This window comes from Hylobates moloch, unplaced genomic scaffold, assembly GCF_009828535.3.
Source record: "Hylobates moloch isolate HMO894 unplaced genomic scaffold, HMol_V3 SCAFFOLD_22, whole genome shotgun sequence".
In the NCBI taxonomy this organism is placed as follows: Eukaryota; Metazoa; Chordata; class Mammalia; order Primates; family Hylobatidae; genus Hylobates; species Hylobates moloch.
In genome coordinates, this window is record NW_026652297.1 from 44,205,366 (window position 1) to 44,327,261 (window position 121,896).

A 121,896-nucleotide genomic window follows, 5' to 3' on the forward strand; every position below is an offset into this window, starting at 1 on the left:
TTTCTTCTTATTCACTTATAATTTGTTATCTTTCTCATGCATTGTAAGGGCTCCATGTTAATCTTTGGAAATTTGCTCTTTCTAATTCTGTCCTGATGTTCCTGAGTAGCATTTTGAGATTAATCAGGCTGGATGAATTGGGGTCAACTGGAGGTGAAGGGCATACCCTGGTTCTAGAAGGTATGAGCCTACCCAAAATAACTGGGAGCATAGATGGGCTGTGAACTCTACCCCCCATCTCTCTCTTTTTTTGTGTGTGAGACGGAGTTTCGCTCTTGTTGCCCAGGCTGTAGTGCAATGGCACGATCTCCGCTCACTGCAACCTCCGCCTCCTGGGTTCAAGCAATTCTCCAGCCTCAGCCTCCCAAATAGCTGGGATTACAGGTGCCCACCACCATGCCTGGCTTATTTTTGTATTTTCAGTAGAGATGGGGTTTCACCATGTTGGCCAGGCCTCTACCCCCATCTCTTTTAGGACCTTGCAAGAAAGCCCTGAAACTTTGGGGCAGACTTATCTGTAGCTTGGATGCTACATAAACGCATACCTAGGTTGATCGACTTTTTTTTTTTTTTTTTTTTTTTTTTTTTTTTTTTTTTTTTGAGACGGAGTCTCGCTCTGTGTCCCAGGCTGGAGTGCAGTGGCGCCATCTCCGCTCACTGCAAGCTCCGCCTCCCGGGTTCACGCGATTCTCCTGCCTCAGCCTCCCGAGTAGCTGGGACTACAGGCGCCCGCCAACACGCCCGGCTAATTTTTTGTATTTTTAGTAGAGACGGGGTTTCACCGTGGTCTCGATCTCCCGACCTCGTGATCTGCCCGCCTCAGCCTCCCAAAGTGCTGGGATTACAGGCATGAGCCACTGGGCCCGGCCGATCGACTTTTTAAAGAGACAATACAAAGCCACATCAAACTATGTATCAGACAAAAAAAACCCCATAATAATTTAGCCTATAACCTAAAACTATATGCGTGTATTATTTTCACATGATAACATGAAAAATAGATGTTTATTTGAATTATGTATTTTCAGTAAACAGTAGTTTACATTGAGAAACAGAAAGTCCTATAATACAGCAATTTAACTCTTTAAAAATCCTTTACTGGGCATTTAAATTTTTATTTTTATTTTTATTTAAATTTCTACTTTTATTTAAAATTTTCAGCCTATATTATTATATATCCTGAAGGTACATAAATGTAAGACTTTAAAAGAAAGAACATAAATTAGCTAATTGCTTGAACTTGGGAGGTGGAGGTTGCAGTGAGCTGAGGGCATGCCACTACACTCCAGACTAGGTGACAGAGTGAGACTCCAACTCTAATAATAATAATAATAATAATACAGTCATTTAGCCTCCTTATCTGTGATATCTGGGTCATGCTGGTGTTTGTATTATAATTATTCTAATTTTCATTATCCAAGTTCTTAGAAAACACAGTTACAATATTCTCAATTTGAAAAATTATACCTGTGCTATCTTGTTACAAAGCACAACAGTTATTCTGTAGTATAAGTCAAAGATGGACTGTTAACACTGATGCTTTTGATACCTTTAAATTGCACACTTAAGTTACATTAATCAGAGTGAACACACAGATTGTGGTTGCCAACATCAGCAGTAATGGGAAGAAAAAGAAAAGAAAGCAGCAATAGCAACTATAGAAGATGGATAATTGGTGCATTAGTCATTTGACACTAAAACGGTGTTGCTTTTAGTCCCTATGTTTTCATCTTTTATATTTTGTTTTATATTAATATTTTATATTTTTTTCTTTTCCCTGCAACCTTCCACACTAGTTGCCAACCAGAAATTTTTCTATCCCAGTGACAGATTCACTACTATGTAAGACTTTCAGTACTACAACTAGGATAAGTTCTAGGCAAAGCTGTATGATTGATATCCTAGGCCTACCACTCTTAAGTCCAGATGGAAGTCCAGGTCACAGCACATGAGCCTGCAGTCAGAGAAAACCTTCTAACCCAACTAGTTTCCTTTAGCCAGCTGCCGTGGGCTCTTCTTTCATCTCTTCCATGCTGGGGCTTACAGGTCTACCTGAAGGACCTGGGCTGATATGTTAGTTGGCTGTATGTTTTGTCCCCATGTAGTCCCTTTGGAGGCCCTGTACCCAGTCAAGGAGGCCTTGGGCTTTCCCCAATAAAGCCTGGACTCAGTGTGGGAGAAACACTTGTGATCCTGAATGCTTTTTAGGACATAAAGGGTTTGGGTTGCAAAGGTCATCTAAGTGAGTCCAGGTTTATTTCATTATCCCCATTCTGCTTACTTTTAATATCACTGATTTGTGTTAACATAATATGACCCAGAAAAATTGTCAAATTATGGATTTTGTGATTGCTTTAATTGTAAGCCAAAAACATTATTGACTTTTGTTACTATTTCATGAATATTTTCAAGGAACTTATAATCTGTTTTATAGCACTATGTATATAGATATCATCATATAAAAATATGTACATAATTTAATATGTATGTGCTTATATGTATGACTATCTGCTTTTTGCATATGCTGGAGTCTAAATTCACATATATTTTTGCCTAATTGTCTACTTAGTATATAAAATTATAAAGACTATATTTTAATCTCACTTTATGATTTTCCTTTCCATAGTTTTTCATTTTATCCTAACCATCAGAGATGACCATTAATAATACTATATACATTCCTGATTTTCAGAGGTTATTATTAACCCTTTTAATATTTGACAAGCTCATAGACCAGAAAAAATTACATTCTACTTATATTTCTTTAATGTTATGGGCCTTCCCAGTTACTTGATGGTGATAGGAAATTTATAATTTTTCTGTGAATTACTATTTCATCACCTTTGTCTCTGTATTCTATGGGTTTGTTTGACCTTTTATAACATACGCATGCAAACACACACACACACACACACTTAAGTGTTGTACAATACTCATAAAATTTACCATCTGAATGCTTAAGTGTATAATTCCACGACATTAAGTACATTGTTGTGCAACATCATCCCTCTGCAGAGCTCTTTCCGTGTTGCAAAGCCAAAACTGTAAATCGATTAAACAATAAGCTCTCATTCCTCCTCTTCCCAGGCCCTGCTAACTATTACTCTATTTTCTGTCTCTGAATTTGACAACTTCAGGAACTCATAAATGGAATGAATCATGCTGTTTGTCTTTTTTGAAAAAGCCTGGCTTTTTTCACTAAGCCTGATGTCCTTAAGGTTCATACATATTGTAGTGTGTGTCAGAATTTCATTTCTTTTAAAGGTTGAATAACATTTTATTGTATGTATATACCACATTTTGTTTAGCCGTTCATCTGTCAATGGATACTTGGGTTTCTTCCACGTTTGGGCTATTGTGAATAATGTTTCTGTGACTATGGGCTTACAAATATCTCAAGACCCTGTTTTCAGTTATTTTGTGTATACGTCCAGAAGTGAACTTGCTTTATCATATGGTGATTATATTTCTAAATATTTTGAGGAATCACCATACTATTTTCCAGCAGCGACTTTGTTTTACATCCCCACTAGCAGTGTACAAGTTATTTTCTGTTTCAATTTCTCCACACCCTTGTCAACACTTGTTATTTTCTTTTTTTTTTTTTCTGATTGTAGCCATCCTGATGGGTATGAAGTGGTATCTTTTTGTCTCTTTCATCCCTGTATAGGTATAATAGGATCTTATAGATCAGAAATTTATCATTTTTAAAAAGGGCATGGTTTTGTTAAAAATTGGTTATTGGGAGATATTTTCTGTCATTGTATTTCAACATTACTTGTTACATGTAGAAAATCTACTGATATTTGTGCATAAGTTTTATCAATGGATTGTCACTATATTGAGAAGTCTATTTGTTTATTTTTGGGGATGAACATTTTTGAAATGATGTAAACTGCAATTAATAGTAATTTTGCCACATCTTTTCAACAATAATTCTGTGAATGGAGAGAGAGAGAGATAGAGAGAGAGAGACAGAAAGAGAGGGAGGGAGGGAGCACATGCATTCTGGTCTCTCCTCCTCTTTTTATGAAGACAACATTTCCATCAGATTAGGACCCCACACTTACTACCTCATTTAACCCTAATTATTTCTCAAAGTCCTCATCTCCAAATATCATCACACTGCGGGTTGAGGCTTAAACATATGATTTAGGGGGACACAATTCAGTCCATAAAATTCCACTCTGTGTTCCCCAAATTCATGTTCTTCTTACATGCAAAAAAAATTCATCCCATCCCAAGAGTCCCAAAAGCCTTAAGCCATTCCAGCATCAATTTTAAGTAGAAAGTTCATCTGAATAGCATCTAAATCAGGAATGGGTAACATTTGAGATATGATTTATCTTGAGACAAAGTTTCTCCCCAACTGTGAACACGTAAAACCAGATAAATTATGTGTTTCCAAAATATATTTTATTTATTTATTTATTTTGAGATGGAGTCTTGCTCTGTTGCCCAGGCTGGAGTGCAGTGGCGCGATCTCTGCTCACTGCAAGCTCCACCTCCCGGGTTCACGCCATTCTCCTGCCTCAGCCTCCCGAGTAGCTGGGACTACAGGCACCCACCACCACGCCTGGCTAATTTTTTGTATTTTTAGTAGAGACGGGGTTTCACTGTGTTAGCCAGGATGGTCTTGATATCCTGACCTCCTGATCCACCTGCCTGGGCCTCCCAAAGTGCTGGGATTACAGGTATAAGCCACTGCGCCTGGCCCGGTTTCAAAAATATAGTGGTGAGATAAGCATAGGACAGACATTCCCATTCCAAAAGGGAGAAATTAGAAGGAAGGAAGAGGTGATGCGTTTCAAGAAATTCCAAAACCTAGCAGTGCAAGTTCCATTGTATCTTAGGCTTGAGAGTTGGCCATACACTGCACACCAGACGCTTCAATTGCTTTATCTTTAATCTCCCATATGAACTGAGATGTAAATTAAATCCTATCCAAATCCTATTTGGCTTAATGTTCTTCCTTCCAGGCTCACTGAGGTGGTACATTACTTCCACTATCCTAAGTGGCAGCCCCACTCCCTTGGCTTGGGAGCCTTCCTGTTCATACTATCTTTACAATGTCCCACCCACTGGGCTAGGGCAACCTGGTCCACTGAAATTAAAAGGAGGCCCCACCCTCTATAACCAAAGAGAATGCAGCCTTGATCGTTTGGTCTGTGGCACCTTGATAATCTTTGAGTCAATGGCGCAATTATTCCTTACTTTTCTTGAAAGATAAAGCATACTCATAGCAAAATAGCCCTTTTGTCCCATTCTTTTTCCTTCATTTCCAACTGGCAATGTCTCTGCCAGTATAATTCCATCTATGCTGGTATTGTCTTATGTTTCTGATTTCTGCTGAGATGGCTGATTAAATCCATTATTCACATCCATAATCTCTTTATCAAATGATTTTCTAGCCACACCCTTAGTATTCTCTCCAGAACACGTTTTATGATTTTGGGAAATATGGATAGGCTGAGAATTTCTGGTTAACAATTATTTCAATTACTTCTTTAATCCATCTCTCCTCTCTTTCATTTTACCATAAGCAGTCAGGAGGACTCAGGCCATATCTTGAACATTTTGCCTAGGGGTCACCTCAGCTTTTATCCAATGTCAGCTTGCAAACTCTATCTTTCACAAAACTTTAGAACACAAATTAGCCAAGTCTTTGCCACTTTTTAACAGAAACGACTTTTCCTTCATTGTCCAATAACATGTTGCTTTACTTCTGTCTAAGACCTCACTAGAAGTACCTTTAATATTCATATTTCTCCCAACATTCTGTTCACGATTATGTATGTATTCTCTGAAAAGAGGTAGGCGTTCTCTTTTCTCTCAGTGCCCTCACCAGAATCACCTTTAATATCTATATTTCTATCAACAGTCCTTTATTGCAATCTAGGCTTTTTTTAGTTTACACCTTAAAATGATTCCAACCTCTACCCATTACCCAGTCCAAAGCCACTGCTATATTTTTAGGTATTTGTTAGAGCAGCACCTCATATCTTGGTACCAAAATCTGTATTAGTCAGGGTTCTCCAGAGAAACTGATAGAATAAGATATTAGTTCATCATATGGTGGAAGGTTGAGAACTCAAAAATCATCAATAAAACACTAGTAACATCCCATTTGGTACATTAGTGTTTTTGTTTTTATTATATTCACTTTATATATATGAAAGAAATGTTTGATGTTTGGAAATGATGTTGGTAATGATATCTTCTCCTTTTCACTGGGATAATAAAATCTCTGATGTAACTTAAAATTGCTATTTTTCATTCCAGAGAAAAGTTACATGGAGGAGGGAAGACATGCCACTTTTCAAAAACAATGGTTTCAACTCATTTTCTACATTTCTCTACCTGTGCTTCTTATTACTACTGCCATTTTAATAAAACGGAAAAAATTGAGAGAGCTATGCTATAGAGGGGAAACTGAAAGTGACAGGTATGTATGTACATATATATGTAAACGTATATATACACACATATATATGTAAAAATATATATATATTCATATATTTACTCTTATTACATTAAGAAAGACAAGAAAAATGTATTTATGTTTCATGAGGAATAATCTCCAACTGTAGGTAAGGCAATATAAAGAGAGGCTCAGGGAGACATTTTGAAAACGGTTTGATGCCCTTTGTTATTTGTTTTAATATTTTTTCTTCTCTTACAAATTACTAAAACCACACAGTTTACCACTAGTATCATGGTAAGAGCAGATATGGCTGCCAGGGGAATTTTGGAGGTTTATTTAGCCTCTTAGTTCACCAACCCTGTCCATACAGTCATATCACCTATGAGCTCCATTAGAATTATATGACACTGCATTTCAAGGGAACTTCCAAAACCTAAATTTATTAGATACAGATTCTCAGGCCAGTGATAAAATCCTTATTAGAACACCTTCTCAATCAGAGATAATATCTATAAACCTATTTTGACAATACTTATTTTTCTAAATATAGATATAGCTGATTTGTAAAATCATTTCTTAATTAGAAACTACATGTGTAGTTAATAGTGTCAGGTTAAAGAGACAGGAGGCACCACCATGTAGGAGGAGAATTACACTTAGCTTCAGGAAACCTGGTTATCAATCTTGCATGTAACACTGTGATACCGTGAGTAAGTGGTTTAATCTCTATTTACTTAAGATTATTCTCTATAACTCTACAGAATGGGAGATAATAATAGCTTTTCAATATAACTAAAATTTTGAGTACATCAATTTAATGAGTGAAATCATCATGCTATCTGTAATCAGTTGCACAAATTTTTAAACATCATATTGAGCCCCTTATTCATAATTTACAATATTTCATCACAGATATGTTTACATCTAGTTTTACCCTCCGAGAACTGATGCAAAGATAAAACATGTTTATATTTTCTGAGAGAAAGAAAGATATTGAGCTGTAAAGAAAAAGTATTTAAAATTTTTTAGTGCTACTTTATGGTTTGGCTTATTGGAACTGAGGAATTAGTGATATCATAAAATAAGGGGACCCGCCTATATAAATGTGGGTTTACAAACATAAATTCTTGATTAAATGTAGAATGAGAATGAGAAGACTCAATTACCAGACTGAGGTAACTGATGGCATTTGTTCTAATATTGAAACGGTACCTGTTTAAGTTGTTAAAAGAAGACCTTCCATTTATTTGAATCACTGTTTCTTTGAAGAACAGTTTTCATTCAGTTATTTAATTATTCAAGAATTACAATTTTCCTCACTTTAAAACAAAGTTTATCAATTTTATAGCTCTGTGTCAGAAGAAAGCAGCAGTAACAGCAAGTCATCCCTCAGTGAAAGGTGAGTATAGAACTATGTGTTGAATCATTTTGCACTGTAAGTTTTGATCATTGCTTAGGAGCACTTAAAAATATATATATATATATATTTTTTTAATTATACTTTAAGTTCTAGGGTATATGTGCACAATGTGCAGGTTTGCTACATATTCATACATGTGCCATGTTGGTGTGCTGGAAAACAACCATTTCCACAATGGTTGAAGTAGTTTACAGTCCCACCAACAGTGTAAAAGTGTTCCTATTTCTCCACATCCTCTCCAGCACCTGTTGTTTCCTGACTTTTTAATGATCGCCATTCTAACTGGTATGAGATGGTATCTCATTGTGGTTTTGATTTGCGTTTCTCTGATGGCCAGTGATGATGAGCATTTTTTCATGTGTCTGTTGGCTGCATAAATGTCTTCTTTTGAGAAGTGTCTGTTCATATCCTTCGCCCACTTGTTGATGGGGTTGTTTGTTTTTTTCTTGTAAATTTGTTTGTGTTCTTTGTAGATTCTGGATATTAGCCCTTTGTCAGATGAGTAGATTGCAAAAATTTTCTCCCATTCTGTAGGTTGCCTGGTGGCCTGCTTCCTAAGAGGCCATGGCTGTGGGGTTGGGGACCCCTGCTCTAAATGATGTCATAGGTGCTTATAGTTCTGCTAGTATTTCAGAAAAAAAAATTACTGAGAGTAAGTTTGAGCCTTGAAATTATCATTCATTTCCCTGTCTCAATTCATCTGAGATAGTAAATTTAGTGATCAGATTATGGAAGAATCAAATACAATATTTTATAAAATTAGATATTCTTCTTTTACTATCAGTATATACAGATTTTCCCTACCAAATGTTGGATAGAGTATAAAATGAGAGAGTATTTCAAGTAGCATCCAATATTATTTCTCACGTTCTCTCTTCATCCTTGGAGTGCAAAGTTAAACACTGACTGTGATGATTCATTTAGCAAATATTGAGATAAATATTTGCAGTGAGGGAATTCCTACTTTTAAGAGAAGCACTGTTAAGTATGGGCCATCATCATCCTAATTCTATTGTCAATGCTGGTGGCTGTTTTAGGTTCTACAAAAATTAATCATATCTCTGCTTTCTAGGCAAGATTATCTTTGATCCTTACTTTGATCATTTTGTGATGCATATTATAGAAGAGAAAAATAATTAAAAGTGTTTTTATTATAATTCCTACCAAAAAGATAGAAAAAGGAGCTATTTACACTCAAAAATTGTGGATGGAAGGAAATACTAAAGAGCAGAAATAATGTAAAGGAAAATAAACAGAAAAAACATAAGCAAAGACAAAAACTGTTTCTTTGAAAAGATTAATATAATTGATAAACATTAGCTAATAGTTCAAAATAAAAAAAGAAATGATACAAATTACTATCATGTAATAAAATGATATCATGTTTAATTTTCTGGACATTAGAAGAACTCAAAGTTAATGTTTAAATATTTAGTTAAAATACAACACATTTAAAAAAAAAACACTTCTTTCCATCTTTCCAAAATGGAATAGAGAGAAAAGAAAGAAACTATAAAGAAGTCTATATTTATTCAAGATCTGGAAGCTGTAATTTAGAACTTTCTCACAAAGTGGATATTTGAGCATGATCTTTTCATGGGATGCATCGGAGCACAAAGCCAAGCCAAATTCAGTGAACATTTCCTCAATTCCATCAGCTTATATCTTATTATATAAACAAGTAACAACGTCAAACTCAATGTCAATGAAGGTGGTGTGTGTAATATACTCCATCCACTATAATGGGAGATACTACAAAGTCACATGGCAAAGAACATGTATAAATAATCGTATCTTAAGATATAAGTGAGAATTGAGGATCATAATTCAAACTATTACATCCAGATATTTAAGGAAGAAATACAGAAATACAGCAGTTCCCCCTTGTCTGTGTGTGTGGGAGACATTCCAAGACCCGTAATGGATGTCTAAAATCACAAATAGTATCAAATTCTACATTTACTTGTTTTTTCCTATACATATGTACCTATGATAAAGTTTAATTTGAAAATTAGACACATCAAGGGATTAAGAATAAATAATAATATAATTGAACAATTATAACAGTATAATGTAATAAAAGTTATGTGAATATGATCTCTCTGTCTCAAAATACTGGAGTTTTTTTTTTGGAGTGTGGTTGACTGAAGAGAATTTAAATCATAAAAAACAAAACTGCAGATAAGAGGGGACTACTGTAATACCACTCTTACACATACTTATACAGAGAATACAAAAAAAGGAGCATTTCTCATCATGTTTTATGAGGTCAGCCTAGCCTTATGGCCCCCAAATTTAAGGGAACTATCAGAAAGGAAAATTATAGGTCTATTTCTAATTAGAGATGTAGAAATTCTAAATAAAATGTTTCTAAATAAATCCACTTAGTATTATAGAGAATAATATATTATGGCCATGGAGATAACCTAGGTATCTAGGAATGAAAAACTAGTTTAAAATATATTTCACCATATTAACGAAAAAGGAGAAAAAATTATATGATAATTTCTATAGATAAAGAAAAATACCCTTTAAAGAAAAAAAAAACACTTTTATGATAAAAATTCGTAGTTAACTAGTGAAAAAAACTTTTAAAAACTGATAAGGAACATCTTCAAAAAAGCATACAACTATTTTAATTAATAGTGAAATGGTGAATGTTTCCTTCCTGAGGTCAGGAGGATGTTGTTGTTTTCAACATTGACATTTTCAACATTATATGGGAAATCCTAGCCAGCAATAAGGTAAGAAACAAGTAAGCAAATGTAGTAAGATCAGAAATGAAGAAAGAATACTGTTACTGTTTGCAGATGATATAGCTTCAAATTTTAATGCACAAAAATTTGAAGAAATAACAAAACTTAAAATTGATAAATAAAATATAAGGTTTTTGGATACAAGTCTACATATAAAAATCAATTTTTCTGTAAGCGACAGTTATAAAATGAAGTTTAAAAAATGCAACTATATATAGTCTAGGGAAATATGTATATATGATACATAGGGATATAGATCCAGTTACACTTGTAATATAAAATACTGCTGAGAATTTTAATATCTAAACCAGTTGAGGAACATACTGTTCAATATTTTTAAGATATAATTCTTCCCTAATTGATATGTAGATTTAATGCAATCCCAAAATAAATATCTTGACATTTTTTGGTGAAAAATTAAAATTAGATTGTAAAATTTATATAAAAATAAATGGAGTCATATAGTCAACATAATCTTGAAAACACAGGAAAAAGAAAACTTATACTACCTGATATTGACAACTTTTGTTAAGTAATCAAAACAATATAGGAGCATCATAGGATAGACAAATAAACCAATAAAAAAGAATGAAGTGTTCTGAAACAGTTCCATAATATACTCACATCTTATTTATACTTCTGGTGCCACTATTATTTAGTGGATAAAAAAATGATCTTTTCAATATATAGTGGATTTTAAATTGCATTTCCTTGATGACATATGGATTAGTGATGTTGAGAACTTTTTCATATACCTGTTCTTCATTTTTATGTTTTCCTTGGAGAACTGTCAAGGTTATTTGCCCATTTTTTGATCAATTTATTGTTTTTCTGCAATTGAATTGTAAAAGTATTTTATACATTTTGGATATTAATCTTTTGCCAGAGATGTGATTTGCAAATATTTTTCCTAGTCTATAGGTTCTGCTTTCATTGTATTGCTTCTTTAGCTGTACAGAAGCTTGCTAGATTAACATAGTTCCATTTATTCATTTTTGTTTTGTGGCCTGAGCTTTGGTGTGATGTCTAAAAGTTAATTGCTAAGGCCAGTATCCAAGAGCTTTCCTTCTATGTTCTCTGTTAAGAGTTTTATTGTTTCAGGTAAAAAATTTAGGCGTCTTTTTCCTTTTTGATTTCACTGTTGTGTGTGGTGTAAGAAATAATCTGATTTTATTCTTTTGTATATGAAAATCTAGTTTTTCCAGAACCACTTATTGAAGAGACTACTGTTTCCTTGTTCTGTCCTCTAGGTGCCCTTGTTGAAAATTAGTTGACTGTATATGTTTGGATTTATTTCTGGGCTCCCTATTTTGTTCCATTGGTCAATGTTTCTGTTTTTATGTCAGTGCCATTAATGTTTTGATTATTATAGCTTTGTAATATAACTTCAAATCTGGAAGTGCAATGTCTCCTACTTTGTTTTTCTTTCTCGGTATTGGTTTAACTATTTGGAATTTTTTGTGGTTCCATATGAATTTTAGGTTGTCTTTCTATTTCTGTGAAGAATGCCACTGGAATTTCTAGAGAGATTTTGTTAAATCTGCATATTGATTTGAATATCATGAACATTTCAATATTATTTTGATCCATGAACACGGTATATCTTTACATTTATTTGTGTCTTCTTGAACTCCTTTAATCAATGTTTTATAGTGTTCAGTGTACAAATCTTCCACCTCCTTGATTAATTTGAATTCTAAGTATATTATGTTTTTGATTTTATCAGAAATGGAACTGTTTTATTAATTTCTTTTTCAGCTAGGTGGTTCTTTGTATATAAAAATGCTTGTGATTTTTTATATTGATTTCATATCCTACAACTATCCTGAATTCATTTATTAGTTTTTTCTAAGCTTTGGGGTTTTCTATATATAGGATATGTCAATTGCAAATAGAGATAATTTACTTCCTCCTTTCTGATTTGGATGCCTTTTATTTATTTTCCTTGTCTGATTGTATGTACTAGTACTTTCGGTACTATGTTGAATAGAAATGATGAGAATGGGCATTTTTGCCTTATACCAGATCTTAGTGCAAAAGCTTTATGATGTTAGCTATGGGTTTTTAAGAAATGTCCTTTTATTATGTTGAGAAAATTGTCTTATATATCTAAACTGTTGAAAATGTTAGAAAAGGATGCTGAAGTTTGTCAAAAGCTTCTTTGCCGAGTCTGTCCCACAGACTCTGGCCGAGCAACCAATGAAAGAAATATGTAGACACAGGCATTTTGCCTGAGAACGCAGCTAGGGAACTGCACAGCTTAGCACTGCTGACGAAAGTGCAGCCCCAATAAGCCGGAGATGCTCATATTTATTTAGTGCAGATTTAGTGACAAAGGCTTGGAGCAAACACAATTTGTGGGTAATTAACATTGTCGACCCCCCGAGTATAGAGCAGTCCTGCTTGTGAATGATCAAAAGTTGGTTTCTGGAGACATAAGTAAACGAATTTATCTGGATAAGTTCCTTTACATTCCCTTGTTATCTACCCTTTGCCCTCAGCCTCTGGATAAGAGAATTTGGCTGCCTTCAGCCATAATTCTCTTCTGAAGCTTTTGCAAAACTACCCAGCCTTCCAAGAAGGTTTGCGTCTTTCCTATAATTTTTCCGACCACCCTGACTAATCTTCCTACACTTCTTTGTGTGTAAATTTGCATGATCATGAGGTTTTTATTTTTTTATTCTGTTAATGTGATATGGCATATTGATTTGCATGTTAAAGCAGACTTGCATGTCAGGAATAATTCCAACCTGGTTATGATGTGTAAACTTTTGATGTGTTGTTGAGTTCAGTTTGCTACTGTATTATTGATGATTTTTGCATCAATGTTCATCAGAGATACTGGCCGGTAGTTTCATTTATTTATTTTTTTTGGGCAGTGTCCCTGACTTAGGCATCAAGATGATGCTGGTCTTGTAAAATGTTTTAGAAAGTGTTCCTTTCAGCTCTAATTTTTGGAAAAATTTAAGAAATACTGATAATAATTCTTCCTTGAATTTTTGGTACAATTCAGCTGTGAAGCCATCTGGTCCTGGGATTTTTATTGCTGAAATGTTTTTAATTCTTCAAGCTATCTATTTCTTCCTGACTCAATCTTCAGATGATATTTTTCTAGGAATCTATTTCCTCAAAGTTATAAATTTTGTTGACATATAATTCCTCATTATCACCCTTTTTAAACCTTTTTTATTTCTGAGGCATCTGATAGTGATGTCTCCACTTTTATTTCTGATTTATTATTTGAGTCTTATTCTCTCTCTCTCTTTTTAAAAATTGCTCTATCTAGGAGTTTGCCAATTTTATTTTTTAAATAATCAGCTCTTGGTTTTATTGATTTTTTTTCTTCTTGTTTCTTGGTCATCTATTTGATTTATTTCAGTTCTAATCTTTATTATTTCCTTTCATCCGATAACTTTGGATTTCATTTGTTCTTTTTACAGCTCCTTGAGGCACAATGTTTGGCTATTTACTTGGGATCTTTCATCTTTTCTAATGTAGGCACTTACTGCTACAAACTTCTCTCTCAGAACTACTTTTGCTGCATCCTGTGCTATGTGAACTCCAGGAAGCTCCTTAGGCTGGTGTCAGTGGCTGTAAGGACTACAGGATTCTCCAGTAGCAAAAAGTGTGGTGTCTGTGGTGGTAATGGGAACTGTTGGGGTCTACTGCTTACCTTTTTCCCTGCAGAAAAACATCCCTTCAGGTTTTGATCTGATTCTGACTGTGGGGATGGGGTAGCACAGGGAACGTGTTTTCTTCCCTTCTCTATGCAACCATCCTGAGTTTCTATGCTTCACAAAATTTCTGCCACTCCCTTGCTGTACACCTGAGCCCTCCTTAGTCTTTTTGGTCAAAATTTAGCTTATTTGTTGTTTTGGTCTTTTTTTGTGGGAGGAGATGAGAATTAGGCACCTCTAGTTTACCATCTAGCTGACATTCCTCAGAATGTAATGGTGGTGGGTAAATCACTTTTAATTATACTATAATATCAAAAGACAAAAGAATCAAAATAATTATGAGTAAGAATATGTTAATGGACACATAATGTAAATTGTAATATAAAGTGTGACATCAGTAACAAAGTATTAGGAGGGCAATAAAAGTGTAGTGTTCAAATGTGATTAATATTGTTATTATCAGTTCAAAACAAACCGTTATAAGATTTTTAAATATAAGCTGCATAGTAATAAAAATACTTACAGAAGTTACACAAAAGTGAAAGAGAAAGGAATTATACAATAAAAAAGTAAATGAAACGTGAAGGAATACAGCAAGAGAATAAAAGAGGGATAAAATAGGCATAAGATTAAACAGAAAAAGATAATTAACAAAAGGCATTAGTAAGGCATGATGGCTGAATAGAATCCTTCAGCAATTGTACCGACTACCAAGAACATCAAGTCAAACAATTACCAGTTTAAGAAAGCATCTTCACAGGAGCCCAAAACCAGATAAGCAATCACATTACATGGTGTTAGCATAATACCATGGAAGGATGCATTGAAGGAGGTCAAAAGGGCAGAGTCCCATTGCCTGCATCACCCCTCCCCCAGTGCCAGGTAGTATACCACAGAAGAGAGGCTGTGTACTTGGGGGAGGGAAAGCAAAGTTGGTATGGAACTTTGCACTGAAACTCAGTGCTGCCTTGTCACAGCAGAACACAGCACTAGGCAGAATTCCACCAGTGCTGATAGCGAGCATTTAGATCAGTCGTCGGCCAAGGGGAATCTACTGCTTCAGCACGAGGAACCCAAGTCTCAGCCTACTTCACTGCAGGCTGATGAACATGGCTTGGGGCCCCAAATAACCTTGAGTGGCAGCTAGGCCATAGTGGCTACAGTCCTTGGGCAATGCCTGGTGCTGTGGTGGTCTCAGATGCTGTAGGCTTGATGTACAGCCCAGTAAAACACCAGCTGTGGCAGCCATGAGAGTGCCTACATCACCCCTTTCCCAATTCCATACCATGTAGTATGGAGAGAGACTTTTTCTGCTTGGGAGAAGGAGAGGAAAGAGTACGATAGACTTTATTTTGCAACCAGGTACCAGCCCAGGCACAGGAAAATAAAGCATATGGTAGAATCCCAAAGTTCTAATTTCAGGTCATTGCTCCTAAATGGTGTTTCTAGGTCTTCTAACCCTTGGTTAGAAGAGATCTGGCTGCCCCTGTGGGATGGACCTTTGTCCAACCTGTGTGATGAACCACCAGTTAACTAAAGTAGCCTTGAATAAACATCAGTGGCAGTCAGGCAATGGTAGCTTCGGGCCTCAGATGAGCCCCAGTACTATGCTGATCTGGGAGGCTGTAGGCTCCAGGTGTGACACAGCAGGGTACCAGCTGTGATGGCCACAGGAGTGCTCGTGTCTCCCCTTTCCCAATTCCAGGCAGCCCACTGCACAGACAGATTCCTTCTTCCTGGGGAAAAGAGAGAGAAGAGAGCAAGGGACTTTGCCTGTGAACATAGGAATTTCTCCCTATTTCCCTCCAAGTCCATCAGAGTTGTGTATTTAGGAGTCTGCAAGAGATACAGCATATCTGGGCTTAGAGATCCCTCTAGCACTGAAACGCCTATAGAGGCAACAGACTTAAGTAACTTAATACTCAATTTTCTTTAAATTATTGGAAAGTCCTTTGAAGAAGGGCAAGTAAAAACAAGGCCAGACTGAAGACTAGAATAAATACCTAGAGACATCAACAGACTGCAATACAATAGTAATAGGGGCCTTTTAACACCACACTTTCAGCAATGGTCAGATCACCCAGACAGAAAATCATCAATGAAATATTGAAATTAAACAACACTAGATCAAATGGCCCTAACTGACATTTACGGAATATTTTATGTAACTGGTGCAGAATATATGCTAATTTCATCAGCACATAGAACATCCTCCAGGACAGATCATGTGTAAAGCCACAAAACAAGTCTTAACACATTCAAAGATGGAATAATGTCAAGTATTGTTTTGAAAAACAATGGAATGAAACTAGAAATCAATGAAAAGAGAAACTTTGGAAACTATACAAATACATGAAAATTAAACAATGTGCTCCTGAAAGACCAGTGTGTCAATAGAGAAATTAAGAAAGAAATATTTTTAAAAATTGAAGGAAACAAAAATGGAAACAGAACATACCAGTCTATGGAATGCAGCAATACCAGTACTAAAAAGAAAGTTTATACCTATACATACTGACATCAACAAAGTAGAAAGACTTCAGTTATGCAACCTCATGGTGCACTGCAAGAAAAAAAGCAAGGACAAACCAAACCACACATTAGTATAAGAAAATAAATAATAAAAACTAGAGCAGAAATAAATGAAATTGAGAATTAGAAAGGTCCACGAAACAAGAAGTTTGTTTTTGAAAAGATAAACACATCTTTTGCTACATTGACTAAGAAAAAGAAAAAACTGGATTGAGTACTTAAATGTAAGATATGTTTTATATGAACCCAAATCAGAGAAAAATCATTACAATGGACACTTCAGTAATTTAAAGACAGCATTCAAGTAGAGATATTATGAGCAAAAGTGTGTCAATAATTTGGAAAACCTAGAAGAAATGGACAAATTTCTAGACACATTCAGCCTATCAAGATTGAACCAAGAATAATAGAAAATCTGAACAGATCAATAATGAATAATGACATAGTAGCTGCAATAAAAAGTTTTCCATCCAAGAAAAGTTCAGGACTAGATAGTTTTAGTATTGTATTCTACCAAATATTTAATGAAGAACTAGTACCAATTTTACTCAAACTATTCCAAAACATTGAGAAGGAGGGAATATTCCCAATATCATTCTACAAGGCCAACATTTCCTTCAAAAACCTTACAAAGACACAACAATAACAACAAAAAGTACAGGCCAACAGCCTGATGAACACGCAAAAATCCTCAAGAAAATACTAGCAAACTGACTTCAACAACACATTAAAAAGATTATTTATCATCATCAAGTAGGATTCATCATAGGGATGCAAGGATGGTTCAGCAATACAAATCAATAAATGTGATACATCACATTTAAATAGAATCAAGGACAAAATCCATGTGGTCATTTCAATAGAGGCTGAAAAAGCATTTGGTAAAATTCAACATAACTTCATAATAAAAACTCTTAGAGTAGTTTAGCAGGAACATATCTCAAAACAATACAGGCCATGTATATCAAACTCATAGACAGCAATGTTCTCAGTGGAGAAAAATTGAAAGCCTTTCCTTTATGATGTAGAACAACGCAAGAATGCCCTATTTCACTTCTTTTATTTACCATAGTACTGGAAGTCCTAGTCAGAGTGATTAGACAAGAGAAAGAAATCAAGGGCATGCAAATTGGAAAGGCAGAAATCAAATTCTTATGTGCAGATGATATGATCTCATATTTAGAAAAATCTGAAGACTCCACCAAGGGGAAAAAAACTGTTAGAGGTGATAAATGTATTTGGTGATATTGGGGGATACAAAATCAAACAAAAATTAGTAGCATTTCTATATGCCAACAGTGAACAACCTACAAATAAAGAAAGCAATCCTATTTACAACAGCTATAAAAATACCTAGGAATAAATTTAATCATTAAAGTGAAAGATTGCTACAATGAAAGTTGTAAACACTTAACTAGCTGGGTGTGGTGGCTCACGCCTGTAATCCCAGCACTTTGGGAGGCCAAGGCAGGTGGACTGCCTGAGCTCAGAAGTTCGAAACCACCCTGGGCAACATGGCGAAACCTCGTCTCTACTAAAATACCAAAAAAAAAAAAAAAAAAATTAGCCAGGCATGATGATGCAAGCCTATAATCTCAGCTACTTGGGAAGCCAAGGCAGGAGAATAACTTGAGCATGGGAGGCAGAGGTTGCAGTGGGCCAAGATCATGCCACCAAACTCCAGCCTGGGTGACAGAGTGAGACTCCATCTCAAAAATAAATAAAAATAAAAATAAAACACTTATAAAAGAAATTAAAGAGGACACAAAAAAGTGGAAATATATCCCAAGCTCATGGATTGGAAGAATTAATACTGTATAAATGTCCATATAACCCAAAGCAATCTACAGATTCAATGCAATCCCTATCAAAATACCAATGACATTCTTCACAGAAATAGAACAATAATCCAAAAATTCGTATGGAACCACAAAAGATAGTCTCTTTAACAAATAGTGTTGGGAATACTTTATATCCTCATGCTAAAGAATGAAATTGGGCCATTATCTTATACACAAAGGCCAACACAAAATGGATTGAAGACTTAAATGTAAGATATGAATTATAAAACTCTTAGAAGAAAACATAGAGAAAAATCTTCATGACATTGGTCTTGGCAATGATTTCATGGATATGACATGAAAAGCACAGACAACAAATAAAAAAAGACATATGGGGCAACATTAAACTCAAAAGCTTCTTCATAGCAAAGGAAATGCTGAAAATCCAATGGAATGGGAGAAAATATTTGCAAACCATTTATCAGTTAAGGGGTTAATTCCCAAAATATATTAAGAACTCTTTCTACTCAATAGCAAAAAACTAATAACCTGATTAATAGTTAGCTTAAGACTTGAATAAACATTTTGCCAAAGAAAATATATAAGATTCTTACAACTCTATAGCAAAATACCTAATAATTTAAAACGTGGGCTAAAGACTTCAATAGACATTTCCCAAAGAAGACATACAAGTGGCCAATAGGCATATGAAAAGATGCTCAATTTCATTAACTATTAAATGTATGCTAATCAAAACCACAATGAGATTCACCTCACACCTGTTAGGATGGATCTTAAAAAAAAACAATAGAGAAATGTTGAGGAGGATGTGGAGAAATTAGAATCTTTGTGTATACTGTTGGTGGGAATGCAAAATGTTGAAACCATTATGGAAAATGATATGGAGGGTTATCAAAAATTAAAAATACAATTACCATATAATCCAGCAATTCTACTTCTTGAAATTTATGGAAAAGAATTGAAATCAGGAAACTAAAGAGATATTAGCATTCTAATTTCACTGAAGCACTATTCACAACTGCCAAGTGTGGCTACAACCTAAATGTCCGTCGATAAATAAGTGGATAAAAATAAATGTGGCATCTCTCTCCTCCTTTCTCTGTCTCTCACTCTCTCTCTCTTTCTCTCTCTCTCTCTGTGTGTGTGTATGTGTATGTATCTAATGGAATATTATTCAGCCTTAAAAAGAATATCCTGTAATATGTAAAACACGGATGAACCTTGAGGACAAATACTGAATAATTCCACTTATCTAAAAAGTCAAACTCACAAAATTAGAGCAGAATGGTGGTTTCCAGGGACCAGGGGGTGGAGCAAATGGGTAGTTGCATGTCAGTGGGCATAAAGTCTCAAATATGCATGATGAAAATGTTCTAGAGATCTGGTGAAAAACATTGTCCCTAAAATTAACAAAACCGTATTGTACACTTAAAAATGTGGTAAGATGGTCAATCTCATGCTGTGTTCTTACCATATATAGTACAACTTTTTAAAAATAAAAACTTTTGCCATTCATAAGATACCCTTAAGAAAGGAAAAAGGAACCGCAGGGATGCGGTTACACTGGCGAGAAAACAGTTTTGGCGGTGGGGAGAGTTGGGGAGGGTGGAGGGGGTGTTGTGATGGGAGGGGTGATTTACAGAGTGAGTAGCAGATGTGGAAGGTGGGCTCTATAGATAAAGACTTCAAGGAAGGTTGTTTCCCAGGGCAAGGAACACAGAGCGTAAAGGAGTCTTGTCTTGAAAGCAGGAAACACAGGACTAGGAAACTTAAACAAGTTAACCCTTTGAAGAAGAATGTCTTACTGTATTTAACATTTTGAAAGTCTATTATTATGAATATTTATGCTACTTCCAGTTTTTAGTTATTACAAATACCCTGTAATAAGCATTCTGCTATGGATATATATCTGTGAGCAATTGTCCAGTTATCACCTGAGATAAATCCCTAGAAGATATCAAGAATAAATATAGTGCAATATGAAGACTTTTGTTGTTTTAAAATATTTATTACTAAATTATCAGTCCCTTTGTATCAAGTTGTAACTTTCATAATTTATTTATTTAGTAGCTAGTTTGGATATGTGAGTGGTATACTTTCTGAGCCCTAACGTATCCTAAATTCTACTTCTTTTATTTTACTACCTTATTGAATTTTCTTTGTAATTTTCCACTATGTCACTTCGTAATGAGCTATTTCTATAAAGAATATAGAAATAGAAGTAGAAAATACGAAATATGAACATCTGGAATTAGAGGCATTTTGAGACTCCCTTTAGTATGAAGGAAGCTTAGCATATTTTACCTTAAAAAAATCTCTCCCTTCACTAATCTTTCTGTTATGTAAATGAGATTTTAGACCTAGCCTACTGTTAATAAATTTCTGCTTTTAAATATTATTTATTTTGATTCTAAAATATTTTGTCTTTTTCAGTTTTATAAAGTTTACAGCAAACATTTTGAATTCATTTTATATTTAACTGCTTTTATTTTTTAAAGTTCTAAAGAATGATTTTAACTTTTAATGGTGTTAAGATCCTTTTCTAGCCAGAGAACTTGGAATGCTTGAATCTTGACTTTACCATCACTTTCTTCTCTTATTCAATAAATAATGTGTGTATGTGAGTGTGTGAATCATTCTTCTTATTATAGTAGTAACACATAATAAACATTGATTAAAATATATATGTGAGTAAAAGAATGAAATGGTAAGCATTATTAGTCCCAGCACCAGGGGTGATCATTCTTTAAAAATTTCATTATATAGATATACACACCAATGTGCATGCATGCATGTGTGTGTATATGTACATGTTGGTGTTATTTAATAAAAAGATACTTAGAATTACCACATTATAATTTTAAAATAAAATCATTGCATATATTTAGAATGGAGTTTTCAAGACACTTTATTTATTGACCTAAATAGTTACCAAACATGGATAAAAAACCAGTGTACTTTAACCAGTCACTTCTATTTTAAAACTAAGAGTATCTTCAGCTGTGGTAACAGGTAATATTTTTCTGGAATTTTTATTTTCTTAATTTTTTGCTTTTAATCACCCATAGTTTTAAAATTACTTGAGTTAGAAATGTGTTAGCTACAAGAAAGAAAAATGAGCAACATTGGCATTTGTTTTTTTTTCTCCTACAGCACCAGTCTCTAACAACCTTGAATGCTAATGCTTGGAGAGAGGAGAGTAACAAATACATTATCAGAAACTGGCCCAAACCAAGGAGGAACAAAACACAATTTCTCTCTCACTGCTCTTGTCACTGCTGAGGGTTTTAAACTATGAAATAAAACATCTGGCCTGAATCTCATGACTTACGTCCATTGAATTCTCTGTATTTGCAGTCCAAATTCTACCCTATCAAATTTGGATCCATAAGATGCTCTGAATCAGGTGAAAGGAGCCTAAGACCCTCATCTCATAAAGCCAAGAGGGACTGCCAGTCAGCCTCACAGCAGAGTATCTGCTTTCCCTTCTGCTTCTTAGGTTGACCAGAATCTCCCTCAAGTCTGACCTATCCCTTTTCCTTCAGAGTTCCTAGCATCTAGCTATTCTGTGACTGGTTACAGTGACATTTATGCAGATGATATCTGAGTCCAATCCCTGTCTTCTTACTTCTGCTCATTTATGAAAGCTGTAAAACCACTTTAGTGTGTTAAAATACCTGTTTGCCAAAAGTAGATTTGCCATAAAGCTAAGGAAGCAAAAACTTAAGAGCAACTTAGTTGCACAGATTCTCTTCAAAGTCATGAACCTAACTTTGTATTCTTACAGTTTATCAAATTTTATATGGTTCAGGCCCCATTGAGCCTGAATCATCTCGCTGTTCACAAGTTCCCTTGGCAGTGGTGTGCTAGAGCCATTTCATACTATCTCACCAGAGCTCACCAGTTAAAATTTCAGAATATTTGCAAGTCAGTTGTTAAACAGCCATTATTAAAAACATTACTTAAATCTAAATAAATTAAAAATCAATATTTGAAAGACACCATTTATTCATTATTTTGTTGTATTTTTATCTTTGCTTTTTAGGTTATAATTATTGCATCTTTATGGTGGAATTACTATATTATGGTAATGTATGACTTAACATGTATTACCAACTCTTCTAGAAATATCAAATGGTAGCTTGAAATTAGCCTTTGCTGAGACTGATAAACCTATCAATGTGGACTTCCTCTCCCTCACATCATAGAAATAGCTGTATAATAATTGCTAGCAAACCACTGTTCTTGGGGGTAGTTCACCTTTTTTCTGTTTTTGTTTTCAATAGCTTGTTGAAGGTACTTTTCTATCATGGCTCAAATCTATCTCCAACTCTTCCTGAATATGAATACCCAATTGGTATCAAAAAATTGGGTATAGAAAGAATATAACTAAACACAATAAAGGCCATGTGTTAAAAATTAAACCCCACAGCTAACATCATACTGAATGAGGAAAAGCTGAAAGCTTTTCTTGTAAGATCTGGAACAAGGCAAGCTTCCCACTTCTACCACTTTTATTCAACATACTATTGGAAGTATAGCCAGAGCAATTAGGCAAGAGAAAGAAAATAGAAGGCATATAAATAGGAAAGGAAGAAGTCAAAGTATCCCTGTTTGCCGATGACATATTCATATATATAGAAAATCCTGAAGACTTCACCAAAAATTTGTTAGAAAAAATAAATCAAGATAGTAAAGTTGCAGAATGCAAAATTAACATACAAAAATCAGTAGCATTTCTATATACCAATAGTGAACTAGATGAAAAAGGAATCAAGAAGCAAGTTAATTTACAATAGCTATAAAATTTTAAATATCTAGGAATAAACCAAGAAGGTGAAAGAGCTCTACAATGAAAAATATAAAAGGTTGTAAAAGAAGTTGAAGAGCCACGGTGAAACCCCGTCTCTACTAAAAGTACAAAAAAAAATTAGCCAGGCGTGGTGGCAGGCGCCTGTAGTCCCAGCTACTCGGAGAGGCTGAGGCAGGAGAATGGCGTGAACCCGGGAGGCGGAGCTTGCAGTGAGCCGAGATTTCGCCACTGCACTCCAGCCTGGGTGACAGAGCGAGACTCCGTCTCAAAAAAAAAAAAAAAAAAAAAGAAGTTGAAGAGGACACAAGTAAAAAATTCCATGTTTATGGATCAGAAGAATTAATATTGTCAAAATGTCCGTATTTATCCAAAGCAATCTTCAGATTCAATGAAATCTCTATCAAAATACCAGTGAAATTCTTCCCAGAAATAGAAAAAACAATCTAAAATCCATATGGAAATGGAAAAGACTCTAGTAGCCAAAGCAATCTTGAGCAAAAAGAACGAAGCTGGAGGCATCACAGTACCCACTTCAAAATATGCTACAAAAGTATAGTAATGAAAACAGCATGGCACTGGCATAAAAACAGTCACACAGAACAATGGAATCAAATAGAGAAATAAATCCATGTATTTAGGGCCAGCTAAATTTCATCAAAGGTAGCAAAACACACATTGGGAGAAGAACTGTCTTTGTCTCCTCAGTAAGTGGTGCCGGCAAAACTGTCTATCCACATGCAGAACAGTAAAACCAGGCCACTACCTCTCACCATATACCCAAACTTAACTCAAAATAAATTAAAGACTTAAATTTAAGACCCCAAACTATGAAACTACTAGAAGACTATAGGGGAAATACTTTATAAAATTGGACTAGGCAAGGATTTTTTTCAATAAGACCTCAGAAGAACAGGCAATAAAAGCAAAAATAGACAAATGGGATTACATCAAACTAAAATGCTTCTGCACAACAAAGGAAATCAGTAGTGTGAAAAGACAATCTATAGGTTAAGAAAAAGTATTTGCAAAATATACTTCTGACAAGGGATTAATACCCAGAATATATAAGGAACTCAAACAACTCAGTAGCAAAACAAACCAAATAATCCAATTTAAAAATGGGCAAACGACCTGAATAGACATTTCTCAAAAGAAGAAGTAATGGCCAAGAGACATACAGGCATATGAAAATGTGCTCAACATAATTGATTGTCAGAAAAATGCAAATAGAAACTACCATGAGATATCATCTCACCCCAGTTAAAATAGCTTATATAAAAAAGATAAGGAATAACACATGCTGGTGAGAAAGTGGAGAAAAAGGAACCCTTGTACACTATTAGTGGGAACATAAATTAGTACAACCAGTATGGATAACAGTTTGGAGGTTCCTCAAAATCTAAAACTTGGGGTACCATATGATCCAGCAGTCCCACTGCTGGGCATATACCCAAAAGAAACAAAATCAGGCCAGGTGCAGTGGCGCATGCCTCTAATACCAGCAGTTTGGGAGGCTGAGGCAGTTGGATCACCTGAGGTCAGGAGTTCGAGACCAGCTGGCCAACATGGTGAAACCCCGTCTCTACTAAAAATACAAATGTTAGCCTGGCATGGTAGCGGGCACCTGTAATCCCAGCTACTTGGGAAGCTGGGGCAGGAGAATCGCTTGAACCCGGGAGGCAGAGGTTGCACTGAGCCAAGATTGCACCATTGCACTTCAGCCTGGGCAACAGGAGTGAAACTCTGTCTCAAAAAAAAAGAAAAGAAAAAGATCAGTATATTGAAGAGATATATGCACTCCCATGTTTGTTGCGGCACTGTTCGCAACAGCCAAAAATTAGAAACAACCTAAGCGTCCATCAACAAAAGAATGGATACAGAAAACGTGGTACATTGCCAATCATTCTGTTAAGTGAAATAAGCCAGGCACAGAAAGACAGACATCAAATATTGTCACTTGTTTGTGGTATCTAAAAATCAAAACAATTGAACTCATGGAGATAGAGAGTAGAAGGATGGTTACCAGAGGCTCGGAATGGTAGTGGCAATGAGGGTGAGGGTTCTGGAGGAGAGATGTTCATTCATAGAATTTTACTCATTCATTGGAAGAATGAGTAAGACCTACTATTTGCTAGCACAACAAGGTGACTGTAATAATATACTTGTACATTTTAAAATAACTAAAAATACAATTGGATTCTTTGTAACACAAAGGAAAAATTGAGGGAATAGATACCATTCTGCATGATGTGATTATTACTCATTGCATACCTGTATCAAAATATCTCATGTACCTCATAAATATCTACACCTACTATGTATCCAAAAAAATTTAAAAATAAAATGGCCAAGATATACATGAAAAAATGGTCAACATCACTAATCATCAGTAAAATTCAAAGTAATAATGAGATACTATTTCACCTCAGTTAGAATGGCTCTTATCAAAACACTGGGGTTTGGTCTTGGTTCTGCTGCTCACTGCACAGAAAGCCAGTGTGTTGCCGGGGAAGATGGCTTTAATTGGGTGCTGCAGCCAAGTCCAAATTCATCTCCCTGACTAAATTAGGGATTTATATAGCAGGGAAGAAATATGTAACTATATGTGGGAAAATAGGAACTCAGGAGGGGTAAAGAAGCAATCATGGGCTGGGTTGGTGGCTCACGCTTGTAATCCCAGCACTTTGGGAGGCCAAGGCAGGTGAATCACCTGAAGGTCAGGAGTTGAAGACCAGCCTGGCCATCATGGAGAAACCCTGTCTCTATTAAAAATACAAAAATTAGCCAGGCTTGGTGGTGGGTGCCTGTAGTCCCAGCTACTCAGGAGATTGGGGCAGGAGAATCACTTGAACCCAGGAAGGGGAGGTTGCAGTGAGCTGAGATCGCACCACTGCACTCCAGCATGGGTGATAGAGATTCTGTCTGAAAAACAAAACAAAACAAAGCAAACAAACAAACAAAAAACAAAGAAGCAATCGTGATGAATGAGAGAATGACTTATTGTCTGGATGTGATGATCTGGTGAGTTTCAGTTTTTTGATACCTACTGAGAGGCCTGGGAATCCTTTCCTGAGGAAGGAACTCAGATAAAATGAATCTAAGTGTCAAGCTTTAACACCAGAAGGGTCAATTTCTATGTTTATCAAAAACAAACAAATGAAAACAAAACTGTCCATGGGCCTCTTGGATTGGCTTCATGGCTGTGATTAAAAAAATACAAAAAAAATAATGAATGATGATGAGAGTGTAGAGAAAGGGGAACTCTTTTGCACTGTTAATGGGAATGTAAATTAGTACAGCCATTATGGAAAACAGTAAGGGGATGTCTCAAAAAACTAAAAATAGAACTACCACATGAGCCTGCAATCCCATTACTGGGTATGTATCCAAAGGAAATGAAACCGTATGTTGAAGAGATATATACCATTGCTTGTTTATTGTAGCATTATTAACAATAGCCAAGATATGAAATCAACATTAAAGCGTATCTACTGATTAATGGATTTAAAAATGTGATATATATATATACAAAACAAAATATTCTTCAACCATATAAAACAATGAAGTTCTGTCATTTGCAGCTACGTGGATGAAGCTGGAGGGCATTGTTAAGTGAAATAAGCTAGGTAGTGAGACACAAATGATCTCAACTCACATGGGATCAACAAAGTTGATTTCATAGAAGTTAAGTAGAATAGTGATTACTAGAGTTTTGAGGTGAGGGTACTGTATTAGTCCATTTTCATGTTGCTGTTGAAGACATACCCAAGACTGGGAAGAAAAAGAGTTTTAATTGGACTTACAGTTCCACATGGCTGGGGAGGCCTCAGAATCATGGCAGGAGGCAAAAGGCACTTCTTACATGGCAGCAGCGAGAGAAAATGAGGAAGAAACAAAAGTGGGAACCCCTGGTAAACCCATCAGATCTCGGGAGACTTACTCACTATCACGAGAATAGCATGGGAAAGACCAGCCTCCATGATTCAATTACCTTTCCCTGGGTCCCTCCCACAATATGTGGGAATTCTGGGAGATACAATTCAAGTTGAGATTTGAGTGGGGACAAAGCCAAACCATATCATTCCACCCTGGTCCCTCCCAAATCTCATGTCCTCACATTTCAAAACCAATCATGCCTTCCCAACAATCCCCCAAAGTCTTAACTCATTTCAGCATTAACTCAGAAGTCCACAGTCCAAAGTCTCATTTGGGACAAGGCAGGTCACTTCTGCCTATGAGCCTGTAAAATCAAACGCAAGCTAGTTACTTCCTAGATACAGTGGGGGTACAGGCATTGGGTAAATACAGCCATTCCAAGTGGGAGAAATTGGCCAAAACAAAGGGGTTACACGGCCCATGTAAGTTTGAAATCCAGCAGGGCAGTCACATTTTAAAGCTCCAAAATGATCTCTTTGACCCCAGGTCTTACATCCAGGTCACACTGTTGCAAGAGGTGGGCTCCCATGGTCTTGGGCAGCTCCACCCTTATGGCTTTGCAGGGTATAGCCTCCCTCCTGGCTACTTTCATGGGCTGGCATTGAGTGCCTGTGGCTTTTCCAGGTGCACAGTACAAGCTGTTGGTGGATCTACCATTCTGGGTTCTGAAGGATGGTGGACCTCTTCTCATAGCTTCACTAGGCAGTGCCTCAGTAGGGACTCTGTGTTCAGGCTCTGACCCCACATTTCCCTTCCACACTGTCCTAGCAGAGTTTCTCTAACCCTGCAGCAAACTTTTTCCTGGGCATCCAGTGTTTCCATACATCTTCTGAAATCTAAGTGGAGGTTCCCTAACCTCAATTATTGACTTCTGTGCACCTGCATGCTCAGCACCACATGGAAGCTGCCAAGACTTGGTGCCTCCACCCTCTGAAGCCACAGCCTGAGCTCTATGTTGGCCCCTTTCAGCCATGGCTAGAGCAGCTGGGGCACAGGGCACCATGTCCCTAGGCTGCACACAGCACAGTGACCCTGGGCACAGCCCATGAAACCATTTTTTCTTCCTGCGGCTCCAGGCCTGTGATGGGAGGGGCTGCCATGAAGGTCTCTGACAGGGCCTGGAGACATTCTGTCATGGCTTGGGGATTAACATTAGGCTTCTTGCTAATGCAAATTTCTGCAGTCGGCTTCAATTTCTCTTCAAAAAATGAGTTTTTCTTTTCTACTGCATCGTCAGGCTGCAAATTTTCTGAACTTTTATGCTCTGTTTCCCTTTTAAAACAGAATGCTTTTAACAGCAGTCAAGTCACCTTTGGAATGGTTTGCTGCTTAAAAATTTCTTCCTCTAGATACCCCCAAATTGTCTCTCTCAAGTTCAAAGTTCCACAAATCTCTAGGGCAGGGACAAAATGCCACCAGTCTCTTTGCTAAAACATAACAAAAGTCATCTTTGCTCCAGTTCCCAACACGTTTCTCATCTCCATGCAAGATCACCTCAAGCTGGACCTTATTGTTCATGTCACTATCAGCATTTTTGTCAAAGCCATTCAACAAGTCTCTAGGAGGTTCCAAACTTTCCCACATTTTCCTATCTTCTTCTGAGCTTTCCAAACTGTTCCAACCTCTGCCTCTTACCCAGTTCCAAAGTTGCTTCCACATTTTCAGGTATCTTTCAGCAACACCCTACTCCTGGTACCAATTTACTGTATTAGTCCGTTTACACACTGCTGATGAAGACATACGTGAGACTGGGAAGAAAAAGAGGTTTAATTGGACTTACAGTTCCACATGGCTGGGGAGGCCTCAGAATCATGGCAGAAGGCGAAAGGCACTTCTTACATGGTGGTGGCAAGAGAAAATGAGGAAGAAGCAAAAGTAGAAACCCCAGATAAACTCATCAGACCTCATGAAACTTATTCACTATCATGAGAATAGCACAGGAAAGACCAGCCGCTATTATTCAATTACCTCCCCACTGGGTCCCTCCCACAACACATGAGAATTCTGAGGATACAATTCAAGTTGGGGTTTGGGTGGGACACAGCCAAACCATATCAGGTACCAAGATACATTGGTCAGTGAGTACAATGTTACAGTTAGATAGGAAGTTATAATGTTCTACTACACTATAGGGTGACTATAGAAAATAAAAATGTATATTTCAAGATAGCTGGAAGAGAAGACTATGAATTTTACCACCACAAATAAGTGATAAACATTTAAAGTGATAGGTACAGTAATTACTCTGATTTAATAATTTTATTCAATGTTTACATGCATTGGAGAATCACACTGTACCCCATAAACATGTACAATTATTGTGTATAGATTATAAATAATAAAAATGAATAATACAAAAAAGAATACTTAATTTTCTGGGTCCCTAGGACATTTGACATAGTTTGGAGTGAGCCTAAGAGCAACATCTGTCAGAGTTCCAAAAGGTATATTTCAGACCTGCTCTCTTATGGAGGGTGGAAAAGCTGCTAAGAGATAACTAGGGTTGCACCACCAAAAATGAAAGGCTACCAAGTCTGTGGTCCAAGGACCTTACCCTTAGAGCTATTCAAATACTGATGAGCTGGGAGGTCTGACAAGAGGAACAGTACGTAAGGCAAACATTTACCAATTGCTGTGATTAAATGTACCAAGTTTATGAAAACCTAAGGTAAGTGAAATATTCTTATGGCTCTGGGCCAGTGTGAGTTTGGGACATCTTATAAAATAGCATTTCTACTTTTACTGACGTCTACTCTGAAATTGTAGAAAGAAGTGGAGGGGTGAAGAAATATTTGAAGATGGAGTAGAAAAAACTTTTCTTGGAAAAAAGTGACTTTTGCTTTTAGATCTGCAGAGAGAAATAAATGCTACAAGTATGAAGGTGCTGCAAAAAGAAAATATTTTGCTTCCTGGAAAAAAACTTTCCTGTTACTCAGAACTCCATACAAACTGTGTCAAAAGCCAGTGATGATTTTGATCCCTTAATTTTTTTCTGAAATTACTCTGGAAAAATCATCACTTTCCTCTACAGTGTTAAATTTATGAATTCCTATTCCTTTTTATTTTGCTTTTTAAATTGACATTTGTCTTTTTTTAACTTACTCCTTTCATTTCTAAAATGTTTTATCTGTTTTGATTTTTAGCCCTGTGTCTAACCTCTCCAAGAGTTTTTTCTCACTTTGCTTTATTACCATCCACTTATTTTTTTATTAATGTTTACTCACTCTTGACTTCTATCTCTTTTCACTTCATACCAGTAGTTCATAACTAAGTGTGTAGATTATTCTACTTGGAGAGATTTTCCAAATACTCATTGCATAGCACCAATTCTAAAGATTCTCATTCAGCAGGACATTTCTCTGATAACATCGGTTATTCTTTGGGTACAAATATTTGTATTGGCTAATGATTCAAACATACAAATATAAAGCTCAATATTTTAACTGAATTCTTATGCCTAATGACTTGAGAGTAGGTTCATGATGAACTGAACACAGACGACCAATTCTCCATGAGTATTTTATGCAACTTTATATTTTTTTTCCTTTTAGATTCAGTGTGTGGATGTGCAAGTTCGTTACATGCATACATTGTGTAATGGTGAGGTTTGGGCTTCTAGTGAACCTATCACCTAAATAGTGAACATTCTACCCAACAAATAGTTTTTCAACCCTCATTCACCTCCATTCTCCTTCCTTTTGGAATCCCCAGTGTCTATTATTTCTGTTTTTGTGTTCAAGTGTACCCATGGTTTAGGTCCCACTTATAGGTAAGAACATGCAGTATTTGATTTTCTATTTCTGAGTTATTTCACTTAGGATAATGTCCTCAAGCTCCATCCATGTTGCTGCAAAGGACATGATTTCGTTTTTTGACTGTAAAGTATTCCACGGTGTGTATGTATGTATTCAATCAACCACTGATGGACACTTAGGTTGATTTCATGAGCAAATTCATTTTTTGAATTCCAGGGCAAAGGAAGAAGCCTACTTAAACAGATACAGCACACATCATGCAGGACACCTGTGTGGACCACCAAAGGAAAACCTATAAAGCTTGCCTGCTTCACCACAATTATAGTTAAGAACAAAGACAAGTTTCGGAGGATGCTCTTACCCATGATGATTGACATGATCCATCCTAACATTTTAGAATTTCCAACAATTTAAAATCCATCTGATGTTGGTTATCATATATCATCTTAGGCGGGTCCAATAATTTTCCTGGGCAGTACAGTCTGTCCTCTATGTGATAACTAGATATCCAGGCTTCTTTAGTCTTGTGGCTCCATATTCTCACCACATAGTCCCACAGTTGCCAACAAAATTGAAGGAAGTGTGAAAAACTCATACCTGCTCACTAACTGCCTCTTACCAGCAATGATACGACAAGTAGTTTATTCTCATGGTCCATCGACCCAATCTAGTCACATAGTCCTAACTGCAAAGGAGGCTGGAGAACATCAAGATAACCTAAAGAATATTTGGTGAGTGCTACTTCCCTCTCACACTGTGAAATAGAAATTATGAAGGTTGTACCATCTGTGACTAGGTATAGGCATGCCATAGTTCCCATATTGGAACATCTTCTAAATCACTCTGTGACAGGACTGTGATCATTTATTTGGCAAATGCATCCCAACTCCTTTCCTCCGTTATTGAAGTACCCTTGTTATCTAGGATGGATAAGACAAGTTCTTGTAGAATCAGTTTGCTAGTTTTCAGGTTGGATGTCAAATAAATCTCTGAGTTACATCAATGTTGGAACAGCGTTGTCACTGTGCTGACAAAGACTAGAGCCATTTTTAAAGCCTGGAAATTCTGGAAGCAGGTATGCATATCAATTGATTCAGAAAAACATTCACAAACACTAAACAAACTGGGAATAAAAGAAAAATGCCTTAATATAATAAAAGCCATAGATGAAAAACCCATAGTTAACATAATCATCAATGGTGAAAGTTTGTAAGGTTTTTCTCTAAGATCAGAAGCAAGATAAAGATGCCTGCTTTTGCATAATCTGAATGGTATAGGTGGCACCATGGGAATGCCACTTGCAGATCTCCCACTACAAGGAGCATAAACAATAAACGGTCTGAGCAGCTGCAGGCTGAAATGCATCAGTGCATTTTTGTGAAGTCCACACTTCCCAAGGTGTGCTCCCAACCACTGACTGAAAATGATGGAGATGCTAAGGAAGGCATTCCTAGGAGACCTGAGATTCCCCTGACAGTGGCTCTGGCTTAAGGACTCTCCAACAGCTTTGTGAAAACTTCCTGGCAGTGCATGGGCCTTCTTTAAGCTGCGTAAAGCCAAGACAGCTCCCATCCAGCTTTCTCTCCTTCTCTTTTTTACTTCAGTGTCTGGCGGCTTTCTCAGGCTTTTCATCTTTCTTTTCTTTTTTTCTTTTTTTGCAAGGGCTGTTTCTCCTGATAAAATTCTGGAACGTTTAATACTGTCTTGGTGTCTGTTTCTCAGAAGATCCAAACTAAAACAAGTCATAATGAGACTATTAGAAGTATACAGGGGGTAAGAAGTGAATTTGTCTTGCTTAACTAACCTTGCAACTGACAGAAGACATGATCCTGGTTAGGAGGTGGGGCACAAATAGTCCCTGCCACGAGGTGACAGTAGAATTCTAAACATTTTTTGGCAACTGAGAAAAATGTTCCAATAGAGACAGATTTGACAGATGCAATAAAGCAGACATTTAAAGTCAGTGGAGTTTGGCCAGGTGTGGTGGCTCACTCCTGTAATCCCAGCACTTTGGGAGGCTGAGATGGGCGGATCACCTGAGGCCAGGAGTTCGAGAACAGCCTGGCCAACGTAGTGAAACCCTGTCTCTACTAAAAAATACAAAAATTAGCTTGGCGTGATTGCAGGCGCCTGTATTCCCAGCTACTCGGGAGGCTGAGGCATGAGAATTGCTTGAACCCGGGAAGTGAAGGTTGCAGTGAGCTGATATCACACCACTGCACTCCAGCCTGGGTGACAGAGGGAGACTTTGTTTCAAAAATAAATAAATAGATAAATAAATTAAAAAGTCAGTGGCTTTAGCTGGTTGCCGCTAAGTTTTATTGATTATTGATGCCATGCACAAAGATAATGAGAGATTGAAGGCTGTTAACAAGCAATTACTGGCTATGATTGAGACCCAGAGAATCTCAGTGGTAGCTTACAAAGAGGCCTTTATCAGTCACAGTTAAAGAGCAGATAGGAGAATGGCAGGTGGGAGTTCTCTTTGCTGCAGTAGCAAGCTCTAGAGAATCTACATACTCAGCCAAAAGAGCTTTGTTGTGCTAAGGTTTAGACATTGTAGGGAAAATTTGGGATCCTGAGAACTGCAAAGAGGACTTCTGGATGTATGCCTCTGAGGATATTGACTTTACAAAACCCACTTCTACTGGGCTCATTGGGTTTGCAGAGTGGCCCAGTTTTGCATTTCCACAGGGATTGTAGATGCTGCAGAGCATGTTAGAATCCTGTGTCCAGGGATCAAATAGCAAACAAATGAACAAACAAACAAAACAAACAATGAACAATTACTGTTAAGGAAAATTGACTCTAATCAGCAGGAGGAGGTAAGGGTGTTTTACCCAATGGAGGCAGCAGAGAATATAAGTGGAACCCAAATGATCTATTTGGGATTATTCCACTGTAACTATGAATGGACATGTGCAACCCTGGCATGAGAAAAGTATGACGATTCATGGTGCAAGCAGTTCATGATAAAGGTTTGATTACACACTTGTTAAGGCATGGAGCCAGGCCATGTGAGACCTGAGCAGGAGGGTTGTTCAGAATGTGCAGTAGGTATTAGGGGCTAATTTATAACAAATAGTAAGATACTATTTTCTCTTAAAGTTTAGATACATCTTTTTAAAAAAAAATCCTTTATGTTACCTAAAATCAGGAATGTACTAAAATGTAGATTTGTTGTATAAATCCATTTTTCAATATACGATTCATTAGGTCTAGAGTTCTAGATCCATGAAACCCTTGCATTTTAGTTTTCTAGTTTGTTATTTTGAAGCTAACAAATAAGCTACACCCTTATAAATTTCTAGTTGAGCATAAGCAATTGAATCCAAGAACTTCAAGTTCTGTATTAAGTACATTTGATGTGAAATCTAACTTGGCTACAAAACAAGGGGTTGGTGGTGGAAAATGCAACTTCTGGCATGTGGTTTTTGTTTTTGTTTTTTTTTTTTTTTTGAGACGGAGTCTCGCTCTGTCGCCCAGGCTGGAGTGCAGTGGCGCAATCTCGGCTCACTGCAAGCTCCACCTCCCGGGTTCACGCCATTCTCCTGCCTCAGCCTCTCCGAGTAGCTGGGACTACAGGCGCCCGCCACCACGCCCGGCTAATTTTTTGTATTTTTAGTAGAGACGGGGTTTCACCGTGGTCTCGATCTCCTGACCTCGTGATCCGCCCGCCTCGGCCTCCCCAAGTGCTGGGATTACAAGCGTGAGGCATGTGTTTTTACAGATGTAATAATTCTATGGGTCTTTAAATAACTTTATTGAGATATGTTTTACATATCCTAAAATTTACCTACTTCAACTGTACAATTCAATATTTTTAACAACTTGTGCTGTGGCCATCATCATAAATCACTTTAGGCCATTTTCATCCATCACCCCATAAAATCTCTCTTGTCAATTTACAGATAATCCCTGTTTCCAACCATAGCCCCAGGCAACAATTAATCTATGTTCTGTCTCTATAAACTTGCATTTTCACTACATTTCATACAAGTGGAATCAAAATACCTTATTTCTGCCTGAGTTTTTAGAGTTGAACAAGGCTGGAGAAAATTATTCTCACATAATTCATTAATGTCTCTGCTTAATTCAGGCTTACTACACTTGCATTGGCCTTAATCCCTCTATAATTCCATTAGAAATGCTCTGTTAAATTTTTGGTAACTTTCATGTTTCTAAATGCAATGGTTATTTCTTTTTATCTATTATTTTAGGTTCAAGGGGCACATGTGCAGGTTTGGTTATGTTGGTAAATAGTGTGCCACTGATGTTTGGTGTATGAATGATCCCATCATCGAGGTAGTGAACATAGTACCTGATAGTTTTTCAATCTTCTCCCACTTCCTGACATCCCTCCTCTAATAGTCCTCGCTTTGTGTTATGCCCATCCTTATGTCCTCGTGTACCCAAAGTTTGGTTCCTACTTATAAATGAGAACATGTGGTATTTGGTTTTCTGTTCCCGCATTAATGCACTATGATAATGGCCTCCAGCTGCATCTATGCAAAGGGCATGATTTCATTTTTCTTTTATGGCTGTGTAGCATTCCATGGTGTATATGTACACATTTTTTTTATTCAGTCCATCATTGATGGGCATCTAGGTTGATTCCATTTCTTTGCTATTGTGATTCCATGTCATTGCTATGTTGCAATGAACATACATGTGTCTTTTTGGTAGAATGATTTATTTCACTTTGGGTATATAAATAGCAATGGGATTGCTGGGTCGAATGGTAGCTCTCAGTTCTTTGAAAGATTTTTAAATTGCTTTCCACAGTGGCTGAACTAATTTAAATTCCCAACAACAGTGTATGAGTGTTCCCTATTCTCTGGAACCTTACCAACATCTGTTATCTTTTGACTTTTGAATAATAGCCATTCTGACTGGTGGGAGATAGTATCTCATTGTGGTTTTGAGTAGCATTTCTCTAATGGTTAGTGATGTTAAGCATTTTTTATATATTTATTAGCCACATGTATGTCTTATTTCGAGAAGTGTCTGTTCATATCCTTTGCTCATTTTAAATGGGGTTATTTTTTGCTTGCGAATTGTTTAGGTTCCTTACAGATTTTGTATATTACACCATTGTCAGATGCATAATTTGTGAATATTTTCTCCTATTATGTAGGTTGTTTACTCTTTAGTTTCTTTAGCTATGCAGAAGCTCTTTAGTTTAATTAGGTCTCACTTGTCAATTTTTGGTTTTTGTTGCAATTGCTTTTGAGGACTTAGTCATAAATTATTTCCCAAAGCTGATGTCCACAATAGTATTTCCTAGGTTTTCTTCTCATATTTTTGTGGTTTTAGGTCCTAAATTTAATATTTTAACCCATCTTGAGTTAATTTTTGTATATGGCAAATGGAAGGGGACCAGTTTCAATATTGTGCGTATGTCTAGTCAGTTATCTCAGCACTGTTTATTGAATAGGGAGTCCTTTCACCACTGTCTGTTATTGTTGACTTTGTCAAATATCAGATAGTTATAGGTTTGTGGCTTTATTTCTGGATCCTCTAACCTTTTCCATTGGTCTGTGTATCTGTTTTTGTACCAGTACCATGATGTTTTGATTACTGTAGCCTTGCAGTATAGTTTAAAGTTGGGTACTGTGACACTTCTGGCTTTGTTCCTTTTACTTAGGATTTCTTTGGCTATTCAGGCTTTTTTTTTTGTTCCACATTAATTTTAGAATTTTTTCTTTCTAATTCTATGAAACATAACACTGGTAGTTTGACAGGAATACTACTGAATGTGAAAATCGTTTTGGGCAGTATCGCCATTTTAAGAATATTGATTTTTCCTATCCATGATCATGGAAAGCTTTTCCATTTGTTTGTGCCATCTCTGATTTCTTTTGTAATGTTTTGTAGTTCTTATTGTAGAGAACTTCAAAATAAAGAGATGGAGGAATATTTATCAAGCAAATGGAAAGCAGAAAAAAGCAGGAGTTGCCATCCTACTCTCTGACAAAACAGGCTTTAAACCAACAAAGTTAGAAAAAGACAAAAAAGGGCATTACATAATGGTAAAGGGATCAATTCAACAAGAAGAGCTAACTACCCTAAATATGTATGTACCCCATACAGGAGCACCCAGATTCATAAAACAAGTTCTTAGACTCCCATGCAAGAATAGTGGGAGACTTTAACACCCTACTCTGAATATTAGACAAATCAATGAGACAGAAAATTAACAAGGATATGCAGGAGTTGAACTCAGCTCTGAATCAGGTAGACCTAATAGATATCTATAGAGCTCTCCACCCCAAAACAACAGAATATACATTTTTCTCAGTGCCACATGACACTTATTCTAAAATCCACCACAGAATTGGAAGATTCTGCAAATGCAAAGAACTGAAATTATAACAGTTTCTTAGATGACAGTGCAATCAAATTAGAACTTAGGATTAAGACACTCAAAACCACACAACTACATGTAAGTTGAACGACCTGTTCCTGAATGACTCCAGGTGAAATAATGAAATTAAGGCAGAAATCAAGAAGTTCTTTGAAACCAATGAGAACAAAGAGACAATATACCAGAATCCCTTGGACACAGCTAAAGCAGTTTTAAGAGGGAAATGTATAGCACTAAATGCCCACATCAGAAAGCTAGAAAGATCTCAAATTGACACCACAATTAAAGAATTAGAGAGGCAGGAGCAAACAAATCCAAAGGCTAGCAGAAGAAAAGAAATAAATAAGATCAGAGCTGAACTGAAGGAGAGAGAGAGAGAGAGAGATGAAAAACCCTTCAAAAAAATCGATAGATCCAGGAGCTGTTTTTTTTTAAAAAAATTAATAAAATAGATAGACTGCTAGCTAGATTAATAAAGAAGAAAAGAGAGAAGAATCAAGTAGACACAATAAAAAATGATAAAGGGAATATCACTGCTGACCCCACAGAAATGCAAACTACCATCAGAAAATACTATACACTACTCTATTCAAATAAATTAGAAAATCTACAGGAAATGAATACATTCCTGGACACATACACCCTTCCAGGACTAAACCAGGAAGAAGTCCAGTCCCTGAATAGACCAATAACGAGTTCTGAAATTGAAGCAGTAATAAATAGCCTACCAACAAAAAAAAGCCTGGAACCAGACAGATTCAAAGCCAAATTCTACCAGAGGTACAAAGAGGAGCTGGTACCATTCCTTCAGAAATGATTCCAAACAATTGAAAGGTGGGACTCCTCCCTAATTCATTTTATGAGGCCAGCATCATCTTGATACCAAAACTTGACAGAGATACAACAAAAAAAGAAAATTCAGGCCAATATCCCTGATGAATATTGATGCAAACATCCTTGATAAAATACTGGCAAACCGAATCCAGCAGCACATCAAAAAGCTTATCCACCATGATCAAGTTGGCTTCCTCCCGGGGATGCAAGGTTCGTTCAACATATGCAAATCAATAAACGTAATTCATTACATAAACCGAACCAATGACAAAAATCCCATGTTTATCTCAACAGATGCAGGAAAGACCTTCAATAAAATTCAACATCCCTTCATGTTAAAAACTCTCAATAAACTAGTATTGATGAAACATACCTAAAAATAATAAGAGTCATATATGACAAACCCACAGCCAATATCAGACTTAATGGGTAAAAGTTGGAAGCATTCCCTTTGAAATCCTGCATCCTATTCAACGTAGTATTGGAAGTTCTGGCCCGGGCCATCAGGCAAGAGAAAGAAATAGTTATTCAAATAGGAAGATAGGAAGTAAAACTGTCTCTGTTTGCAAACAACATGATCCTATATTTAAAACCCCATCATCTCAGCCCCAAAACTCCTTAAGCTGATAAACAACTTCAGCAAAATCTCAGGATACAAAATCAATGTGCAAAAATCACAAGCATTCCTATACACAAACAATTGAAAAGCAGAGAGCCAAATTATGAATGAACTCCCATTCACAACTGCTACAAAGAGAATAAAGTACCTAGGAATACAGCTAGCAGGAGATGTGAAGGACCTCTTCAAGGAGAGCTACAAACCACTGCTCAAGGAAATAAGAGAGGATACAAATAAATGGAAAAACATTCCATCCTCATGGATAGGAAGGATCAATATTATGAAAATGGCCATACTGCCCAAAGTAATTTATAGATTCAATGGTATTTCCATCAAACTACCATTTACATTCTTCACAGAATTAGAAAAAACTACTTTAAAATTCATATAGAACCACAAAAAAAGCCCACATAGCCCAGACAGTCCTAAGCAAAAAGAACAAAGCTGAGGCATCATGCTACCTGACTTCAAACTATACTACAAGGCTACAGTAGCCAAAACAGCATGGTACTGGTACCAAAACAAACATATAGACCAATGTAACAGAATAGAGACCTCAGAAATAAAACCACACATCTACAACCATCTGATTTTCGACAAACCTGGCAAAAAAAAAACAAAAAACAAAAAACAAGGAATGGGGAAAGGATTCCCTATTTATTACATGGTGCTGGGAAAATGGGCTAGACATATGCAGAAAACTGAAACTGGACCCCTTCCTTACACCTTATACAAAATATACTCAAGATGGATTAAAGTCTTAAATGTAAAACCCAAAACCATAAGAACCCCTGAGGAAAACCCAGATAATACCCGTTAGGACATAGGCATGGGCAAAGATATTATTCTGAAATTGCCAAGAGGAATTGCAACAAAAGATAAAATTGACAAATAGTATCTAATTAAACTAAAGAACTGCACAGCAAAAGAAACTATCATCAGAGCAAAAAGGCAATCCATTGAATGGGAGAAAATTTTTGCAGTCCACCCATCTGACAAAGGTCTAATATTCAGAATTTATGAGGAATTTAAACAAATTTACAAGAAAGAAACAATCCCATGAAAAAGTGGTTAAAGGATATGAACAGACCCTTCTCAAAAGAAGACATTTATGTGGCCAACAGACATATGAAAAAAAGCTCAACATCACAGATCATTAGAGAAATGCAAATCAAAACCACAATGAGATAGTATCTCATGCCAGTCAGAATGGCGATTATTAAAAAGTCAAGAAACAACAGATGCTGCTGTGGCTGTGGAGAAATAGGAACGCTTTTACATTGTTGGCGGGAATGTAAATTAGTTCAATCATTGTGGAAGACTGTGTGGCAATTCCTCAAGGATCTAGAACCAGAAATACCATTTTACCCAGCAATTCCATTACTGGGTATATACCCAAAGGAATATAATTTATTGTATTATAAAAATACATCCACACATATGTTTATTGCAGCACTATTCACAATAGCAAAGACATGGAACCAGCCCAAATGCCTATCAGTGATAGACTCGATGAAGAAAATGTGGTATATATACAATATGGAATACTATGCAGCCACAAAAAGAATGAGATTATGTTTTTTGCCGGGACATGGATGAAGCTGAAAGCCATCATCCACAGCAAACTAACACAGGAATAGGAAACCAATCACTGCATATTCTCATTCATAAGTGGGAGTTGAATAATGAGAACACATGGACACAGGGAGGGGAACAACACACAGCGGGGCCTTTGATGGGAGGTAAAGGAAGGGAGAGCATCAGGACAAATAGCTAATGTGTGCAGGGCTTAAAACCTAGGTGATGGGTTGATAGGTGCAGCATACCACCATGTCACACATGTACCTATGTAGCAAACCTGCACCTTCTACACTTATATTCTGCAACTTAAAATAAAAACAAAACAAAACCAGTAAAAAAGAAAGAAAAAAGCTCATTATTGTTCTGTTGAGGGTTTCAATTTCTTCCTGGTTCAATCTTGGGAAGTTGTGCATTTCCAGTAATTTATCCATTTCTTATATATTTTCTGGTTTGTTTCCATAGAGGTGTTCATAATAGTCTCTCAGGATATTTTGGATTTCTGTGGGGTTGGTTGTAAAACTACCTTTGTCATTTCTGATTGCGTTATTTAGATCTTCTCTCTTTTTTTGTCTTTGTTAACCTAGCTAGCAATGTATCAATCATGTTTATTCTTTAAAGAACCAACTCTGGGTTTCAATAATTTTATTTTTTCTTCTTCCTTTCCCCTTCCCCTTCCCCTTCCCCTTCCCTTCCCTTCTTTCACAGAGTATTGCTGTGTTATTCAGGCTGGATGGAGTGCAGTGGCATGATCTTGGCTCACTGCAACCTCTGCCTCCCTTGTTCAAGCAATTCTCATGCCTCAGCTTCCTGAGTAGCTGGGACTGCAAGCACACATCACCACACTCGGCTAGTTTTTGTATTTTTAGTAGAGACAAGGTTTCTCCAGGTTTGCCAGGATGGTCTCAAACTCCTGGCCTCCAGTAATCTGCCTGTCTTGGCCTCCCAAAGTGCTGGGGTTACAGGCCTGAGCAGCCATACCTGGACTTCCATTGTTTTTTTTTTTTTTTTGATGTATGTTCTCATTTTCAATTTTGTTCAGTTCTGCTCTGATTTTGGATACTTCTTTTTTTTCTGCTAGCTTTGGGGGCAGATTGCTCTTGTTTTTCTAGTTCCTTCAATTGTGATGTTAGGTTGTTAATTTGAGATCTTTCTAACTTCTTGATCCTAGGTGTTTAACGCTATAAACTCTCTGCTTAACATTACTTAAGCTGTGTCCCAAAGATACCAAGTATGTTGTGTTTCTGTCTTCATTTATTTCAAATAACTTTTTAAATTTCTACATTAATTTTGTTGTTTGCCCCAAAGTCATTCAGGAGCAAATTGTTTAATTTCTATGTACTTGTTTGGTTTTGAGAGATCTTCTTGGTATTGATTTATATTTTTATTGCTTGGTATGATTTCAATTTTTGTGGATTATTTGAGACTTACTTTATGACCAAGCATGTGATTGATCTTAGAGTAAGTTCTGTGTGCAGAGATGAGAAGAGTGTATGTTCTGTTGTTGTTGGGTGGTGTATTCTGTTGATGTCTATTAGGGCCAATGGATCCAGTGCTGAGTTTAAGTTCAGAACTTCTTTGTTAGTTTTCTGCCTTAATATTTTGTGAAATGCTGTCAGGGGAATGTTGAAGTCCCTCACTATTCTTGTATGGCTTTCTAAACGTTTTTGTAGATCTAGAAAAACTTCTTTTTTATGTATCTAGTGCTCCAATGTCAGGTATGTATAAATTTAGGGCAGTTACATCTTCTTGCTGAGTAGAAGCAATGGTTATTTCTTAGTCTTTATTTTTTTCTGACCGATCAGCAGCATTTGGCATAGCTGATCAGTCTCTCCTGTATGGATACCACAGGCTCTTTCTTTAACTCTTGCTAATGTAGTTACTGCTTCTCCGTTTTTTTTTTTCCAATACCTCCTGATCTGTCTCTAGAAGTCAGCTCCGTGGTGCTGTCTTTGAACTTTGTTTTTCTAGATACATTATTGCCTATCTCATCTAGTCTTATGGTTTATATCTTTAAAAATAGCTAAAAGAGATGATTTTAAATGTTCTTGAGTAAAGAAATAATAAATATTTGAGTTAATGGATATGTTAATTAACCTGATTTGATCATTCCACAATGTATGCATGTATCAAAACATTACATTGTACCCTATATATAGATACAGTTGTATTTGTTAAAAGTAAAAATAGTAACATAACAATTATATATGTGTTAATTACTCCCAGTATCGATCTCTGCTTTATACTTCTTCAGTGAGCTCCAGATTCAATTATTTGACTACTTACTTGATAGTTCCACATGAAGATACTTACTAGAATTCTCATATTTAACATGTCCCTAATGGACTTCTGATCACATTCCCAATACCATCTGCATTCTTCTAGTTTTTCAGAACAAAACCTTGGAGTCATTTTGCCATCTTTTTTTGTTACTTTGTTTTCCCCTCAAATCCAGTGAATTATTAAATCTCATGTTTCTCTCTTTAAAGTATATCCAGAATTGGGCCTCAACCCCTGCTACTATTCTATTTAAAACCATCATCATGTTGTGTGGATGACTGTAATAGTCTTCTAACTGGTCTCCTTACTTCTGCTTATTTGCCCTGCAGATTATTCTATGAAAATATTGGTCTAATGCTGTCACTTATTTGTTCAAACTCTCTGATGATGTCTCATTTCTATGACACCATCTGTAACTACATTCACACTCACTCCAGGCACATTGCCCCCTAGCTGTTCTTTGTATAAACAAAGGATACTTTGGCCTCAGGGCCTCTGCGTTTTTTCCTAACTCTGTCTGGAATAACATTTATGTGAAAATATATGTTACTTCTACTTTATATCTTTATTTACCTATTCAATGAAATTTTCCATGTCATCCAATTTACATTTTGTTACCACCAGTCTGTCACACCCAGGCTTAATTTATTGTTATCTAAAATGCTAGAAAACTAAGAATTTTGTCTTTTGTTTACTGCTGTATCTCAGTGCCTAGAAGAGGGTCTGTCAGATAGTAGACACTAAGTATTTGTTGAATGAAGACATACAGAGCCACACATGCTAATATCTGATACAAAGGAGTCACAGAGTCTGTTCCAGTGTTAAGAAAGTCTGAACTCTCTGACACACCATTTCAATGAATTTCAACCAATTACTTAATTGCTAAGACATAGTGAAATTACCATCATCAAAAAATGCTGTTATATGAATCCTATACATTCATATTAATTTTATTGTTTATAAATGTATATAATATTAAATTCATAACTCAAACATTATTTCTATTTATCTTTGATAATTCTTATTCCAGAAGTATTTGCTTTATGCATATAATAAGAAATCAGCTGTTTGTATTCTGATTCTTCACATTTTAAAGCAAGACTTAGCTGTCTTTGACATTTATTGTCACATGCTTCTCTCTTGAGCTAGACATGTTACTCAAGATTGATATTTTTTTCCATGTTGAGTATTTAGTTCAAATATTTTATTGCATTTATTTGACCACTACTTCAATTTGATTGTCATAGATAGAAGGTGCATGTGACAGTGATAAAACCCAGGCACAAGAGAACACTTGTTGGGCCATAGGTGGAAAAGAGTATAGAGAGTTTTCACAACTTTCTTCTTCCTGTAAATGTATATTAATAATTCTGTATGGTTGACATTATTGTTATTAGCAAATCTTTGAGAGAGCTGAGAGAGAGAGAGAGGGAGAAAATAACTGCAATGGCAAGAGTTAAATCATGAGACTGGAATACTCTAGAAGCTAAATGAAGAAGGTAATTCATGGAGTAGACACTTACCAGCTATGCCAAATGCTGCAAATAGGATCAAGAAAAGTGAAGATTAAAAAACAGGCTTTGGCATTAAAAAATATAAGGACCATTGATGATCTCTTAAAAGTAGACATTTTTATTGCTCTTGTAGAGTCATGAAAGGCCATGAAGTTTGTAAGCTTTAATTAATTAGAGTGGTCATGAATTAAGTGAGAATAATTTTCTCCAGCCTTGTTCAAATACATGGTTGCAGGCAGACAAGGGGCAGTCGTTACAAATATGTATTTTAAAAGATGCAGGCAAAGAAGAGGCTGTTTGATTTCATTTGTATGAAATTTTGAAAAAAAAAAAAAAAGCAAACCAGGAAAGAGAAAGCAGAGATTTATTGCCTGGAGCTGTGGGTGAGAACAGAGATTAACTGAAATGACATGAAAGCTCTTATTTGGAAAATAAAATGTTCTAAAACTGATATATGGTTGATGACTGCAAAACTGCATAAAGTTATTTAAAAAATTGAATTTTACATGTCAGTGAATTTTATGATATGTAAAATATACTAGATAAAGTTTTTAAAAAAATAAACACATATATGATTTACACATTATAAATATTAATAAGTATGCAACTAGCTTAATTTCCCACCAATAACCACTTGTATAACTATATTCAATTTCACATTAGACATAATACATAACTTGTTTTTTATTTCAATGGCTTATACTCAGTTGGAGATTTATAAATATGTAGCTTATTTCTTTAAAATTCGAAATCTAATATACAAGACCTGATGAATCCTAAGTGAAAAATAAATCAATAAAACAACTAAATTTTACTGCATTTGTGAATTTAAATATGGTACAAAAACTTTAAAAAGGAAAATCTAAGCTTCAAGAAAAAATAATATCTTATTGTTAAAGGGTACAAACATACAATAAGTAGAAGGAATAAATTAAATGCTTGATAGCAGAATAGGATGACTATATTTAATGAAATGTTAAGTAATCAGGTGATGGGCACCCTAAATACCCTCACTTGATAATTATGTATTATACACATGGAGCGAAATTTCAAAAAAAAATCATGCACGCTATACATTTGTACAAATATAAATATAAATAAAAATGAAAATAAACACAAGAAGTAAAAATGCTTTAAAATTACAACTTGTAAAATCAATATTATTGGTCATTTACCTTCTCTGAAATTTCATCCTCATTTTACCCCATCTTCTGTGGAACTGGGGTATGCAAGAATATTTCTTTACAATCTGCAGTTGAAAAATATTTTTTGATTTTATGTTGTTTGTATCAACAATCATCTCAGTCAAGCAATGCTTATTAGTCCTGAGTCAATGGTGGGGTCAAAATATAGGAAAAGTTATTTATGAGTGTCCACTCTCCAGTGTGATATACATTTTCACGACATTATCAATGGCACATTGAAAATGATTGAGATACAAAATATCAAACAAAAAAAATCAGTCACTGCAGTTCCACAGGACAGTCCAGTTCCTCTTCTGAATCACACTGGAGCCCGTTTCTCCTCAGACTGAAAGCAGTGCACCCCCACCTCTATTCTCCATCGCAGAGTGGGGAGACCCTGAAAGTCCTGCTGTGTGTGGGTAGCTAAGACCCTGGGCCCTGATGCAGAGCTCAGATATCTCCTCTGCTAATATCCTTGGCTCACCTGGCCTGGTCTGAGAAGGTGTGACACATGGGAGGCACCAGCATGGGATCCGGGAAAGGGGTTGTAGAGGGTCTCAGAGATACATGGAATTGTTCTCCCAGAATAGTCCAACCTTCTTCTGAGCAAAAGGAAAATAAATTTTAGGCTACTATGGACTTCAGTGGGCTTGTAGCCTTCCATGCTCAGCAGGGAAGGCAAAGAGAAAGAACATGGCTTCGCCAGAGTGCAGGAAACACAGCCAAGGACAAAGGCCCCCTGAGGCTCATGGAAGCTCTTGGTCACTGGGCCAAAGGGCCACTTCAGAGTACAGTGTGCTGTCCCAGGGCCCTCGAGGTGACAACTGAGGTTGCTTTCTGCCTGAGTTGGCTCACCATTATGGACTCCAAGGGCCTGGGAAGCTTCAACAGGGCAGGGAGAGGAAACACCAGACACAAGCACACACAATGGAGCACAACTGCTTTGTTGTGGGGAAGCTTAAATTGTTTAAACCCTTTAGTAGTGACATAAAGGCAAATAAGCATCATTTGCCCTCATAGTGAGGTTCTTGAAAATGTCTCTGCATCACAGTTTTTTTTTATGGTAGGATTTGTTTATTGTGGAGAAACAGGAAAATAGAAATATTAATTATCATTACTAGCAATTACTACTAACATCTTCTTATACCACTGCTGACTTAAATGTTTAATATCTTTGCAAATAAAAACAAATCAAGAAAATGGGACTTTATCCTGATAATTCCATCAGAAAGCACTTTTATTCAACTGTGCATCTTTTTAAAAATACTAGATTACAATCAGTGGAGGAAAGGGAAAGAAAAGCTTTAAAATGCAATCTGACTGTGTTGTGTAAATGGTGATTCTAAGCACTACTGAAGAACCTGTGGAGATCAGAAAGGCAGCAAGGCAAGGGGAGAGAGGAAAAGTGACACCACTGTAAAAGGAAGAGTATGCATCTGCCTTCCTGAACTTTGACAAATATTTTAAACTGCACATGTCCAGAACTAACTCTTTTTTTTTTTTTGAGATGGAGTCTTGCACTGTCGCCCAGGCTGGGGTGCAGTGGCACAATCTCGGCTCACTGCAACCTCTGCTTCCTGGGTTCAAGCAAGTCTCCTGCCTCAGCCTCCCAAGTAACTGGGATTACAGGCTCCCACCACCACTCCTGGCTATTTTTTTGTATTTTTAGTAGAGATGGGGTTTCACTATGTTGGCCAGGCTGGTCTCGAACTCCGGACCTTGTGATCCACCCACCTTGGCCTCCCAACGTGCTGGGATTACAGGTGTAAGCCATAGTGCCCAGCCCTAACTCATCTTTTATCCCATCCCTTACCTAAAACCCCAGTACACCATGTTACAGGGATGAACTGTGTTGGCAGTTTGAAAATAAAACTCTAGTCAGGACTAAAAATCAGGCCTACTACAGACTGGTACATCTGGACAATAGAAATCATGAGAAAGAGACAGGACAGTGAGCATGATGGCCCAAAATTGCCCTCATTGCCATGAGGTTGAGATAAATCTAGTAGAACCATCCCAATTTGCATTTTAAACAGCCTTATTAAGATATAATTCACATACCACAAAAGTCACCCACTTAAAGCATAAGACCAAATGATTTTTAGTATGTTCACTGGTATGTGTGACCATCACCATGGTCAATTTGAGATAAGTTTCATCTTATCATGAAGAAACTCTATACCCTTTAGCCATCACCCTCCCATACACAAGTTCTTTATCCCACACCTCTACTCCCTAAACAACCATTAAATTAAGAGCTGCCCCTGTTCTGGACATATCATACAAATAAATACACATGTAAATATCTGGTGTTTGTGACTGGCTTTATTTACTTAACATAATGGTTTCAAGGATCAACCATGTTGAGTAAGAGTGTCAATGCTTCATTCCTTTTTAGGACTGAATAATATTCCATTGTTTGGATACACCACATTTTGTTTATCCATTCTTCAGTTGATGGACATTTGGAATAGGAAACTCTGGACCTCTGTGATGAAGTTCCTCTACCCCTGTCCCAGGAGCATCTTGGTTTGTGATGGAGACTCTGTAGGTCCTAATTGGACTCCAGGTGGGCTGGTGGATCCCTAATCCATGTGTAATGCTCTGTGATGTGTAGAAATGCACCCATCTCAGCAAGAGAGGGAGGGGAGGGGAGACTGAGGCAAGAAAATCTTACCCAGAAAAGCCCAGCTTCAGGGAAGACAGAGTGGCAAGTTTAGGTTTTCCCAAAGGACAGAGAAATATTCTAGAGCAGTTTATACAGGGCCAAGGAAGCATAATACCTGATGGTACAGGTGTCTATGACACAGAGCTCAGTTTGAGCAATTCATTTAAAGTAGGATTTAGGCTAATGACTAATGTGACTGTGGAGCTGACCTTACTCAGCAATACTTCCTCTCTCAATATTTCAAAACTTAGAATGAATAGGACAAGGGGATAATTAATTATTAGAGGGGGTGGGCTGCAGGTATCCTCTCTTGGGATGAGAGCAGTCAGCATGCCATGGGCATCTGAGAGTGGGCAGGAGCAGTGGACAATGGAAGTGATACACAGGGTGGAAGAGGGTGGTTCCTCAGAAAAGGCCCACCCTCAAGCCTGGATACCATGGCCCTAAATGAGAACAGGCATTCCCGTTTTCATGCCCAAAAAGTTGCCTTTTGGCCCACCATGACCCCTATCTTGTACTCACATAAACCTTGAACTCTAGCATCCAGAAGCAGACAAGCAGATGAGGAGGCAAAACAAGCAGAAGGGCAGCAGAATGACATGGCAGAGAAAGAGAGAAGAGGAGGAAAGTCTGAACACTGAGAGGAGTTTGGCTGGGGTCAGTTGGAGAGGAGTCTGGCCACTTGATGGCTCAACTCCAGGGGAAGGTCATCTTCCCACTCCATTCCCCTCTTCCAGCTCCTCATCCATCCCACTGATAGCTACCTCCACCACTCAGTAAAACCTTGCGTTCATCCTGACAGAGCAGGAGTATCACGATCTTGGACAAGCACAGTCATTTTAAAGTTCACCTCGATCAAAAACTGCCTAAATCCAAAGGGCATCAGCCTAATGGGTAAGGTCAGAATGACCGTAAACCACAAATAACATCTCCAACCAGAAACATGCCAAACCTCTCCCTGACCAGAGACATATCAGCCCCAAGATAACCTCCTCTCTGGCTGGAGAGATGTCAGCCTCAAGATAACCTCCTCTCTGACCAGAGACATTCCAACCCTGCCATAAACTTCTTCCCCACACAGAAACATTCCAAGCTTGTGATAAGCTCTCTCACCCTAAAAAACCAATAAATACTCTTAGTCTGTAAGAGAGAGAGCTCCTGAATGAAATCATCCAGAAGCTCCTCTCAGGTTCATTCTCCAAAATATACCTGTCTTTGACTGTTGGGCCACTTTTTGTATTTCTTTCCTCTTTCTTTAACTCTTACACATCCTTCAAGCCCATGTGTGACCCAATTCTTCCGGGCAGGAGCTGGAATACAGAAAGCTGTCACACTGGCCCTCTGCCCTTGCGAAAAGGCAGAGGGTCTACTGAGCTGGTTAACATAAGCCATATGTGAATGGCAAAGTGGAAAGAGCTTTGTAACACTGGGGTTGCAGGCACCCACCCCCAAGACACTACCATGGGTCTGGAACCCAAAGCACTCAACCTGGCTCCTGCACCTCCCTGTCTGAGTGGTCCCCCTCCCATTAGGGGTTTGAGCAGTGGTGGCACTGAACAGGCAAGCCACACCCCTGTCACACCTCCTGTGAAGAGATCCAGGAACTCTCCTGTTTCAGCTGGGGTCCTGTCCAGAATACAAAGAAAGGTGAGTTAAAAAGCAAAACTGTCAGATCTGCCTCTTCTCCAAGACTCTGCCACCTCTCTCTTTCCCGCTCTGTTTCTCTCCAGGGAGGTCTAGCCACCACATGGGACTGGAGTAAAGCCATGGGGCAACCAAAACCTTTTTTTGTTTGTTTTTTGCTGAAAGGCCCCAGGACTGAACTCCGTAGGCCAAGACCCCAGACTTCCTTTGGTGTCTTCTCCTCTCAGTTTAAAATGGCTCTTATCTCTTCCTTTATAATGTCAAAGGCTTTGCTACAGGCTGCGGCAATAATATTAAATAGAATGAGCATTTGGCTCAGCCATCAAAGATGCAAATCAGAACAAATACTTTCCATTTGTTCTTAAATGTGCCATCCCCAGCCTGACAGCCACAGGCACGTGTGGCCCACAGCACATCCTCTCCTTACCTGCTCCTGTCCTGGCTCAGGCACCTAGAGGTGTTCACAGCATGCAAGAGGGACAGGAAAAGACTGTGGCTGCCACAGGGACCCAGCACAGCCAGCTACCTGCTCATTGTGCCCACAGAACTTTTCCTCCCCAGCCAAGGAATTTAGCCAGGTCTGAACCAGAGGAAGAATACAAGGATTAAAGGGACCCATTTGCACTGAGCAAGGGGTTCTTCCCCCAGGACCTTCCCCTTTTGCCTCGTAAGCTGTTTTTTCTTTTTTACATTTTCTAAGAGAGGGTTCCTACCCCCAGCACTCTGCTTATAATAGAGAAAATAATGGAAGAGTGACCCCTACTGGCTGATAACTGAAAATTCAGCAGGGCTCATTTGAGACGATCTAAACAGATACAGCCCCTGAAATACTTCGTCTCAAACTCGATTCCAAGCATCAGGCTGGAGTACTAGCAAGGAAAATCAGATTTGAGGGATCCAAAGCCAGGCAACAAGCACAATGTAAATGGGCAGGACCAATTCCTGCCAACTAAACACCCCCACCTCATGAAAGGAGGCCATCTTCCATGGCATAATGAGGCCCAGGGAACTCAAAGTTTGCCAACAGTTGGGAAGATGGAGGCATAGGTGAGAGTGGATAATTCCTATTCTCTAGGCCTTCCCTGCTTCATGGGTGCATGCTGCATTAGCCCCCATGGTGGCACCTGCTAAGGTTGCCAGAGCTTGAGGACAAAAAGATGGAAGAGAAAGGGAGGATGTTTGCTTTCCCTCTCACACCCAGAGTTTTCACTGAAAGAAAGAAGAGAGTTGAGAGATACCTCTATTCCCAGTCTTTCAGAATGGGCAACCAGCGCTCTTTACCACCCCCAGCTTATACTCCTCTGGAGTGTATTCTGAACCACTGGAACTGCTTTGACACTCAGAATGTGGAGGAAAAATCCCTCATAGCCCTCTGCATAAATTTTTGGCCAAATTATGGACTGGAAGACCATTCATTTCAATACCATCAGGCAGTTGGACCTTTTCTGTAGACATGAGGACAGATGGTGTGAGGCCCCATATGGGCAGGCTTTCTATACCTTGAAAGGCAATCCAGACCTTTGCTAACAGTGTAGGATTGATCCAGCCCTCCTGTTTGTTGTCTCAGGAAAGGTTGCAAGGGGTGAGCCAAGGGAACTAAAGATACAAATCCTAGAGGCACCGCCAGCAGAAGAGCCAGCTCCCTCCAGCCCTGCTCCTCCAGGTCCACCTCAACCTCCCTATCCAACTTCAGCCTCTCACCCTCTCCCAGAAATCCTCACCTGAGACAAGCCCCAGTCTCACCCTTGCCCTTCCAACAGATGCCTCAGATGCCTGGTGAATTTGACCCCAGTAAAGTCCAGATCCCTTTCTCTCTACAGGAGTTAAAGCAAATTAAAGGGGATCTTGGCAAGTTTTCAGATGACCCTGTCCAATATATAGAGGCTTTCCAGAATTTCATCCAAGTATTTCAACTCTCCTGGAGAGACATTGTTACTTTTGAATCAGACCCTGACAGACACTGAGAAGCAGGCTGCTCTGCAAGCAGCAGAGATTTGGGGGATGAGCTTTGTATCACATATAGCATCAGGGAAGAGGGCAAAAATTATCCAACTGTAAGAGAGACAGTACTAATGAATGACCCTGGATGGGATCCCAATGGTGAGATGAGAGACTGGAAGAGGAGACAGTTTCAGGTGTGCGTAATGGAGGGCGTGTTTAGGACCAGGACCAAGCCTCTCAATTTTACTAAGTTATCCATGATTGACCAGGGAGTTGATGAAAATCCCACTGCCTTCTTGGAAAGGCTTAGAGAGGCCTTGGTAAAGCACCTCTTTATCTCCTGATTCAGTTGAGGAACAACTAACCCTGAAGGATAAGTTTATTATTCAGGCAGCCCCTGATATCAGGAGGAAGCTGCAAAAAACAGGCCCTGGGACCAGATAGTACTTTACGTAACCTCCAGAAAGTAGCCACTTCGGTCTTTTATAATAGAGACAGGGAGGCCCAGGAAAGAGAGAGGAAATACAGGAAAGAGACAAGGACTTTAATGTCCACCAGGCAAGCCCACAAACCCCAGAATTCCCGGGGTGTACCTGTGAACTGCTACAGTTGTGGCCAGACAAGCAGATCAGCAGATGAGGGGTGTGAGCGGTGGGCAACCGAACAGGTGAGCAACTCCTGTGCCGCATGTCCTGTGAGGGAGATCAGTGAACTCTCTTGTTTCAGAAGGCTATAAAGCTTATGATGTAACAACTTCCAAAGTTACAAAGAGACAAAGCCGCTCATCTCCTACTAAAGGATCATGGAGGGTAGAAGAATGAATAGACACAAGCTCGTATGCTTTTAGTCATATGATTTATTTTGTTTTGTGAAGTTGAAAGTTTTAAGTTAATGGTGAGATTCTTGGTAATATCCTTTCTTCATCCGATGGCTTTGATTTTATCACTTGGTTACTGTTGCAGAGGAAATACAGAAAAATAGAAATGTTACATCTTCATTGTTAATAAAAGCTGTTATTTACTATTCAACTATTGGTAGAACGCTTAATTAGTATAATGAGACACTGGTTATACTGGTGCAGTCTGTGTCTGTGATTCAGGAAATTTATAAATCTAAATTTATTTTTCATAAATGGATTGTAATTGCTACATTAAAAGGGAATATTACAAATTGATATTTATATTTTTAATTTACACAGTCTCTAAACTTTACATGGATAAATGAAAATCATCAACAAAGAAACAGAAGAAAAATATAAAGTAAAACCACAAAAAGGAAACAGAAAAAAACAGCAATATAAATATGTGAATAAATAAGAAAGAATTACTATAAATTTTTCTCTATGTATCTGAGGAGGAAAAGAACTTCCAAAAACCCTCTGTGCATTTCCAGTGGGTTCTTAAATACACTTGTTCAAAGACAAACTAACTCTTCACTCCCCTCCACTTCCTCACCCCAAACTAAACCAGTTATTTCTCTACTATACGATGTGTCACTGGTAAAAGGTGTCACTATCCATTCTGTGAGAAGAGTGGAGGTGTTTTCAGTTCTCTCTGTTATTCTAACCCATAAACGTCCATCCAGTCACTACTCCAACAGATTGGGCCTCTGTCATACCTCTGAAAATGTTTTTATGCTTTTCCTCCTCTCCAATCCTGTCCTCATCACACCTTTCTTGTGCATTCAGCAGTCTCTTAGCTGCTTCACTACTTTCCATTTGTGACTGAATCTACTTTCCCTATTTTATCCCAGTGAAATTTGTAAACCGCAAGACATATAGTACCAAATCCATTTCTTACCATCTTAAAAAGTACCTTACCTATGTTCTTAGTCATATAGAAGAATATTTAAACTCCTCATTGTGGCATACGAGACACTTATTTTGGCTCATGGTTACTTACATGGATTTTACATCTCAGCATTCATAAACTTGCAAATTCCCACACTTTGGGAGGCCGAGGCGGGCGGATCATGAGGTCAGGATATTGAGACCATCCTGGCCAACATGGTGAAACCCTGTCTCTACTAAAAATGCAAAAATTAGCTGAGCGTGGTGGCATGTGCCTGTAGTCTCAGCTACTTGGGAGGCTGAGGCAGGAGAATTGCTTGAACCCAGGTGGCAGAAGTTGCAGTGAGCCGCGATCGCACCATTGCACTCCAGCCTGGGCAACAGAGTAAGACTCCAACTCAAGGAAAAAAAAAAAGCCAAAATTTTGTAAATAAGGGGGGTGGTTTTACTTTTTAGCCTCGCTATTTTCCTGCTGTATATCAGTAGCCATATTATTTAAGCATTTTTTCTTACATTCTGCATCTGAACTGTCAGTACATTCTGTTGTGTTACCTTCAAAATGTATCCATAAGACCATCCTTACCACCCCTGGTCTGAATTGCCATCTTTTCTCTCCTGGATTACTGCAGTAGTTTCTCCACATCTACTCTTGCCATCATATAGACTGTTTTCAACAAAGCAGCTTTTTAAAGGGTAAGTCACATGCTTGGAATCTGCACCATCCATTGATTCCTCCCTTTCACCCAAAGTGAAAGACAGATGGCCTCCAAGAGCACCAAGACCCTCCATGGGTGTTACTTCTCCGGCCTCATCACAACTACAACCCTCTTGGTAACTCTGCTCCAGATAGAATGACATCCCTGATATTTCTCCAACATTCCTGACATTTTAGCATCATATCATATATATATATTGAAAGCTTCTGTGAAGATGTTTGCATGGATAATGCCAGTATATGCCTGCGTGGGATAGATTTGATGTGCAGCTGGAATGGAAAAGCTCTATCTTTATCCCTGGGAAAGCCTGGATGTCTGGTTTTGACTTTTTCCTAGGATAAAGGGAGTCGTATTTATGATGAGCCATTTACAATTTAAAACAAGAAAGCTTGGGCCATAGCATCTCTCTAATTCCCAATGCTTAGTGGCAGATAAGGAAACAGAGACCCATTGACTTAACTATCAACAAAGTCAGATATGAGGGAATGGCAGCTAAGTAATTAGATGAACTCTTGATCTCACTCTTGGTTGAAGTTTTGAATTTTCCATTTACTCCCAGTGATAGGCCTAACACATCGAATATAATTATTTCTTTACACATATGAATTAGAACGTTGAACAATATATATGAATGCCTATTTTATCCCATCTTAAAGATTAAAAAAAAAGTATCGTTCTGCCTTTGAAGAAAGGTGCATTTAACATTTTGCCTGGCATCTCATGTGTCTCAATCAATGTAAATCCCATTCCCAATCCCCAGTCATATATCGGGCTATATTGGTTCAAGATTGTGGAAATCTTAAGAGTTTAAATTCTGAAGTCGATTTTCTTAAGTTAAACTCCACTACAATACTCACTAAAATTCTATTTTCCTGGGGAATCAATTTATTTCCTTTTATCCATTTCCTCATCTCTAAAATATGGGTAACAATACCGATGGCATTTTAGTAAGGATCCATCATCGTAAATATGGAGAGACAATCTGTGTAAATCGCCCAATGAGAACCTTAAATAAGGCCAGAGGAGGTATGATTGTTTATGAATATTTTACAAAACTATTTATAATCTCTTTAACATCATTCCTTATTACAAAAATGTTGTTCAATAAATCTCTGGCTAATATTAGTTAACATTAAATATTTCTAAATAAGTATAAAACATAATTAACATCAAATATATTTCTTATCTTTGTTTTACTATATAGTATTAATAAATAGGAGTCAAGATGATGCAATATGGGAATAATAGTTTTCTCATACTGAGGTATTGTTAAAAGTAAAAAAAATACTCCATGAGTATTATTTCTTAACAATTTGATGATTTCATGTCACCTTTAACTCTGTGCCTGGCTGTTGTTACTACTGCTGTCTTCTGAGATAGATCTGTATAAAAGAGATAACATTAGGAAACACTGTAATCTTGAGCAAAATCAAGAAAAGTTTAAAAAGCTACATTTGCACTAATTAATCAATTAATATGTATCAAGTGGCCAAGTGCAAGCAGAGCAGTCAATTTGGAAACAACGGACATAGACAAGAAGGGGTGATGTCAATTATAAAGCCTTCCGGTGATAAAGAGAATGACCTAGTTCCTGATCATCTGGTTCACTGCTATCTTTTTTTGCTTCAGCCCTACTTCATTTCTTACCCTGGCAGCCCTGAAACCACTTATTGTTGTAAAACTTAGGCTGTTGTGACCAGATTTTGTCAGTTTTAATCAATGATCCTACTTATTCTTCCTTTTGAATTCTCAAATCCCTACATATTCATAAAGCAAATTATGGTTTGATGTGGTGTTAAGAGTAAAAGAAAAAAAAAGCTGTGCAGGTACCTTACTTATAATTTCAGAAAAACATGAGCCATATTAATTATGCACAAAATGCAAAGTATCCTATCTGAGTTCTCTCTCTCATTCTGTACCATCTCCTATTTTTCTTACCTTCTACATATTCTATTCACAAAATTTTCTTCCCTGGCTATTTCTGTGGACCTTTTTGGCACAACTGGTTGTCAGTGCAAGAGAAATGGGGTTCCTCGGGAAGTCAACAGAACTTCCTTAACATTTGTAAAGAACTTGGCTTTCTATGTGAAAGGCAATGAGGCTTTACTGAATAGCTTTAATTGTTCTTGGCCCTGTAAGAACAGGCAGGATACTTAGATGATTGAAATAAAAAAATAAAAAAATAAAAACTTTGGTATATGCTGAGAACTTACTCAATATTTCTTGTCTCACTGTGTTGCCCAGGGTGGAGTGCAGTGGCATGATCTCGGCTCACTGCAACGTCTGGCTTCTGGGTTCAAGCAATTCTCCTGCCTCAGCCTCCCGTGTAGCTGGGACAGCTGGGACTACAGGCGCACGCCACCACGCCCCTCGGCTAATTTTTTGTATTTTACTAGAGATGGGGTTTCACCATGTTGCCCAGGCTGGTCTCAAACTCCTGAGCTCAGGCAATCTGCCCGCCTCGGCCTCCCAAAGTGCCAGGATTACAGGCGTGAGCTTACTCAATATTTCTAAACATTAATCCAAACCATCCTAGGGTCTCTTCTTGGATTCCGAATTGCACTGGATTCTTCCCACAATGAATTTTAATATTAAATTAAAAATAAAACATTTACTTACCTGCTGCTTACTGTTCCCAGTTTGCTCCGAAATCTCTTCATTTTATTCCATGTAAGGCTAACAATAGCAATTAAAATGAGCAAAGGTGAAAAAAATGTAGAAACTGATCAAAAGACCATTGTTTTTAGGTGCAGCACGTCATTTTGGAAACAAGTGTACACTTTTTTCTGAAAACATGAGAGTACCTTTTTAACTATTTGGAAAATGATGAAATCATACCAGAATTTGAATTATAGAAATTTAGAACTCAACACAGTTAAAGAATGAATATATTTGAATTTAAAAGTGTTTTTAGCCTTCTCTGACTGGGCCCCAAAGTGCATTGTACACTGTGTAGGTCAACTCGATACACTTATACATATAATTGACAATACACAGTCATTGACAATATGTAATATTGTCATACAGGTACTTATTTTATTGACAGTAAAATTTTTATTGGCATAAAATACATATTTATTGACATAAATTTACTTATAATCCCTTCCTGTATACTTATATTTACTTATATGATATAATCTATTTTAGTGTATCATATTTCTTTTTGTGAACTGCATTAAGTACATTCACACTGATGTGCAACCATCACCACCACCCTGCTTCAGAACTTTCTCATTCTGCAAAACTGAAATTTTTTACCCATTCAATATTAACCCACCATTTTTCCCTCTCCCCAGAAGAGCCACTATTATTCTACTTTGACTCCATGAATCTGACTAACCTAGGTACTAATGGAAGCAGAACTCAGCCTCGGCAACCACCATTCGACTTTGACTCTGAGTTTGACTACTCTAGATACCTCATAGAAGCAGAATCGTATAATATTTGTCATGTTCTGACTGGCTTATTTCACTTATCGTAAGGTCTTCAGTTTATATCTACATTGTAGGGTGTGACAGGATTGTTCATTTCAAGGGTGAATAGTCTTCTATTGTATCTCTACACCTTATTATGGTTACTCATTTATTTGTCAATAAACATTTGGGTTTTCTGTGTTTTGGCTATTGTGAACAATGCTGCTATAACCATGGGTATACAAATATCTGCTCGAGTCTCCGCTTTTAATTTTTTGGGGCATATACGTAGATGTGGAATTCCTGGATAATATGCTAATTCTGTGTTTAATATTTTTAGCAACCAGCATGATGTTTTCCACAAAGACTGCATTATTTTACATTTTCACCAGCAATGCAAAGAGTTCCAATTTTTTCATATCCTGGTCAACACTTGATATGCTTTGAATTTTCCTTTGTAATAGCCATCCTAATAGGTACAAATTGGTATTTCATTATGGTTTTTACTTGTATTTCCCCAAGGATTAGTAATGTTAATATGTGAAAAACACAACTTTTTCTGTGCTTACTAGCCCACTCCACAGCTTTACATTTCCTCAAAGATGTATTAAAAGTATTCAACTACTTTGCCCATTTTTAATGAAATTATTTGTTTTGTTGTTGTTATTGACTTGTAAGAGTTCTTTATATATTCCTAATATTAATCCCTCATTAGATAGATTATTTTAAATATTTTTGCCTATTCTATGGATTATCTTTTCACTCGATAGTATCCTTCGATGCACAACAGTTTGTAATCATGATGGATCCTAATTTATCTGTTTTTTTCATTTACTGATGGTGCTTTTGGAGTCATATCAAAGAAATCATTGCCAAATTCCATGTTATTACAATTTCCTATTATGTCTTCTGTTTTAAGGGTTTATAATATTAGTTCTTACATTTAGATTGTTGATCCATTTTGAGTTAATTTTGGTATATGGTATCAACAAGGGCCCTACCTCATTCTCTTGCATGCAAATACCCAGATATCTCAACATGATACATTGAAAAGACTGAACTTCCTCCAGTAAATGGTCTAGGCATTCTTGAAAATCATTAGACCATACACGTGAAGATTTATTTCTGGGATCCATTTTCTATTCCTCTGGAAAACTTCAGCTTTCTTATATTTTTGTCCAATGTGATATATCAACTATCAAGAAAGTACAACAAAGTCCTGGAGACTTCTGTCTTTCTGTCATAGCTTTTGTTGAACACATTTGAGAATTCAGCCTTTTTTTTAACTGCTTGAAATAATATGAGGAAGACTATTGATGAAGGAAAATATTATACAATTATTAATCTGACAAATGCAAAGAAACATAAAGCAACAGTTTAGCCTGTAATGATTATCTTGGTCTGTTCAGGCTGTTGTAACAAAAATATCATAAACTGGGTGGCTTACAAACAACAGAAATGTATGTTTCATCGTTCTGGAAGCAGGGAATTCCAAAGTAGAGGCACTGGCAGATTTATTCTCCGGACCTATTTCCTGGTTCATAACCATCTTCTCGTTCTAACCTTACGTAGTGGAAGGGATGAAGGATCTCTCTTGGTTTTCTTTTATTAGAACACTAATCCCATTCAAGAGGGCTCTGCCTTCATAACCTAATAAGATACCAAAAACTCCACCTCCAAGTGCCATCACATTATGAATTAGGTTACATGATAAAAATGTTGAGGAATGCAAACATTTAGTCTACAAAAATGTTGCAATTGACCATATAAATGAAATGTCAGACTACAAATCTTTAGATGATGATATCCTAATTTTTTTCAAGTGAAGAATCAGTGAGTCAATGATGTATTTCAAAAGACAAAATGGATACATAGAATTCTTATCCAGTAATCATATAATAGAAGGACTTCAGCAAGCAATATTTTTCATAAATACCTGGGATTTCTTGCACTGTAAATAAGATCTAGAATAAATAGTATTCCAGCTTCTATGGAAGATGTTCATGAACATTTATTGGATATTGTCCACAAGTGGACGCAGTGAAGTTAAATATTTATGCAGAGTTAATTGAATGGAGTCAGTGTAGGAGTTTAAAAACTGAGTAATTATTTTAGATGTTTATTAAAATGAACTGAAAATATTTTAATTATAGTACAAAGAGGATAACATCAGGAAAACTGTGACCATCAAAGTTGTCTTTTGAAGATGTAAATGCACACACAAAAAAAGAATCACAAAGTATAGTCACCTCTAACCTACTAGAGATGTACTTCAAATGTTCCTTGCAGTCATAGAAAGGATATGTTCTAGATCCATGATTGACAGCAGGAACTGTACTCAAAACACATAGAGCACTTTAGTTATATACCCTTCAAAGACTAGAGTAAAATATTGAGCTTTCTATATTTAAAATTTTTATTGAAATTTTTCATAAAGCCAATTTCACTACTTTTATTTCTACTTTTATATATTTCCTGTAATATGTTTTTTAAATAAAAAAATAGTTTTGGGCCTACAAGTTATAGGTAACTAATAAGGGTTAATTTCAGGTGAAATAGAATTCCAGAGAAAGATAAACATTACAGAAATAATAAAAGCAACAATGCACCAGAAATAAATCTAAACTACACATATAATAATGAAGAAAAAAATCAAAATAAAATTAAATACAAACTAACTGATAAAATGAAAAAAATACATAATTATAATTAGAATTTTAAAAAACTCCTCTCAGTAATTGATAGAAGTAAAAAGAAATCAGTTGGTCAGTTCCATGAAAAAGTATAGGCTGCTTTAACTCATCTAATATGAAATAGATAATATTATTGTTTACATATTTATTAAGAAAATAATTATTTAAGAAAAATCTTTATTTTAAAAGCTCCCCACAGAATAAATCTCCAGACCCATATGAATTCACTGGACATTATTACTAAACATTTTTTTAATGCTAATTTTAAGCAATCCCTTCTAGAATACAGAAGAGGAGTAAACACTTCCCAATTAATTTTATGATGTCAGTTTTAGTTGACAACAAAACAAGATAAAAACAAGTACAAAGAAGAGATAGAGAAAGAAAGAGAGAGAGAGAGAGACAGAGAGAGAGGCAGGCAATATCTCTCACCAACCTAGACACAAAAATCCTCAACAGAATATTAACAAATCAAATTTAGTAAAGTACAAAAATTAATAAATAATGATGAAGAATTTATTCTATATTTTCAAAATTGGTTCAAAATTAAAAATCAATGTAATTGATCGTATCAGTGTACTACAAGGTTCATACATTCCTATCAACCAATACTAAAAAGCATTTGAAAAATTAATACTGTTAATAACAAAACATCTCAATGAATACATATTAAAGGAAGTTCCTCTAATAAATAGTATCTACAAAAGTCCTACAGCTACCATCATACTTAATGGGGAAATACTAAATTCTTTTCTGCTAAAATAATTATTAAGGTGAGTTGTTTACAACTATTATTCAGCATAGGCTTGGAAAGTCTAGGAAGTGCAATAAAATAATAAAAGTTATACATATTGGAAAGGAAGAAAGAAAGCTGTTATCATCAAAGCTATTTGAAGATGGCATAATCACTTATGTAGAAATCCCAAAGAACTTGCAAAAACAAAAAAAAATCTCAGAAAACCGAATTCAATTATATAGGGAAATACAGGATTGATGCGCAAAAATCAATGGTATATTTGCATATTAACAAGGAACAAGGGGAAATAAAAACATAAAAAACACCCAACATCACCTAAAATTGCTCTCAAGATAATGAAATAAAAATGAAATAATAAATGCATAGGATATGGTAAAAATTACAATAGCCTGATGAAAGAAATCAAAGCAGATTTCTTTGATTTCTTTCATCAGACTATTGAAGAATCAAAGCAGATTTCTTTGATTTCTTTCAAATAGAGAGATATACTGTGTTCATAGACGGAAAGACCCAATAATAATGAAGATGTAAATTCTTCCTAAATTGATTTGTAAAAATCACAGCAAGATTTTAAAATAAAGATAGATGAACTCATGCTAATATGTATGCATGTAGAGGAAGAAGAGCTCTGAGAATAGTTGTAGCAATTTTGAAAAAAAAAGAGAATAAAGTGACAGGAATTCCTTTTTTTCCCCCAATGTTAAAGAATGTGGTACCGGTGTACGGAATAAGACAAATCAATGGAACCGAACAGAGACCTAGTAAAATACCAACAAAAATATGTTTAATTAATTTTTGACAAAGGTGCAAAAACAATTCAATAGATGAGAGATAGCTTTTCTAAAAAATTATGCTAGAATTTTTGTAGTTTCAGGTCTTGGATTTAAGGCCTTTATCCATCTTGAGTTGATTTTTGTATAAGGTGAGAGATGAGGACTCAGTTTTATTCTCCTCCATGTGGCTTGCCAATTATACCAGCACCATTTGTTGAGCAGGGTGTCCTTTCCCCACTTTATGTTTTTGTTTGCTTTGTCGAAGACCAGTTGGCTGTAGGTATTTGGGTTTATTTCTGGGCTCTCTATTCTGTTTCACTGGTCTATGTGTCTATTTTTATACCAGTACCATGCTGTTTCAGTGACTATGGCCTTATAGTATAGTTTAAATCAGGTAATGTGATGCCTCCAGATTTGTTCTTTTTGCTCAGTCTTGCTTTGGCTATGCGGGCTCTCTTTTGGTTCCATATGAACTTTAGGATTATTTTCAGTGAAGAATGATGGTGGTATTTTGAGGGAAATTGCATTGAATTTGTAGATTGCTTTTGGCAGTATGGTCATTTTGACAATATTGATTCTACCCATCCATGAGCATGGGATGTGTTTCCATTCGTTTGTGTCCTCTGTGATTTCTTTCAGCAGTGTTTTGTAGTTTTCCTTGTACAGGTCTTTCAACTCTTTGGTTAGGTATATTCCTAAGTATTTTGTTTTATTTTTTGCAGCTATTGTAAAGGAGTTGAGTTCTTGATTTTATTCTCATCTTGGTCGCTGTTGGTGTAAAGGAGAGCTACTGATTTGTGTACATTAAAAAGAACTCAGCATATGAAAAACATACTTGCACACACGTTTATAACAGCATAATTTGGAATTGCAAAAATGTGGAACCAATTCAAATGCCCATCATCAAAGAGTGGATAAAGAAACTGTGAGATAAAGAAACTGTGTGATGATATATATATTTATGATGAAACACTGCTCAGCCATTAAAAGGAGTGAATTAATGGCATTTGCAGCAACCTGGATGGGATTGGAGACTATTATTCTAAGTGAAGTAACTCAAGGATGGAAAACCAAACATCGTATGTTCTCACTCATAAATGGGAACTAAACTACGAGGATGCAAAGGCATAAGAAAAATGCAATGGACTTTGGAGACTCAGGGGAAAAGGATGGGAAGGGGGTGAGGAATAAAAGACTACAAATTGGGTTCAGTGTATACTGCTCAGGTGATGGGTGCACCAAAATCTCACAAATCACCACTAAAGAACTTATTCATGTAACGAAATACCACCTGTTCCCCCAAAAAGCTATGGAAATAAAAAATTAAAAAAATATATGCTAGAGTAATTGAACACCCATTTATCAAAAATTTAACCTTGACATATTATCTCTCATCCTATATAAAATTACTTTAAAGTGTATTATGGGCTTAAATGGAAACCATAAGGCTATACTTTTTAAATCTTCAGGTCCTAATACTCATAAAGAGGTCATATGCTTGACACCAGAAGCACAATCCAGTAACTAAAAAAGTGGACCTTATCAAGTAAAAGTCATATAAAGAGAAATTTTGTTCTGAGAAAAAACAAATTATAGACTTGGAGAAAATATGTACAAATCACACATCCAACAAAATACATGTATCTGTAAAACATAAAATCTTTCATAAACATGGCATTTTTTTCTTTTTTCCTCTTCAATTTTTTTCATCAATGTTTAATAATTTTTATTGTAGAGATCTTTCACTTCTTTTAGTTTATTCCTAGGTAGTTCATCTTATTTGTAGCTATTGTAAATGGAATTGCTTTCTTCATTTGTTTTTCAGATTGTTCACTGTTGGCATTTTGTATTCTGCACCTTTACTGAATTTATCAGTTCTATAATGTTAAAATGCCTGTACCACACAAAGCAATCTACAGAGTCAATGCAATTGTTCACAGAAATAGAAAAAATAATCCTAAAATGCATATGGAATGACGAAAGACCCAGAATAGTCAAAGTAATCCTGAACAAAAAGAACAAAACTGGAGGAATCATGTTACCTGACCTTATACTACACAAAGCTATAGTAATAAAAATAGCATGATGCTGGAATAAAACTGATACACAGAAAAATAGAACAGAATAAAGAACCCACAAATTAATCCACATAATTAAAGTCAATTTATTTTCAATAAAGGTGTCAAGAACATACATTGGGGAAAGAACAGTCTCTTCAATAAATAGTTCTGGGAAAACTAGATAGCCATATGTAGAAGAATGACGCTAGATCCCTATCTCTTGCCATATACAAAAATCAAATAAAAATGGATTAAAGACTTAAATCTAAGACCCTGAACTATAAAACAACTAGAACAAACCACTGGGTAACCTCTCCAGGACATTGATTTGGGCACAGATTTCTTGAGTAAGACCTCAGAAGCTCAGGCAATCACAGTAAAAATTGACAAATAGGATCACATCAAGCTAAGAAGCTTCTACACAGAAAAGGAAACAACCAACCAAGTGAAGGGATAACCTACAGAACAGAAGAAAATGTTCGCAAACTACCCATATGACAAGGGATTAATAGCCAGAATATGTAAGGAGCTCGAACAACTCAACAAAAAAATTAATTTTAAAATGGGCAAAAGATCTGAATAGACATTTCTCAAAAGAAGGCCTGCGAATGGCAAACAGCTATATGAAAAGGGGCTCAACATCACTGATCATCAGAGGAATGCACCCAAAAACTACAATGAAATGTTATCTTATCCCTGTTAAAATGGCTTTTATCCAAAAGATACGCAATAATGTGAGAATGTAGAGAAAGGGGAGCACTTGGTACACACTGTTGGTGGGAATGTAAATTAGTACAGCCACTATAGAGGACAGTATGGAGATTCCTCAAAAAAACTAAAATAGAATTACCACAAGATCCAGGAATCCCACTGCTAAGTATACATCTTAAAGGAAGGAAATCAGTGTATCGAAGAGATATCTGCTCCCCTATGTTTATTTAAAGCAGCACTATTCACAGTAGCCAAGATTTGTAATCAACCTAAGTGTCCATTAGTGGATGAATGGATAAAAAAATGTGGTACATATACACAACCGAGTGCTATTCAGCCATAAAAAGGATAAAATCCTGTCATTTGCAACAACATGAATGGAATGGAGGCTATTATGTGAAGTGAAATAAGCCAGGCACAGAAAGACAGATGGTGCCTGTCTGTTTTCATTCATATGTGGGAGCTAAAAACAACAAAAAAATTGAACTCTTAGAGAGTGGAATCATGGTTGCCAGAGCCTGGGAAGGGTAGTGGGGATGGGGGGATAAAAAGGGAATGGTTAATGGTTACAAAAATGCAGTCAGAAGTAATAAGGTCTGGTGTTCAGTAGCACAATAGAGAGACTATAGTTAACATTGATTTATTGTATATTTTAAAATAACTGAAAGAGTGTGATTAGAATGTTCATAATACAAATAAATAATAAAGGCTTGAGATGATGGATATCCCAATTACCATGATTTGATCATTACACATTGTATGTCTAACAAAACAGCACATGTACCCCATGAACATATACAACTATTATGTACCCATAATAATGAAAAATAAAAATTAAAAAACATAATATTTCTCAAAACTGAACATTTAAAAAACACAAACAATCCAATGAGTAAATGGTAAAATGTATGAACAGACTTTTCACTAAATAGAATATACAACCGAATAAGCATATTAAAGGTGTTCAAAATCATTATCCATGGGGAGGTGCAAATGAGATATTAATAAACAGCTAATAGAATGATTAAAATTCAAGAAAAAACAGTGGTACAATCAAATGTTGGTGAGGGTGCAAAAACGTGGGTAATTCATATATTGTTGGTGGGATCGTCAAACAGTACAGCCATTCTGAAAAAAATATTTAGCAGTTGCTTTTAAAACTATAAGTAGTTTACAATATGTCTCAGCTATTTCAGTCTTGTGCATGTATCCCAGACAATTAAAATATTATTTTCACATAGAATCTTCCACATGAATGTTCATCTCAGTTATTCATAATAACTAAAACTGGAAAACACCCAAATGTCCTTCAGTGGATCAAAGGCTAAAAAATTATGGCACATCCATACAAATGAAAACTAGTCACCAATAAAAAGGAATTAAGTATTGGTACATGCAAGAACTTGGATCCAGTTTGGGGAAATTATGCTAAAGAAAAAAATCCAGTTGCACAAATATAAAAACCGTATGATTTTGTTTATATAACATTCATAAAACCACATAATTAGAGAGACGGAGAACTATTTAATGGTTGGAAGGAGAGTTAGAGATGAGGGAAAAGAAAAAAATCTATCTACAAAGGGGTAATGTTAGACAACCATGTAGTGATGATACAGCTATGCATTGTCATTGTGATAGTAGTACATAAATCTAAACTGTGATAAAATTGCATAGAACAAACACATACACACACACACAGACACACAAATGAGTGTAAATATACTGGAGAAATCTGATTAAGGTCTCTGTATTTTACCGATGTCCATTTCCCAGTTTTGACATTGTAGGACAGATTTGAAACATTTTAACATTGGTGAAGGATGAGTGTAGGTTAATTTATTCTTCTTTTAATTTACTTATGTATATATTTATTTCAACTACTTTTTTCCTCCTAAATTAACTGAAACTACTTTCTTCAGTATCATCTACTAATAAAGTACCCCAAATTCTAAGTTGTGGGAACAAGGAAACTCATTCTAACAACCTCTTGGCATATATTTTTTCTTGATCTTCAGTGTCTTTAACTCCTTTGCTCTAAGCTGCCATATTAAGATATTCATACATCTAGTTATATGCCACTTCAGCATATTTGACATATGAATCCATTCCTCAAGCATTTATTCAGGTATACAATTCTAATAGTAAAAGAAAGGTTTAGTAAAAACAAATATATTTATTCAGGACTTTTAATCAAATCAATTTAAAAATGTTCAGTGCCACAGACTATTCATATGCTGTAGGCATGAAAAATTTAGTGATTTTTCTCTTTCAATATTACAGTTACCTTTAAAGATGGAATTTGATTGTGAATTGGGGTATCACAATAGGTGACATCCTTGGAATACACAGACTGTATAATAAAACTACAACGTTTTCTATAACTTAAGTATACTTACATAGAAAACTCTGCTGTATAAATAGAAATATTCTGGGAATCCTGCTTAAAGTGAAGGGGAGGCCTTTTAAAATGTTCGTTTCTAGGTGAGAATTAAAACTATACAAAAATTTTGGTTGGCAGAAAGATTTAGAGCTGTCTGGCTCTAGATCCAATTTAGTAGCCACTAGTCACAGTGGTCATTTAAATTTAAATTAAATAAGGTAAAATACAGTCGAAATTTCAGTTCCTTAGTTTCACTATCCACATGTTGGGTGTTTGGTAGTTATACAGGACGGCAAAGATGTAGACCATTTCTATGAGAACAGAAAGCTGCATTGAAACACAGATTTCGAGACTAACCTACTGTAAGCCAAAATCCGTCATCGATACTTCCTCCTGGTGATGACATTGCTGGCTCACAATCTGGAGGAGCATAGCCAGGATCACATTGACAATGGAAATGTTCATTGCAAATCTAAAACCAAAACAAACAAAAAAAGCATTTATGTACAACCAAAAATTAACTGCCTTATGTGCGATTGTTAGTCAATGTAAATTTTAAAAAATTACCATTTAATATAAATTTTAAATTTGATACGAAAAATAATTTTAAAAATAAAAGGCAGTATAAGAAATGTCCATGCAATATATTTTCAAACATCATAGAGGTATCTTCATGTTTGTCTCTTACATTTCTAAATAAAGTGAATACCATTCTTGATACAATTTAAATGCTTTTTATTAGAAGGGCGTACAGATTATGATGCTGGAAACTATAGAATGGTGGGAGTAAAAATTTATTATAAATTGTGTTGGATTTAAAAAAATAGTTGTGATGAGAGCCAAATTTTATTTAAAAAAATAGGGGGGGAAAGCCAAAATTTTAAGATGCTTGCTCAATCAGATACAGACACAAAACATTTATATAGAAAGCTAGAAAAAATGTATAAATGTGATCTGGCAGACAAATGGAAAAAGGGCCAGTAGAGAATTCAGAAATAAATGCATACAAAATTGATTACAAAAGTAGATTAAAATTAAGAAAGAAAAGAAACTGTAAATAATAGATGTGTAAGTAATTTTGAGGAAAAATTGATGTAAGCCACACAGGCAGGCCACTTTTTTCCTGAATTACTATAAAAAAATATGGATCATCAATATGGCAGAAGACACTAACCACAAGGAGACAAATGCGTGCTTAGAATGACTTATAAAGTTTACAACATTTCTATAAGCCAGTAGATAAGTTTACAATAGATGAGCAAACAGAAATGCAAGTGGCAGATATGACCATATATACTTAGGAGCTGTATGATTAATTATCAAACAAATGCAAATTAACAATGGACTTAGCATGTTAAAAGAGACTAAAAAGATTAATACAACTAATCTGGCCAGAATATGAGGAAATGCACATTTTCATACATGATAGGTGGGAAAAAAAACTGGTATAATATTTCTTGATGATGGTATATTACTTGGGAAAATTCAAATTATGCATATATTCAGCCCAAATTTTATTTGCTAATAATTTAAGAAGGCATATCAATGTGCAAAGGTAAATTTACAATCATATCTGTTGTACCACTATTTGCAATAATTAAGCTAAAATTTAACATTAATTGAAAGGCCATCAGTGAATGGCATTTTGAATATAGTATGGATGATCCATATAGTGAAATAAGTTGAAGCTTTTGAGGAATGAAACAGATCTTAATGGATTGAAAACTCTGATCTCATAAATCAATGTGCATAACAGTGTGTGAATGTTCATATTGTATAAGTACACATACGCTCAATTATAAACAATATGTATGTATATGCATAAAAGTATAAGTATAGTCCTTAATAAATCCATTTCTAAAATTTAATAATCTTAATCTAATATCATAATAATGGATTCTGTTTCATGGTGCATTTTTTGCAAAGTGTAAACTTATTTGCTCATGAGGCCTATAACAATCTGATTATATGCATAAATAATATGTATGTATAAATAGTGGATCTACTTTCCTTATTAAATGACAATTTTCAAAAAGAAATTTTCACATCTAATACTTGTGAACTTTATTATTTTCATAGAACATGTTATTGACATAGACTAAAATAATTATACTGAGAAAAATAGTAACTGTTACATACCCCATTCTGTCCACAATTTGTAGTACATTTTGTTATATTTAGTTCACTCAAATATCTGCATCCTTGGGAGTGACATACCTAAAATGTTACGAAGCAAACAGCAACAAAAGTACTAAATGTAAAGTCAAGAGATAAGGAATCATATTCGTACAAATATTATATGCACAGGAGATATACAGAACAGATGACTCTGAATTTCATAACATTTTAATAAAAACCCATAGGAACAATTCTAAATGGTATGTTATTAATAAGAAATATTGCAAATGAGATATTTTCAGAAAGCAGAAATACACATTTTTATTACAAACTGGTACAAGAAAAAGGAGCCAGCTTGTACTAGCAATTTTTAATTTATAGGACCTCTTTTAACACTTTTTATGCACCTTTCTTTTATTTACTCATATAGACCCTTAGAAGGAGATATTTTTATGCTCATTTTGTATTTGAGTAGTAGGGTGGCTGTGTCAAATGGTGGGTCTATATTTAGTACTTTGAGAAATCTCCATACTGTTTCTCAAAGAGGTTGTACTTATTTACATTCCCAACATGAGTGTATAAACTTTCCTTTTTCTCCACATTCTTGACATCTATTGTTTTTTGACTTTTTAATAATAGACATTCTGACTTGTGTAAGATGGTATCTCATTAAGATTTTACTCTGATAGTTGGTGATGCTGGGCATTTTTCCTATGTTTTTTGGCTGCTTGTATGTCTTATTCTGAGAAGTGTCTGTTCATGTCCTTTGCTCACTTGTTAATGGGGTTACTTGGTTATTTTGTCGCCGTTGTGTTGTTTGAGTTCTTTGCAGATTCTGGATATTAGTCCTTTGTTGGATTTATAATTTGCAAATATTTTTCCCATTCTGTAGATTATCTGTTTACTCTGTTGTTTCCTTTGCTGTGCAGAAGCTTTTTAGTTTAATTAAGTCCCATTTATCTACTTTTGCTTTCATTGTGTTTGCTTTTGAGGACTTGGTCATGTATTCTTTGCCTGGGCCAATGTCCAAAAGAGTTTTTTGTAGGTTTTCTTCTAGGGTGTTTATAGCTTCAGATCTTACATTTAGGTCTTTAATCCACCTTGAGTTAGTTTTTGTATATGCTGAGAGGTATGGGTCCAGTGTCACTCTTCTGCATATGCTATCCAGTTTTCCCAGCACCTTTTTGAAGATGGTCCTTTCCCCAATGTATGTTCTTGCTGGCTTTATTGAAGATCAGTTTGATGTAAATATGTGGATTTCTGGGCTCTCTTTTCTGTTCCATTGATCTATGTGTTTATTTTTATAATTATATTTTGCTGTTTGGTTACCATTGGATTGTAGTGTAACTTAAAGCTAAGTAATGTGATGCTTCCAGCATTGTTCTTTTTGGTTAGGATTACTTTGACTAATCAAGCTGTTTTCCTGTCATGTAAATTTCACATTTTTTTATTTCTGTGAAAAATGACATTGGTATTTTGATAAGGATTGCATTGAATCTGTAGATTGTTTTCAGAAGTATGGTCATTTTGATGATATTGATTCTCCCAATCCATGAGCACAGGATGTTTTCCCATTTGTTTGCATCATCTATAATTTATTTTATTTATTTAATTCAGTGTTTTGTAGTTCTTGTAGAGATCCTTCTCCTGCTTGGTTAAATATATTCCTAGGTATTTAATTTTATTTTTGGTAGCTATTGTAAATGAGACTGTCTTCTTGATTTTGCCCTCGATTAGATCATTATTGGTATATAGAAACACTACTAGTATCTGTCTATTAATTTTGTATCATGAAACTTTATTAAACTTATCAAATCTAAGAGTTTTTTTGGTGGAGTAATTAGGGTTTTCTAGACAAAAACTCAATCATCAGGAATAATTTGACTTCCTCTTTTCCAGTCTGGATGACTTTATTATTTTCTCTTGCCTTATTGTTTTGATGAGGACTTCCAGTACTATGCTAAGTAAGAGTGGTAAAAGTGGGCATCCTTGCCTTGCTTTAGTTCTTACATGAAATGCTTTCAATTTTTCCTCGTTAAGTATAATGTTGGCTGTATGTTGGCTGTATGGTTGTTGTAGATTGCCTTTATGATGTTGAAGAACGTTCCTTGTATGCTGAGTTTATTGCGAATTTTTATCCAAAGAGATGCTGAAATTTATCCAATGATTTCTCTGCATCAATTGAGATTATCGTATGGTTTTTATCTTTCATTCTGTTGATGTGATGGATCAAATTTTTGATTTGCATGTGTTGAACCATCTTTGGATCCCTGGGATGAATCCCACATAATCACGATGTATTATGTTTTTGATGTGCTGTTGGATTTGATTTGCTAGGATTTTTTTAAGGACTTTTGCGTCTATGTCTTCCAGAGATATTGGTCGTTACTTTTTTTTAATGCCATTGTCTGGCTTTGGTATCAGATGATACTGGCCTTGTAGTATAAGTTAGAGAGGATTTCCTCCTCCTTGATTTTTAAAAATTGTTTCAAAAAGATTGGTATTATTCTAATTATTAGCTATTCTATTTATTAGTTAGTCTAATTATTAGTTATTCTATTCTGGAGGTCAAATTGGACAGTGAATCCATATGGTCCTAGCTTTTTTTGTTGTTGTTGGGATAATTTTTATTACTGATTCAATTTCACTAGTCATTACTGGTCTCCTTGGGAGTTGTATTTCTTCCTGGTTCAATCTTGGTAGGTTTTATGTTTTCAGGAATGTATCTATTTCCTCTAGGTTTTCTAGCTTGTGAGCATAAAGTTGTTCATAATAGTTTCTAATAATCTTTTGTATTTCTGTGGTGAGTTATAATGCCTGCTTTTTAATTTCTCATTTTGTTTGTTTAGATCTTCTATCTTTTCTTCTTGTTTAGTTTAGCTGGTAGTGATAGGGACGGGGGCAGAGAAATCCTAGGCAGAAGAGGGTGGGTCCCTGGCAAAGCCCCACCCTCAAGCCGAAAAGCCTGAGACCACAGCCCAAAGTGAGAACTCATAACCCTGTTTTCCCGCTCGAATGCTGCCTTTTCCTAAACATCCATGGCCCACCCCACCCCCTCACCCTGTGCCTATAAAGACCCCCAGACTCAGCTGGCAGAGAGGAGAAGCAGCTGGACACTGGGGACTACAGCCGGACATGGGAGAGAAGTGGCTTGACTTCAGAGGGACAGCTTGACAGTGTAACTTTGGAGAAGAGTCCAGCTGGAGATGGCCGGACTCGAGGAGAAGATTACCTGCTCGTCCCCTTTCCAGCTCCCCTTTCCACTGAGAGCCATTTTCCCTGGCAATAAAATCTCTCGCATTTACCATCCTTCAATTCGTTTGAGCGACCTCATTTTTTTCTGGATGCCAGACAAGAGATCAGGAGCCACGAGTGTGGATACAAAAGGCTGCCACACTGGCCCCTTGCCCTCCCTGGCAGAGGACAGCTGCGGGCCCACTGAGCTGTTAACACTTAAGCCATCTGCAGATTGCAGAGCTAAAAGAGCACTAAAACATGTCCTCTGGAGTTTCAGGGGTTGCAGGCACCCCCCTTAGATGCTGCTGTGGGGCCCGCAGGGAGTTTGTTTCTGCCTGCACCCAAAGCACTTGCTCCTGCTTCTTTACCCGCTCACCTGCACGCTCCCTCCTGCGAGGGTGGAATGCAGCAGGTCCCAGCGAGTGGAGTTCACCCCTGCCAGCACCGCAGTGGCTGGCTGGTTTCTGTGCTCTTATACTCCAGTTCCCGCCTCGTTTGCTCCTGAGCTCCCTCCCGCGAGGAGTTGAGAGCAACAGGCTAAGTAAACAGGGCAACCCTGTCGTGAGTCCCACGAAAGGGTTGGGGAAATACCCTGCTTCAGTAGTGTATCAATTTTATCTTTTTGACGAACAAACTTTTTGTCCTGTTGATCCATTGGGTTTGTTTTGTTTGTTTAATCTCTGTTTAGTAATGACGGACCTCTCTTCTAACTCTGTTAGTTCTCATGAGAGCTGGTTTTTTTTTGTTTTGTTTTTTTAAGGAGTCTAGAACTTCCCTCCTCTCTCTCTTGCTTCTTCTCTCACCGTGTGGTCTCTGCACATACCAGTTCCCCTTCTCTTCCCACCAAGAGGAAGCAGCATGAAGCCCTCACCAGAAGCAGATGCTGGCACTATGCTTCTTGTTCAGTCTGCAGAACTGTGAGCCAAATAAACCTATTTCCTTTATAAGTCACCTAGCGTTAGTATTCCTTCATAGCAACACAACAACTGACTAAGACACATTAAATCTCACAAGCTAAGGGGCTTCGTCCCACAAGACTGGCCCCATATCAGGTGCAAGTATCAGGTAAACCATACTTCTGACAGACCAGATATAAATTAGGGGTTCTCATGACACCCGCCACAGGGTAACAATGTTAGAATGGCTCACAGAACTCAGGAAAATACTTTACTTGTATTTAATGGTTTATTATACAAGATACAACTCAAGAACAGCTACATAGATGATACATTTAGGGCAAGGTATTGGAGGAGAGGAGAAGAATTTCCATGCTTTCTCCAGCTGCACCACCCTCCCAGCAAATTGATATGTTTATTAGCCCAGAAGATCATTGAATCTCTTTGTCTGAGAGTTTTAGTAGAAATCAATTTCCAGCCCTGCCTCTCTTCTTCCAAAAGTCCAGTGAGTCAGGCAGAAAGTTCCAACCCTCTAATCACTTGGTCATCCTGATAACCAGCCCTGTTCTAAGGCCAGCAGGGGGTCCCATCCTAAATCACCTGATGGAAATAAGCACAATTTCAGGTGTGACTGAAAGGTGTTTATTCATTCTCAAGAACAAAAAAACACTCCCATCACTTAAGAAATTCCAAGGGTTTTATTAGAAGCTGCGTGCCAAGAATCCGAGACAGAGACCAAATATGTTCTGTGTTATGCTATATCTATTATATATATAAAAAAGATAAAATTAGTATATCTTTTATATATAAAAGATAAAATTAGTTAATATATTTAAGTATTTATAGTTCTGTATTTATAGTAAATATTTTTTCAGTTTGTTTTAAAGGGTCTTTGGAGGAATGACATATCACTTTACAATATAGTCAGCAGCAGTTTGTTCCTTTGATTCATTACTTTTATGTGTGAATATCTTTTCCCATTCTGAGATAAGTACACTTTTCACTTAAATTTATCTCTTTTTATTTTAAAAATGTATTTCTATATGTAAATTATTTTTATAAAAATGTGTGGTAATTGTATACTTTTTAATTAGTCAACTTATTTTTCAGTGTTACTAGTTTGAAAAGCCGTTATTAGGTATCTCAAAATTCTTAAGAAGAATAAAAATTAAAAAAACTTAAATGCTATGTTTTATTGTCATGTTTTATTTGAAGGCCACATTTTAGACAAAATATGCTTATGGAAGAAGTAGTAGGAGAGCAGGTTAATGAGAAAATAATTGCTTTACTTCAATTGTAACCAAACTAATTTTTTGTCAATCACTACAAGACTAAATACTTGTATTTTTTGGGTTTTGTTTTCTTTAAAGTTCTTTTGTTATTCAGGTTGTTCTGACATTTTTTTTTGCATTATTTTATTCTGTTTTGTTCTTGGTTTACACAAGTCATCACAGAGCAGATCCTGGCCTAACAGGGAGTCTTAGATTCTCAAGCAAGGGGAAACAAGTTTAAATATCGGTAGTAAAAATTTAATAAAAATAACAGATAGTAAAGCAAGAATTTCTTTAACCAGCCAAAATTCTGATCAGTGTATCTTAAGATCATGATAGTGTAACTGAAATTTGTAGCATTAATTATAAATGAAAATTTAAGCATCCTCTCAATCTCTCTTTCTCTCTCCCTCTCATACACACACTTCAGACACTCACAGACAAATCCATCATATATAGTATCAATAAAAATTTTATTTACCTTGTGTTGACCACACGCAGTTATATCTTCTGTATAGGTCCCCGATTGTTTTGAACCATTTCTTGCATGTGCGGACAAACATACATGACCTCCAAGGTAAGTATATTGTATATCTAAGTCTGTCATTGGTACTAGTTCTGAATGTATCCAGTGACAAACAATCTTTCCACAAAGGATATCACTAGCAACATAAGACAGAAAAAAGTTACCCATTTGTCACTTAGGTACACAATTATTAGGTTAATAACAATTCAAAAGTGAGGATAATTCAAAATATTACTCAGATCATAACAGCAAAGCTTTTCACAGCACACAATGCCATATTAAATGCAACAAATAAGTCTATCTGTATATACTAGATACTGTCTGTCATTTATTTTAAGTCACTCTTTGCAGTACATACACAAAACACAACGCACGCACTTGGAAGATGTATACTTTTCTAAATACGTACAAAAAATTACAACGGGAACCACAGTTTCCAAATTTGTCATTTTGAAAATTCACTTCTTCTGTACACAGAAGATTAGCAGACTTAGAAACTGAAAACATAAGAAGTCATAGTTACTTATATTAAAATACTAAATGGTAAAAGTGTGGCAAGTCAATAGAGAGATATCTAGACAACAACAAGGCCTAGTCAGTGTAATCTACTATAAATTTTTGATGTCATCTACTGGCTTTACAAGGAGAAGCACTTACTGAAAACTACACACATGAGAAGAGAAAAATTCATGTTATAGTGTAGAAATAATTAAGAAATCAGTCACCTGCTCTCTTATCTACTATTCTAATTGTCTACTCCCTTTGCAACAACCACCTTAAGTTGGACGAATGTCCTACTATCGCATCCTGTAGTTATGAGGTCTATTATAACTCTTGACATCATTCAAAGTTGCTTTGACTTGCAATTTTATTTCCAAATTTGAATGTAAAACAACACTTTCAGGGATGGCTCTTGGGTGGGTTACTGACTTTAGAATAGCTGCAGTTTAAATATAAACCTCAAAAAAGAAAGGTAAAACAATTACATTTTCCAAATAACTGTGAACACTGCCTATCCCTTTCTCTGCATACTCCTTTAAAGCAATAGCTAGTCTTATTACTGCAGTATTCTAAATCAGCAGCTTTCACATCAGGTACACAAAACTCAGACGTTCCATTGCAATATTCTGGAAAATCACACATATCTACACTTTTTCTGCAGACATGGCCTCTTGCGTGGATCTGTGAGAGAAAGAAAAAAAATACATTTATTTTTCAGGCTCAATCCAGTTTGCCTCCACTACCAAGAATTGAAATGGACTAAATCAAACAAGGAGCTCCAATGACCTATCTATACTACATAAGAGAATGCTTGTTTGAGAATTGTCAGCTTGAAAGCAAGGATATCCAAGAGATGCATAGAATAAAAATCCTGTTTGAAACAAACACTCACTAGAGCATGAAGCCAGACCTATCTTCAATTTTAACCTAAGTTAGTGTTTATTTTTCTTTGCTTGGACATTCATCATCCAGTTACAACTGACCAATACATAATCAGTATTATTATTTAAAAATTACCTGTAGGAATATCTAAGCACTCATTAGAAATAGGTAATAAAGGCCAGGTATGGTGGCTCACGCCTGTAATCCCAGCACTTTGGAAGGCTGAGGCAGGCAGATCACCTGAGGTCAGGAGTTCAAGATCAGCCTGGCCAACATGGTGAAACCCCATCTATACTAAAAATACAAAACTTTGCTGGGTGTGGTGGCATGCTCCTGTAATCCCAGCTACTTGGGAGGCTGAGGCAAGAGAATCATTTAACCTGGGAGGTGGAGGTTGCAGTGAGCTGAGACTGCACCACTGCACTCCAGCCTGGGCAACAAGAGCAGAACTCCTTCTCAGGAAGAAAAAAAAAAAAAAGAAAGAAAGAAAGAGAGAAAAAGAAATAGGTAATAAAACTTACCTTACAAGTTTTATTGTTACAGCATGGTCCAGTGCCACATTCTGCAAATCCAACTAGAGTACAATCTGCAGGATTACAGCATTTTTTATGAGTGCATGCCTAAAAGCAAATACAATAGATTTAAATGTTTTACATCAAATTTTAGTCAAATAAATAGTTTTACTTATTTTCAAAATAAAGTATCTCTCCAACTTGATTCTAATCACACCATGACTTTTGGATTCTGTATTTTTATACCACTTCATTTAAACTTAATGTACTTTCCCTAAAAGAAAAAAAAAAGATGACGATGAAAATACAATTTCATTCTAAAGAAATTGATCTATTAAAAATTTAGCACAATTTTTAAAAGAAATTATTTTGGTTTATAAAAACGTGCACGCAAGTTTTTATATTTTTTTACTTACTATTACCATAAGTACTTTTCCATATCATCAAGTCCTCTCAAGGGGAGTGGCTGGAAGAGTTTGGAGGAGCAAGATAGAAAAAGCCTAAATTTGGCCAGGTGCAGTGGCTCACCTGTGATCCCAGCGCTTTGAGAAGCCAACGTGGGCGGATTGCTTAAGCTCAGGAGTTTGAAACCAGCCTGGGACACATGATGAGACCCCTTCTATACCCAAAATACCAAAAATTAGCCGAGCATGGTGGTGTGTGCCTTTGGTCCCAGCTATTTGGGAGGCTGAGGTGGGAGGATCGCTTGAGTCAGTCGGGGTGGAGGTTGCAATGAACTGAGATCAGGCCGCTACACTCCAGCTTGGGTGACAGAGCAAGATTGTATATCAATAAATAAATATGAATAAAAAGCACAGATTCTTGTTAGGGATTAAAAGACAAGAAGATGAGGGAAAGTTTTAAACTTCTGAGAGATTAGATAAATGCTTATGACCAGAATGTTGATAGGAATATAGATAGCAAAGGTCATTCTCATGAGGTTAAGATGAAACTGAAGAACAAGGTTTTGGAAGCAAGGGCCACCCTTGCTATAAACTGGCCAAGAACTTGGCTGAACTATGACCATGCCTGAGGGGTTTGTAGAAGGCCAAACTTAAGAGTGATGAACTAGGATATCTGGCAGAAGAAATTTTACGTAGCAAAGTTCTCAGAATGTTGCGTGGTTGCTTCTAATTTCTTATTGTAAACTGCTAGAGAAAAGGGGAATAGAGCAGAAAAACTTGAAAAACTCATAGTTTGGCAATATAGTAAGGAAGGAAAGCGCATTTACAGGAGAGAAAACCAAGGATGTAGCACAGGGACACCTTTGCTTAAGAGATTAACAAAGATACAAGAAAGCTGATACGGTTAGAATCGGTGTTCCTGTCCGATTCTCCCTACAGTGTCAGTTGTAATCCCCAATGTTGGAGGTGGGGTCTAGTGGGAGGTGGCTGAATCACAGGGGTAGCTTCTCATGGTTTAACACCATCCCACTGTGGAGCGGTTCTCATGATAGAGTTCTCACAAGATTTGGTTGTTTAAAAGTGTGTAGCACCTTTTCCTTCTCTCTCTCTTCCTCCTGCTCCGGCCATGTGAGATACGCCTACTTCCCCTTCACCTTCTGACATGATTGTAAGTTTTCTGAGGCCTCCCCCAGCCATGCTTCCTGTAGAGCCAGCAGAATGATAAACCAGTTAAACCTTTTTTCTTTTTTTATAAGTTACCCAGTACCAAGTATTTCTTTATAGCATTGAGAGAATGGACTAATACAAAAGCCAAGTGCTATTCCTCAAGCAACGAAAGAAAGGCCCCAAAGGCATTTCAGATACCTTCGAGGCCCAGACGCTTAGGAGGGCTGAATGGCTTCAGAGGACAAGCCCAGGGCACTCTCCATGAGCTCACTGACCGATTCCACCTCAGGATCCTGCTCCTGGCCCTGCTGCACAATGCCCTGCAGCTATCATGGCCTCAGCTGCAACGGCCATAGGTACAGCTTCTATCGCAGCTCCAGATGGTACAAGTCATTAACCTTGGTGGAATCCACATGGTGCTAATTTTGCAGGCTTGCAGAAAGTAAGAACTATGGAAGCATGGCAGCTCCCACTCAGATTTCAAAGGATGTCCTTGAAAGCCTGGAGGCCTGGCAGAGACTTGTTGCAAGGGCAAAGCCACCACAGAGTCCCCCCAGAGCAGTGCCTAGTGGAATTGTGAGAGTGGAACTATCACAGAGACCCCAGAACTAGACAGCAACCAGCATGCAATGCCAGCCTGGTGGTGTTGGGTTGATTGAGCCCAGTGAAACCAGTGGGATGGGGCGATCCAATGTCCTGCAGCCCACCGTACCTGTTTATAGAAGATGCAGGACATGTCATCAAGGAAATTATTCAGGAATCTGAATGCCCATCATTGGGTTTCAGACTTGCTTGAGGCCTGTTACCCATTTCTTCTTGTCTATTTCTCCTTTTCAAAATGGGGTTGTGTATGCTGTGCTTGTAGGTAAATAACTTGTGTTGATTTTACAGGTTCTTAAAGTATCCCCTAACAGACATATTGGCAGTCCTCCCCAATCGACTCCTTGTGGCTAAAATGAGACACACCAGAAACCAGAATATCATGGCTAGCAAAATGAAGGGGTAGTCATGTATTCTGGTATAGTTAATTCTATGCCAGCTGATAACCCTCTCTTGCACCTTGTGGTCCTGCCACAACTCCAACTGGACAGAAGATTGGTCTTATAAACATTCTTTATTGATAAACACTCACGAACTTCAAGCCAGTTTCAGGCAACTTATAGAGATTGCGCACAAACTGTCTTTGTGCCCTACGGTCCCCTTTTGACATACAGAGCCAAATTTCACCTCATTTTAGTGCTAATTAAAAGTGAAGTGAATGTAGAACATATGTTACATGAATGTTTACTCACTCTACACGCACCTGACTTCCCTCATGAATATTCATAGATTTCTCCCAGTCTTGCTCAGTATGTGTGTAAAGCTGACCCTGTAAGACATATATACCACCTCCCTCTTCCTTTCTGCAGAGAATGAACTTTTGTCTTTCACTGGAAGCTATGTTCCCCAATCTGCAGATTGCTTCTCCCTCTGAAAATAATCTTTTCCTTTTCTTCCTTCATGGATATCAAAGGCTTTTGTTAACAATTCTGGCAACATGGGATGGGATCCAAAGTGGCCCCTGATTTCTTTCTTGGCAGTTCCTTGAAAAATTCCTAAGTTCAATTGCATCCTGGTTACACTGGGTAAGAACTGGGTAAGGGCTATTCAATCTAAGAGTTCAGGCTTTTAGATTGAAATCTAGGGAAATGTTTTCTTTAAGAAAGGTCTGCCCATTCAGCTGTGGCCTAGAACTACCTGCAGTCCAGCAGGGATGCCTGCACTGACGTTGCACTGGGAAGGCCACCTTCTTTAGGTGAGTACTGTGAATAACTTACCCAGTATGGAAATGGTTTTGGACCAACTGCTGTCAGAGACTCTGGAGGTTTACATGTTTAAAAACTATAGGAAAAATTCTTGTTAATATTTGGTGTCCTGGATAAAAATAAGTCGGTATGATTTAAAAAGCTTTCTTGGTCACAATGGGGAACTTTTAACATGTCTCAATCAGTTTATCTACATGTGCAATAAAGAACAGAAGATTTCAAACCTCTCAAAAGCAGTGGGAGGTCTTTTTCAGTTGCTAAAATGAAAGCTCAAAGTGAAATCAAGGATCCCTAGTTGCCCCTTTAAAAGAGACTAAATCAAAACTTAATCAAGATCTTAGAAAATTTGAAAATTCTTCTAAATCGGACCCTAAATCCAAAACTAAAAAGGACACTGTGCCTTCCTGCCTTTCTCCTTGAACTCTACCAATGCTACCCCCATATGCATTAGCCCCTTGCTGCCAATCACTTCTCTCTGAGCTGCCTTTCTTTCCTTCACCTTCTATTCATGAGCAACCCCCTCCAGATGCTAATTCTGCAACCCCTCTGATCACACCTTTTAAAGGGATTGCTAACTAGGCTTGCAAATTACCTCTTACTGTCCTGGGACAAAGTCTCACCTTTCTAGCGTTAGTCAAAGATTTTTCTAATCCTAAAACAGACTCGCTTGAGTTTGAAAGCTGCTTTAGTTTGATTATAAATGTTTACCAGCCAGGACCTCCTGATGTTCACTAGTTGATTCAAATCTTAGTGGAAAATGTCTTAACCCAAGGATGGATGTGTTCAGCTGACTGGACTAAGCCCCAAGATGATTTTCAGCATACTAAGGAAATAGCTTTTGAAGCGGTGAGAAAAACAATTGCTGAATTGATTAAAGCCATCTCAGTGCTCTTTCCTTGACAAACTAATTGGAATGCCATTGACACAGAAAAAAGACAAATCTGTCATTGATTCCTTTGACTGATTCAAAAGGCTTTCTTTTTTCTTTTTCTTCTTTTTTTTTTTTTTTTTTTTTTTTTTTTTTTTTGAGACGGAGTCTTGCTCTGTTGCCCAGGCTGGAGTGGAGTGGTACAATCTCGGCTCACTGCAACCTCTGCTTCCTGGGTTCAAGTGGTTCTCCAGCCTCAGTCTCCTGGGTAGCTGGGATTACAGGTTCATATCACCACAGCCAGCTAATTTTTTTTGTGTATTTTTTAGTAGAGAAGAGGTTTCACCATGTTGGCCAGGCTGCTCTCAAACTCCTGACCTCAGGTGATCCACCCACCTTGGCCTCCCAAAGTGCTGGGATTATAGGCGTGAGCTACTGCTCCCGGCCTATTCAAAAGGCTTTCTACAAAATTCTGGTATCAAAGATCTAACTGATGATATCATAAATCTTTTTTAACTCACTTTCCCTCAAGTAAGTTAAAGCCCTTAGCACCCTGGTTAAGCAATATGATCCCAATTGGCCTTCTAAGAGACCCTATGATATAGCTTCTTTGGCCAATTGCCTCTCTAAAATCCTAGAAAAGAAAAAAGAGGCTAAAGCCACCAAGGCACTAGAATGGCAAGAAAGACAGATAAACTCATGGCCTTGCATATTCAACAACTCATAAAGTCTCTCCCAGATCAGCAAACTCCATTTAATAGTTAGAAATTAGTTTCGTCTGTCGCAAGAGGTATAATTTCCTTTTTCTGGCATTTGAAATGAGACTGTAAAAAATATAAATGAGGGCTTCAGAAGGACACCAATAAGGTAAAGAAACCCCCTTCTGCAGAAACAATAAGAGAAATACTTATTGATCAGAACTAGGGGTACTTCAGGGAAACCTGGGGGATTTTTCCTCTCCTTTCAGTCAATTGGTTGGGAGAGGTTTATCTTAAAAATTAACAACAGAATAGTCCAAGTCCTAATAGACACTGCATCTATGCTTAACCTTAACTCCTTTTAAAATACAACCCCCCAGAGTGACCAAGCTATTCAAATGGCTGAGTCACTAACCAATCTAAGACTGTCTTCAAGTCTGAACTAGTTTCTTATCAACTAGGGCCTCTTACTGGCATTGCAGCTTTTCACTTCTTCGTTTTGCCCCAATACACCTAATAGGAAGGGACTTTCTTGAAAAACACCAAGTTTGTTTTTCTTTTACCTATAAGAGAGACATTGTTTTAAAGGTCTTCTTGCCTGAGGCTTCAGCCTCTGACCTCAGCCATGTATTCCCCTTATTAGTCTCCAGTCATCCATTTGATTCTGGACATCCAGCTCTAAAGTAACTGTTTGAAACTCTTTGGGAATAAATCAATACCAATATCAGCCCGATCCAGTCAGCACCACCCATTTCTACACAAATAGATCCTAACAAACCTCTACTGAACATAAAATAATATCCCCTCCACCATGAGGCTTTAGCTGGTATAGAACCTATTGTCAGTAATTTCATTTTCAAGGGACTTAATAGTCCCTTTATACCAGTCCCTGTAACATACCCCTTCTACTTGTTTCTAAGCTAATAGAAAGGGATGGAGACTTGCCCAGGATCTTAGAGCTATTCATAACATTTTATTCCCTTGCATCCTGTTGTGCCTGTTCCACATACTCTCTTATCCAATATACATTCTAACACCCAATATTTTTCCGCCGTTGATCTCTGTAGTACTTTTTTTCACCATCCCAGTCGACCCCAAGAGTCCATTTCTTTTTGCCTTCACATGGAAGGGCCATCAGTTCACCTGAACAGTGCACCCTCAAGGATGCACTGAAAGCCCAGCTACTTTTCCCAGATCTTATAGCAGCCTGTAAGACATAACCTTCTTAAAAGACACAACCTTCTCGATATGAACAGACACTTCACAAAAGAAGACATTTATGCAGCCACCAAACATATGAAAAAAAGCTCATCATCACTGGTCATTAGAGAAATGCAAATCAAAACCACATTAAGATACCATCTCACACCAGTTAGAATGGTGATCATTAAAAAGTCAGGAAACAACAGATGCTGGAGAGGATGTGGAGAAATAGGAATGCTTTTACACTGTTGGTGGGAGTGTAAATTAGTTCAACCATTGTGGAAGACAGTGAGGCGATTCCTCAAGGATCTAGAACTAGAAAAATACTATTTGACCCAGAGATCCCATTACTAGGTATATACCCAGAGGATTATAAATGATTCTACTGTAAAGCCACATGCATATGTATGTTTATTGCAGCATTGTTCACAATAGCAAAGACTTGGAAACAACCCAAATAATGCCCACCAGTAGATAGACTGGATGGACTGGATAAAGAAAATGTGGCACATATACCCCATGGACTACTAAACAGCCATAAAAAAGGGAGGAGTTCATGTCCTTTGCAGGGAAATGGAGGAAGCTGGAAACAATCATTGTCGGCAAACTAACACAGGAACAGAAAATCAAACACTGCATGTTCTCACTCATAAGCAGGAGGTGAACAATGAGAACACATGGACACAGGGAGGGGAATATTACACACTAGGGTCTGTTGGGGAGATGGGGGACTAGGGGAGGGATAGCATTAGGAGAAATACCTAATGTAGATGACGGGTTGATGGGTGCAGCAAACCACCATGGCATATGTATACCTATGTAACAAATCTGCATGTTCTGCAAATGTATCCCAGAACTTAGAGTATAATTAAAAAAAAAAGACATAACCTTCTCACATAGCTCAACTCTATTGCAATACATTGGTGATTTGCTTTTATGTTCTCCCTTATGAAATACCTGTCTCACTGACACTCTGCATTTACTTCACCAGCTATGTCTTAAGGGCCATAAAGATTCTAAAGATAAACTACAGTGTTGCTGACAATTAAATCTCTTGGACATTTGCTGACCCCTTGGGACTCAACATTAACTCTTTCTGCCTTCAAGGCATATTTTTCTTCACCATTCCCACTATGAGAAGACAAAACTTAGGGGCTTTCTGGGACTCATGGACTGTTGCAGAGCTTAGAACACTAATTTTTCTTTACTGGCACAACATTTATATACCCTGATTAAGGCCTCTTCTCCTGACCTCCTTACCTGGGCTACCAATGGTGAACAAGTCTCTGAAAGATAAGCTGTCCTCTGCCCAACACACCCCCCCCCCCCCCCAGTTTGGGACACTATTTATGACCTCCCTTTTTCCCCTTTTTGTTCATGAGCAAGAGGGAGTTTGAACTCAACCACATGGGGGTAATAATTTACCCAACTGGTTACTAGAATGCCAAACTGGATTGTCTCTATCCGGGGCTACCACCATGTTTAAAGGCAGTTGCCACAACCACCATCCTTATAAAAGCCACCGAGAAAATAGTAATGAGATTTCCTCTCACTGTTTATGCTCCTCACTCAGTTAAAGCCCTTCTCACCTCTCGCCAAATCCAGTATCTTTCAGCCAGTCGATTGACTGCCTATGAAATACTTCTCTTTCCCAACCTATTTTCCATTGTAATCACCTTAACTCTGCCCCTCTTTTATCTTCACCAGAAGATTCTCTATGTCTGCATTACCTTTACACTCTTCTTTCACCTCATATGAATTTAAAGGAAACGCCCTTACCCAATCCTGATTTTGTCTGGTAGATTGATGGGCCTTCTTTCAGAGACCCTACTGGCTTCTATTAAGCTAGGTTTGCAGTTGTTTCCCTGACAGATACTGTTGAATCAGGCCTTCTGCCCAACAGGCCGAATTCCATGCTCTTAGCCGAGTTTGCCTGTTGGGCAAAGATAAAACTGCAAACATTTACACAGATAGCAGATATGCTTTTTGGGTTGCTCATGACTTTGGAATTCTCTGGAAACAGAGGATTTCTAACCTCTTCTGGACTGCTCCTCAGAAAGAGACCACATTTTGTCATTTCTTGACGCCATTCAAGTTCCGAGGACTCTGACCATGATTAAAATTCAAGGCAATTCCTTTAGACATACCAAAAACAGCAAAGACAAACTTCTAGCTGAGAGTGCAGCTAAGTCTGTAGCCTTAAACAATACCCCCTCTTCTGTTATACCTGTCTTAATCCAGGCTCCATCCTTACATCCTGTTTCTTCTAAAAATCTCTTGAAACAACATCTCAAAAAAGGTGCTCAGAACTTGAAAAGGAAAATTAGACAAAACAAGGCCGTACCTATAATCCCAGATCCCAACTATGGGCTAAACCTAACAGACATTCAGTCCTTCTAGAAAATTTACCAAGGGTCACTTTTACTTTTATATATAACCCCACCATTAGAGTGCTGACCAAAGGATCCAACGGTGTAAACAGTGCTGTTGGGGATTGCTTCTCAAGTTAATATATTAGGCAAAATTCACCCTTATACAATGCAGGGAAGTCCTTAAGGGCTACCCTAGGCAAATTCCCAATGCGAAAAGGGCCTTTCTAAAACTGACTATTGACTTTATCCAATTTTCCCTTTCTCAGTGATACAAATATGTTCTTGTCATGATAGGTATGTAGTTTTACTGGGGGAAAGCTTTCCCCTGCAGACAAGCCACAGTGATGCCAGTAGCCAAAGAAGTACTTCATGAGGAAATTATCTCTACCTATGGAGTCTCCACCAAGTTCCATAGTGATCAGGGAACTCATTTTACTGGCCAAGTATTAAAATGAGTTGTTAATGTTTGGCCTATTCTACGACATTTCGGCGGCGCTTACCACACCCAATCTTTTGGGCTTGTGGAATGAGCCAAGAGAATATTTAACTCAATTGGCTAAAATTACAAGCAGCTTCAATCTGCCCTGGCCCACAGCTCTTCCTCTGGTTTTGGTAATTGTGAAGTCCATCCCCACCAGAGTTGCTTTTCCCCTTTTGAGGTGGTCACAGGTCAATCCATATATTTAACCAAAGAAATGTTTTCCCCTACTCAGGTACAAGGAGATCTCCTGACCTACTGCCAAGTCCTAGAGGACTTGTTAAGGCTCTAAAGACTAACAGCTGGTTGTGAATCCCTTTACAGTCATCAACCAGGAGATGAACCCCAATATCATAATGTCCAGCCTAAAGACTTTATATATTAGAAGAGATATTGCTGAATTACTCCCTCCAATCCCACTAGAAAGGTCCATTTCAAGTACACTTAATTAACCCATTATGCTGCTAAGGTACAGGTCATTAACTCCTGAGTATCCATATCTCACCTAAAAACAACACCAGACTCTGCTGAGAACTGGAATTCAGCATCAATATCTGACACCAAGCTCAGGTTGACTAAAGCCTCAATGCCAAGACAAGAAAAGGATGACAACGGAGGTAGACTGCCCTCTTACAAAACTCCAAGCCTATGTGGTCTGGATGAATCAATGTTTATATTTACCTTACAATAGTCATTGTTCTTATCACTTTAGGAGTTTTCATGATTGTTACTATCCAATGTAAAATAGAACACTTATCTTTGCCTCACTTATTCTAAGCTAACATGCCCAGCCTTTATGATTACTTTATAACTGTTTCCATTATTATAACATTAGCAATCTTGTCTATCCTGGATATCTTATGCCATGCTGGGATAGTTCCGTGTATTCCAATACTTAGACACCCATAAGCCTTTGCAAAACTATAAGACGTTTTGTCTGGCTAAACTCTTTGTTCCAGAGCTTTGTGAATGGTTGTGTTGATTAGTCCAATTCAAAATAAATTTTACTCTCTTCTTTATAACTGTTCCTTTGTCTCACTGTATAGACTGACATGATAACACTTTGGCTAAGCTGTCCTAAAGTGTTGTTACAAAAAGAAACCTATCAGATGGTTAGATTCACCAATAACTTCCCACAATCAATCATGGTAAACATGTGACATTGACAATACTTGTCACTGACTTCTCATGTATCCTTAACATCACCACTTATCTGGATCAACTGCTTTCCCTGTTGACTCTGAGTCCAATTGCCTCAAGACTCAAATATTACCACCTCTTGGTTTAATTTGTCCCATGTTATTGATGTTAGAAACCCATTCTATACCAGTAGGCCTCCTCAATCTTTAAACTACTGGATAGATAAATATAGTCTAAATTGAATAAAGAAAGGTATGTCCTTACTATTCAAATGATTCATGATTCAATTCAACACTGTCAACATTTATCGTGAATAAATGCATTAGTGAACACACCCTTGAGGGCATCTCTTGTGCCTTCACCAGGCTTTGTGTTTATATGAGACATAGGGCCTGATCTGCCTGGATAGGGATGGTCACACCATTGCCTTAGCAGCTTACATATAAAAGGTTCAGGCTTGCTTATGAAAAGACCCCCATTCTCTCTTTATTATAAAACTAAAAGGTCTATGCTAACAGGATGTAAAGATAATATAGGTAAAAACATCCTAGAACTATTACTTCTAAGTGCTTGGGTTTATGTTACTAGAGATATAATTCAAAAACCTATCCACTACCATTGGTTAGATAGCTAATGACACTGCAGAAAGCCTTAGAGTGCAACAAAAAGTTTCTGGACTCCCTTGCTCAAGTAATACTAAATAATAGAATTGCCTTAAATTTTCTCCTAGCCAAACAGAGACGAGTCTGAGCAGTGGCCCATGCAACTGGTTACACTTACATATAGAGGTTCCTATAAAAAGAATTTCCAAACAAGCTAAATCGTTATGAGATATGCAAACTACTGATCCTCTCCATCTATTTAGTAGGCTTCCTGTCAGACTGGAAAATTCTTTTTGAGCTGACATTCAGGTGCTTGTTATAATCACAGTCTTCATCATACTTTTCTTCCTCATAGTTAAATTACTTGATATATATGTGTGTGTGTGTGTGTGTGTGTTTGTATATGCAACTGCTGTAAGTCTACTGTTAAAACCAGAATTATGGCAGCATAAGGTGTTCAACTGATAGATAAAATAAACCTATAAACCTAGCTACAGTCTCATCCCTACAGTGCTGTTCTGGTGCAGGAATGTGTATATGTACGAAGACAGCTGTGCTAGTTAAAAACAAGTGTTACAATCTCCCATAAATAGAGAGTTTTAACTGTAACCCTAATGCCTATGACTTCCCTGTGTAACTGCAGTCTGTTAAGTATTTCACTGAAAGGTACCAGCCACAAGCTTGTTTACTTAGTCTCTGTAAAATATTTTAATAATCTTCCTGCCAGACTGCAGTTTTCTCCCACCTCCAACAAGATATTTTTGACCTGTCTACCCTTTTCCCCTGCCTGGCCTAAGTTATACAATTAGCTGTAAGTCTCTCTGCCACATGGGTCCCTTCAAGGGACTTGATACACTCAGGACAGGTAGCCATGCCACCCTGGCACCAATATGGGACATGGTGTAAATTGGTCATCAAGGCTGCCTACAGCAGGTTTCAACTAACAGGGAAAACAATGAATATATATTCCAACAGACAGACAAAATGGACTCCCTGTGGCTAAAATGAGATTTAGCAAAAAACAGAATCTCATCGCTAGCAGGATGGAGTATCAGTCACATACCCCAGTGTAATTAATTGCCGTAAGATTTCTCTCTGGTAATTAAGCAGAAATAAACCCCTGAAAAGCATTTCTGAAACAACCACAGCTACAAAATTTCCCAACTGACCCTGACAGGCTGCTAATGCTAGTCAACACCCCCAACACCCCCGACGCCTGCGCCTTGCAGTCCTGCCATAACTCCAATTGGACAGAGGACTGGTCCTTTATTGATAAACAGCCACAAATCTCAAGCCAGTTTTAAGCAGTTTACAGAGACTATGCACAGACTATCTTTGTGTCCGATTGGTTTTTTTTGATATAAAAAGCCAAATTCTGCCTCATTTTAATGCTAAAACCCTACCCTAAAGTGAACATTGAATGCATGTTACATATATTTTCACCCACTGTGCAGGCACTTGACTTCCCTCACGAATATTTATAGCTTTCCCCCAACCCTGCTTAATATGCAGGTAAGGCTGACTCTGTAAGATATGTATCAGTTCCCCCTTCCTTCTGCAGAACATGCACTTTTGATTTTCCCTGAAAGGGCATTTCCCAAGCTGTGGATTGCTTCTCCCTCTAAAGTAAAGTATCCTTTCTTTCCCCTGTGGACCTCGCAGTCTTTTGTTCATAGATCATAGATGAGACTTTGGCCCACACATCAGTGGATAGGAGATGTTTTAAGATGGCATAAGGTATACAAGAAACAAACTGCCAAACTACCTAGGGATGGACCCAGCTATTTGTTTTGGTTTTGTGTGATGAGCAAGGAGAAAGGGTAAAGTGGTTGCTACAGACACTGGTTATTTGATCATGTGGCCATGAAACAAGAGCAGCTATGGCAGGTGGATAATGAACACCTTAGACCCTGGGGAGTTAAGAATAGAAGGAGAAAAAATTAAACTCTCAGCTCTCATTCGCGGGACATTTGGGCTGGCCCTGTCAACTCACAATGCTTTGGCGATCATCTTGTTCCAGGCTATCACCACTGCTCTTAACCTAAGTACTGGGTACCCCTCTTAAGGAAACTTTTCCTAAGAAAACCTTAACCTGAGACCTTTCTCTTTTTTTTCTTAAAGGATCTTATTTTTTATTTCTATAGATTTAGGGGGTACAAGTGCAGTTTTGGTCATGTCTGGGCTTTTAGCGTACCCATCACCCAAATAGAGTACATTGTACCCAAAAGGTGTTTTCTTGTCCCTTATGCTCCTCCCACCCTCCCCCCTTACCAAGTCTCCAGTGCCTACTCTTCCACTCTCCATGTCCCTCTGTACATGATTTGTTGATGTTATAGGTAGGCAGCCGCTACCCAAGATAAAGTTCTGCACACTAATATAGTTTCCTTTAGCCACATCTTGTTATATATGGATGTCTCCATTACTGTCAAGGAAAAGAAAGACTCTCTTATGTATTTTGCTCGAGCCCATAGCCACCCCTCTGAATTATATGGCTTGCTGGACCTGTCAACTCAGTAATCCTCCTGGCAAAAACCATTAGCTATTACTATGAACACTTCAGAAATAGATTTCCTCCCACAGGAAATAATAACTTCCTCCCACTACAAAATGATGCGAGGAAAAAAAGTCAGACATAAATAAATGGAGGTGTACACCTCAAATACATCTAAAGATTCGATGCAATATCTTTCAGGAGGTGAGTTTAAACGGTCTAAAATTCAAAGCTGATGAAAACTACGGTCAAATTATAAAATGATATTGTTAAATTAAAAATATGGATAGAATTTACTTTCTGGATAGAGAAAAGGGTGAAAAATTAGGAATAGTTGGGCCATGGATGTATCATTATTGCATCATGTATATTATCATAAATGACAATGAACCAAAGACTATAATTAGTCTAATTCTTTGGAAGCAAGTTAACATAAATGAAGTTGCTACAGATGCAAGGACTAAAATTAGGAGGTAAGAAAATAAATGAAAACACACATTTAATAACTTAGCCAACCAATGTAGTCACTTTGGTGGAATTTAAGGGATGATTAGATGATAATGATATTATTGATGCTACTGATGTGTATGGTACTAAAACGCGATATTGCTACTAATGTTTCTAAAATGATAAAAATCTGTTTTTTAAATTGATGTCACACTTACCCAGGGTTTAGACTCGAAACATTTCAAATTTAGGATGTGTCAGTTATTGCATGCCCCATATCTCCTTATCTTATATTTTACAAAATAGTAAATTTTTTTTGAATTTCCTCCTTATGTATATCATATCTATATCTATAGACTCCATAGAAAATAAACACAAAACATAATGAAAGAACAAATCTTTGGATAACCTGTAAGCTTTGCCACTAACCTCTTTATAGCCACAATCACACTGCTCTGTAGGTTCCAAAATTCCATTGCCACAAGTTGAAGATTTTCGGTAAGTCATTTTTGAAACGGTTTTATCCTGAAAACATTTAAGTTCAGGCTGCAGAACTATCTTTTTGAATCCATCCATGCTGCAACTACTAAAAAACTTCATACCATGGGATCGTCTAAAATTAAATTGTAATTCTTAGATAAATGGACTAAAAGAATCAAAGTAATACTCCTCAACAAAGTGCTACGAATTCTGAACTACTTCGCTTAGAGAAGAGCCAAAAGGAGAAGAGAATGCTTTTATTTTTAATACACGTGATAAGCAAAAAATAAATTATTTTCTATTGTAATTTGATATGATAGACATTGAGAGAGTAAAGTTAAAATGATAACGCACTCAATAATATTTGGTACACAATAAGCTCCATTTGAGTATATCCTATTATTGTCAACATTAAGAAATAAAATTTGGTTGATTGTGTTAATGAAAAATCATAATTACTTGTTCTTCGTTAAAATTAATCAAAAAAGTTATCCCGATACTAAGATATATAAATTGTACAAATTCTAGATTCCTTTTATTTTGTTTTACTTTTTGTATTTCTATATATTTAAGTATACTGCTTAATGTGTAATTTTGTAATAATCTCAAACTTAAAGAAATAATGCAAATACAGCCCAAAAATAAATTTTGTTTTCTGAAACAGTTAAGAAGCCAATAATGTGTTCTGTGAACACTACATACATCTACACAGTTCTTACATAGAAAGGGGTTATTCTACATCAGCACTCTAGACCCTTCAAAATCATAAAATAATGATGTGTTATTAATATCTAATCCTCGGACTCCATTCAGATTTTCCCAAACATCACAATCCTAGCATTTTATAGCAAAATAATCCAGTTCAGAATCAAGCATTGCAAAATTCTCATGTCTCCTTAGTTCTCACGTCTCCTTAGTTTAGTTGCTTTTCAGACTTCTTACTACCTAAGTACTATTTCACTTGATGACACTGAACAGTTTTTCAACCAATGCAACTAGACTGCTGTAAGGTAATCATTAGCATCCACTTTTCCTCTAAATAACATCATTGAATGTAGAACTATTAAGCACATTTTCTACAGCATTCTGTACTTTCTTTAATGTCTTAAATAAGCACATTCATATCTAAAAAAATTCCTTAAGTTATATTGCAAGAGGTTCTACATCAAGGAATACTAGAAATATTTCTTAAGAGAAAACATAGAGTTGAGAAAAACAACTCCTTACATCGCATCAGGATTCATTATGCATGTAGTTCCCGGACAGTAACAATTGTAGATGTCATCATATGTCAATCCCAGATTAATTCCAAGCAACTCTGCCATAACAACTGAAAAGGCTTCTACAGTGATTTTCTTTGGATACTAAATAGAAACAAACAAACAAAAACCCAGATTTATTGCCTAAGATTTTTTTTCACTCCTTTGATCTTGTCAAACGTTTCTAGCCATACTATGTAAATGCAAATGCAAATTTTAAAAACTGCTATTTATTTACTTAGAAATAAAAATAGGTACAATTTTTTATTCCTTTTGAGTGATAATATTTTTAATCAAAATGGCATTGACCTAAAATAAGAATAATTCAATCATTTATTTTTATGACATACTATTGAACTCAATTCCAGCAAATTTCAGAAAACATTCTGAGAAGTAGGAGGATTATTTTAGTAACTACAATATCTCTCAAGAGAACACTTGGAAAAGATATACAGATTTTGGAGAGTTGAACTGGCAATCAGTTTTGACCTCAGAAATAATCTGAGAAGAGTCAATTAATTTTTTAAAGTAGAATAATATAATATCTTACAAGTAGCGTTTCTACAAACTTCCAGAAACTTTGTCATTATCTCTATAGTTTTTCCTATTTCTGAACATCATATAGTGAAAATAATACCACATGTAGTCTTCTAATAAGGGTTTCTCTCACCATAAATTTAAGAGTTTTCCACATCTTATTGTGGCTTAATAGCTTATTATTTAAATCACTAGGTAGTATTCCATTGTATGGATGTTCTAAAGTTTGCTCATCCATTCACCTGTTAAAGGATATCTAAGTTACTTCCAATCTGTGGCAATTATGAATAAAGCTAAAAACGCTTATGTGAAATTTTTTGGTGGATAAAAATTTTTAACTCATTTAGGTAAATACCAAGGAGGGTGATTGCTGGATCATATGGCAAGGGTAAGTTGAGTATTGTTAAGAAACTGTAAAACTGTTATCCACAGTGGCTATATCATTGGCATTTCTGTCAACAATAAATGAGAGTTCCTGTTGGTCTCACAGAATTTGGTGCTTTCCATGTATAATGTTGACCGTGACTGGTAAGCTACTTTCTTGTCTTTTTCCTGATCTAAGTAGCAATGTGTTATTTACTCAAAATATGTTGTTCCCTGTTTTTTTTTTTTTTTGTAGATGCTGTCTTTAAGTTAAATAAGTTCCCCTGTATTTTTAGTTTGCTGAGAGTGTTTATTATAAATAGTCTCGGATTTGGTTTTTCTGAATCTACTACTAGAATCATAAAATTTTTCTTTTTTAGCCTATTAATATAATGGAGGACATTATTTTATATTCATATGATAAACCAGCCATGCATATCTGGGATAAATTACATATATATGTACATTATTATTATATATATGTATGTTACATATATATATACACAGACACAAGGAGATAGAAACTAAAAAATAAAATAATTAAAAAAAAATCTGTAACTGGGGTGGGGGATGGAGCAAGATGGGCAGAATAGAAAGCGCCACTGATCATCTCTCCTCCTGCCCCTGACCCCCACCAACGACACCAATTTGAGAATTATTGATACAAAAAAAGTGCCTTTATAAGAACAAAAAAATCAGGTGAGCACATTACAGTACCTGGTTTGTTTATTTATTTATGTTTTTGAGACAGAGTCTCACTTTTGTTGCCCAGGGCTGGAGTGCAATGGTGCTATCTCGGCTCACCGCAACCTCTGCCTTCTGGATTTAAGTGATTCTCCTGTCTCAGCCTCCTGAGTAGCTGGGATTACGGGCATGCACCACTACGCCCGGCTAACTTTTTTGTAATTTTAGTAGAGATGAGGTTTCACCATGTTGGCCAGGCTGGTTTTGAACTCCTGACCTTAGGTGATCCACTCACCTCGGCCTCCTAAAGTGCTGGGATTACAGACGTGAGCCACTGCGCCCGGCTCTGGTTTTAATTTCACATAGCAGAAAGAGGTATTGAAGTAGAAAAACCACTGACACCGCCCCTCCTCAATCCTGTGGCAGCAGTGGCATGGTGCAGAGAGCATTTCTTTGTGCTGGGGAGAGGAGAGCGCAGCAACTGTGAGGCATTGAACTCAGTGCTGCACTGTTATAGCAGAAAACAAAACTGGGCCATACTCAGCTGATGCCCACCTATGGAGGGAGTATTCAAACCAGCCCTAGCCAGAGAGGAATCACTGATCTCAGTGGTTGGAACTTGAGTTCCTACAAGCCTCACCACCATGGGCTAAAGTGCTCTAGGGCCCTAAATAAACTTGAAAGGCAGTCTAGGCCACAAGAACTGCAATTCTAGGTGAATCCTAGTGCTGAACTGGACCCAGAGCCAGTAGACTGGGGGCACATGGCCTATTGAGATACCAGCTGGTGTGACTAAGGGAGTGCTGGCATCACCTCATCCCTAACCCCAAGCTGCAGAGCTCACAGCTCCAAAACAGACCCCTTCCCTCTGCTTGAGGAGGGGAAAGGAAAGACTGGGGAAGGCTTTGTTTTGCATCTTAGATGCCACCTCAGCCACAGCAGGATAGGGCACCAGTCAGAGTCCTGAGGCCCCCTTTTTAGGCGTTAGCTCCTGGATATCATTTCCAGAAGGAACCCACTGCCTTGAAGGGATGGAGCCAGTCCTGAAAAACGTCATCACCTGCTAACTGAAGAGGCCTTGAGACCTGAATAACCAGCAGTGATACCCAGGGAGTGTGCCATGGGCCTTGAGTGAGCCTGTGAGACTTGCTGGCTTTGGGTGAGACTCCGTACATTCTCAGCTGTGGTTGCAACAGGTCAAGACTCCTTCGCTTGAGAAAAGTGGAGGGAAAAGTAAAGGGGACTTTGTCTTGCACCTCAGCCACAGGGCAGCAGAGCACCAAGCAGGCTCTCTAGGTCCCTGATTCCAGGACTTGGCTCTTGGGAAGCATTTCTGGACCTGCCCTAGGCCAGAGGAGAACCCAATGCCCTGAAGGGTGAGTCCCAGGTCAGGCAGCATTCACCATCAGCTGACTGAAGAGCCCTTGGGCATTAAGGGAACATTAGCAGTAGTCTGGCAGTGCTCTCCATGGGCCTGTGTTGGTGATGGCAATGGGGTGCAGCTCCTCACCCAGTTTGTCCATACATGACAAACAATATTCTCCTGAATAACCAGTGGGTCAATGAAGAAATTAAAGTGGATATTGAAACATTTCTTTAAACAAATAATAATGGAAAAATGACCTACCAAAACCTGTGGGATATAGCAAAAGTGGTATGAAGAGGGAAATTTATAACTATAAGTATGCACACCAAAAAAGAAGTAAAACGTCAAGTAAACAACCTAATATGTGTCTTAACGAACCAGGAAAGCAAGAGCAAACTAAACCCATAATTAGTAGAAGAAAAGAAATACTAAAGATTAGAGCAGATACAAATGAAATTGAAATGAAGAAAATAACACAAAAGATCAAAGAAACAAAAAGTTGATCTTTTGAAAAGTTAAACTAAATTGACAGACCTTTAGCCAGACTAAGAAAAAATAAAAGAGAGAAGATCCAAATAAATAAAATCAGAGATGAAAAAGGAGACATTACCACTGATACCACAGAAATTCAAATGATCATTGGTGGCTACTATGAGCAACTATATGCCAATAAAATGAAAATCTAGAAGAAAGGGACAAATTCTTAGGAACATACAACCTACTAAGATTGAACCATGAAGAAATCCAAATCCTGAACGACCAATAACAAGTAACAGATTGAAGCTATAATAAAATGTCTTCCTGGAGAGAAAAGGCCAGGACTTGATCACTGCACTGCTGAATTCTACCAAACATTTAAGAAGAACTAATACCAATCTTACTCAAACAATTCTGAAAAACAGAGCAGAAAGGAATATTACCAGACTCATTCTATGAGGCTAGTACTACCTTGATACCAAAACCAAACAAAGACGCATCAAAAAAAGAAAACTACAGGCCAATATCTCTGATGAATATTGACACAAAATTTCTCAAGAAAATACTAGCAAACCAGATTCAACAGTACATTAAAAAGATCATTCTTCATGGTCAAGTGTGGTTTATCCCTGGGATGCAAGGATGGTTCAACACATGCAAATCAATCAATGTGATACATCCTATCAATGGAAATCAAGGACAAAAACCATGTGATTATTTCAACTGATGTTGAAAAAGCCTTGGATCAACTTCAACATCTCTTCGTGATAGAAATACTCAAAAGTTGGTATAGAAGAAGCAGGCCTCAAAATGATAAAAGCCATACATGACAGACCCAGTTAGTATCATACTCACTGAGGAAAAACTGAAAGCCTTTCCTCTATGATCTAGAATATGAAAAGGACACCCACTTTCTCCACAGTTATTCAACATAGTACTGGAAGTCCTAGCTAGAGCAATCAGACAAGAAATAAAGGGCATCCAAATTGAAAAATGAAAAGTCAAATTATCCATGTTTGAAGATGATACAGTCTTATATTTGAGAAAACCTAAAGATTCCATGAAAAAACTATTAGAATTGATAAACAAATTCAGTAAATTTGTAGGATACAAAATCTACAAACAAAAATCAGTAGCATTTCTATGTACCAACAGAAAATAATCTGGAAAATAAAATTTTAAATGTAATAGCATTTCCAATAGCCACCAATAAAATTAAATACCTAGAAATTAACCAAAGAAGTGAAAGATCTCAGTAATGGAAACTATAAAGTATAAAACATTGATATAAGAAATTGAAGAGAAACAAAAAAATGAAAAGGTATTCCATGTTTATGGATTGGAAGAATCGATATTGCTAAAATGCCCATACTACCGAAAACAATCTACAAATTCAATGCAAACCCTATCAAAATCCAATGACATGGTTCACAGAAATAGAAAAAAAATCTGACAATATATATGGAAGCACAAAAGTCCCAGAAGAGCCAAAGCCAAAATAACAAAATTGGAGGAATTACATTACCTGACTACAAATTATGCTACATAGCTACAGTAACCAAAATAGCATGGTACCAGCATAAAAGCAGATATTTAGACCAATGGAACAGAATAGAGAACCCAGAAACAAATCCACACAGCTACAGTGAACTCATTTTTGACAAAGGTGCCAAGAACAAACACTGGGGAGAAGACAGCCTCTTCAATAAATGGTGCTGGGAAAACTGGATATCCATAGGCAGAAAAATCAAACTGGACTCCTACCTCTCACCATATACAAAATTCAAATAAAAATGAATTAAAGTCTTAAATCTAAAACCTCAAACTATTTAACTACTAAAAAAGTTAGAGAAATTAGAGAAATTCATAAAAGGATGAATCCATCCATGGATAAAAGTATTAATGGGCTATCATAAGAATGAGACTGGTGGCTTTATAAGAAGAGGAAGAGAGACCTGAGCTGGCATGCTCAGCTCCCTTGCCATGTGATGCCCTGTGTCACCTTGCAGCTTCCTCATCAGCCACAAGCACTCACCAGATGTGGCCCCTTTACCTTAGACTTTGCAACCTCCACAACTATAAGGAATAAATTTCTTTAAAATTACACAGTTTAAGATATTCTGTAATAAGCAACAGAAAATCGATTAAGACAGTATTTATCCAAAAGTAATAAAATCAGAATATCAAGGAGATATATGCACTTCCATGTTTATTGCAGCATTATATACAGTAGCCAAGATATGGAAATAACCTAGACATCCTTTGTCAGATGACAGGATAAAGAAAATGTGGTATATACTCACAATTAAATACATTTCAGCCATCAAAACAATGGAAATTCTGCCACCTGCTACAACATAGATTAACACTGAAGAGATTATGTTAAGTGAAATTAACCAGTCACAGAAAGAAAATACTATATGATTGCGCTTATATGAGGAATCTGAAGTTGTTGAATTGATGGAAACAGAAAGTTAAATGGTGGTTTCCAGGTGGTTAATGGGTATAGAGTTTCAGTTTTTTAAGAAAAAATGTTCCAGAGATTTGTTTCACAACAATGGGAATATACTTAACACTACTAAACTGTACACTTGAAAATGGCTAGAGTTATACATTTTATGTTACCTGTTTTCACTCCCAGTAAGAAACCTCTTGAAAAATTACATTTGATTTCCCAAATCTAAAAATACAATTTTCAAAGATTTATCAAAACAGTGTGAGAGATTACCAGAGCGATTCCTGTTGCAAACTTTGGATCACATGCCATTCCATGATATGTGGCTCCCACATAAGTAGAATCATTCCTTTAACTGAATAATGAAATTTTTCTTGTGGATATGTGTATTTCAAAATAGCAATAACTTACTCATATTTTATGAGTTGGATTTCTATATAAAGTTATGCTTTCTCCAAAATACAGAAATTACATATAATGTCTTATGCTTTCAGTCATTAAGATGTGGGTATCCCCTATAGTTCATATAAAATTAAGTCCTAAAAGTTGTTTAACATTATCTAATACACAGCCCAAAACCTAGCAGTGCATGATTCTTAGAAAAAATTAATCATCGCTAGAAGGATATAATTAATTCCATGACATAAAAGTCAAAAGTGTTTATTGCTGTAATTTGTATGTAGTAAACCAACCCCAAAAGTGTGAAAAAAGGTAGGACTGAAAGAGATAGAGAAAGAGATAAAATATGCATCAGATTTAGGAAGAGAAAGAGAGGTAGGGTATAGAAACTATCCTTACATATTTATATCTTAATATTGCTCTGTAATCCTAGAGACTCTTTATTCCAGTACATTGATAAATATATTCCACATATTGCTTAAGGTCTTTAAAATTGTGTTTTTGATTTTTGCACATGAAATAATCAAGTTAGTAAAATAAAAATATATAAAGACTTTTGAAAGATACAAAGCAAGTAGGTAAATAGCTACATCTTAGGTCAGTATAGAAATACCAGAAGGAAACCACAGGGAGAATAAAGTGGTCTATTTTAGTTATTTATTAGTATTTCATATTGTAACAAGCATTTTATGCAATTATTGCATTCAATGAATTAACTTATATTTATGTAATGTTAAAGTGATGGTTTCAATTATGTACTAGTGAGAAGGTCTTTACAAACAGAGAGGTATCATGTTTTTATCACAGGACTTTCCATTTTTCAGCTCATTACATTTCTATAAGTAAACAGTCTACTATGGGCTACTATGAGTTAATTAGTGTCTTACATGGTTATTAGAATCTTAATATTTTGCAGTTTGCCAACACAGTCTTCAGATAGCTTTTTAATAATTATTGTTATATAAAATTTATATATAATTATGATAGCTAAGATAATTTGATAAAACCTTTCTAAATATGAATAAAGTACTTACATTAATAAGTATGTCATATCATGAGAGCTTTGAAACAAAAATTTTTGTTTCCAAGGCAAAAATCGCTGCAGTATTTCATCAGCATGACCACTTGTTGAAATCTTATTTTGATCTGACCAGATCTCCAAGGAAGACAGCATAACTGTTATATTAAGCTGGGAAAACATCTGAGAACAGGAATTACGTGTTTTACAATTTTGAGTAACCATAAATATGACATTGCTTCTCAATATCTAATGCTAATATATTTAATTTACTATTTTTTTAAGATAAAATCATTGGTGGATAAAACTAGTGGTTGGGCTATATTTACATTTTTACTTTTTGTTAAAATGTAAATGCTATTTATATGTACACAAACACAAATAATTTTACTTCATTAATTGCTATATTGCTTACTAAAATATAAAATATAAACACTTACCGTGTTGATAAGACCAAAGATTTGGAAAACTTTCTCAACTGCAACTGCCACCGCGGAGCCCATATAATCATACTGAAAGACAAATTTTGTTTCTTAATCACTAGTAAAAACAACTAACTACCACATTTTAAGTGGATTTAAACATAAATGTAAAAATAATTCAGTGGTCAATTGAAGAGTCACTAAATAGAATTAAGATATATCACAGCTTACCAAGTTTTACACATCGGCCTAGTATTTTATAAATTAATCAATATATTAAAATGAGGTAATTGTGATTATCTTCCTCTTTACAGATAAAGAAATTCAAAGTCAAAGTATTAAGGTATGAAGAGTGAATAACCTACTGGTTAGCCCGGTGTGGTGGCAGGTGCCTGTAATCCAAGTAGCTAGCTTTAAAAAAATTTAATTAATTAATTAATTTAAAGTTTTAATTTGCATATAGTTGTTTTTTATTGTCTTTGTCATTTAGTTACTGTTTAGTCTGTTGATATTTTGTGATTATATATCAATAGTTTATCAAAATATCAATTTTGTGACTATATATCAATTACATATCAGTACATCAGTTTTGTGTTTATATATCAATAATCACAAGATGTCAACAGACCAAACACTAGATGACACAGACAATGAAAAAAATAACTACATGCAAATTAAAAATGTAAAGGACCCATAAAATATAAGTACATAGAAATATTAATAATCAAAGGATGAAAACACATCATCTAGCATCAGGAAAATACTAGAAAAGAAAAAATATGTTATGTGACAATTATATTAACATAATACATTGATAAGAATAAAACTTACAGGCAAAAAATGGACATGCTTATCACAACATATTAATAAAATAATTCATCAGAGAGATGGAGACTTTTAAATTTGCTTATAACTAAAAACATGGCTGCAAAATACATAAAACAAGATTTAACACAATTAAAAATAGAAATTGACTATCATACTGAGATATTTTACATAGGTCTCTTAATGACAAATTAAGAAGACAAATTAATAGGAAAGATGCTCAAGACTTTAAAAACCCAAAGCAATGTTGGATAAAATATACATACATAGAAGCTTATACAGAACAATGAGAATATGTATTTTTTTCAAATACAAATGAAAGTTTTATGCACATTGATTCATATTAACCAATATTAGGCCAGCCATAGAACACATCTTTGAATAAGAAACAGAGTGTCACTTAAATCACATTATCTGAACACAATGCAACTAAGTTATAGTGGACTTGATAAAAATATTTTAACAATGCTATTTTTAGTGAAATGGATACCTCTGTTGTGGTTATATGAGATAATAGTCTTATTCTAGGTAAATACACACTAAAGAATGTAAGAGTAAAGCTTCGTGATGAGCTTTACAACTTACTTTCAAATTTAAATGAAGAGCGCACAAGTGATAATGGGATACAATATTAATAAATGTGAGAAAAGAGCCCTCTTTGTATTATTTTATTCTTGTAACTTTTCTGAAAGTTTCAAATTATTTCCAAAAGAAATGTTTAAAAAGTGAAGATGAAATAAAGACAATTTCAGATGAAAAGAAACTGAGGAGAATCCAGCAGGCTAAAGAGAAATGTCATACATTAAGACCTACTACAAGGCATGAAAAGCTCTGCAAGTGAAAAATGTGTGTGTGTGTGTGTGTGTGTGTATATATTCATATATATGAAATATATGAATACACATATATGAATGTTTATGTATATTTGTATATAAGAAATACTTATATATGAATATATATGTATATATATTCATTTATATTCATATATATGAATATTTATGCATATATATTCATATATATGAAACACTTCATTTCCTTAATTTCTTTTTAAAATAATTGAATACTGAATTTTTAAAAATCTATTTTTCGGTTTATAACACATGGAGAGGTAAAATGTTTAAAAACAGAATCATAATGACTTAACAGGGTTAAATGAAATTTTACTGCTCTGAGGCTCTTACATTAATGAAACAGTATAACATTAATTCTAGATCATAAGTAAAGAATACTAATCAGAATCCCTAGGGAAACCACTAAGGTTGGAGACTGGAAAGAGAGGCACAGCAAAAAATAAAAATAAAAATAAATAAAGGTAAAAATAAAGGTTAAATATAACCCATTGATCCAAGGGTAGGAAAGAAGAAACAAATAAGCAAATAATTGATGGGATGTAAGAACACTAATAGTAAAGTATTATTTAACCTGTATCCATAGTTATCAATTCTTTTGAGAAAAAATCAACTAAACATTCTATGATTCTTCCCATTTTTAAGATACAGAACTTCTACCAGAGATGGTAAGCAACTATAAAACATAAAGTAATCTTCTGAGGGATAATATTTAATAAGAAAGATTTCCAACTGAGTAATAAAATAACTCACTTAGAAATGGATTGAAGAATTTCAATCAACAATTGGAGTAGATCTAAAAGTATCTGCAGCTAGATATGCTACAATAGATTAGAGTGTAGTGGAACCGTTCCATATGAAGTTACACATTATTGGGAAAATTGATATCGATTTAGAAATCAATATATAAATATTGATCCCCCATGTCACTGTAAAGGCAAGTGAAAACATTTCTTTATCTCCTGCTAGACTGAGACACACAGATTAAAATATATCTGCACTGAAAACGTTGAGAGTTTTTTATTCATATTCTCTCTGAATTTCAACAAAAGCGAAGATATAATAAACATACTGATATTGCATACCATGGCTTTATCCATAATGATTTGTATTTTCAGAGTTCTTTTTGATAGCATGGCATCTGAATTTATCTGTGAAATAGAGGACATGAATTAAATAACACATTTTCAAAATTTTTACATTGCAGTTGTCATGTGCAATACATATGTACACACACTCACAGGTGAGATACGGAATATCCATCCATTTAGCTACCTATCTATCTATATGCAGATGGGTGATAGATATGCAGACACAGATACACGAATATAGATATAAGTAATAACATAAGAGGATGATGGGTACACACTTAGGTGGGATTCCAAATACAAATTTTACAAGAAAATCAGAAACATTTTATATTATGTTACTGATCATTAGAATTGGCAAAAAGTCACTGAAATGAGGAAAAATCCCATATTTCCTTCCCCTTTTAACATTCCTATGTACTCTGTAGCACACCACTCCCTCACCAATTTTTTTTTTTTTTTTTGAGAGAGAGTCTCATTTTCTCACCTAGTCTGGAGTGCAGTGGCACGATCTCGGCTCACTGCAAGCTCTGCCTCCCAGGTTCACGCCATCCTCCTGCCTCAGCCTCCCGAGTAGCTGGGACTACAGGTGCCCGCCACCACACCCAGTTAATTTTTTTTGTATTTTTAGTAGAGTCGGGGTTTCACCATGTTAGCCAGGATGGTCTGGATCCCTCACCAGTCTTCAAGGTAAACTAACATCCGTAAACATTTCCCCAAATGTTGCCTTCATTTTCTTATTATTTTTGTACTTTTACTTCTTTATGTTAACTTTATTGGGGTTTACATTCAATAAAATGTGTCCATTTTAAGTATAAACTTATATTATTAGTGAGTAATGTATACACCATCACAATTTATAAATTGGTATTTAGAACAATTGGAAGAATTACATCAAAATATTAAGAGCACTATCTTTAAACAATGAGGTTTCACACAATTTGTACAATTTCTAGTGTATTATCTTGCCCCCTTTTCACTTTTACATTTTCTATCAAAATAACACTTTTAAATAAAAAAATGCATGTGCAAAAAAACTTATAAAGCAATTTGATCAAATTGGTAATAATTTTATTAGTAAGATGCAAAATCAATATAAAAATAATTATGTCTATAAAAATCCCCACAATTAAGGAAATATGTTATGATGCTTTAGAATTATGTGTGTTTATAACGATTACATTTTCTAAATATCTGAATAAACAAATACATGTTTTAAACAAATATCCTACAACTGAGCTTTTTAATATAATAAATATCAGTTTAAATTTGTTCTCCAAATGTGTCAAATTTCAGAATTTCATTGTGAATAACTTTATCAACAGTAAGACCAATGAAGAACTCATAAATGAGAATACTCATGTCTGATTTGACAAGAATCCTGTAGGACTGATCTATATATTGAGCCACAGGATAATTTTCTTGAAAGGAGGAATGACCAATAGTATCGTTTTTAATTTGATAAACTACATGCTCATATGTAGGTGAAGATTCCAATGGTTCAATACCATAACTGATATTATCTAACTGCAGTAATCCTCTGGATATTCAAATACAAAAAAGGAATAAAAATGTTACTGATAAATTTGAATACACTTTATGCTAGTGAGAGTTTTTTTCTGAATACATTTTATGCTTGCCCGCCTAGGATAGAGAAAAAGAGAACAGAAAAAAAGATCAAAAGAATAGGTAAAAAAGAAAAGTATTTAAGAAAATAAAGTTTATATTTCTCTATATTTATTCTACCCTTCAAGAAGTTTCTGGAAATTAAAGGCTCACATAAAATCTCAATGTACGTATCTGGAATACACCATTACCTGAGTCCAGAACAGGTGCGTAGTGTCACAACTGATTTTGGAATGTCTGCAGCATATCCTTGGTAAAAGCAATGACCCTAAAAAGGAATATAGAAAGATATATTCATAAATGATTTGGAGACAAAGTCCTGGATTTTATCTTTACTTCCTATATATTGTCAAGCATTCATATTTAACCATTATCATAATATTATTTATCATGTATTGAATCTCCATATCAATCTACAATCTCTTTCTCTAGGTTCTTTTCTGCTGTTATTAGCTCCTAAACATTTTCATCAGTAATATACACTTTTTCTCAAAACGAGGCATAATCTCTATTCCCACTTGCTGACACTGGCAGGCCAAATCTACCCCTAGTAGCAGTTATCAGAGCCCAAGTGGACCAATCAATCCTACCCAAACACACATTTACAGCAATGTGCCTGTTACACTCACACAATGAAGGCTAACAAACTCAGGCAGGGAAATCCATACCCTGCTCCACGTCAAGCAACAGCAGCAGTCACCTGCACTTGCAGTGGTGCCAGCAGGACCCGAATCTATAAGCCCCTCACAAAGAGGTAGAAGGCAAACCAGGTCCCAACCTCTCTCCAGCAGTAGAGAGTAATCCAGATTCAATAGCTTCTGGCTGTGCACCCAGCAGGAGAAAATGATCCTCACGAGTTACTTCCCATTTCTCCCTACTATAAGTAGAAAAAGATCATTCAGATAGGAGCTATCTTCAACCAGGGTCACTGGCAGAGATAGAATTAAGCACACTGAAATCTAGTAGCAGAGAAAAGGCAGGAGAAATGTTCTCCATCCTATGGATCTTTCCTTACCCACCTCAACTAGAAACACTACCTGGCCCAGGGAAGTACGATTTACACCTCTAGCTTAAACGCTTAAGAGGCAGCAGAAGGTCCAATGCAGCCAGAACAATGAAATACAACACAATAATACTGTAAAGAAAAAAAAGTTATTGGAACAGTGGACTCCAATAAAACAAAGCTCAAACTGAATGACTGTCTTCTAAAATAGAATATTAAAATAAGGTCAAGAGTCTTGACCAAATGTCAATGATACAATCTAAATAATTCATTGTAACAAGGACCAAGAATATCCCAACAAGAATGAGAAAAGAAAATCAACTGATGACATCATTGAGATGAGTCATAGGACATCAAAAAATACTTGAAAGAAGTAATAAAAACTGCATTAATGAATAATGAAAAATTCTCTTGAAATAAATGAAATAACAGAAAATCTCAGGAAATAAATAGAAGCCAAAAAGGGAACAAATGAAAATATTAGAACTGAAATATATAATAAACAAACAAGCAAAACACTGAATAAGCTCTATAGTCTGGAGTACAGATGACAGTGGATAGGATTACCAGGTTTAAGAACAATGCAATCGCATATACCCAACCTGCAAAATAGAGGACAAGTGGCTGAAAAATGTATGATGTCTCAACAACTTGTAAAACAATAGCAGAAGATCTATAATTTATACTTTAAAAAGAAAAAAATGGAGTTTAAATAATATTTAAAATATTAGTACTGAAATTTTGGTCAGCCAGATTGTGAAATAGGAATCCCAGGACACTTCTTCTCCCCATAAGCATACCAATTCACAAACATTACATGGAAAAATTACCTTTGTGGGTAATCAGAAACTAATATAGGGACATATACGCTGGGAGGATGCAAAACTAGACTTACTAAAGCTGGTAGAGAGACTTGGGTCACTCTCTTGCCAGGAAACCCAAAGATATCCACACCTAGACCTATTTTAATCAAACATTAAAAGATCAAAAACAAAGAGAATTTTGTAAACTACAAAAGAATAGCAACTTGTCACATACAAAGGAAACTCCATAGGACTATGAGCAGACTTTTTTTTTTTAAAGGAGAAACCTTGCTGACCACAAGAGAGTGGGATGAAATATTTTTTTAAAGTGCTGAAAGAAAAAAAAAAGCCAAAAAGAATGCTATACAAATCATTACAGATTTCTTATAAAATCTATAAGAAACTCACTTGAGACTTAAGTACACATTTAGGATGAAGGTAAAGAGATGGAAAAATAAATTCCATTCAAATGGTAAGCAAAAGGGGGCAGAGATTTGTATACTTATGTCAAAGAAAATAGATTTTAACACATAAATCATCATAAGAGAAAAAAGTGACATTTTATAATAATAAAAGGGTCAATATCTGAAGAAGATAGATTACTTATAAATATGTACACACTCAATATTAGAACATATAAATAAATAAATCTGAAGGAAGTAATAGACACCAATACTATAAAGAGACTTTAATACCTTATTTTAAATAATGAATAGAACATCCAAAGAGAAGATTAATAAGAAAACAGAAGATTTGAATATTACTATAAACCAAACAGTTCTAACAAACATATAAAGGATTTCATTGAACAGCGGAAGAATATACTTTCTTCTAAAGTACACTTGGATTTTTTTTTTAGACAGATCACATATTAGGTTATAAAACAAACCTAAAAATTTTACAAAGATTGAAATCATAACAAGTGTTTATATATATATAACATTCTTTTCTGAATGCAATAGAATGAAGCTAAAAATAAATAGTATAAGGCAAACTAAAATATTAACATATATATTGAAATTAACACGCTATTGAATAACTATTGGCTGAAAGAAAAACATCAAAACAGAAATTAGAAAATACCTTGAAATAAGTGAAAGCATAAAAATAAAAGTAAACAAAAAATATTAAAACAAATGGATGCAGGAAAAGCAATACTATGAGAAAAGTTCTTAGCACTATATGCCTACATTAAAAAAAGACGTATCTCAAATATGTTTACCTGAAGAAGCTAGAAAAACACGATAAAATTAAGTCCCAAATTAGCAAAGAAAATTAAAAAAACAAAGATTAGAACAGAAATAAACAAAATAAAAATAGAAAAACCAATATAGAAACAAAGAAGTTCATTTTTTGAAAAGAAACAAAATTGACAAACTTAGCTATGCTAAGACAATAGAAAGGATGCAAATAAATAAAATCAGAAATAAAAGAGAGATATTACAACTAATGCCAGAGAAACAGAAAAAGACCATGTAAGAGACTAGTGTGAACAATTTTCTGTCAGCAAACTGGATAATCCAGAAGAAATTGATAAATTTCTAGAAACATACAAACTGCCAAGATCGAATCATAACGAAGTACAAAATTTAAAAGGACTCACAACTAGAATGAAGATTAGATCAGTAATCAAAACCTACCAACAAAGAGAAGAGCAGGATCAGAGAACTTTACTGTTGAACTCTATCAAACATTTAAAGAGTAATTAATGTCACAACAACCATTCTTAAACTCTTGCAAAAAACTGAAAGAGGAAACAGTTCCAAACTTACTCTATGAGGCCAGACACCAAAGCCACATAAATCATTATAGGAAAAGAAAACTGCAAGCCAATATCCCTGATGCACATAGATGGAAAAAAAAATATCAAAAACATCTGAATTCAACAGCATATTAAAAGTGACCTACACTATGACAAGGTGGGATTTATCTCTGGGATGTAACAGTGGTTCAACATAAGAAAATCAAGTAATGTGATACACTATATTATATAATAAATAATACAATTTATAGGATGAAATTAATAGATGCAGAAAAAGCAAATCTCAGCTTCCTTTATAGGACCTTACACATACATTACTATAACCCTAATACAAAAATCAAACAAAGCCAGTACAAAACAAAACTTGCAGATCAGTATCTCTCATGAATACTGAGGAGAGAAACCTCAAGATAATAAGTCATGTGTAAAAATAATTATAATTATACATGTCAGGACTTGGTTGTAATTTTTTAGGTATGCAAAACTATTTCAAGATTTAAAAATAAATCAATTCGATCCAACATGCCAAAAGGCCAAAACAGAAAAGAAAAACTTGTAATCCTATCAACTGATGTATGAAAAGTATTTTCTGTAACTAAATAGCCATTAATGAACAAAAAGAACAAAATAAACTTTTAGCAGGCTAGAAATAGAGGATAATTTTCTCAACTTGATACAGAGACTATAAAAAAACCTAAAGCCAAAATTATTTTTTCACAATGAAAGACTGAATATATTTTCCATGAAATTGGGAATAATCGAAGAATGCCTTCACTACAGTTATTCAACATGATCCTGGACATTTTAGCAAATTACAGTGAGGCAAAGCAAAGAAATGAAAAGCAGACAGACATATTGGTTGAAAATGAAGAAAGAAAATTGTCTATATTTGTTAAAGACGTGTATGTCAGAAATCTCAAGGCATCTATTAAAAAGCCCTTCTAAAACTAATATGTGAATTTAGCAAGATTGTGGAATAGTAGATGAAACCCAAAAAATGAATTGCATCACTAGAAAAGAACAATATACATGTGGAAACTAAAATTAAAACACAATATCATTTACAATTGTTCCAATAAAATGAAATACTTAGGTATAAACCTAAAAAATGTATAGGATCTGAAAGCCGAAATGAAAAAACACTAGTGAAAGACATAAGTAAAAGACCAAATAAATAGAGAGACTTACTGTGTTTTTGGATTGGAAAACTTAACATAGTAAAGATGTCAGTTCTCCCCAAATTGATCTACAGATTTAACACAATTTCTATCACAATCCTAGCAAGTTTTTTTTTATTTCCACATGGAGTAGCTTTATCTAAATCTTACATGAGAAAGCAAAATATCTAGAATAGAATAGCTTAAAAAGTTTAAAAAAGAACAATAAAGTGGGAAAAACCACTGTAGTTAACAACTCAGAAATACAACCACAGTAGATCCATGGATTTTTTTGACAAAGTAGTTAAAAGAGCAATTCAAAGCAGAAATATAGCCTTTTAAAAATATAGTGTTGTAACTAATATACATTTAGTCAAAAGACTGAGCTTCGATCCAAATTCCACATCTTATACAAAATTACCTCAAAATAGATAAAGAATTAAATGTTAAGTATAAACTTAAAAAAAACCCAGAAAGTCTTCAGAAACTACTGCTACGTAGAGTCTGTAGGTTTGACATGAAAATAACTAATCATAACAAGAAATCATTGATAAATTAGCCCTCATCAAAAATAAAACTTTTTGATCAGTGGCAGACCATTTGAAAAGTAAGACGAATCGGTCGGGCACAGTGGCTCACGCCTGTAATCCCAGCACTTTGGGAGGCCGAGGTGGGTGGAACACGAGGTCAGGAGATCCAGACCATACTGGCTAACACAGTGAAACCCCATCTCTACTAAAAATACAAAAAATTAGCTGGGTGTGGTGGCGGGCGCCTGTAGTCCCAGCTACTCAGGAGGCTGAGGCAGGAGAATGGCGTGAACCTGGGAGGCAGAGCTTGCAGTGAGCAGAGATTGCGCCACTGCCCTCCAGCCTGGGTGACAGAGCAAGACTCCGTATTAGAAAAAAAAAAAAAAAAAAGAAAGAAAAGTAAGACAAATCACAGACAGGGCCAAAATATTTGCAATGCACATGTTTGACAAAGGACATATTCAAAATATAGAAAACTTAAAAATCAACAGTAATCAGCAACCTTAAACTCCAAACTCTCAGATTTCTGCTTGGTTCCACGTCTGGATGCTATGGTCCAGACTATCTACAGTAGGGGGCAAACTTAAACATGAAATTCACCTCCTGTGCTTACATTCTCTCAGGTACAAAATTCCTAATGGGCTTATTGTCACATATCTCAAAACAGGTGCCTCATGTATTTTTTTTTCTGACTTCTAATTGTAATTTGGTACAGAGGGAAAATCCTTTACCAGTTACTATACTGTAGATTTCATCATCTCTCAGTTCCAATATAGCAATAGTGTGTGACCAGTCATTGCCTTTCACTTCCTCCCAGTCACGTGAATAAATGTCTTACAGAGTAATAAATACCTTACAGGGTGTAATAAATATCTTACAGGGTAAAGTGAACTTTCTCACATAATTTCAAAACTTTCTTGACTCTTTAATGTTTTTCAGCCTGTAATCCCAGCACTTTAGGAGGCCAAGGAAGGCAGATTACTTGAACCCAGGAGCTCGAGACCAGCCTGGGGAACATGGTGAAACCCCAACTCTACTAAAAATACAAAAATTATCTGGGTATGGTGTTGGCACCTACAGTCCCAGCTACTTGGGAGGCTGAGGTGGGAGGATCACCTGAGTCTGGGAGGCAGAGGCTGCAGTGAGCCAAGATTGCACTGGGTGGCAGAAAGAGCCCTCATCTCAAAAAAAAAAAAAAAGAAAAGAAAAAGAAAAAAAAGAAACAAGCTTTCCTGATATAACTCAAATTCTGCGGTTTCACATGTGGACCTATTAAGGTTCGGTACACTGTCTACTTTCTCCCATTCTCACTCTGACCAGTTCCCTGGGATCTTTCTGTAAGGTAATGTCTACAATTTTCTCCACTGCCCAGGCCCTCTCATATATCAATTGAAAGTTCTCGGTGTGTCTTACTCCTTCAGACACTTTTCTTCCCCCTAAAACTCCTACTAATGCTTTTAGACATACATACTTTAAATGTCCTTTTTGGAGAAATGTTTCCTAAGTTCCAGATTTTTAAAAATGTAGTTGTTCTATTTAATATGCTTTCATAGTAATTGCCACATTATATTTAATTTTGTAATCTTTTTTCTCAATAATTATGTGGGCCATAAAACATTCATTTCCTCCCCAACAATGGCACTTTAACCACATAAAAAATGTAAATTTACTTGGCAGAAACCAAAACTTACCTTTGAAAATGAAGAATCTGCATACAATGTTCCTGATTCATTATATAAATACACCAGGAAATGTGGGTGTAAAAATGACCTAATTCAACCAAAATAATGACACTTCATTGTAATTATATCATTAATTAAAAAATAACTTCCAGAATAATAAAATTAAACACAAAGTTTACTTACAATACAAACATCTAAAAATGAAATGGACTTACCTCTATATTAACTTTCTGCTTTTTGATAGCATATTGTGAATATAAGAAAGAATAGTAACCAGTATAATCAGAAAAATGTGTGAATGCTTTAATGAATTTAAAATAATCATCTAGATCCAGGTGCAGTGGCTCACACCTGTTATCCCAGCACTTTGGAAGGCCAAACCTGGAGGACTGCTTGAGCTCAGGAGTTCAAGACCAGCCGGGGCAACATATGGAGACCCCTCATCTCTACTAAAAATAAAAATAAATTGGTGGGTCATAGTGGCATGTGCCTGTAGTCTTAGCTATTTGGGAGGCCAAGGCGAGAGGATGGCTTAAGCTCAAGAAATCTAGGCTGCACTGAGTTATGATTGCACCATTGCATTCCAGCCTGAGTGAATGAATGAGACCCTGTCTCAAAAATAAAATAAAATAGGCCGGGTGCAGTGGCTCATGCCTGTAATCCTAGCACTTTGGGAGACTGAGGCGGGCAGATCACAAGGTCTGGAGATTGAGGCCATCCTGGCCAACATGGTGAAACCCCAACTCTACTAAAAATACAAAAATTATTTGGGTGTGGTGGTGCATGCCTGTAATCCCAGCTACTTGGGAGGCTGAGGCAAGAGAATTGCTTAAACCCAGGAGGTGGAGGTTGCAGTGAGCTGAGATCATGCCACTGCACTCCAGCCTGGTGACAGAGAGAGACTCTGTCTCTAAATAAATAAATAAATAAACAAACAAACAAACAAACTAAACTGACAAACACAGATGTATGTATAAGTAGGTCTGCCAAATTTCAAAAGGGGTTTTCTTTTAGATTCAACTGTAATTTTATGGCTCATATACCTTCGTTAGTATTTGTTAACAAGTAACAATAGATTTTATATATTTACATTAGTTTTCGTGGTGTTATACTTTGGTAAAAACAACCCCAAAATTCTTAGTGTCATAAAACAGTAATGAGTGTCCTTCGCAAGTTTACTAAAGATTCAGCTCTATCCTGCCTTGCTTCTGGAACCTAGGAAAAGGCATAGCCCCTCCCTGAAACAGTCTCAAAATGGCAACCTGAAATTGATGACTAAAATGAATCACAGAGAAGATATACAATGTTAAATAAATCTAATATTCAGTATCTTATTTAAGCTCAATTTAGGGTAGTGATTGTAAAAATTTAAGACACTTAAAAATAATGAATGGAAAAATGGTAACTTCTGTTTTTCAAGCAGGAAAGTGTATGGTTTCCCCTCAATTTTGATGGAATAAGTGGCCTGTAGCAAAATATTCAGAGAGAAAGTAATTGGTAGAGATTCTAACTTCTTAAAAGTTAAATGTTGCAGTTCCTTGAAACATATATTCATTCATACGAATGTAGGTTACATCCTGCATGTATCAAAATTGGAATGTATACAGAATTAATTGTAATTTAAATAAACACAAGGAGTCTAAATTTCAAAACTCAGATCATTAATTATTAGCATGTATTATTATGAGATTTGAATTTAAAATGGGAATTATGTTTAGAAACGCTGAGAAACAGCTGAAGAAACTTGAATTTTGTTATCTTTGTTCTCTTTTGCAGCTCTCAGCGCAAATAAATTGAAAATAAAATAATGCAGCACAGGTTCCCAGTTAAAAATAAAATAATTATTGCCCAGCTGCCAGAGGTACTACCCACAGGCAATCCTCATCTCCCTACCGACTTTGGCTATTGCCTTAGCTCAAAAGAGTCATCTTATACAAAGTCACAACTTTCTGGGACAGCCCACATTTAATTAGAAGCCCCTCCATTTAATGGAGGTTTCTAGTTTCAGATAGATTTAGTAAGGTGTTCCAAAAAGATTAAATGTGGTGATATCTTCATGATAAATTGATATTTGTGTCCACAATAAAAGTCTCTTTCATTTCCAGAATGATTTAAGGCAATTTTATTTTTTTCAACTTTATTGAACTACAACTGAAAAACAAGTTTTATATTTATTTAAAGTGTATATAAGATGCATATGATGTTTTAACATATATATATACATTGTGAAATGATTAAAACAATCAAATTACTATATCCATCAGCTCACATAGTTACCATTTTATCATTTGTGGTGAGATATTTGAGGTCTATTCTTAGCAAATTTTGAGTAAACAAAACATTATTATTAACTATAGTGACCATGATATGCATTAGATCTTCTGAATTTATTAATCTTATAACTCAAAGTTATAAGATTATATAAGAAATTAATAAATTTTTAACATATTTGACCAATATCTTCTCTTTTCATCCACACTTCCAACCCCTGGTGACTACCATCTAATTTCTGTTACTATCTGTTTGACTTTATTTTTAAGATACTACATATAAGTAAGATAATGCAGTATTTATCTTTGTGTGTCTGGCTTATTTCACTTAGCATAATGTCCTCCAGGTACAACCAGGTTGTTACAAATGATGGATGGCAGGATTTCCTTCTTTTTAAAAACTGAATACTTTCCATTGTTTGTCTATTTATCCATCAATTGATCAATCATCGATCAATCTACATTTTCTTTATCCATATACCCAGAGATTAATGCCATACTATTTTGATTACGATAGATATAGAATATAATTTACTTTTAGTATATTATATATATTTAAAGTATACAACATAAGTTTTTGATAGTCTTATCTTGATATAGAAATAGATAAGTGATTTTTGCAGTTAAGCAAATTAAAATATACATCATTCTAATATAGTTAATTTCTTTTATATTTTCCTTGTTGTTGTTTTGGTGGTAAGAGTACCTAAAATCTACTTTATTGGCAAGTTACCAGTATAAAACATCATATTGTTAACTACAGTTCTTTTGTACATTAGATTTCTTAGATGTTTTCATCCTATATAACTACAACTCTGTACCTTTTTACCTATATTTTCACATTTGCCCCTGCACTCTCCTCCTTACACTGAGTCCCTGGTAACCATTGTTTACTCCAAGCTTCTATGTATGAAAAGTTTTGAAATTCCACATATAGGTAAGATCAGGCAGAATTTTTCATTCTGTGTCTAGCTTATGTCACATAGCATAATGTCCTTTACCTTATTTCATGTCATCACAATGGTAGAATCTACTTCTTTTTTAAGACAGAATAATATTCTATTTCATATATAAACATATACATACCACAATTTATCCATTCATCTGTATAGGGACATTTTGGTTATTTTCATATCTCGACTCTTGGGAATAATGCTGCAATGAACATGAGAGTGCAAATACCTTTATGAGGTAGTGATTTCATTGTAATATAATTGGAAATGAAGAAGTATGATGGTGCATCAGGGTTTTTTGCTCAGAATTGTTTTAACTATTTTGAGTCTTTTGTGGTTCCATGAGGATTTTAGATTTGTTTTTTTCTGTTTCTGTGAAAAATGCCATTGGAATGTCAATGGGCGTTGCATCATTGCATTGAATCTGGAGGCTGCTTTGGGTAATATGCACATTTTAACAATATTAATTCTTCCAATCCATGAGAAAGGGATATCTTTCCATTTGTTTCTCTCTTCTTCAATTTTTCTTATCAATTTATAGTTTGTAGTTTTCAGTGTACAGATCTCTCACCACCATAGTTAAATTTATTGCTAAATATTTTATTCTTTTTGATGGTATTATAAATAAATTTTTTTAAAAATTTACTCCTCAGCTAGTTTACTCTTAGTATGTGGAAATACAGCTGATCTGTTTTATGTTGGTTTTTGCATCTGCAACTTTACTGAATTCATGTCTTTGTTCTAACCTTTTTTTCATATAGAATGTTTAGGATTTTCTATGTATAAGATCATGTCATCTGATAATAGACAATTTCACTTGGAGGCATTTTATTTTATCTTCTTGAATAATCCTTCTGGTGCACCTTCCACCTATGGTGAAGTCCAAAGATAATGTTAGTCTTATCTTGCAAAGAGGCAAGTTTCTCTCATCTAATTGTAGAGGAAGGGCTATCCAAGAAAAGAAGGTCAGAAGGACTTCCTAACCGAGGGGCTTTAGGTCAGGGCCTGCACAGGCACTTCCTCTCTCTTGGCAAAGACTGTGATCTCTCACAGGACACCTGAGGTGACTTAGGTCTTCCCTGCTTAAGACCAGTGGCTGCCATCCAAGTCCCCATCTGTGTTTGGAGAAGGCAATACTCCATTCGGCTGTAGTTGGCAGCTCAGGCCTGGCTTGGGATTTTCCAAGTGTCCCCATCTCTTGGCCTCTTCATTGGAAGTACCACATCTCCTGTCACTTGCACACTCCGCCATTGATGGCATGCAACGATTTAGTTTTCCTGTGCTTGTTTCCTGAGAGCAAGGCATCGGCAGTTCTCAGATTTCTTTGAATAAATATGGGGTGTTATGTAAGAAATGTAGCCACATATACACTGACTTTATTTTATTTATTTATTTTTTTGAGACAAAGCCTCACTCTGTTGCCCAGGCTGGAGTGCAAAGGTGCTACCTCACCTCACTGCAACTTCCGCCTCTGGGGTTCAAGCGATTTTCCTGCCTCAGTCTCCCGAGTAGCTGAGACTACAGGTGCATGCCACCACGCCCAGCTAATTTTTTTTTTTTTTTTTAAGTAGAGACGGGGTTTCATCATGCTGGCCAGGCTGTTCTCAAACTCCCGACCTCAAGTGATCCGCCCACCTTGGTCTCCCAAATTGCTGGGATTACAGGCACGGCCACTGTGCCCGGCCTGATCTGTTTATCATTTTCTGGCTGTTCTCCCCCCACCTTCCTTTTCTTCCTTCAGAACATGCTCACAAAGGCCCCCTAAGCAGTGAGTACTGGAGATAGCAGAGTGAAGAAGGCACAGCCCCGCTGGGTGCAGTGTGGGTGGCAGACAAGGATATTGGAGGTTACAATAACCCAGTCTCCTGGTGGAAATGCACAGGGGATGGACCGTGGGAACGCACAAAATGGTGGCCTAGCCCAGCCTTGAGAGGGTTTTGCAAGGGGGGGCTTCGTGGGCCCCTGGGTGAGGATGTGAATTCCGGCTTCCACTGGGCCTACACTGAGTGCCCCTGGCCAGGAGGGGTCAAAAGACCACAGGAAGAAGCTGAGGCACAAAATACAATTTTAAAGACTTAACTTGAGTTGAAGTGAGGACTGCTGTTGGGGACGCACTTTCAAGTTGCCTTTGGGAGTGGTCTATTTGGCCTTTGTTACAAGCAGGTAATTTTTTTTTTTTAAATGGAGTTCAATGTTTAACAGTAGTGGTGAGACTGGACACCAGTGTAGTTTTCATGATATTAGAGGAAAAGCTTTCAGCTTTTCCATATTGCATATGATGTTAGATGTAGGCCTGTCATTTATGGCCTTTATTATTTTGAAGTAAATTCCTTTTATACCCAATTAGTTGATAATTTTTATCATAAAAGAATGCTGGATTTTGTCCAAAGCCTTTGCTTTATCTATTGAGATGATTATATGATTTTTATCCTTTATTTTCTTAATGTGGCATACACATGTACTCACTTGCATATGTTTAACAATCCCTGAATCCCAGGAATAAATCCCGGTTGATCATGACACACAGTCCTTTTATTGTGCTGTTGAATTTGGTAGTATTTTATTGAGGATATTTGCATCTTTGTCCAGGGATATCAGCTCATGTTTTTATCTTGGAGTATCTCAGTCCAACTTTGGTATTAGAGTAACATTGTAATACTGGCTTCATGAAACAAGTTTGGAAGTGCTCCTTCCTCTTCCATTTTTTGGAAAACTCTGAGAGTTAATTGTTATTTACTCTTTTTTTAAAAAAAAATGTTTGGTAGAAATCACCAGTTAAGCCATCTGGTCCTGGACTTTTCTTTGTAGGAGATTTTTGATTATTGACTCAGTCTTACTTGTTATTGATCTCCTCAGATTTTTTGTTTTTCATTATGCAGTCTTCGTAGATTGTTTCTAGGATGCTCTCCATTTCTTCCAGGTTATGCAGTTTGTTGGCACAAAATTGTTCATAGCATGATGCTTTTACTTGGTGATGTCAATTGTAATGTCTCCTCCTTTATTTCTGGTATTGCATATTTGAGCCCTCTGCTTTTCCTAATATTGTTAAAGGTTTATTAATTTCATTTATATTTTTAAAAATATGACTCTTAGTTTTGTTGCTCTATTCTATGGTTATTCTACTCTCTTCTTTTTTACCCTTTGTTTTCTTCTTTGACCAATTGGTTGTTTAAGAAGGTGTTTAATTTCCACTTATTTAGGAGTTTTCTATTTTTCCCTGTTTCTATTTGATGGAATGTTTTATAGAGGTCTTTTAGGTCCATTTAGTCTAAAGTGCAGTTTAAGTCTAAATGTTCCTTATTCATTTTCTGCTGTATACATCTATCCATGGTTGAAACTGGGGTATTGAAGTCCTCTGTTAATATTATTTCTCATTTCAATTCTGTTTAAATTTGCTTTATACATTTAGGGGGCTCTGTGCTGGGTGCATGTATACTTTAAATTGTTGTATCTTCTTGATTAACTGGCCCCTTTATGATTACATTATGACTTTTTTGCCTTTTGCTATGGTTTTTGACTTAAAGTCTGTTTTTGTCTCATAAAAGCATAGAAACTCCTTTCCTCTTTGGATTTTGATTTCCATGCAATATCCTTTTCTATCCCTTCACTTTCAGCCCCTGCGTGTTCTTAAAGCTGAAGTGTGTCTCTCTCAGGCAGCATGTCTTTGGATACTTTTAACCCATTCAGCCACTCTATGTCTTTTGAATGGAGAGTTTATAGCCCATTTACATTTAGAGTAATTATTGACATGAAGACTTACTATTGCCATTTTGATCATTGTTTTCTGGCTGTTTTATATGTTGTTTTGTGCATTTTTCCTCTCTTGCTGTGTTCCTCTGTGATTTGATGTTATCCTGCAGTGGTATCTCTTGATTATTTTCTCTTTAATTTTTGTTTATTTACTATAGATTTTTGCTTCATGGTTTACCATGAGACTTACATAAACATATAGTTATATCAGGTTATTTTAGATACTAGAAATTTAACTTCAATCACATACAAAAACTATGCAATATTACTTCTACACATATACATAATTTTATGTTATCTATGTCAAATTTTTCATCTTTTTATATTTTGTATTCATTAACAAACTGTGTTAGTGATAGTTATTTTAACTCTTTTGACTTTTAACCTTTATGTTAGAGTTATAAGTGATTCATACACCACTATTACAGTATCATAGTATTTTGAAATTGACTTATATTTACCTTTGCCAGCGGGTATTACACTTTCATATGTGCTACTTTTATAATTTATCCTCCTTTCATTTTAGCTTAAATAACTCCTTTTAGCATTTCTTATTAGGCAAGGCTAGTGGTAATAAACTTCCTCAGCCTTTGTTTGTACAGGATATTTTTTATCTCTCATTTCTGAATGACAGATTTGTCAGGTAAAATATTGGTTATTTATATATTTTTAGTTATATTCCTATGCACTTTTCAAGTACATGTCAAATTTCTGTATGCAATTTATTTATTCTTGTCCATCATGTATTGTGCAATATCCATTATCACTTATTTCTTCTTCACCCTGTGAAAGATATAGAAGTACATCTACAAATTTCCAAATGCATTTTTGAGTTCCTTGTTAAGGTTTATCCTAATTGATTGTTACCATATAAATAGTTTTATACTACCAGTATTTGATTTTTAATTTTCTTTCTTTACTATCATCAATTTTGTTGACTGTTCTATATATTCTTCAGAAGAATATACATTACTTACAGTGGCATAGAGCTAAATTACAGCTGGATTGGAAAAGCTCTATCTTTAGATCTGGGGATCCCTACACATCCGGACATTGCAGATTCTTGTCCAAAACAAAGGCAGTGATATTTATAATGGGCTTTCAGAGCTCAAAACGTCCCTGGCCAAGGAAGCCTCCTCAGTGTTTGCCTAATTATTTTGACAAACCCTTCTTGACTATTTAGAGTCACTGAAAGATTTCAGCTGAGTTCTCCAAAAGCCAAAATTTCTCCTGTAGTTCTTGTTGGTAGACTCAGTATGCTTTAGGACACAGAGAATGTGTTTCTAAACAGGGAGCTCATAGTGAATGCTTCTTGGATTCATGTGTGATAAACTGTAGAGTCTAGTGAGTCCTAAAACATATCAGAACTGGAGAAAACAATACATTCACTTCACTGGGTTCATGTTCTATATATGTCCACTGGATAAAAATATTTTTGGTGTTCAAATTTTCTTTATCTTTATGATTTTTTATGATTTGTCAACCAACATTTGAGGAAAACATTTTAAGATCTCACTATGGAAATAGATTTGACAATTTCTTCCTCTAGAGCTATGAATTTTCACTTTCTAGGTGCTGAATGCATTTTATTAAATTTACACAACTTCAGAATTGTTAAATGTTCCTAGTGAGCTGAATATTTCATCATTAAAAAAATAATGCTTATCTCTCATAGTGGTGTGTGCATGTGTGTGTTTGTGTGTGTTAGTGGAAATGAGAAAATTGAACAAAGCCTGGTGAGAGTTCGAAAAGATATATATCATTATTGTTTGTTAATGAGAGTCAAATGTAATGCAACTTTTCTGGAAGATATTCTGCAATGTTTACAAAAAATTGTAGTGGCTTGCCCATTGATCTACATCAACAATTATCAAAGAAATTTTATGAAACTATCTACGAGTTGAAAATCTGATAATATAAATGTTACATCCATATGACATATGATGAAGTCATAAAAATGACAGAGCAATGTTAATTACCATAAAAGTAAATCCAATATTTATAAATAAATAAAAAACTCAATTGTAGTCAAATATAGTCATTAAAAATATGTGTGCATGTGCATGTGTGTTTAAATATTCATTTAGTACAAATTTATTATTTTTAGAGACTGGTGTGGACATTCACTTTATTCAGCATTGTCTGTATTACCTCAATTTAATTTTACAACATACCTACTTTCCTACTCTAATCAGATGAAAGATGACATTACTTTCATTTTACAAAGGATTTATGTATACATGTATAGGCATGAAGATAGTCTTTATATATTATCATGTTAAAAACATGTTGCTTGGTAAATATTAGTATGACCTCAACTATATAATAACACAGATTTAAATGTACATATTGTCTAAAAGAACCCAGTAGACTGAATATTGTTCCTTTGTGTTATAGGAATTTGGGGATTCTTTTCCTGAATCTCTGTTTTAAAACAGTTATCTAACATTCATATATTGAGAAATGAAAAAATATCAAACTCTTGCTGTCATTCAGACCAAATGACTCCTTAGCACGGTAAATTAGAACACAAACAAAATTTCACAAAGGGATATGTATGAATTGATTGGGGCCATGTAGTCCAGAAAAAACAAAACACCATAATTTTAAAAGGTGATCTCTTAATTACATGCGTTTCTGAAACATCGCCATCATTGGTGTTTGTCTGGAGCTTCTGTGGTACTGTAATTTGCAGAACTGGTGTTTCAGAATCTGCATGAGGAAAAGCATATGTGAGCATTCCCAGTGTATTCATGTCACAGCGTCCTTTCTTATCACTCTTTAAACTTCCATCACACACACACACACACACGCACGCACGCACGCACGCACACACGCACACACACAGTCCAGTTCCAGGAAGAGGCTCCTCCAGGCGTGGGAGGTTTACCCTAGCTCTGCCCAAGGATACTTCACGGCTTAGTGACTTCAGCCCTGCGTGGGAGAAGTGTGGGCTGCAGGTCCCAGACCCCATCCGGCATCCCCACTTCCCACTGCAGCCTGGGGTCCGACACTTGTAAGCGGTTCTGGGACCCCCTTCCTAGCCTGGCCTGCGCTTCTAGGCCCTGCGAAAGGCAAAAGCGGAAAGGCGGCCTCCTCTGTTGAGGGGCTCTTTACTTACGTGGGCCCGCGGAGGTCGGCCGGCCCAGGCCTGAGAGGATCAGCAGGAGAGACAGCATTGCGTAGCCGGCGGCCCAGCCACAGGGATGGCCGTTGCCCTTGGAACGGCTGCAGCTCGAGGCCAGGGTGGTGGAGGCCGAGCGGAGCGGAAGGTCCGTGGGGTCTGCGGAGCGCGGCCGGGACTCAGCTCCGTGGATCCCAGGGCGGGTGGATCCTATAGCCCCGCGCGCCCACCCACAGTGGGCTGCACCGGAGGACGCACGTGGGAGCCTGCATTTCTGGGCACGTGGGCTCTTTTTTTCTAAAGAGTTGACATTTACAACGCATTCAGGGGTAACATAGGGTTATAAAGCACATTTCTGTTC

General features: G+C 36.2%; 2 protein-coding genes across 2 annotated transcripts in view; one reads left to right on the plus strand and one right to left on the minus strand.

Annotated features, from left to right (window-relative positions):
- The window catches only part of LOC116461778 (disintegrin and metalloproteinase domain-containing protein 5), a 128,337-nt gene extending 95,731 nt beyond the window's left edge, over positions 1 to 32,606 (plus strand). The window contains exons 19-21 of the mRNA XM_058433413.1: positions 6,283 to 6,445; positions 7,773 to 7,823; positions 32,393 to 32,606. Of these exons, the coding sequence (XP_058289396.1) occupies positions 6,283 to 6,445; positions 7,773 to 7,823; positions 32,393 to 32,606 (428 nt within the window). The remainder of the gene's footprint in view (positions 1 to 6,282; positions 6,446 to 7,772; positions 7,824 to 32,392) is intronic.
- A 22,976-nt stretch (positions 32,607 to 55,582) lies between these two features.
- LOC116461928 (A disintegrin and metallopeptidase domain 3-like) lies at positions 55,583 to 121,590 on the minus strand. The gene is given in 21 exon segments (XM_032143974.1): positions 55,583 to 55,631; positions 56,869 to 56,960; positions 56,962 to 57,035; positions 67,394 to 67,508; positions 69,176 to 69,253; positions 75,040 to 75,220; positions 75,494 to 75,581; positions 76,071 to 76,266; positions 76,989 to 77,087; positions 91,084 to 91,267; positions 92,362 to 92,498; positions 98,549 to 98,630; positions 99,709 to 99,875; positions 100,133 to 100,204; positions 102,873 to 102,928; positions 104,234 to 104,415; positions 104,693 to 104,769; positions 111,448 to 111,526; positions 112,845 to 112,903; positions 121,041 to 121,123; positions 121,533 to 121,590. Coding segments are annotated over 21 exon segments (2,208 nt in total).
- Positions 121,591 to 121,896: the final 306 nt, after the last annotated feature.